The sequence below is a fragment of the Schistocerca nitens genome, chromosome 4, assembly GCF_023898315.1.
Source record: "Schistocerca nitens isolate TAMUIC-IGC-003100 chromosome 4, iqSchNite1.1, whole genome shotgun sequence".
Classification (NCBI taxonomy): Eukaryota; Metazoa; Arthropoda; class Insecta; order Orthoptera; family Acrididae; genus Schistocerca; species Schistocerca nitens.
The window spans coordinates 639,693,559-639,837,737 of record NC_064617.1 but is presented as its reverse complement, the minus strand read 5'-3'; the positions used below and the strand labels follow the sequence as shown (position 1 = coordinate 639,837,737).

General features: G+C 40.7%; 1 protein-coding gene across 1 annotated transcript; it reads left to right on the top strand.

Moving 5' to 3' along the window:
- Positions 1 to 32,857: 32,857 nt before the first annotated feature.
- LOC126251440 (protein MAK16 homolog) lies at positions 32,858 to 101,681 on the top strand. Its single transcript, XM_049951864.1, has 9 exons — positions 32,858 to 33,254; positions 33,357 to 33,403; positions 44,418 to 44,561; positions 44,636 to 44,818; positions 62,770 to 62,899; positions 81,305 to 81,403; positions 86,111 to 86,230; positions 101,305 to 101,373; positions 101,462 to 101,681. The coding sequence occupies exons 1-9, from the start codon at positions 33,240 to 33,242 to the stop codon at positions 101,603 to 101,605; spliced, it is 951 nt and encodes a 316-aa protein (XP_049807821.1). The 5' UTR covers positions 32,858 to 33,239; the 3' UTR covers positions 101,606 to 101,681.
- The last annotated feature ends 42,498 nt before the right edge of the window (positions 101,682 to 144,179 follow it).

Genomic DNA, 144,179 nt, shown 5'->3' with positions numbered 1-144,179 from the left:
AAATGAAGCAAGAAAATAAGCCTGTTTGTGCAGGCTATATATGAAGTTAGTATCTGTTCCCGAAAGAACAGATACCATTGATGACCGTGCAGCTTCTCTAGAATGAGGTGATAATTAAATCGACACCCTAGCTGCAAACAGGCATTGATATACATGTATATCAACACCTGTTTGCAGCTAGGGTGTCGATTTGATTATCATATCGAAGTATTCTTTACAAAACAAAAGAAGGAAATTAAAGGTTTGATTAGGAATTTTATTGCAACAACTGGGAGAGAAACTGGTCTGATGTCCTTAGCTTAGTTAGGTTTAAGTAGTTCTAAGTTCTAGGGGACTGATGACCTCAGAAGTTAAGTCCCGTAGTGCTCAGAGCCATTTGAACCATTTGAAACTGGTCTGAAGATTAAAATTCTAGGGAGTGATAATGGACTAAAGCTTATGAACTCTGGCTTAGGTACATTTTTGAGTGAAAGTAGCATAACCGATCAAAGAAGCATTGTGTAAACACCACAGCAAAATGGAACAGATGAAAGGCAAGTGCACATCTTGGTTGAAGCTGCTCATTCAATGATTTCAGGAATGGACAAACATTTCTGGGCTGAAGCAGTTAACACAGCGGCTTATGTACTAAATCGAACTGGTCCAAATCCTGTAGAAGTTAAACCTCGTTCTGCAGCTTTTTACGGCAGACAATTATCCGTAGCAGATTTGAAAGTATTTGGAACTCATGTGTCTGCCCTTTTACCCAAAGAAACGAGACTGAAACTAGACCCTAAAAACAAGATCGGTTTATTTATGGTTTATGGTAATGATGTGAAGGGGAACAGAATCTTTATACCTTCCATGAAGAAAATTGAGGTGCATTGAGATGTAATTTTTTTGCCACCAGCAGTATCTGAAAGGAAGAAGAAAACTGATGTTCACATTAGAGAATAAAATACCATTTGTTGTGATGAAGAGAACATAGATTAAGTTTCAGATTCAGAGGAACGGAAAGAAGTAACAAGGACTGAGATTGTGGAAAAAAATAAAAGTCAGCCTAGAGAAGAACAAGAAATTGATGAAGACAATGAAAACAGAGACATTTCTTTTGAAGATACAGAGGAAGATGTAGTTTTTGATGACAACAAGACACAGAATATTAGACTCTGGAGGAAAATTCAATACCAAAATTACTTGGATGATTATGAGTTAACAACAGTGAATGATGAAGACCCCAGCACCTACACTGAAGCAACGTTTTGTGTTAAGCTAAAAATTAGAAAGATGCATAGCGAGGAGCTGCAAGCCCTGGAAGAACACAACACACGGGATTATGCACGCAACTCAAATGATAATAATGTTATTGACACAAAGTCCAGTTCTAGGTGAAAAAGAGATGAAAAAAGTAATGCTGGTTCTTATAAAGCTCATCTTGTTACAAAAGATTTCCAACAAAGCTTGTCTTATTCAGAGATATAGACTCCAGTAGCAAAACTAATTTCTGTGAGACTTTTTTTTGTAATGATAATAACTTTCCCATTCACCGACTGGTTGTTAGTAGTGCATTTCTCTATGGAGAGAAAGTTGGAGATTTTTATGTTAAATTACTTACTGGACGTTGCAGTAAAATGAATGGTTAAGTTTGTAAACTTAGAAAGGCTCTATATGGTTTAAAGGGCTCACCCAAAAATTGGATTGTTAAATTTCACACATTAATAACTGGCTTAGGATTTGTAAGAAGTGATTTTGAATATTGCTCGTATGTAAAGAGAGAAAATAGCTGTAAAGCATACATACTTGTTTACATAGATGATCTGCTGATAGCTTCAATTTCCCTGAGTGAAATTGATAATTTGAATCTGTTATTAAGTGGTAACTTTAAAATAAAAGATTTGGGTGTGGTTAGGAACTATTTGGGAATGAATACTGTTGAAAATTTAAGGGAGGGTACTATTACTGTTTGCCAAAGTATCCATCTTGAAAAAATGTTGAAAGTTTTTGGAATTTTTGAATGTGTGGCATCTCTGGCGCAGAGCGCTATACATTTGGGAACCTTTTTCTTTGGAATAGCTAGTCTGGCATGAACTTTCTGCTCATGTAATGTGTAACAGCCATAATTGTCGTATTTACAAGTGTTCAATAAATGTATATTTCATATCGAAGTGAGTTATCTCTCGACTAATCTCCCATCATAACCACAGTGGTGACCCCAACACCGTTGACATCTCATGGACTATTATTTGTGCATGTTTTCGTCATTCACTCACATTGTATGCTAGACTGCATTGTTTAGGCCACAATGCATCTACTTGTGACTTTTGGTGCAAGTGAAATGGGCCCCATTAACTCTGCCGATTGTGACCATAAGTGGACAAGTGTACCTCCTTCGAGCTTGGTCAAAAATGAAGAGCTATTTCTGCCCAGCCATGCCGGTGGCCACCTAACATTCACAACTTGGGGAATGTTCCAGTTAAAGACACTGCAGTCTTTCCTTCATGTACATCATTACTTTCGGGATGGCTTGTAGCGCCAGCAAATTTTCAGGACTGTGAGTCGAACATTACAGTGCATGGTGTAGCACATTATCGTTATCATAGTGTCACAGCAACCTCCCGTCCCACCCCCCTGCTCACTTTTGTAATGGCTCCGGCCATTCCACCCGTGCCGGTTCCTGGGTCTGGTGCCCCGTGACTCCACCACAACCCGTCCTCCCCCCCCCCCCCCCCCCCAAGCCACTGTTGCATTGGCACCGGCCATTACACCACCTGCACCGAATTCTTTGTCAGGTTTGCCAGCTGGACAAACCTTGCTGGCTTATATGCCTACTGCTGCCTCCATTTCCTCCGTATCGTGTGCTGCATGCGGCCACCAACCCACCCATACCTTGGGCGATGCACCGTTCACTGCTACCGCACTTTCGGCGTTGGAGACGTCCTGCTCTGCCCACACTGAAATCCAGCTGCTGGTGCAGACTCAACATGTGTTACCAGGCAGGATCCCTAAGCTACCTACATTGCGAAAAGACAACCCAAAATCTTGGTTTGCCTAGTGGACCACCTCCTGGACATCCACGCCATTTCCGACGATGGCGCCCGTTTTGTCTGCCTGGTGAGCCATCTCCACACACATACGGATCTCATCAGCGACTTGCTCCTCTCACCACTCGCCTTGCACAAATAATTGACAACCAAATCAATCACTGAGCTGTCCATCACATTATACCTTTAATCGACAATGATGCTTTGCCTGACGCCGCACTTTGGACGCTGTGGATGGTCAAAATGCCTTCGGATCTGCAGCTTCATCTCCTGTCTCAAGCCACTGACCCACTCGAGGTGTGATTACGTATTGCGGATCAGGCTTATGCCACCATTCATCACTGACACCATCTGTCATGAACGACATCTCCACCTCCACCTCCCACGCCCAGCTGGCGGAGGCCGGGGCGCTCGCCCTAGCTGCCTGTCAGTAGCTGCCACCTAGCAGCCTACAGGATGTCTGCCAGTGGGCTCCCGACAGCCACCGACCTCATCCGAGCAGTGGCCCAATCGGCTACTGGCCCCACCGCAGTCATCCACTACTCCCGCCCACACCACGCCGGCCCACCACCCGGCCTACCCACTGTGTTGGTTCCACACTAGTTACGGTGACGCCGCCCACAACTGCCGCATGCCATACGCCTACCCAAATGAGACTGGCGGGTATGTTTTGGTACCACATCCCACCATTTACCTTCACGGCGCCTATCTGCCGACACTGCACCACCTGATTCAGCGACACGATGATTCTATGCCATAGATATCTCGACTGGCATCTGCTTTCTCAATGACACTGACGCCGATGTTAGTATCATCCTGGCCAAGCACGCTGTCGACGTGGTATCCCTCACTACCCTCTCCTTGATCACTGCCAACCAGTCTCCCATCGCAGTCCATGGCTCCGTCAAGACGTCGCTTCACCTCTCACCAGTTCACACCTTCCCTTGAACCTTCCATGCTGCCGATGTGGATGAACCTGTGATTGGGTTGGATTTTCCACACCATAATGATCTTTCACCAGAACTGCAGGCCGCCGTGCTCCACCATGCGTCTGGCTCTACAGTTCCATGCACACCCGAGTTCAGTACCACTCCACTCTCTGCCTCCTTGGCTGCGCTTTTCCACATGTGCTTCCTTGGTCGAGTGCATAACGTCATGGCTCTCTGATCTGTCAAACATGTCCTCTCAGATCAATGAACCTCGCATTCTGAATGATGACTTACACACATGCATTGCCCCAACCTCCGCAGAATTGTCACATGCACAATGTACCATACATCGCCTATCTGCAGCCCACAGCCAGGCAGCCCAGCACTCGTCCCTGCAGAGTTTTCTCACCATCTTACTTCAGTGTCGAGCGTCCCACCGTCTGCTTTTTTTTACATCACTGTGGACAAAAGATGCAGCTGCATGCACCTCTCCAGATTATTCACTCCTCTTCATTTTTGCTTCGCGCCTTCACCAATTACAGCCAGTGCCTTGCCTACATCAGCCCAGTTCATCAAGGTCAGTGAACCGACGTTGCCAGTGGATACCTTCTTGGCCCCTCACGCCAACTCCCCTGCGATATTATTGGCCATCAGTAATGGCATTTGCCACAAGATTCCCATCACCTGTTCATTATAAGGCCAGACACCTTAACGCTTCCAAACTTCTGCGCACCAAGGAGATCGTTCAGGATCTGTTGGCTTCAGGTGTCCTTCACCTCTTTGATAGCAACTGGTCTTTCCCTACTTACTTTGTTCCCAAAAAGGATGGCACGTTATGCATCTGCGATGACTACAGGTTCTTTAACGCCCGCACCATTATCAATAACTACCCCATACCACATATCCCAGATTTCACGCAGTTGCTTCATGGTTCTACCTACTTCTCCATATTAGATTGTTCCAAAGCATATCATCAGATTCCTATGCATCCACTGGATATTCCGAAGACAGCCATCATCACAACCTTCAGCCTATTTGAATACTGTTACATGCCTTATGAATTGAAAAATGCTGCACAGACAAGGCAATGGTTCATTGATTCCATTTTGCTTTCCCTGCCTTTTGCTTATGCTTATTTAGACAATATCCTTATCTTTCCTTCCTCCATTGAGTTGCATCAAGTTCACCTCACTACAGTCTGTTTGGCCCTAACTTCCTCTCCCCCAGAATTACGCTCAGCTCCGTCATTTTCTGGGTATGGCAAACTTTTACCGTCACCGTTTTCCTTAAGCTGCCTCCGTCCAAATGGCCCTCACTGACGCTATCTCCAGCAAGAACACCACTGAAAAACGGACGTTGGAGTGGACCTAACCAATACTCAGTGCTTTTGGTGACCTCAAAACTGCCCTAGCAAATGCCGTCACACTCACCCATCCTGACCCTGAGGTCGTGTCTCGATCACGACTGATGCCAGTTATTCAGCTGTGGGCGCCGTTTTACAGCAGCACACTGCCGACTCCATCCAGCCCCTCTGCTTCTTTTCCAAGAAACTGACTAAGAGCCAGTGCATTTGACCATGAGCTGCTCACAGTGTATGGGGCGATTAAACATTTTCGTAGTAATCTCGAGGAGCAACCCTTCACGATCTATGCCAATCACAAGCCACTCGTGGACGCTATTCATAATCTGGCTAAAGACCTTTCGCCCATGTGTTTCCGCCATATGGCCTACATCTGTCTGCACTCTTCCGATGCATGCTCTATCCACAGTGTCAAGAACGTTGTGGCAGACTACATTTCCCGCTTCTGCGTGCTAACCGCACCACTGAATCTGAAGGAGCTCGCCCGACTACAAGCCGACGATGATGATATACAGCAACTAAATTCAGACACTGGTTCATCGCTGTCTGTCCAGCCCCTGAAACCACCTGGTTCCGCAGTCCCTGTCCTTTGTGACACCTCTATGGGTGCACTTTGCCCCTGGTCCCTGCTGCTCTTCGCCATAGGGTGTTTACCACCTTGCATGGCTAAGCTCACCCTGGGACATGAGCTACAAAGTGGCTGGTTATGGAGTGCTTTGTCTGGCTTGGTGTCAACCAAGACTGTCGCACTTGGAGCCGTGTGTGCATTCCGTGCCAGGGCAGCAGTGTCGACAGGCGTTCCAACCTCCTCTGGGCAAGTTTGACGTCTCTAAGGGGCGTTTCCGGCACATCCATATCGACATTGTTGGTCACCTTCCTCCATCCGAGGGCTACAGATATACCTTGTTGATCATCGACTGAGTGATCGACTGGGTCGAGGCGCTCCCCCTTACTGACATCACGGCCTAGACCATCGTCCATTCCTTTGTCTTGGTGTGGGTTGCTTGCTTTGGCTGTCCCCTATCTCTAACCACCAACCAGGGATGCCAATTTGAGTTTGCAAATTCTGTGGTGTTGCCAACTTAAATACCACAGCTTACCACCTGTAGGTGAATGGACTCATCAAGCGGTGGCACCACATGCTCAAGGCCACTCTAATGTGCCATGGAGGCCTGGTTGGAGGCCCTCCTGTGGGTCCTGCTGGGTATTCGCTCGGCTCATAAGGAAGTTGTTAATGCCTTGTTCACCGAGGTTCTGTATGGCGAGCCACTCCTTCTCCCCTCCACGTTAGTTGAGGATTCACCTCCCACCACATCTCAGGATCTCCCCGCCCTGGTCGGGTGTGTCCGCATGCAGGTTGTGCACCTCCACACCGCCCTGCCCAGTCCCTCCCGACACAGCCACCCTGCCTTTGGCCGACTCGTCTCCACCCTCCGTCACCTCTCACAAGCAGCCATTGGAACACCAGGCTGCAGCACCACCGACACTGCTGCTCCACTTCCCATGTCAGCCGCCACCTACGCCCACTGTGTTGTCACTGAGATTACAACTTCATCCCGTGAGCCTTCCCTCCGCCGTGCTCTGCACTACCTATGGGGGGGGGGGGGGGGGGCGGTGGAGCTATATGGCGTCTCTGACGCAGAGTGCCCTATCTTTGGGAGTCTTTTTCTTTGGACTAGCTAGTCTGTCATCAACTTTCTGCTCGTGATAAGTATAACAGCCATAATTGTCGTATGTACAAGTGTTCAATAAATGTATATTTCACATAGAAGTGAGTTATCTCTCGACTAATCTCCTGTGATAACCACAAATGTAATTCTGTTTCGACTCTCATGGAGGAAAATTTTGATCACAGTATGTAACAAGAGAAAAACCTGAAAATAAAGACATTCACAAAAGGCATAGAAAATTAATAGGGTCAGTGATGTATGCTATGTTACGTTCCAGACCAGATATTTGCACAGCTATAAGTATTCTACACAGGTGCCAATCATGTGCAAGTCTGGATTTATGGAATGCTATACAACGTGTCTTGTGTTACATTTAGCACTCCGTCTTCAGGCCACGAGTGGCCTACCGGGACCATCCGACCGCCGTGCCATCCTTGGTGGAGGATATGGATAGGAGGGGCATGGGGTCAGCACACCGCTCTCCCGGTCGTACGATGGTATCCTTGACTGAAGCCGCTACTATTCGGTCGAGTAGCTCCTCAATTGGCATCACGAGGCTGAGTGCACCCCGAAAAATGGCAACAGCGCATGGCGGCCTAGATGGTCACGCATCCAAGTGCCGACCACGCTCGACAGCGTGTAACTTCGGTCATCTCACAGGAACCGGTGTAGCCACTGCGGCAAGGCCGTTGACTTTGTGTTACATTAAGGGAATCCTAAAACTGAGTCTGTTATCTGCTAGGGATGAAAAGTGTACTGATCCTGCTAATGTTTATGTGGACTCTGATTGGGCTGGTGACAGAGTAGACAGAAAGTCCAGAAGTGGGTATCTTTTCAAAGTTTTGGGTTTTAGTGTTTCATGGGCTTCTAAGAAGCAGCCTACAGTGTCTCTGTCATTAACAAAACCTGAATTTGTAGTCTTAAGCATGGCAATTAGTGAACCCTGTTGGCTCAGTAATTTGTATCACAGTCTTTCTGGCAGTCAAAGAGCTGTTGTACTTAATGAAGACAATATGCCAGTAATAAGCCTTTGCAAGTACCTACAGTTCCATCATAAACTAAAGCATATAGATGTGAAGATCTTATTTGTGAGAGTGAAAGTTTTCACTAAGAATGTTCTGTTAAGCACATTAGCAAAAATGACTGACAAGCTGATGTTCTAGCTAAGCCACTAGGTAAAATAAAATTTGAAAAATTTAGTCTTGTTAGAACTTACTTAGAGCTTGTTTGTTTTTGTGACACTGGCAAATAACATTGAGAGATGGTGTTAATAATACAATATTAATTTTATCTTAAGGGTATACGGAATGAGTTTTTTGATGAAAAAATCGATTTTTGGGTAAATGCATTTTCGAAAAATTTAGACTCTCCCGTTTAATACCATGTATAAAATATTTGGATGACGTGAATAGAACTATTTTAAATAATTTTTTAAAATAATTTCGACACACGATGTTCCGCACCTTGTATATGAGAGCGAAATATACCTGATATAGACAGCCTTGCCAGAGATATAATTGAGCACAAGAGAGTTAGCTTTTCTGTTGGCTACACTGCTAGACAGTTGACAATAGATTCTGCACCATTTGTATTGTTTCCTTTGTGAGTACATCCATGTCATTGTTGTGAAAGTCGTATGTGGAGAAGTCATTAAGTTTTCTTTCCTTTAACATGCCAAAACCTAGTCTGAAGGTATTTAGAAAGCGTGTACATTGGCGCAAGAAAGTAAAGTGTACTAAAAATTCGTCTGATTCATCTTCATCAGTATCTGATGTCCCAGTAGCGACTAACCTCAACACTGGTAGTGATACATTGAGTGATGCTGCTGCCACTACACCGGAAAGTGCTTCAAGAAGAAAACTAGCTGGAATTTAAGAAGAATACAAGAAACTAAATGCTGGAACTACAAAATATGAGGTAATTGACGTCTCTTTATTATCAGACGTTTTGGAGAACAATGTGTGCTGCAAACAATGTGGAAAATGTGGTGTTTCATTGAAAACAAACTTACATGTAGGACTTGCTTGTGAATTAGAGTTGATGTGCAGTTATTGCAAACACAGTGTTACTTTCTTCAATTCCTCACATTTTACTGCAGATACAGGTAAACTATACGATATAAACATTAGACTGGTTTATGGATTACGGTGTATAGGAAAGGGCAGGGCTGCAGGTGCCATGTTGTGTGGTGTGATGAACCTCCCTCCTCAACCCTCAAAATTTAACAAACACATAATTGCAATAGGCTCTGCTGTAGAAGATGTGGCACAGGAAAACATGAAAGATGCTGTTGAGGAAGCAGTTGTTGAAAATAATAATAGCAGCCAGCTATGGGCAAGTGTCCATAGCTTTTGATGGAAGCTGGCAGAAGAGAGGCCACACATCTCTGAATGGTGTAGTAACAGCTACAAGTGTGGACACTGGTAAGGTAGTTGATGTGGCAATACTTTCCAAGCATTGCAGATGCAAGGAGAAAATGAAAACTAAACATGAAGAGGAGTGCATGGCAAATTACTATGGGTCAAGTGGTGGTATGGAAGTTGCTGGTGTAAGAAGTATTTATCAACGATCAGTAAAATGGTACAACGTTAGATACATAAATTATCTTGGAGATGGTGACTCAAAGGCTTTCAAAGAAATTGAGGAACTGAGACCCTATGGTAACGATGTGAAAATTTCCAAACTGGAGTGTGTTGGCCATGTTCAGAAAAGGATGGGATCAAGACTTTGACGGCTCAAGGCTAGCATGAAAGGCAAGAAATTGAGCGATGGAAAAACTTTAGATGGGAAAAATAGACTGACAGATACTACAATAGATCATATTCAGAAGTGATATGGTCTAGCAATAAGACAGAATACAGCAGCTGCAGAATTAATGAGAAGAGCAGTCTGGGCTCTGTTTTTTCATACAGCTTCAAATAATGAGAATCCCCAACATGGGCTATGTCCAAAAGGAGATGATAGTTGGTGCAAGTACAACAGAGGCAAGGTAACTAAGAAACAATACAATCACCCTCATCACCTGCCACCTGCCATAATGGATGAAATAAAACCAATATTCCGAGACGTCGCAGATATTAGTCTACTAAAGAAATGTCTTCATGGCCGGACTCAAAATCCAAATGAGTGTGTGAACCATGTGATATGGAATAGACTACCTAAAACTGTGTTTGTGGGTATAAACACACTTCACTTTGGCGTTTATGATGCTGTTTCATCATTCAATCAGGGGAATATAACAAAGTGCAATGTTCTGCAGAAGTTGGGGCTCTGTGTAGGACTACGAACTGCCGCAGCTATGCTTTGTTTGGACAAGGAACGGCTCAGGTCTTCAGATAATGCCATAACAGTATATACAAAGATGGCTAGACAGCATAGCAGAGCCATCAAGAGGAAGCTGTAGGACGATTCTGATGATACAAGCTATGGAGCAGGCTTGTACTGAAGTAAAAACTTTGAAGCTAATTTCCTGTAACTTTAGTTTTTTTGTGTATAAAGTACATTTTCTCAGGGCCTATTTATAGTAGAAAGATGAAATTTTCTGTAGTTGTTCCTTAAGACCTTCTAATATATCTGAATTAAAAGATATGTGGAATTATTTTGTATTAATGGATGTAAATTTTAAAATATTTGTTAAAATGTATAACTTTTTTTAACATTTACAAAAACTAAAATATCTGAAAAACTATACATTATTTTTTCAAAATTAATAATTCAGCATAAAAGCAGAACATATCTCTGCGTTCTGTGAAAAAATCAAGAGTATCGTCCAAATAACAAATGAGTAAATGTTCCTAACTTTTAGCTCAATTTAACATTGTAAGCATAGGGCGTTCCATATACCCTTAAAGAAGTAACACTGTTTTTCTTTGATTTGTGTTATCCTCCATTCGTTAGATGGCTTGGCTTTTGCTTTTTATTCTGTGTGTCGTTGCCTGCCATTATTTGTAAGCTGTTACACGTTATAATAAACTCCGCACAAACAGGCTTATTTTCGTGTTTCATTTATTGCGCTTGATCACATTAACCTTAAACAATCCAATTTTTCATGTAGTGTGATTGGAGCTCATAACACTGTGTTCGTTTCCGTAATTCTGGTTGCAATTTGACGAACCAAATTTTAAAAAATTGGTGCTTCAATACTGTACAATATTTATAAAATGCAGATTCCTCTTCCTTGTGCTTCTAGCGGTACCGTTCTCGCTTCCCGCGCACAGGGCCCCGGGTTCGGTTCCCGGCGGGGTCAGGGATTTTTCCTGCCTCGAGATGACTGGGTGTTGTTGTGTTGTCTGCATCATCATCATTCATTCCCATTCCAGTCAGAGGAAGGCAATGGCAAACCACCTCCTCTACGACCTTGTCTAGTATGGTGATGCGGGTCTCCCGCATCGTCCCCTACACTCCTCGGAGTATGGTACCTCGTCATCATCATCTTGTAAAATGAGTGAAATTCCCCTTCTATACCATGTAATGACAGCATTTTTCGAACCCACATTTTTTTCTTGTTTTTTTTTTTTGCATTCGCAATTCTTATTTCCTCTTCTAAAATACGAGCTACCTCTACAAACACCAAACCGTATTAGTCCAATAAATGTCATTTACGCACAAATATGCACTCCTGCATCCGCATATATAAGCTACCACACTGTATACGTGTATGCGCATTTTCTGATTAAAAACAGTTGATCATCTCAGCAGACAAGGGCAGCGTAAGTTCGCAGAAAAATAAAAAGCAAAGTTCTTTGTATATGTACAGTGAGTGTTAGTTACATTAATACGGGATATATAGGTGCTACGGACTCAGAAAGACAGCTTAGCGAAGAACATAATTCCCGCGACAAAACAGTTTTTAACAGCTGTGCAAGTTGACGTGTCAGTGTGAATATACCTTGACAGCTTGACGTGACAGTGATGTGATATGATGGTGCTACGATGGCCAGTGTGAATTTGCCTTTAATCGTCTGAAGTCAGTGTTGTCGAATGTTATCATGTTTATTGGTTATTCATTGAGAATCTTACTGTTGTACTGTTGCTGTATACAGCTGCATCCTAATAATTAGAAATATGTCCTCTATACAGGTACACAGTAGTGAGAGGAGAAAAGGGCAGGGCAAATTCTCAGACAAATAAAAAGCATATTGCTTTGCATACGGACGAAATGAAAATGTCCAATGTGTTATAGTTACGTTAATATGGGATATAAGGGTGCTGTGGTCTTTCAAAGACATTGTGGGGACATAGAACATTGGCTCTGCCCTCCAATAATATCGCTCCCTACCACAGCTAGAATAACTGTATCTTTGCCAGATCAGTTCTCTTTAGTAGGCGCTCTATGCTAAACGCATTAAAAAAAATATAAGTATCTGTAGTAAGTGATGGAAGTGCGAGTGATTATTTATCGTTGTAATTGCCACTACCTACATCTTAGCACAAAAAAACATCAAGGGATGATGTGATCAAGTCCCACATCTGGCTTCATGCTAGATTAAGTGTCCAAAAAGATTCTGATGGATTTTTAAAGTTTGGCAGTTTTTCTTTGTGGTTCCTGTTCGCAATACATATCTAATGAACTTGCGTTTCCTCATATAATTATTAAATGAGCAAAAGAAAAGGAGCATTTGTTGGTAAACTCAGCCAAAGAAATTTTACAGACCAGGTGCAGTATCAAGAATATGTTTTGTGAGGAATTTTATAACTTTGTTCTTCAAGATAACAATTCATCTTTTCTCTCAGCGGTACAGTCTATTAACAAAATACACTTTCAAAGGAAACACTACTAGAGAGGGCTGAAAATTACTTCACTGTAGTTGCATCATATTTGTAACAATTAAATACCGTTGCTTAGTACTACAGTAGATTTTCAATGTATTGTCTTCTGCTCATACTGAGATTAAAGCCTGCTTATTACACCATTGTGTAAAACATAAAAAGTTTATTGATACTGAAATAAATTGTCAGACTTCCTCAAAATATCACAATGTAAACAGGGGAGCAAGTAGTGTGTCAGAATCTCGTTGGACCTAGGTGACGGATGAAAAAGAGAGTCTTTGTTGTTGTTTTGCAACCTAGTAATTTTATAATTGTGTGGATTCACTTCTTGGAGATATCGAGATATTGGAAGTGATTGAAACGAAAAAAATATAGTTACAGAAACTTTTAATAGATTACAGAGTGTAGTACCCACAAGTAGTGACTCCAACTACGGCAGAAGATAAATCAATTAAGAGTGAAATCAGTTCGCCTAACGAGGCAGAACACATATCAAGAGCGAGGAAAGAACATCAGACTGTTGCACAACCAAGATTAACGTCCGAACTAGTCATGGGCATTCCGCCAAGTGGCTGCATTGCATCTTCTGCATCATGTAGTAAACTCATTGCTCCGCCGTGTATTCTGCAGCAGTCAGATACTTGGTTCTGAATTTTTGAGCTCTCTTTCGAAACCTACAGAATCGTGGACAATACCATGCAATTCCTCATCACCGTGGGAACATTGGACTCGCAAACATTATTGTTACTAGTGCACATGGTGCACAATACGTCCCCAGAAGCAAAACATACACACATCAAAACCAATGTACCCCAAGGAGTACGCAAACTGATGCACATTCGCATTCAGCAAGTACATCAAATAGTAACATTGGGAGGCAAGGTTCCTTCGGCCTTTTAGCAATGCCTATGATCTCTGGTTTCTGCAACTAAGGTTTTTGACGCTACACTTAGAAAAGTTTGGATTGGTCAGTTACCTTCTGCATTTCTGGCGCCTCCTCTTCGTTCGACTCACAACTGCTAATCACAAACAAACTTTATCATGCGCTGATGCTCCCAGACACAAGAGGAATTCCACAAATTGGACGACATAGTTTAGGGAGTATATACACAGACGTTGAGGACTACGATCAACAATTACCACTAGAGGAACAGGTGGGTGTGCTATGATGGAACTTTGATACTCTCCAGCAGCATGTCTGCACAGTTCCAAACCCTTTGACTGGCTCCCAACCTGAAAGAGAACTTGAGTTGACAGAAAGAGAACTTGAGTTGACAGAAGCCAAAAAGGGAAACTGTGCTGGTAAAATGTATGCTTTGGGCAGCTGGCATGCAAATGTAATCAGCCATGTACTTATCTAAATGAGTAAAGCGACCAGACTTAGACATGACCTGTCACTCCAATGGACAGTGCCTGATATGTGATAATAGCGCTCCATTATGCCAAAACCATGTGGTTCCTAAGATTAGCAGTGTATCTGTGTTGAGGTGGACAAGTAAGCACTTTCGACTTCACAGTATCCTCACATTAAATGGACTTTATGTCAAAGACAGATACTACCGTCTCATGTATTTAGTTGACACAGGCTTGGATGTCAGCTTCCTTCTGGCAATGGCAATTAATTATTTTGCTATACAACCATGGCTAACGACAGCAAATGAATCGAAGATTTCTATATATGACAATGACGAGGCAGCTGCAAGTCTAGGTTTTTCACGAAAATTAAGATGGAAAAAATGGTTGGCTCTGAGCACTATGGGACTTAACATCTATGGTCATCAGTCCCCTAGAACTTAGAACTACTTAAACCTAACCAACCTAAGGACATCACACAACACCCAGCCATCACGAATTAAGATGGACTTTCCTGTTGCTGACATCTTGAAGCTGATTTACTAATACTGCCATCATATCACAGTATGGAAATGGAAGAGGATGTAGATGAAGATGAAATGAGAGATAAGATACTGCGTGAAGAGTTTGACAGAGCACTGAGAGATCTGAGTGGAAACAAGGCCCCGGGAGTAGACAACATTCCATTAGAACTACTGATGGCCTTGGGAGAGCCAGTCATGACAAAACTCTACCATCTGGTGAGCAAGATGTATGAGACAGGCGAAATACCCACAGACTTCAAGAAGAATATAATAATTCCAATACCAAAGAAAGCAGGTGTTGACAGATGTGAAAATTACCGAACTATCAGTTTAATAAGTCACAGCTGCTAAATACTAACACGAATTCTTTACAGACAAATGGAAAAACTGGTATAAGCGGACCTCGGGGAAGATCAGTTTGGATTCCGTAGAAATGTTGGAACACGTGAGGCAATACTAACCTTACGACTTATCTTAGAAGAAAGATTAAGAAAAGGCAAACCTACGTTTCTAGCATTTGTAGACTTAGAGAAAGCTTTTGACAACGTTAACTGGAATACTCTCTTTCAAATTCTGAAGGTGGCAGGGGTAAAATACAGGGAGCGAAAGGCTATTTACAATTTGTACAGAAACCAGATGGCAGTTATAAGAGTCAAGGGGCATGAAAGGGAAGCAGTGGTTGGGAAAGGAGTGAGACAGGGTTGTAGCCTCTCCCCGATGTTATTCAATCTATATATTGAGCAAGCAGTAAAGGAAACAAAAGAAAAATTCGGAGTAGGTATTAAAATTCATGGAGAAGTAGTAAAAACTTTGAGGTTCGCCGATGACATTGTAATTCTGTCAGAGACAGCAAAGGACTTGGAAGAGCAGTTGAACGGAATGGACAGTGTCTTGAAAGGAGGATATAAGATGAACATCAACAAAAGCAAAACGAGGATAATGGAATGTAGTCAAATTAAATCGGGTGATGCTGAGGGGATTAGATTAGGAAATGAGACACTTAAAGTAGTAAAGGAGTTTTGCTATTTAGGGAGTAAAATAACTGATGATGGTCGAAATAGAGAGGATATAAAATGTAGACTGGCAATGGCAAGGAAAGCGTTTCTGAAGAAGAGAAATTTGTTAACGTCGAGTATAGATTTAAGTGTCAGGAAGTCGTTTCGGAAAGTATTTGTATGGAGTGTAGCCATGTATGGAAGTGAAACATGGACGATAACCAGTTTGGACAGAAGAGAATAGAAGCTTTCGAAATGTGGTGCTACAGAAGAATGCTGAAGATAAGGTGAGTAGATCACGTAACTAATGAGGAGGTATTGAATAGGATTGGGGAGAAGAGAAGTTTGTGGCACAACTTGACTAAAAGAAGGGATCGGTTGGTAGGACATGTTTTGAGGCATCAAGGGATCACAAATTTAGCATTGGAGGGCAGAGTGGAGGGTAAAAATCGTAGAGGGAGACCAAGAGATCAATACACTAAGCAGATTCAGAAGGATGTAGGTTGCAGTAGGTACTGGGAGATGAAGAAGCTTGCACAGGATAGAGTAGCATGGAGAGCTGCATCAAACCAGTCTCAGGACTGAAGACCACAACAACAACAACAACATCACAGTATTTATATGAGATGCTACATTGCAGATGAACAGTGAAGTGGTACATTGGCATTTGAGGACGCTGCGAAATTCTACAGCGTCAACAACTACCAAAACACAAGTTCATGTAATTGCAGCAGGGTTATCAGACTTTCTGACAGCCCTTAGGCAACACCCCAACGTCTAGTAAGGAAGCAAAGTGGGTCGTGGTGTCCATGTGGAGATTGCCATGCCCTGAATGCAAGTACCACAACAGACCGTCAGCGAGAGTGCACCGCTAGTTCCTGCTACTAATAAAGCGAGTACACCATTCGCTTATTACACATTTTACGAGCTACAAACAGGAGCGACTTATTTTCAGTTATCTGGGTAGTTACTAATTTATTTTTGCAATTTCTTGTGTATGTGACTGCACACTAGGCACAACCATTTATTTCAATAACAGTGTAGTGTACAGTTCCGCCGTTGCTATCGACCCTCGTATCGTACAGGCTTTTGATTGTTTGGTTAGATCAGCTCAGTGTCGGTTACACCGTCAGTGAGAGAGTACTTCGATTTCCCGCTGCTAATAAGGCATGTACACCATTGGTTTGTTGCATATTTTTATGAGCTTCAAACAGGAGTGACTGCAGTAATGGATAGGAACTGTGATTGTTATGTACAGATGCTAGCTGAACTGGCGACCCTTCGCTCACAGCTCCAGGCTGCTTTGGCTTCCATCACACAGCTTGAGGCTGCTGCCAAGGGGCGTCACTGTGGGGGATCGAGGGCAGGGATGTGAGGGACGTCGAGCATGTCCCACGTGTCCTCCAATCAGTCCACTGCTGTGGCCACCCCGGGTACTGCCTGAACTGAGGTTGACAACTCACCTGTGTTCGAGTGGGAGATCATTCCAGAGTCTGGCAGGCAGCGAAAAACAATCTGAGGGGCTGATCGTAGGGCCTCCTCAGTTCATTTGACAAACAGGTTTCGGGCGTTATCTGTGGCTGACGATGTCTCTGAGCCAGATGCAGTCGTCCACCCTGTTCCAGAGGAAGCTTGTCGGCCCACAAGGTCTGGGCATTCACAGAGGGTGGGTCTGCTGGTAATTGGTAGCTCTAACGTTAGGCGCATAATGGGGCTCCTTAGGAACATGGCTGCCAAGGAGGGGAAGGAAGCCAGTGTGCACTTCGTGTGCATTCCTGGAGGAGTCATTCCGGTTGTGGAAAGGGTGCTTCCGGATGCCATGAAGAGTACAGCGTGCAGCCAACTGTAGGTGGTGGCTCATGTTGGTACCAATGACGTGTGTCGCTTTGGATCAGAACAGATTCTGTCTGGTTTTGGGCGGCTAGCGTAAATGGTAAAGACTGTCAGTCTTGCTTCCGAGATCAAGGCAGAGCTCACCATCTGCAGCATCGTCGATAGAACCGACTGTGGTCCTTTGGTGCAGAGTTGAGTGGAGGGTCTGAATCAGAGGCTCAGACGGTTCTGTGACCATGTAGGCTGCAGATTCTTTGACTTGCGCCATCGGCTGGTGGGTTTCTGGGTTCCGCTTAATAGGTCAGGAGTCCACTACACACAGGAGGTGGTTACACGGGTAGCGGGAGCTGTGTGAAAGAGACTGGGCGGTTTATTAGGTTAGAGGGTCTCAAGGAACCACAGAAGGGACGTCCGTCTACAAGTGGGCAGGTAAAACACAGTTAGGTAGTTGTAGAAAAAAATTGGTATTGTAGTTGTAAATTGATGTAGCTGTGTTGGGAAAGAACCAGAGCTCCAAGACCTAATAGAAAGCACTGAAGCTCAAATAGTTGTAGGTACAGAGAGCTGGCTAAAGCCAGAAATAAGTTCAGCCGAAATTTTTTCAAACGATCTAACAATGTTCGGAAAGGATAGATGAAATACAGTTGGTGGTGGAGTATTTATTGCTGTCAGAGGTAGTTTGCCTTGAAGCGAAATTGAAGTAGATAGTTGGTGTGAAGCGAAATTGAAGTAGATAGTTGGTGTGAAATAGTATAGGTAGAGGCTATACCTGACAATCGGACTAAACTATTAATTGGATCGTTTTACCGATCATCTCTCCCCCCCCCCCCCCGCCCCCCTCGACTCAGAGGATATAGTTGCTGAACAGTTCAAAGACAACTTGAGTCTCATTTCAAATAAGGACCCGCTCATACAATTATAGTTGGTGGTGACTTCAATTTACCCTCGATATGCTGGAAAAATTGTACGTTTAAGGCTGGCGGCAGGCATAAAACGTCATCCGAAATTGTACTGAATGCTTTCTCAGAAAATTATTTTGAACAATTAATTAATGCTTACAAAAGCATACTTGACCTTTTAGCAACAAATAATCCTGGACAAATCGTGGGTATTGTGACGAACACAGACATTAGCGACCACAAGCCAGCTGCTACTAGGCTGAATACCGTACCACCCACAACCATCAAAAAGAAACGCAAAGAATATCTGTCTGAAAAAGCTGATAAAAATGCTCTTAACGCCTTTTTAAGAGACAGTCGTCACTCCATTCGATCTGATCATATAAGTGTAGAAAAGTTGTGGAATGTTTTCAAAGAGATAGTATCGACAGCAGTTGAGAGATACATAACATATAAATTAATAAGTGATGGTACTGATCCCCCATGGTACACAAAACGGGTGACATCGTTGTTGCAGAAGCAACGAAAAAATAATGACAAATTTAAAAGAACGCAAAATCCCCAAGATTGGCAAAATTTTACAGAAGTTCGAAATATGGCGCGAACTTCAATGCGAGATGCTTTTAATAATTCCACAACGAAACTCTGTCTAGGAATCTGGCAGAAAACCCAAAGAGCTTCTTGTCATATATAAAGCACATTAGTGGCAAGACACAATCAATACCTTCACTGCGCGATAACAACGGTGAAGTCACTGATGACAGTACCGCACAGGCGTCTAAAGCTAGCGAAATGAGGGATGCTCAACTACCGGACCTACCGATAGATGGCCCTAAGCCCGGTCCACACGCAACGATCTGTCTGCGCAGACATCGGTGCAGATGTCTGTACATGCAAAAGATCGCTGCAAATGTGGTGTGTTCACACGACACAAACCCCAATCTACTACTCGCCCGCCATCTGTCGGTGTAGAAAAGAAATATCAGTGGCAAGCGAGTACGCTCCCCGTAAACGTCAAACATTTAATTCAGTTATTTTGAAATATAGAAATGGGGGAAGTTCTGTTGTGGTCTGTGTTCGCAACTTGTGTTGCAAAAAACATTCAGACCAACCGCAGGAAACAGAGAAAGCGGGCAAAATGGTGTAGACAGTGGCTGCTAAAGCGAAAGCAGTTCTCTCACGTAAATTTACTGAGAGAGTTGCAGGACGAACCTTACGACTGGCGAAATTATTTGCGGATGGATGTCGAAACTTATAATTATCTCTTAAAGCTTGTAACCCTTCATATTATGAGAAAAAATACTTGTATGAGAAGGGCAATTTCTCCTCATGAACGGCTGGCGGTAACATTGACACTCCAATTTCATCTTCAATTGTACTCCTGCTTGGTCTTGGTGTTTCTTGATCACTAAGAAAGCCAAGCAGATCAAAATACCATAACGTTGGCTGGTACACTTGATCTACTCCTACACCAGATCTAGATTTCTGAACTTTGGATAACTCAATTAGAGCATTGTATGCTGCAGTCTTTTTGTCTCGGTCACTATATTCTTTACTTTTAATCTTCCACAAACATGGGTGGTTTCTACATATTTCAATGAATTCACTTACAAACTCTCCAGAACACTGACGAGTATCAGCCAAGTTAATGCCCTGTGCACACAAACACTAGACTGAGCAAACAGCTGTTTCGCGCCAGATTTGCGGCGATCTCCTGTCCACACGCTCCAACTTGTCTACACAGATGTGGTTTGAACCCACAGATTTGAGAGGTTTCGCTCAAACCTCCAACTCCAACTTCCAGGTTTGCACACACCTCAGGTTGGTGCAAATCTTCTGTCCACACGCAGCGATCTGTCTGCGCAGATGTGATGTGCGCAGACATTTGCGCAGACAGATCGTAACGTGTGGACGGGCCTCTAGCGCGTGCCGGCCAAACATCATATCATTGAGTGTCCGCCAGAGATCACTGGTGTCCGCCATATCTGAATTTGGCAAAAAACGAAGTGTGAAAACATGGATGAAAATGTTTTTCGTTCTGCGCCCTCATAAGTCTTTTATATTCGATGTTCTAGACATCTACACATCAACATAATGAAGTGTTTCTAATCTAGCGAGAAAAAACAGTGACTGTTCTGCTATGAAATTCCTAAATTCGAGTGTGTTTTGGAAGTTTGAGAAGCTGACCTATAAATTGTTTACTATTAATTTTATGAGTGCTTTACTTATTTGCCCGTTTTGAAACACTATTTAAGGTTCAATGGAGGTCAACAAATTACCTTGCTTGCCAAAGCTTTTAATTACAGGTATAATTCGGAAAATCAAGTGTGGAAAAGAGTAAGACGTCCCTTAAAGAAAAGTTGACATCGTTTGCTTAGGGGTATCTTTACTGACAACAGAAATTACAACTGAACTATTAAAGTATTACTTACGTATAAACGGAAAAAATTGTTATTTTTCTTTATCTGAAGTGATGAATTACCGATCTGCATATATGCTGACACTGTAATTGCAACATGCACTTACGAATTTGGCTCACTCTTTGATCAGAAATTTAAATACCATGGTATTATTAACGCCTGTATATGACACGGTGTATTTTAACTGAGTGATAAGCCAGAAGTACTAGTTTTTGACAGTGCTTCAGTCTTTGATACGAGACAAGAAATACATTTAAATGAGACAAACACAAAAGCCAACGTTAAGGCTCCTCTTAAATGCATGACTTGTATCATTTGGAAGTTAAGTCTATTAATAATATTATATTGGACTGATCCATGATGATGTAGGAAGTGAAGGAACTTGTTGAAAATAACATCAATCACAGCTGTTAATTTTAAGGTTGGGGTGTCTTAAAACTGTAATTTTCCAGTCTGACACCCAAACAATGACTGGTACCATGGTTTTATTTTAAAATTGAATTCAAAACATGTCAGTGAGCAAAATTATTACACTATGAATTACAACCATGGAATCTTATTTCTGTGAATCTTGGTTCCAGTCTTTGACATGGTGTCAATCACTGAAATGACTGGTTGTCAGTATAGGGCCCAGGCAAAAAACAAACCTGAAAGCAAAAGCTGCAGAAGCTGGCATCCCAATGGCTGCTACAATCTGTGAAAGACAAGGGTGACATATTGCAAATTTAGTGTAAAAAGTTCCATATTGTCTGAATTTGTCCTTTAATGACAGGACATTCTAGTCCAGCCGATTTTCTTACCTGCAAAAGTACACTAGCCAATACCAGTGGCACAAAGGCAGTGCCAAATTACAAACTATCCAGTAACAACAGAAGTATTGCTGGACAATGTACAGTAAATAATATGTAATAACCTGAGAAATTCAGAATTGGTTTGAAGAAATAGAACAGTATTTGGAAAGAGAGTAACATTTTGAAAATAACAAATGACGCAAGTAGAGTTTTCAGTTATTATGAGAGCTCGCTTAATTTTTTTTTCCTCTCTCTTCTCCATTCTCAAGGGAAAAATGTGATAACATAAAAAGTGCAAGAAAGTTGTGTACAATGTTGGAAATGACGAAAAAGAAAATCTCACCGTGCTTTTAACAGCATATGCTGCTGTAAAGCTTGCTCCTCCTAAGAACATAATGTTCTCCAATCTCTCTCTCTCCCTCCTCCATGTGAAGAGTATTCCTGTAATAACAGCTAATAGCATACCAAGAACACGAGGGTGTCACAGTGGAGATTTGTTTTCTGGTACGGACGTCTGATACAACTATTCCACAGCAAAACTTACTTTCAATAGGTGTGGTAGCAGTGCACTCCCATAGGATAACAGAATATTATGTCCTCCAGGAATCACATTGGATACACCACTTACAGCATAAACTGTACAGCAACTACAATGTTTTGTGAGCAAGTAATACCAGTCAGTTTCTTTAATTTTAACATAACTCTTGACTCCCATAATTACCTGCTTATACGTGTGCTTGTACTACAGGTTATTGGTAAAGCAAATACTTATTGCAGAGGTCTTCACACTTTTAATACTTAGCAGAAATTCTTTTATTACTGTATCACCTCTATGGTGAATTAAGAGGTACTGACTGGTTTCTTTGAACATTTAATAGAAGCCTTCTTTTTACCTGCTATTGATAGACAGCCATTCCAAGTTCTGTACAGAACAATCTCTCACATTTTTCATGAGGTTTGTTATTCTGTACACTAAGATTTCTTCTTCTAAATTGTAAATATTGCATTCAGACATTGTTGGTATTAAAGGTAATTCATGAAATAAATTATATTTAAACCAGAAAATTAAAGGTTCCACATGGCACATGAAAAGTACCTTGCTTCACACATGTATGTACAGATTCCAAAATGTCTGTGAATTTGAGTTACGAACTTTTTTTAAATTGAAATATGAAGATCACAATACTTTGGGTCTGCAATAACTCAAACGTAAAATACTTTTGTTCCCTATGGGAAACTTTGTTCTTCACGTGACTCGTGCAACTGCTTTCACTCTTAATGGAAAACTAAATGGTTTATGTTAAAGCTAACTAGCAAAAAGTGTAACCATTGTTACATAATTTCTGTGAAGTAAGATTCCTTATTCCTTCCTTTGTCGTCATAACTTGATAATTTTAGTTCCATATGGGACATATGAACTAAAAAAATGAAATGCTTTTATTACCAATCAGCAAAAAGTGTAACCGTATAATGAAGGTAAATGTTGATTATTTGCATTCTCTTCCCCCCCCCCCCCCCCCCCTCCAACACAGGAAAATATAACAGAAAGACCTCCTAGCAAAATAAAGACAAAATTCAGAAAATTAGGGTTTGCCTGAATCAGGCCCCCTTATTCTAGAATGGTTCTAAAGTAATAAGAATGCTTACGATCAATTGGAACATTGTGTTCATTCTAGGAAGTATTAAAACAAGAATTAAGATAGTAACAATTTTATTGCTCTTATGTTGCAGAGTATCCACAAACATTGCTGTTTGAAACATAGGGCCACTGCATACTCCATTTGATCACACCCATTCTGTGATTAAACTGTTTTCTTAAAGTGAAAAATTCAAGTTAACATAGTTATTGAGGGAAATATTTTCTCACACTGAAAGCCATCTGTCAAATAAGTCTCAGAACTTTTTTTTTTTTTTTTTCATTAATTTCACACAAATCACCCGTTTTTAAAGCAAGTGCATATTTTGTAACACCAAACATCTTAAAATAAGCTTATATAATAAACAATTATAATTTTGTTACAATATCTACACAGGATGTAAAGAGTTAATTTTACTTCAGTGTGATTCATCCTTTGAAGTTCATCGTTACACAACAGCAAATCTCTGGACAAAATAGTTTTAAAAAATCTGTCAAAATGTCACACCCATCTGCATGGAATGTCCCATTACATAACTTTTCCAATTTGAGCACTATACATGATTAAACAATATGAGTTTATTTAACTTCTGCCTTATACTTGATTTGTTGTTTAAAATTTTCTTAGCAGGCTTTTTTTTTCATATGTTTTAAGTGTGTGCAGGAGTACAGGGATGCAATCTTACAAACAAGTTGAGTCTGATGTAAGTCCTCAATCCCAATTTCATAATGGTAATCATAACCAAGAGCAGGAGCAGGAAATGGGTAATCTACAAATTTATTTTTAACACAATGCAAAATCTTGGCCTGTATATATTTCTGTCGCATATCCCCAGCAATTACAAACATCTGAAACAGTTTCTGAGTATTCTACAACAAAGTACACACAGTCACTTTTTTTAACCAGTTTTCCCCAGTTAACAAAATTTGCAAATGCATTTTTATTGGCCGTATTGGGAAAAACATAGCGATAAACACATTCTAATGCAGATTTAACTACTGATGGCTTCAGTATGTGAAGACAGTCTTTGCATGTGATCTGCCTTGAAAGGCGCAATGACACATACCCTGCAATATAATAGAGTATGTTTTGCTTGTAAAATGAGAACTTAATCTTATCATCAAGAAGTGCACACCACTTCTCTACTTAATTTTTGCAGCAGTTTCATCACTTCCTACTACATGCTTTCTTGCATGAAAATCAAACAGGTGGCAAACAACACACATTAAAATTTGAGCATTTCCCATTCATTGCAGTGACACTGTTACCCAAGAGCAACTTTCTCATGGCACATTTGAACTGGTATGCATTTGGATTGTTGTTCCAACCACCTTTGGACTGAATGCAGCAGAAAAAAAAGCCCTATGTGGTCTTGTGACAGTTTGTGTGTTAGCAAATACTTCAGAGGAGATTCAATACGAAGCACACTTGCCAGAGCTATGTGCCTGACTGATTGCATATTGAAAATTATCCCAAAAGCAGAAGTATTTCTTGCATGGAGCAGTAATGAAACACCAATGACTTTTAAGCTTTTGATATAATTTTCAGTGTCTCTGAAAATACCAAGCCAATAAGATTTGTTGTCAAGTCTCAGGGGGCTCTTATACCTTTTACCTAATGGATTTCTGGAGTTCAGAATGTCAAAAATCCTATCAATAGAATACAAAAATTCTACTTTTGCTTCACTTCCTTTAAAATTTGGATCACCAACCCTCCTCAAAAACTCTATACTATCTGCCACGCTACAACTCAAAGTCTGTGCAGCTAATGAAACATTGATTTTTCTATTTACATAACTTATATGTTGTCCTGATAGTTTGTTGGCAAATGTCATACCTTCTTCTTCTTGTACCTTGTTCAATTGCTCAATGAAATGCCATCTAATAATGCCAGTTGGAGACTCAATAGCAGATACTTCTGCTAGAGCATTTCTGACAAACTTAATCATATGACACATGTCCAAGATACAATAAATATTGTATTTTTCCACAGGATGAGAAAGGAGCTTTTAAAATCACCCTCGGAAAAATTTAAAGTACAGCCAAGTGAACGTGAAGTGCTTATATTTACCTTGCAGCCATCACATGTAACACACCAAACCCTAATGCCAGAACTATGCAGTCTCTCTAAAGCAGATTTTATCAGTGTGGCCCGATTATTTGCCTGTACACTGTCAATAAAGAAATATGCAATCGGGCATTTAAATTTGCCTTTAATAGAGACAAGCATGAAAACCAGAGCCTCAGATGCCTCTATTACTTCTTTTGACTGACGCACTTCCCCACCAAAGTCTAAAAAACCTGTGTATTGCTTAGTTCCTTGGTCCCAAACTACTTGCTTCCTAATTGCCATACTGTCTGCAATTAGACATGAATCGCTGAACTGGTCCCTTACAATTGGGTTCAAATCAATTTACTTAAAAACATCTTTTAAGAAGCCAGGTTCACAGTCTACACTTGCCACCCATTTGGAAACCAATGATTTATGGGGCAGAGGCATTAATTTTTGCAGGTATTCATATGCTGTTGGTGAATAAAAGTACACAATCATCACAAACATTTTCACATTTGTTGTGTATCTACTACCCTTTGACGAGATAGAGGTGTTCACTAAATTGCACACTAATTCCACTTGTGTCCCTTTCTGATGATTGAGGAAGTTATGTAACTTCTCAGGATGATGCCCCTTCTCCTTCAATGAACTTATGATGTCATCCATGGAAAACACTTTCTTCTCTTTTCTTCGAAGTTTTTCACGGACGCACTTCAGTTTACGTTTTAATTCATGCACAATGTCTGAGAAAAAAATTGCAAGTTTCGGTCGACTTGTCTTCCATTTCTACTTTCGACTGTATACCACAATCAATTACTGAAGAACCAGCTGCACTCTGAAATAAAGAAATAATTTCGTTATATATGATTGAAACAACTCAAGGCTTGATGAAAAAATATTATAAGAAAACTTTGGGGGAGCGAAAACATCCTTATACTAACGGTTTCGACACAATTCGCAGCTTCTGCATAGGATAAATGGGACATGCTTTCCATTCTCATTGACAACATTCTCCACGCAATCAGTAGCGTCTGCAGTGGGCAAATCGAGCACGGATTCCATGACAGAACGCTAAAAACAAAAATATGGACCTGTATTACATCATCATTGCTTAGACCTATGTAACCCATTTTTGTCCGTACGAAATAAATTCACAAAAGTAAAAAGCACACACATAGCAAGGAAATTAATTAGCTACCTCAAATGGAGAATCATCATTGTCACTCAAAATCCAAACAACATGTCGTCGAGGCTGTTTATTTGGTGGCATCAAATGTGTCGGAAAGTCAAAAACTGATGGCACTGCTTCGGGTTTGAGACGTTTCTTCCACGTTCCAGGTCTCACTACGTAATAATTAGGATTAAAATCTTTCCGCTTCACGGAAGTAATCCACTTCTTTAGTAGCTCTGGGTGCTTTAGAGGAAACCTGTTCAAAAACATCGAATTAGTAAACGCACTAAGTCTGTGTAAGTCACTTTCCTTACTCCATCGCTTCGTAAAATTTAAAGTGGAACAAGAAATCACAATTTCGATAATCCTTAATCCCTTGTACACCGCACAGACCGAGAGAAACTTCTAGCTAAATTCGAATATGGCGGGCAATACAGACGACAGTAATCAGCTGGTAGAGCCATCTATCGGTAGGTCCGGTAGTTGAGCATCCCTCATTTCGCTAGCTTTAGACGCCTGTCAGTACCGCTAAAGCAGAGTTATTAAACACGGTTTTCCGAAACTCCTTCACCAAAGAAGACGAAGTAAATATTCCTGAATTCCAATCAAGAACAACTGCCAAGATGAGAAACATAGAAGTAGAAATCTTCGATGTAACGAAGCAGCTTAAATCACTTAACAAAGGCAAGGCCTCCAGTCGAGATTGTATACCAGCCAGGTTTCTCTCAGAGTATGCTGATAAAATAGCTCCATATTTAGCAATTGTATTCAGCCACTTGCTCACAGAACGATCTGTACCTAAAGACTGGAAAATTGCTCAAGTCACACCAATACCCAAAAAGGGAAGTAGGAGTAATCCGTTGAATTACAGCCTATAACACTAACGTCGATTTGCAGTAGGGTTTTGGAACATATACTGTATTCGAACATTATGATGTACCTCGAAGAAAACGATTTACTGACACATAATCAGCACGGTTTCAGAAAATATTGTTCTTGTGAAACACAACTGGCTCTTTATACTCATGAAGTAATAAGTGATATCTACAGGTGATGTCTAATTGATTACATATTTTTAGATTTCCAGAAGGCTTTCGACACTGTTCCTCACAAGCGTCTTCTAACCAAACTGCATGCGTACGGAGTATCGCCTCAGTTGTGCGACTGGATTCGTGATTTCCTGTCAGAAAGGTCACAGTTCGCAGTAATAGACGAAAAGTCATCGAGTAAAACAGAAGTAATATCTGGCGTTCCCCAAGGAAGTGTTATAGGCCCTCTATTGTTCCTGACCTATATTAACGACATAGGAGACAGTCTGAGTAGCCATCTTAGATTGTTTACAGATGATGCTGTCATTTACCACCTTGTAAAGTCATCAGATGATCAAAAAGATTTGCAAAATGGTTTTGATAAGATATCTGTGTGGTGCGAAAAGTGGCAATTGACCCTGAATAAGGAAAAGTGTGAAGCTATTCACATGAGTACTAAAAGAAATCAGCTAAATTTTGATTATGCGATAAGTCACACAAAACTGAAGGTTGTAAATTCAACTAAATACTCAGGGATTACAATTAAAAATAACCTAAATTGGAACGATCACATAGATAATACTGTGGATAGAGCAAACAGAAGACTGCGATTCATTGGCGGTACACTTAGAAGGTGCAACAGGTCTACTAAAGAGACTGCTTACACCACTCTTGTCCGCCCTATTCTGGAGTATTGCTGTGCGGTGTGGGATCCGCATCAGATGGGACTGACAGATGACATCGAAAAAATACAAAGAAGGGCAGCTCGTTTTGTATTATCGTGAAATAGGGGAGATAGTGTCATAGACATGATACATGAATTGGAGTGGCAATCATAAAAACAAAGGAGTTTTTCGTCGCAACGGGATCTTCTCATGAAATTTCAATCACCAGTTTCCTCCTCCAATTGCGAAAACGTTCTGTTGGCACCCACCTACATAGGGAGAAATGTTCATCACGATAAAATAAGAGAAATGAGGGCTTGCAAAGAAAAATTTAAAAACTCGTTTTTCCCGAGTGCCTTTCGAGAGTGGAAGAGTAGAGAGACAGCTTGGTCACTGAACCCTCTGCCAGACACTTTATTGCGAATATCAGAGTAATCACGTAGATGTAGATGTAGATCGTTATACAATTCCGCACTTGCATGATTTTACCACCACAGTGGCAGGTTCCAAGTTGTTCAGTGTTATTGATTTTTAGAAATCATATCATCAGATTCTGGTAGCACCATAAGATTTGAAAAAGACTGCAGTTATCACACATTTCAGCCTATTTGGATATGTGTAAATGCCATTTGGCCTTAAGAATGCCACACAGACCTGGCAAAGGTTTGTTGATAAGGTCCTACTTGGCCCAAAATTCTGTTTTGCATATCTGGTCGATGTGTTGATATTTTATACTTTTGCTTCCGGGCACTAAAACACTTACAGACGATTTTTGGAAGACTTACTGAATATGGATTGCAGATGAACAAAGGAAATATGTCCTTCACAAAGAAGCAGTGAATATTTTAGGACATTGTATAACCCTGGAAGAAATTAAATTATTTCAGTCTAAAGTAGACTCATTACAGGCAGTACTGCTTCTGAAAACAAAAAATTATGCTAGTTCCTGGGTATGGTCAGTTTTTACAGATGTCATTTATCACAGGCATCTGAGGTACAGGTACTGCTTGCAGCAGTGCTTTTGGGCATCAATTCGCTGGGACAGCGAGCTATTGTATGGAATCTGGAAATGTTAGCTGCATTTGAAAAAGTGAAATAATCATTGTGAGAAGCAGTACTTCTAGCTCATCCCATAGCTTTGGCACCGCTAGTAATTGTCGTCGACGCCAATCAGACTGCTATAGGGATGGTGCTACAGCAGAAGTTAAACAGATTATGGCAGCTGTTAGATTTTTTTCTCTCGGAAGTTGTCTGAGGCCCAGACTGGGAATTTATTGTAGTCTATGTAGCAATCATGCATTTCTGAACACAAGTTGAAGTGCGACACTTTACTGCTATCATAGATCATAAGCCTTTTTCCTTTCAGTTCAATAGCCCAAGCAACTCCTTCTCTCCTCGACAGTTTCGCCACCTAGAGTTTGTGGCACAATTGACGACAACCGATATCCATCACCTGAGAGGAACAGACAACGTTGTCATGGACTATTTCTCTAGAATCAATACATTCTCAGCAAATGTGGATCCAAACCAACTGTCTGTGGCACAGGAAATAGATGGAGGAATGCAGAGTTTCCATTCAATACAAATTATGGGGATGCCCCTAGAACAACTACTGTTGGGCTATTTCCTCATTTGGTGTGATGTGTCTCAGAGCCGATCCTGCATCTTCATGCCTCCAAGTTGTAGAGCATAAGTGTTTGATGCAATTCATTGACTAGCACATGCAGGGGGCAATGCAATCATTTTCATAGTGATGGACAGATATGTGTGGCTGGGTATACAACGAAATAGCCATCTAAACAGCATGTCCTGCTTATAAGACACTTGGTTCAGTTTTGGAGCAAACAGGTCGTTTTCATATGAGCACATAGAACTCATAGGACCACTACCACTGGTGCAAGGACTTAGCAATGTTTCATGGCTATCGACAGGTCTACCCGATGGGTCAAGGTTGCTCCTATTCTGGACGTCATGGTAAGAACATTCTTCACTGCATGGCTGTTCAAGGTTTGGGTACCCGGCGGATGTGATGACAGACCAGGGCCATCATTTTGAATCAGCCCTTTCCAACGAGCTGGCCGCACTACGCAGATTTGTTTATCATCATTCCAGTTACTGTGCAGCCATCAGTGGCATGGTGGAACGCTGGCATAGGACATGTAAGTCAGCATTAATCTGCCATAAGTCTTCCTGGTTGACCCTTTACCACTGGGGTTACACACAGCATTCAAATCTGACCATGGTGCATCAAAAACATTCAAATCTGACCATGGTGCATCAAGTGTGGAAATGGTGTGTGGTGAAACCGCAAGACTGTCTTTGGATTTTTTTCTCCATGCAACATGGATACCATACATAGGACCCTGGCTCCTTGGCGTTCCATATGAGAAACTGCATTCTGAGCTTATTGGCCTTTGATGCCGTCCCCCCCCATGGGCAACCGCCAATATTTGTGCATAAAGACCTGGTTCACTGCGTCCATTTCATACTCTTCTTGGTTTGCGTAAGAGGGCCCTATTCAGTTTTAGAAAGAGATGCGCACACAAGGATACTCTAGATAAATGCCAAACCAAACAATATGTTTACTGAAAGGGATAAATGGTGTCTCTGTCGCTGTCAGGAGAGACAGTACACCTAAAACCACTTTGACAGCCAACAACTACCACCAGACCGTGTCTGAATATATCAACCTCTACTACATCAGTAAGATGTTAGCATGTAGGTCTGATCTTTTATATTTAACTTCTCTAACCCTCTCGTTATATGGTGCTCAGATAGGCACAGGATGTCTGTCTTTTCAGAGCTATCTAAATTTTCCAAATAGACAAGAAGTTAACCTACATTGTTACTAAATCATTTAATATTCTGTTGAAATAAGTTAACATTACCTTGAGTGCATTCTGAATCAATTTGTGAACTCTTGTATTGTTTTACTTCCTTGACAGCAAGGTGCCTGATTGCTGACTCCTTAAAGAAATGGTTCAAATGGCTCTGAGCACTATGGGACTCAACATCTTAGGTCATAAATCCCCTAGAACTTAGAACTACTTAAACCTAACTAACCTAAGGACATCACACACACCCATGCCCGAGGCAGGATTCGAACCTGCGACCGTAGCAGTCCCGCGGTTCCGGACTGCAGCGCCAGAACCGCTAGACCACCGCGGCTGGCGACTCCTTAAAGAAAGTTACGCCTAAAGTAGGATGGAATATTTGCAAATTGCTACGAAAAAAAAGATGAAACGTGGAATTCATTACTATACCTTTAGTGAGTGCAGTGAAGATATGTTAACTTCCAGTGTTAACAGACGATGACATTGTCAACCTTTCTTTTTGAGAAACCTCGACAGTGACATAATGTGAGGTGAGGTGACATGTCGTTATGTAATATGACACGAAGGTCCATTGATGGCCACTTTGAATGCTCCCATTTGTAACTCATAGTGGAATGTTTTGACGTGACATGATGGCAAGTGTGAAATGTCCCTTACTTACCCACTACCCGATGGAATCGGTCAACTTTAGAAAATTAGACTTAAAACACACTGAATTAGTATCCTATGCCCTCAATTCGCTTTGCTCCTTGTTTGCTTCTATTATGTCATTCACTTTTTCCCTGATAACGGATCAACGCCAATCACACTGGTCGTGTCCGCAGCTCGTGGTCGTGCGGTAGCGTTCTCGCATCCCGTGACCGGGTTCGATTCCCGGTGCGGTCATGGATTTTCTCAGCCTCGTGATGACTGGGTGTTGTGTGATGTCCTTCGGTTAGTTACGTTTAAGTAGTTCTAAGTTCTAGGGGACTGATGACCATAGATGTTAAGTCCCATAGTGCTCAGAGCCAGCGCCACACTGGCCGTCACGTCACTTCAGAACTTTTCACAATGTATTTCAAATGGCGACATACACGCAGGTAGAGACTCGACGAAGTTGAATAAGATCGTGACACAGTCTGTCTACTCACCGTCACGTCAAAGTTTCTCGGGAATAACGTTTTGATGGTGTCGTCGTTTGTTAAGATCAATCTTTTGATCCATTTCCGCCGCGCTCGTTCGCGGAATAGTAATGGATCTCATGCTTTTGTTTCTTTTTAATATTCATTTTATTATGGTGCTTATTTTCGCAGCAAATTGCAAATGTTCCATGGCACCTTGGATAGTTTTTCGAATGAATTTTTGTTCCAAAAGCGTGATTACATATCTGAATGCGAGAAATAATTATGGTTTATAATAGGAGAATATAGCTGACATCTACACAATGTGTAAATAAGAACATAAGTTGACGACGCAATTTTCACTAAATAACGTTTTAAGTGAAAAGTCGCTGTAATGAAGTAGGAAAATACAGTTTTTACTGATTATTAATTGAGTAAGAATAAAAAGCATAATGGATAACGTAAGCAGGCTTCATTTATTTCCTTATAAACATCATTTGATGTGTTTATGTGTATTTAAATACATACAAACATTCGCTAGCATATAAATGTTGATAATTTGAAATGTTTCACTTCTCAGCACTTTACCATACGAAATTGATCAAGAACACATGTTGTGGTGTCTGCTTTAATAATAAACTTTATCGTTGTTAGTTTTTCAATTTCGATGCTACACTCCGACTTTTTGTATCATGGATGTTAACTCATAATCTAATCTCACTTTCAACCTTTGGTACTGGCTAAGCGAATGGACGTGCCATGAAGGTGACTGACGTGGCGGTGACATGATGTAACATCAGTGTGAAACGGCCTTCATAGTCAAAACATGTATATTGCGCACAAATTTTATCCTGCATGTCGATTAACCGGATGAACGCATTTCAGTTTCTCGGTTTATACGAGAATGGTTTTCTGATGTTCCTCATCGTTAGTTCTGTCGGTAATTTTTTAGGGGTTGGATGAGATTTTCACGTGCAAGTTTTCAATGCACGTGGGAACGTGTATTTCTCTCATGAAATGTGGTTTCGTTCAACTTGATGATCTTTGACGTAGTGTTGACATGTTGTTAGTAAGTTAAGCATGTGGGTTTTGTGTGCGTGTATGTAGTAGGTTATTGTTGAGCTTTGGATTGTGTAACTTCAGATTTCATTGACAAACTGCGCTTACAGGTGGAGTCGTATTTTACGTGATGCAACACGACGACGTAAGTGTTTAAGAATGTGTACTGTCATCTGTTTAATAATAAATATCTATAACTTCAGTTGGCTTCAATTAATTTTTGGTTGTCGGTTTTTCACTGTTCCAGGTTGTGTGGAGTGTTATAAATAAATCTTTCTGCTCATTCAAAGTTAAGTAAGTACATTACCGTACGCACTCAGGCCTTACTGTTATGTTCATATAATTTTTCAGTCCAAACGAATAGACTATTTTAAAGTGAAAGGTGTAAACATGAAGTTCGTAGAGCCAGTTTCATATCATATGATACAGGTCATTTATGAGTCTGTTACATGTTTTCACTATTTCAAAGTTGCTAATAAAATTGTAGATGGAGTTACATTTGTAGCTTAAATATTTACTTTTTCTGTTAATTTTTGTAAATGAGGATATATGTGGAAATTTCGTAACGGAAGGGTAAATAAAAATTTGTAAAGAAGAGAGCTAGTAATATGAAATTATTTTTAGTCGTAACATTGTTCACAATACTGGCCTGTAAGAAATGATTAACAGACATACACTATTGAGTTTTATTTTCATATAATTTGGGGAACTGAAGGATGTAAGTAACTTTTCCAAACTTAAGAATTTGTTTGAAAATACCCATAGTTATAGGATGTTAACCATCTTGAGAAATAATGACGTGGAAACTCGACAAACTGCCAGCAATGATGCTAAAGTCGTAGGTTCTTAAAATGTCGACATATTTCTTAATAAGAATTAAAGTATCAGAATTTTTTGATTCTTTGTAAATATTTCTCCAAACCATTCTATATATTTCAAAAATTGCGTGGTAAATTATTTGGTCATTGTACTTGCAGAAGGTACAGTTAGCATGGCCAATATTTACCATTATGGAAGCGTTCTATTCCCTCGCCTGCTTTGACCCAAGATGTCATCAATATTACGGAAACTGCTACTTACAGCATGTACGAAATGACTATGATTTAACTACATACACACGTCAAAAAACACGAACAAATATAAAAATGACAACATCTCACTCCAAAAATAAAATGAAACTAACAGGACAACAGCGGAAAATTGGGGGTTTACAGAGGGGACAAGCTATATTGACAGCAATGAAAAACACTGCATTATAACCCAACAAATAATTAAAAAAAATGTAAATACAGCATTCTGCTACACCAACACAACCACAAGAATTGAACATTTCCATTGACGTGTATAGATGTACCGCAGCTACCGATGCCAAAATATCAATCACACAACTCCGAAAAGTGTAACGAAAACCCAAACAACTCAAAAACCGAAATACCCCATGTTCACTACATCAGTTAAAATACAACTGACCTACCATAACCATTCAACACACAAAACATCACAATTACTATAGAATAAAACAAAACAGAAATTACTTACCAATAAAAGCTTTCAGCAATGCCACCCACGTCAACCACCACTTGCACTTGCTACGCCCCCCCCCCCCCCCCCCCCCCACACACACACAAACACCACCAAATGTACATGTTTATGGTTCGAGCTGCTGGTATTCTCGTCAACCACATGTTGTTGTCACAGATGTGATACCTAACATTCAGCAATAAGACCAAACGTGCAGAAACTGTATGACAGACATCATATTGTCAGCCATCTCAGAGTGTAATGATACACTTCTGAACTTCACTGTCATATCCATACCCGACAGAAAAAAAAAAATAAAAGAATTAAATGGCTACCCGCACAACAAACTAATCAGATCTGGTTTTAAATGAAATTAATAACCCACTGAAAACACTTCCACAAACCACATTACCGCACCAACTACCTAAATGCAAAACCACATTAGCATGATAACCAAAACTCAATTGAACCCAGTATCACACGTTAAACTCGGCATGTCCACATCAATCAATCACCAGAAGGCACCATCAAATACAAGGGTCATTCCATATCAAATCACCCAATAAAAAATAAATTTTACACCGACCTCCTTCGATTTTCATGAAATTTGGCTCAAATGGTTCCAATACCATCCTGACAACACCTGCAAATTTTTTTTGCTGTATCTCTTACAGTTTATTTATAAATTTTTAAAGTTTTTATGTTTTGCGTTTTCTGAACCTTCGGAAATGGTAAATTTAATTTGTATTCAAAACTTTAAAATTGCTAATCTTAAAAACTCTTTTAGATAACATCATGAATTTTTGCAACAAGTTTATTTATTATACATATTTGAAGATAAAAATGATACTGTTAAAATATATTAATATTTTCTATGAAAAAAATATACATGTTTTTTTATGGATGTTTTGTTTTATAAGAATTGCAATATCTAGAGTCTCAGACCTGATAGAATGCTCAAATTTGTTTTAATTTACTCTTAAACATATAGGCTACTTGATAAAACAAAAATAATGATGGCTTTTTAACATGTTTATTAATTATAGTAGATTACATTAGAATTATGTACAAAGATAGTGTACTTACGACACTTATGTGTAACCCAACTGATTGCTTGAAACATTGAATTTTTAGAGTAATTTTGTCTTTTTAATAAATATTAATGCTGATTCAAACTGTTTTTACACTTCATCCAAGAGCTTTCAGTTCTTTTGATACAGTCTTTTTTGAAGTTATACATTCTTCCAGTGCCGCTTGATTGAGGTGCGTCTACCACACAGACAGACTATGTGCTCCAAAGGCACTATGCAAGAATCTCCTCTTTCAGGCCAATAAAATGATGCAGCTGGTCCTGAAGGATCTAGAAATAGAATTTCTGCATCTTCTTCATCATTGAATATTGTTTTTACCAGTCCAAAGTACCAGTTACCATCATAATTTCCAGCCACATAGCTATTTATGGATGGTTCAGCGCGAACCCAATCAGAAGAAGAATGGAAAGAAAAGACTAAGGAGGGTTTTACACTATCTGTAGTCCTTCTGATTTCAAGGTTGTTTGTTGGAAGTGGTTTGAAGTTATGAAAACTTCTTGTTCCAGGAATGGTTCAGGTTGCTGAAAAACGTTTTTCTAGTTTTAACCGTAGCAAATCAGCTTCTTTTTTGTCAATAAAGTGAAAATGAATGTTTTCAGTATTTTTTTCACAAAACTTGTACACATCGATTGCTGTCATTATTTGTTCTTCGTCTGAAAGCTGTAGACTGGCTTTCCTTAAAATTCTTTTAATAGTTCCTCCTAGGCCATCACAAATCTACTTTCCATGACTTGTTGCAAAAAAAGTGTTGGGCCTTCAAATTAAAGTCTCTCAAGTGTTCAGTCAAATTTTTAAAACTGTTTCTATTTTTGTACTGCCCAGCACAACCATCTGTAAAGTAGTGAGTCAATGTCAGTATGATGTAATGACAACAACTTTGTAATTTCTTTTTGTACAAAGCTAACAAAACCAGTGTCATGTTCTTGGTCATCACTAATAAAACAGTGGTTGGAAACAAAAACATTGTTTTCCTCATTTCTTAGAAAAACTCCAACTGGGTGAAGAGTACAACCACCTCTATTCCAGTGGTAACTTTGGATCTCATTTTGTATAACAAAGGAATAATTTTCACTGAAATCCATCACAATAATTGCTGTTTTGGGTGGTGGGTCTTCTTTCAATCTTTTAAAGGCTGCTGATTAGGATTTTGCTATAAACGAGTGCGGGGTGAGCTTTTCCAATGGCCTAACCAATAAAGAAATGTAGTCTTCAACACTGATAGACTGTTTGATCATTTCTGCCCTGTCTGTGTTAACCCACTGACTGATTACAATTTCTTCTTCTAAATCATAATCTTCATTTAGTTTTTCAGTTAAGTACTCGGTTAGTGCAGTATTTGCAGGACAGCTGTCGCAATGATGTAGCATGCAGTTTTGGTTTTCCGTGTTGCACACAAGCATCTTAATTGGGTCTTTATAAGATTCTTCAATTTTCACAGCAGCCAGTAATAGTTTAACATTCTGGTGGATACAGCATACACATACAGTGTGTGTGTGCGCCTGCAGCACCAGCAAGTATACGCCATTTAGGTCTCAAGAAACAAAATTTTGAAAATCCTACTTCTGCCTCGGGATTCTCCCATTTGAAAGAATAATAGAGTTCTCTCAAGTTACACAAAATGAGTCTTTTTTGCATGTACACATTTTTTTGAACACTTACTTTGTCTTTTGTTCCAGGTAGCACTCTGGAACTTTCATCCTATTCATAAAAATCTGTTACAAGTCTTACTGTATTTTCAGAAAGAGTTTTACCTTTTTTTGGACCAGGAGTTTCCAAAATACCCTTTTCAGATTTTAGTTTTCTAGCTTCTTGCACCATGTACTCACTTACATTAAATTCTTTCATCACTTTATTTCGGCTCCAAGAATCTGGAACCAAGGTCAGAATCTGGATTTTTGTAGACCTCCCAACAGATGAAATCTTGTTCCACCATGTTTCGGACGTGCACTCGGGACAGCGACAATTCTTCTTGCAATATTTCAGGTAGAAACGTCCCAGCCATCTTCAAGGCGAGTCTGAGACTGAGTTCATAGAGTTTGCGCGTGACTATTTATACAGAGAGGCATGCGCAAATGCTATGAACTCAGTCTCCGACTCGCCTTGAAGATGGCTGGGAGGTTTCTAGCTGAAATATCCCAAGAAGAATTGTCGCTGTCCCAAGTGCACGCCCGAAAGATGATGGAATGTTATGTCTGCCAGGAAAACTTAAAGAATCAGATGAAATCTTCTCTTTCATAAGAGAAATCATTACATCAAAATCCTTTGCTTTCTCAACCACACTTGTATCTTCTTCGTCATCATGAGAACTTGGTGCATCATATTTTAATGCATTTGAAACTGCCTTTTTTGCAGTCTTTTCAATACTGCTAACCTTCCTTTTAAAATAAGACCCTTTACTTTGTTCTGACAAACCATGAAGCTTTATCAGTGTTAAACCTAAATTATCAAGAGCAAGTTTGTTTGTACGAGGGATTCATTTCTGGATTCCAATGATTCTAATTCAACCATGACTTCATCATCTGTTTCACTTTCATCGACTTCAACTCTTAATTTTTCTTCACAAAAGTTACGGCATGTTGAGCAAAGCTTTTGTCCAGGTTTTATGCTAATATTTTTTGTCAGTAATTGTTTAGAAAGATCCAAGCCTACACTTGTCAACGATTTTTTGATGGGCTTTTTGTGTTTTTTTTGTGGGTCTACACATGTTGTTTGATACTTTTCAAAGACATTTAAAAAGTAGTAGCTGTGGTGTGAACATATATTCTTAAATTCACACAGATTAATTCCAGGTTGTAAGTGGATCAAATCTTTTTCTTCCTCACTCAATTCAGATACCAGTTGTAACTTTTTTGAAGGTGTGTAGGTTGTTTGGAAACAGTCAGATTTTTAAATAACCCTACGCTACAGGTTTGAATATCTGACCTACTGATTTCACTTTTGGTCTGATTACTGTTCTGGTTACTTTTATAGAATATTGGAAAAGAATCTCTGTAAACTAAGTAACAGTACTTACTGAAAATTCGAATAAACTTAATAAAATACTATCCAAGCACTATTTAACACTGTAATAATTTTTTACTTCAAAACACAGGAGTAACAAAACAAAATCCAAGTGTACATTGTTACTCCAAGAAGACAAAAACTTATTTTCGGAGTCTAAGTCACTTGGTACTTTTTATTTTTAAAATATAATTAATATTATTTTAAAAATTAGATAACTATTAAACAGGTTAAAAAGCCAACATAATTTTTCTTTTATCTAATAGCCTATGCAATTAAGAGTATTTTAAAACAAATTTGAGCTTTCTATCAGGTCTGAGACTCCAGATATTGCAGTTTTTGTAAAACTAAAACATCCGTTAGCTAAAAAAAATAAAAAAACTTGTAAATTTTTTTTCATTTGGAAGATTTTAATATATCTTTATGGTAATTTCTTTTAACATTTCGATATAATACACAAACTTATTCCAAAATTTCATACTGATACCCTTAGTATTCTTTAATATACAAATTTTTTTAGTTGTGAGGACACGTTTAAGTTAAGATTTCAGACTGCTGAAACAACGCCAAATGTAAAAACTTTAAAAATTTATATAAAAAAAACTATAAGAGAGAGAGCAAAAAAATTTTACAAGTGCTTTCAGGATGATAAAAGAAGTAATTTTACCAAGTTTCATCAAAATCTGACATGGTTGGTGTCAAGGCCTGGGTGAATTGACATGGAATGACCCACAACACATCTGCAAACACAACCAACTCGAAAGCTCTGCGCCACAGTGACGTTGCACGCACCACCACCGATATGTCATAGGTCAAAGCAGACCAGTGGAATCGGATGCTTTTGTTCACTCCAATCTTTTTCTGTACAAAATGTGAGAAAGGCTTGAGTTAGGCTTAACTGCACTCAAGGTCAAAAACTGCTAAAAAGAGTTCATGTGTCTTTTATCATCTGCTTCTCGTTGAACTTGGGTAGCCAGGTGGAATTTACATGTGAATAAGAATTATCCAACAAGAGCAGCACATGAGAAATGGAAACTACACTGGTTAGCAGATGATGACTATTTGGAAGCATTTATCGGACTATAAGGTGCATAAGTGGACTGCTATACGTTGCAGCTTGGTTTTTCCCACCCGTCGCTGATTATCACACACACACACACACACACACACACACACACACACACACACACACACAGACACGTGAAAAGAAGTTGCTCAGAATGAAGCCTTTCAAGGGTTACTGCTTTTCATGCTCAGTAACAGGCTGCACTGCATGGAGAATAGTTGCAATATATGTGCCACACCAAGATGCAACCCATTAGTGACTTGACTGAATTTCTACTACTTTGTTTCAAAGAGGAACACTATTGTCTCTTCTCTAAACAGAATTCCCCTAATGTACGTTTATTGCGAAGTAAGCATTTTATGGTTTGTAGTAAGTTTGTTGTGGTTTGTGCAAATCCAATAGCATCTCTTATAGCATCAACAGCTTTGTTCTGGAAGTTAAATTTTGTTGCAAGATGTTTACAGAGACTTCCTACCCCATCACAGCATTTTTACCATGTCCAGTTGCTGAAAATATCTGTTTTCTTGGCTTATTTTCTGAACGGTATTTTCCTAGATCATGAAACCAGTTTTTAAAATGTGATGCCGCACCATCTACGCTACTTCTTCAGTCTTGTTGACAGTGTTGCTTGCATGTATTCTGTCATGGGGTCAAGAGGAATATTCGGTATGAGTCGTCGGCTTTAACCGCTGCCACAATGTTAATGTCTGCTGTGACGTCATCTTTTGGTGTTTATATTCACAGATTTGTTGTTTGTTGGTGAATAATGTGGAAGTTAAAAATTCTGGTTGTGCGACACTGTTGTGTAGTCCAAGGTTTATGTTAGGTTGGAAGGTGGCAATTTGATTGTGAGTTATCTGTAGAACATTTGGGTTGGTAGTTGTTTATGGTATTTGTTGCACTTTTCTTACACTGCTGGTCAAAGCTGAGGACTCGTAATGAATATTACACTTTATACATGTTAGTCAGGAAAGAGGTTATCACTAATAGAAACACAGTGTGAGGTTCGAAGGAAAAGAGCAATTCATGTGAACATTTACACTTCTGATGACTGCAAGTGGTAACTTCGAACTTCATTTTGCTAAGCAACAGAATACTTCTCAGCAAACTCAAAAAGAAGCCTGTGGCTGATTTTACTTCTGCTATGGCTTGTCTCAGAATGCTGTGGATATGAAGGGAAACTAATCCTGTCATGACTCAATGGTTAACTTCTGTTTAACTCAAATTCCTGGCTCCATTGACTGCATTACCAACTCTCCTCTTTCTGACAGTGCATAGGTTGTGTCGTTGTCAGTATCCTGAAGGTGTAATGCTCCAGTGGTGATCTCTTCAGCATCAGGACACATTGCACACTCATGCAACCAACATTTTTCTTGTGACTTTACATGTATACACAAAAGCATCAGGTATGGCTCTATATACTTCTTCCCTGTGATAAGACTTTTGATGAAACAAGGTAAGTTTCAAATTAGTGCAGCACATGTGTATGCATATTTCCTTGGCTGAAGTGTAGAACAGGGCCGGGGATAGTCACGGCTGTGCTTAACTACTGCTCATAGGTTGACAGTGTGTCAGTTTTGCGTAGCCACTAAGGTAAGACTGACATAACAAGTGAAAGGTGAAAACAGAGGCAATTTATTTCTAGAGTGGAAACTGAAACCATTGCCTTGTTTGCTGTTTTGTGTATTCAAGAGCTTTTAGAGGAGTACTTTGTGATTATGTCAGTGAGCGCTATGAAGTGTTTTGATTTAAGTGATTTAGTTCTGCACGGTGACATCACCTGTTGGTCCATATCTCATGGATTAGTTTCAGAGACATGAAAATGTATCATATGTGGTGGTGAAATGACTTTTAAAGAATCAAAGGTTTCTGTGGATGGAATCGTGTGGAACTGCAGCATATGCTGCCACTGTGAGTAATAGGATCAATATTTGTTAATGATAGAATCGCAGGTTCGATATGTTAACAAACAATGAGCCACCTATCTTCTCCCATGATTTAATTAAAAAACACTGATCCATTTATGTTTTCCCTCAATTTAATTTAAAAACATTTATTCACGTACTGTGCTCTTGCAGATCAGTTGTGTGGCAACACAGGAGCAGAGAAATATTTGACTGCTTCTTCGAACATATCATGGGTTGCGACACTGTCCTTGGTTTGCAGGTACTAGCACAGTTCAAAAAGCTATGATTCAAACAAGGAACAATAAATTTCTGATCACTATTTACAGCAGTGTTTCATTTTTATGTGTTACTCCAAAACATGTCATCTGCTTGCTTTCTCGTTGGCTGTGTAACACAAACAGCTGACACCTACATTTGTTCCCATCATACATTATGGCAAGTGCTGACAATGTTCCTTCACAAAACACACAAATATGCCACTAGCCTTATTCCAGACATAATGTTTCAGAGCAACATGAAATGTATCATCCTGAAATGGATTTTCATAGCAGGAATGTCTGGGTGTGTCCAAATAATTTTTTCCTTCTGCTATTTCACCTACTTTTGAAGTTAAGTGTTGTGAGGAAATGGGTATTTATTTCTGTAACTGCTGCTTGAATAGCTGTCTAATACCAGTATCAGTAATTGTATGAGGGCAAGTCAATTATTATCCGTAATTTAGTTATATTTTTGTTTATTTTGGTAGTACTGTCATTTTATATTGATGACACATGCTTTGTTTATTTGTTGTTTTATCTTTGCAATTTTCAAGCTGCTAGGCTAGTTTTGTTAGCTCTGCCATGCTGTTAATCATGGTTGCTCTGCTATCTATTTGCACCAAAGAAGAGCAGTGTTCAGTGATAAGTTTTTTGTGGTTGGAAGGTGTATCAGGGGCCGAAATTCATCAAAGACATTCGGTACAGTACGGCAACAGTGTTTTGCCACAACGGAGTGTCTACAAATGGATTGAAAAATTCCGAAATGGTCGCACAAGTGTTACGCACAATGAAGGAGCCGGACGACCGTTTACTGCCACAAATGAAGAAACTATTGAGCGTTCACATTAAATGATTCTCTTGGACAGACGATTAACTATTGATGAAGTGGCACATCGTCTGCAAATTAGTCACTTTTCTACCTATGAAATCATCCACAAAAGATAGGGGTTTCATAAAGTTTGTGTGCAAGATGGGTCCCAAAACAACTCGCACAGTTGCATAAACAAACATGCTTGGACATCTGCAAAAAGCATTTGGATCACTATGGTAATGATGGGAGCAACTTCTTGGACAGGATCATTACTGATGACAAAACATGGATCCATCATTGCGAGCCGGAGAGTAAACGGCAGAGTATGGGATGGAAACATCCAAATTCGCTGTGCAAGAAAAAATTCAAGACCCAACTGTCTGCAGGAAAACGGATGCTTACCGTATTTTGGGACGCACAAGGTCCAGTACTGGAGCATTATGGGGAAAGGCTCACAACAATAAACAGTGTATGTTACAGTGAGATGCTTACTGCCAGGCTAAAGCCTGCAATTCGAAGCAAACACCGAAGATTGCTGTCAAAAGGTGTTGTGTTGTTGCACGACAATACCCTTCCGCATACTGCTGCCCACACTGCTGAAACACTCCAGAAACTCAAATTTGAAGTACTGGATCATCCTCCATATAGTCCCGATCTTGCCCCTTCTGTACTTTGACAACTAGCAGCTGGTGAAATTGGATACATACAGTAAACAACCCCCATTGTCCTGTGGAGTTGGCCAGGCAACCATGCCTACCACTAAGCCAACATATGACAACACCTGCAGTGATTTGAGTGCAGTGACATCATGCCACTCCCCGTCTTCAGGCACATTGAGCTCAATATATACAGGCCAAATACCCTGCTTGCAATGGTTTTCAGGCTCTTGGCATCACTCCCCTTCTGCATCAGTTTCTACTCAATGGGCAAGTTGGCAGTTCTGCCCAGATTCTCAAGTGGTCCATATTAGACAAGATTACCCATATGCAGACACCACGTCTGGAGTATGCCAAAAAACAGGTCATTTGGCATTACACTGTGGCAGACCCAAATAAGGTGAATGTTGAAGGCTGCATGTGGCAAGTTTTGCTCTGAGGGACAGGGCCAGATTTTTCTTTTGTGTGTAGAACATGGAGTGGTTGAAATCTAATCAGGATGAACTGTGGAGAATGTGTCTTATTTCAGGACATAGGTTATAGCAACCACTGTAGTACTTCATTGGTGTTAGCCAGGCAATGGAAAAATTTGTATGAGAAATTATGCACTCTTTCCTTGCATTTGAGAGGAGTAAGGAGTTCCTGAGATCCTATAAGATGGTGCAGGCATTGTAAGTAAAAGTATAAACAGAAAATTCTTCACACATTACACATTGGCATGTAAAAACTATATTCAGTGTTCTAGAAAGTGAAGCTTTACATGAAAATGAATAACAAGAATTTCTATACTGTAGCAAAGAAATAGGAAAATCTTATGACCTCCTAGAGATATGACACAGCTTAAGATATTTAATTTGTCTTTTGAAAGGAAAGGATACTACTAGCAAAATATATCTGCAGTCCACACTTTTTATATCTGCATCAGTTATCTATCCTACTTCATCCGTGATGTTACACGTAGTTTCTATTCTGTTATAAATGATTTACAATTTGTTGCAGTACCAAGACTCAGAGATTCTGCAGAAATGAGTATAATGTCTCAGGTTTGTGCAGTAGATCAGCCTGTCCTCTTGCCAACAGTCAGTACGCAACTGTCAGAGAAGAAAAAGGAATTATCTATTTGTACATGAAAACAGCTGAAAGGTTTGTATTCTTTTTTAAAAATGGACTGTTAATGTGTTTATTCATGTATTGGAGCATGTTTTGTTTTCTTATAGATCAGCATTTCCAAAAAAGACATGGGAGAAAGTGAAACTTTCAAGAAATTATGAGAAAGCAATCCATCAGATAAAAGAGAACTTGTTATATTGGCCAGGGTTCATTAGGACAAAATGTAAGCAGAGATTCACCAAAATAACACAGTATCTCATTCGTATGAGGAAACTGACTTTACGGAGACAGTAAGTATTTTTAGCCATAAAATTTTTCATTGTCATTGTTAATCCTATGAAATACAAGAAGATACACTGATGAGCCAAAACATTTTGACCACCTGCTTAGCAGGGTGTTGGAGCTCGATAAGGTAGCAGATTTGCATGGCATAGATTCGATCAGGTAGGTGTCTGGAGTGATGTAGCATCAGACATTTACGGGCCATGCAATTACATTAAACTCTTGATTATCCTCAGGTGAATTATGTGATTTGCAGATTATTTGTGGCCCGTTTCTCCCACTTTTTCCCGCTGAAAATTTTTCTTTAACCTCTGAATGGTTGTGGTTGAGCAGTAGTAATCTCGTGTTACAATACTAGTGCAGTAAACAATGTGCTGCACGAACATTTAAAGTGCTGGACTGTATTTTGTTTCAAAGTAGTGTAAGATGATATGAAATTGGCTTGTGGTGTACCGAATTTTCGCATATACTGTGCTGATTAAAGTATAAGGGGCGTTCAAAAAGAAACAATCCAGAGGCATAATTACAGATGTATTGACCCTGGCTGTTGAGACACTTGTCCCACAGTGCCACAAGGCGGTGAATAGCTTTCTCATAAAATTCCCGGGGCTACCATGTTAACCAATTGCGCATGTACCGCTGGATGTTGTCATCCAAGGTGAATTGTTTGCCCTCAGAGCAAGAAATGGTGTAATCACAGGGAGAGAGGTCTGGACTGTATGGAGAGTGATCAAGAACCTCCCATTTGAAATTTTTGCAGGAGTGCCGTGACTGTGTTGGCTGTATGAGGTTTTGCATTGTCATGGAGCAGAATGACCCCACGGGTGAGATTGCCTGGTAATTTTGATTTGATTGCTTGGCGAAGGGTGGTCAAGTTTTGCGAGTAAGCATTCACTGTTGTCCCGTCCTGCAGGAAGTGAATCAGTGGGGTCCATCTTGGTCAAAGAAGAACATCAGTGTAACCTTTACTGCACTCGTGTGGATGGCCTTACCATTTTTTTTTGGCGATGTGACCCTGGATGCTTCCACTGGAGACTTTGTTGTTTTGATTCTGGTTCGAAGTGATGACACCATGACTTGGCTCAAGCCACCACTCGTGCCAGGAACGCATTCCCTTCCCGAGCATAGCGTGGGTCATTCGACATGCCTCCTGGTGTGGTTGAAGACTGTGGGGCATCCATTGGGCGCACACTTTGCACATGTGCAGTCTTTCCTTCATGATGGTGTGAACACTTCTGATGCTCAATCTGACCATGGTGGCTATGGCTTTCACTGTCACTTGGCGGTCCTGGGTAATGAGTGCATCCACCAGCTGGATGATGTCATCGGTAATGCAGTGTGGTGCTCCGGACCATGCATCATCAGCTAATGACACCCGTCCTTCCCTGAAGTGCTTGTGCCATGCCTTGACCCTTGCAAGGGACATTCAGTGTACGCTGTACACTTGTGACATTTGTTGATGAATGTCCGTTCCTCCTCCTCCTCCTTCCGCTGTCAGAAAACGAACAACACCTCTTTGCTCTTCTGTTAACACCTCCATGTCACTGTTTGCGTTGCAACTGGTGTTGGATGATTGATGCATGCTGCTGCTAGCTCTGTATGGTCACGTGACATGCACGTGTGCCTTCTAGCGACGGGCTGTGGACTTCCATGCTCTGGTTGGAACCATACCTCGTTACACATGCCATGATACTACCATCTTGTCACCGGTCTGCGTATTCCAGACTCCGGCTCGTTTCTTTTTCAATGCCCCTTATAGATTATTGTGGATAATCAGAGTTTACTGTACCCTAAATTGTGGTCCAGTGTTTGGTGGACTATCGGATTCAAATTAGAGATGGGCAAACTCATTCATCCTTGGGAACTAGTTCACTGCTGATCGTTCTTTTTTGGGATCCATTCATTTTTACTCGTTCACCGTTCATTTGTGCTTGGTATATGGATCTTATGAAAAACTGAAAACTAGTAGTGTAGGTGACTGAAGGATGAAGGGCACCAAGAGGTGGCACTTGCCTACCCCCTGGAGTTTATTCATTACAGAATTCTTATAAACTTTTAGAAGTAATTTCTGTGATTCTGCAGAACCTCTCATTTAGCCAACCGTAGCCTTGTGTGGCTGATTGCAGGGAAATAATATAGGGTGGCGCACGGAAAACTGGCCCCGAGTACAGACTGTTTGCTAATTACGGACGATGTGTTGCCCGTTACGAGCAGATGCAACAAACAGACAAACATGTAATAATTAGACAGTGAAGAAATAACTAGCTAATGCAAGCAACAATTGCGAAACAATCAATGACGATGTGTAGAGAGCTGGAGAAGAGAACATGAAAGTATCACGCGACGCGCATGGGCTATAGCTCATGTAGTCTTGTAAACCTGTTGGTGGCTGTTTCCCAACTTAATAGACCACAAGTGTCTTGTATAAAATTCTTCGTTTCGACTTCCACTACATAGCTATGCTACGCTGTAAACAATAATCGTTTATATCCTATATATACTTCACGTTGTCTCTGAGTTTGTAGGGGAAGTAGAAACTTAATGGAAGCATAAAATAAAATGTGGTTTTCTCATAATTGCGTTACACGCTTCGTAAAAATTAGGTTTCTACGTTGCATTATTAAAGTTAATGCAGCAATAATAATAATAATAATAATAATAATAATAATAATAGGAGGCCCGGGAAAAGAATAGGCCTCCGGTATGTTCTGCCAGTCGTAAAAGGCGACGAAAAGAACAAACCAGTAATAGGGCTAACCCCCCTTTTAGTGTGGTTAGTTGGTTCAGGACAGAACTAAAGAAGCCTCGGACAAGTGCCGTCATGGTCGGGGACGACGCTTGAACCCTATGCCCGCCCACAATGGTAACGACACTGCTAGCCAACTGGAAAATGATTCAAAGCCAAATAGAGGTGTTTTGCAGGATATGCTTCCTGCAACCACCCTAGAAGGGAAACAAAGGCAGAGGATGAGATGGTCAGATGAAGTTAATCGACACCTCATGGTCTGTTATTACCAAGCAACAAATCTAGGAACCAACACAACTGGATACAGATCACAAGTATACACAACATTTATCACCAGATACCCAGAATTAAAATTTTTAACAGAACAACGACTAGCTGATCAGATCCGTGTAATAATCAAAAATAACAGGATACCCCAGTCAGAATTAGAAAACATCAAACAACAAGTTCAACAAATACTGGAACAAAATAATGTGCAATCAGAAGAAGAAGAAAATACAGTAATGGACTCAAACATCCCAGAGCAAACAAACAAAGAACAACACGCATCAATTAAACAGTCAGAGGAAAACGAAATCTTAAGACAGCCGCCAGAACAAGCACAAATAGAACACGAAGTGACACACATGTTAGATATAGAAGAAAAATTTCAGCTGACATATATAGAATACAAAGACACAAATACAGACATTAGACCATTTTTGCATGGACCGCCAAATAACCCACAAGTCGAAACAACAATAAAAACTATCAACACAATCATACACAACAAAATAAATGAAAACACAACTATGGAAGAGTTACAACTACTGGTTTATATAGGAGCACTCACTACACTAAATATACACACTAGGCAGAGATCAGAACCAACCAACACACAGAAGAAACCCACAAAACCAGCATGGCAACACAGGCTACAGATCAGAATAGAAAAACTGAGAAAAGACATCGGACAGCTAACACAATTTATAAGTAATGAAATGTCAGAAAAAAAAAACGAAAAAGGTTAGGTAAAATCTCACAACAAGAAGTGATAGAGCAATTAGATGAAAAGAAGCAGAAATTACAAGCATTGGCCAAACGACTTAGAAGATACAAAAAAAAAGTGAAAATAGAAGGAAAGAAAACCAAACATTCAACACAAACCAAAAGAAATTTTACCAGACAACAGATAACACACACATTAAAATAGACAATCCACCAAACATAACAGAAATGGAACACTTCTGGAGCAACATATGGTCAAACCCGGTACAACGTAACAGGCATGCACGGTGGATACAAGCAGAAACAGATACGTACAAGATGATACCACAAATGCCTGAAGTGATAATTTTGCAACATGAAGTCACCCAAGCAATTAATGCTACTCACAATTGGAAAGCCCCTGGAAAAGATAAAATAGCAAATTTCTGGCTAAAGAAATTCACCTCAACACATTCACATCTAACTAAATTATTTAACAGTTACATTGCAGACCCATACACATTCCCTGATACACTTACACAATGAATAACTTATCTGAAACCTAAAGATCAAGCAGACACAGCAAACCCAGCTAAATATCGCCCCATAACATGCCTACCAACAATATACAAAATATTAACTTCAGTCATTACACAGAAATTAATGACACATACGACACAGAACAAAATTATAAATGAAGAACAAAAAGGCTGTTGCAAAGGAGCACGAGGATGTAAAGAGCAACTGATAATAGATGCAGAGGTGGCATACAAGCTAAAACTAAACAAAGGTCGCTACACTACGCATACATTGATTACCAAAAAGCTTTTGATAGTGTACCCCACTCATGGTTACTACAAATATTGGAAATATACAAAGTAGATCCTAAATTGATACAGTTCCTAAACATAGTAATGAAAAACTGGAAAACCACACTTAATATCCAAACAAATTCAAATAATATCACATCACAGCCAATACAGATTAAGCGTGGAATATACCAAGGAGACTCATTAAGTCCTTCCTGGTTCTGCCTTGCTCTCAACCCACTATCCAACATGCTAAATAATACAAATTATGGATACAATATTACTGGAACATACCCACACAAAATCACACATCTGCTATACATGGATGATCTAAAACTACTGGCAGCAACAAATCAACAACTCAACCAATTACTAAAGATAACAGAAGTATTCAGCAATGATATAAATATGGCTTTTGGAACAGACAAATGTAAGAAAAATAGCATAGTCAAGGGAAAACACACTAAACAAGAAGATTACATATTGGATAACCACAGCGACTGCATAGAAGTGATGGAAAAAACAGATGCCTATAAATATCTAGGATACAGACAAAAAATAGGAATAGATAATACAAATATTAAAGAACTAAAAGAAAAATATAGACAAAGACTAACAAAAATACTGAAAAATTGACAGCAAGAAACAAGACAAAAGCTATAAATAATTATGCTATACCAATATTGACCTACTCATTTGGAGTAGTGAAATGGAGTAACACAGACCTAGAAGCACTCAATACACTTACACGATCACAATGCCACAAATATAGAATACATCACATACATTCAGCAACTGAAAGATTCACATTAAGCAGAAAGGAAGGAGGAAGGGGATTTATCGACATAAAAAACCTACATTATGGACAGGTAGACAATTTAAGAAAATTCTTTATAGAACGAGCAGAAACTAGCAAAATACACAAAGCAATCACTCATATAAATACATCGGCTACACCACTGCAATTTCATAACCACTTCTACAACCCTTTAGATCACATAACATCAACAGATACGAAGAAAGTAAATTGGAAAAAGAAAACACTACATGGCAAGCACCCGTATCATCTAACACAGCCACACATCGATCAAGACGCATCCAACACATGGCTAAGAAAAGGCAATATATACAGTGAGACGGAAGGATTCATGATTGCAATACAGGATCAAACAATAAACACCAGATATTACAGCAAGCATATTATTAAAGATCCCAATACCACAACAGATAAATGCAGACTTAACAGTAGATCACATCACAAGTGGATGTACAATACTAGCAAATACAGAATACCCCAGAAGACATGACAGTGTAGCAAAAATAATACATCAACAGCTTGCCTTACAATATAAGCTTATAAAACAACATGTTCCCACATACAAGTATGCACCACAAAATGTACTGGAGAACGATGAATACAAATTATACTGGGACAGAACCATTATAACAGATAAAACAACACCACATAACAAACCTGACATCATACTCACCAATAAAAAGAAGAAATTAACACAACTAATCGAAATATCCATACCCAATACAACAAATATACAAAAGAAAACAGGAGAAAAAATTGAAAAATACATCCAACTGGCTGAGGAAGTCAAGGACATGTGGCATCAGGATAAAGTTGACATTATACCAATTATACTATCAACTACAGGAGTCATACCACACAATATCCACCAGTACATCAATGCAATACAGCTGCATCCAAACTTATATATACAACTACAGAAATCTGTAATTATTGACACTTGTTCAATTACCCAAAAGTTCCTAAATGCAATGTAACATATACCGTACAGTTAAAAGGAAGTCACGCTTGATCAAGGTCCGCGTCACCTTCCATTTTTAACCAGACATAACGTCTGAGACAAGAAAGAAATAATAATAATAATAAAATAATAATAAGTTCGCAGTAATAAAGTATTTGGTTTGAAAGCTCCTTATGAACAAATGTTTTTGAGATAATAAGTAAATACGATTTTATGGCAATCTATGTCTTTTCAAATGGAGAGGCACTGCTTTTCCTAATGAGCCAAAATGACTTTTTTTTTCCAAATACACCAAACTAGCAGGTAATACAAATTCGAAACAACCAAACTTAAAAATAATTAGAGCCTTCCTAAGTGTAATGTTTTGGTTATGAAAGATACACGAAAATCGTTTTATATGAGTTTTCGTACACTAAAAATTAAGCAAATTAGTGAAAGTTAGCTGCTAAATCAAGTCGATGAAACCAAAAAATATATGAATATCAAAAAAACTTTTCTTGTTATAAGCATGTCTTCTGCTGTTCATAGATATAATAGATATAATGAAGTGAGCTGATATGCCCTTTTGTTACCTGAAAAGACGTACCTATTACATACAACGTAATTTTTATGTAATTTACGTAACTATAAAATACTTTTTGATTACCGGTCGTGGATGCTGAAGAGCCAGAACCAAGTGCAAGAACAGTTTGGAACACATGTAAAATAAGCGAGCGCAGTGAACAAAACGAGTGAATTAAGTAGGAGCAGTATGCAGTGGAAATGAGACAGGTGGTCATGTGAAGAACGACGAGTGCGGCCGAGGGAGACCGAGACTGAGACGAGCACGCGATCGAGGCTGGAACGAGAACTGCCGAAGTGACCGCCGCGACCGAAGTGAACTATGAACCGATAGTTCCTTGGAATTCGTTCCTCGGTTCTTTCGTTCATCTTGGTGAACCGTTCCTTTGCACCTGTTCGTTCGCAAACTACCCATCTCTAATTCAAATCAGTAAATTTGGTGGCCATGTCATCACTGTGAGTTAACTACATTGCTCCTGCAACCACTGTAGCATGAAGGGACTTGTGATATGCAGTGATGTTCACATAGGGTCCTGGATGATGGTGTATTTGGACATTTCCACCAACATTGTGTTCGAGAAGTATGGTTCAACCAACCAAGTGATACATTTCCATTAAGGGTGGCTAAATCTCTATGATCGCATGCCCACTGCAATTTGGTTAACATGTGAAGACATAGGTGACGTGTGCTGTGAAGCTCAATGTTCAACAATACGGTGAATAGTACTCGCAGAAACACTTGCATGTGCGCCACTTTTGTACTCTGTCAGATTTGCCACAAATTGCAACCTATTGTAAATGACAGAGAAAGTAATCCTCCAACAATATCTGTGTTCAGTGATGGGATTTGGATGTTCTACACCTTGTCACCTTATCATTCTTTCACTATCCTTCAACTTTAGTTGTCCCTGACAGTAGCACGTGACAGCCAACCAGATTTGCCATTTCAGAGATGCTCATGCTCTGGAATCAGGCCATAACAGCACGCCCTACGTCATAGCTGCTCAGTGTATTTCCCTGTTGTTGTCGTTTATCATCACTGGAATAATCTACCCATTTGTCTCTGCTCTGCTTATATACTTCCCGTGTCATGTGCCTATGTCACCACCATGTGGCATTCGATCTCCCAGTGGGCAATGGTCATAATGTTCTGGCTCATCAGTGTATGTAACATTGTGGTGTCTGACGTTCATATTGTGCTCTTGCAACTGCACTGGAATCACGTAATGATTTTTCAAAAATTTGTGTTGTGTGGGAACCACAATGTATTTATTTTGATAGCAAATTAATTTCATATCTTTTTGAACTAAAGAATATTACTTTTTATCAGCGCTGGTGGAAAGAAATAATGTTACCTTGATGATTTAAAGGCTTCACATTTTTAACAGTGAAACCTTAAAATATCTTCTGTCATATGAGGTGATACAGTGTTTAAAGCACTGGACTCACTCTTGTTTGAGTGGGATTCATCCAGATTTAGGTGGTCCTTGGTTCATCTAAACTGCTTAAAACAGATGCTAGGATCTTTGAATTCCTTCCCTGTCCTTGTTCACAGACAAATATAAGAAAGGTTGCTGAAATCTAGAGCCCGAAGACTAGTGTGATGGGTCTATCTACATTAACTATCTTGTGCAAGCCTCTTCATATCTCTGCAACTCTTGCAACCTAAACTCATTTGAACCTGCTTACTGTAGTTGAGCCTTAGTCAGCCTCTAAAATTTTTTATCCCCATCCCCAGTTTCATCCATTAACAAATTGATGATATCATGATACTTCGGGTGCGGTCCTATCAACTTATCACTTCTTTTAGTCAAGTTGTACCCTGAATTTCGTTTCTCCCCAGTTCAGTTCCTCTTCATTAGCTATCTGACCTACCCATCTCATCTTCAGCAATCATACTTAGCTTCCACTGTCTTTTTGTGTGAACTGTTTGTATTTTTCATGCCTGTTCAATGCTACAACCAGGGTAGATACCTACAGAAGACATCTCCTAATATGTAAATTTATATTCACTGTTAACAGACTTTTTTTTATAAATGATTTTGTTGCTATTGCTAGTCTGGGTTTTATATCCTCCGTGCTTCAGTTACTGTCTCTTATTTTGCTGCCCAAATAACAAAACTCAATTACTTCTAATACTTCACATTTCCTAATTTATTTTCCTCCACATCGCCTTGTTTAATTTGACTGCACCCCACTACTCTTGTTTACTTTTTTTGTTGTTCATCTTACAATCTTTTTTTCAATACACTATCCATTCTATTCAGCTAGTGTTCCAAGCCCTTTGCTGTCTCTGATGGGATTACAGTGTCATTGGCAAACCTCAAAGTTGTATTCTTTCCCTGTGAATTTTAATTCTATTTCAAGATTTTTCCTTGGTTTCCGTGACATCTTGCTTGTGGAGATTGAATAACATTGGCGTAGCTACAACACATTGTAGATAACCATGCACTCGCTGTGCTTTATACGAGGGTGAGTCAACTGAAAACATTAAGTATATTTTTTTTTAAATGTTAGTTATTGTGCAGAACTGGTACAAGGCTGTATCACTTTTCAACTAATCTCCCCCACGCTCAATGCAAGTCCTCCAGCACTTACAAAGTGCATAAATTCCTTTAGAAAAATTTTTTTTTGGTAGACTGCGCAACCACTCGCGCAGTGCGTGGCGTACCTCTTCATCAGAATGGAACTTCTTTCCTCCCATTGCATCTTTGAGTGATCCAGACATATGGAAATCATTTGGGGCAAGGTCTGGTGAGTATGGTGGATGAGGAAGACACTCAAAATACAGGTCTGTGATTGTTGCAACTGTTGTATGGGCAGTGTGGGGCCTTGCATTGTCATGTTGCAAAAGGACACCTGCTGACAGCAATCCACCTTGCTTTGATTTGTTTGCAGGCTGTAGATGATTTTTTAGGAGATCTGTGTATGATGCACTGGTGACAGTGGTCCCTCTAGGCATGTAATGCTCCAAAATGACGCCTTTTTCATCCGAAAAGAGAGTCAGCGTAACCTTCCCTGCTGATGGTTCTGTTTGATACTTCTTTGGTTTTGGTGATTAGGAATGACACCATTCCTTGCTAACGCTCTTCATTTCCGGTTGGTGAAGTGAACCCAGGTTTCATCCCCAGTAACGATTCTTGCAAGGAAGCCATCACCTTCTCGTTCAAAGTGCTGAAGAAGTTCTTCACAAGCATCAACATGTCGTTCTCTCATTTCAGGAGTTAGCTGTCGTGGCACCCATCTTGCACACACTTTGTGAAACTGGAGCACATCATGCACAATGTGGAGTGCTGACCCGTGACTAATCTGTAGACATGCAGCAATGTAATTCAGTGTCACTCGACGGTTTTCCTTCACTATGGCTTCAACAGCTGCAATGTTCTGTGGAGTCACAACTCATTGTGCCTGACCTGGACGAGGAGCATCTTCCACTGAAGTCATACCATTTGCGAACTTCCTACTCCATTCATAAACTTGCTGCTGTGACAAACATGCATCACTGTACTGAACCTTCATTCGTCAATGAATTTCAATAGATTTCACACCATCACTACGCAAAAACCAAATAACAGAATGCTGTTCTTCCCTGGTGCAAGTGGGGCGGCCATCTTTATACTGATGCTGTGACGGTATGTGTGCATCTGCACTATGCTGCCACCTACAGGCCATTCTGCACACAGCTTGTAGCACGCTTACCAACTTACAGGATAACGGCGCAAAATTTTGATTTGTTATTACAAATTTAAGGTTTTCATTTGACTCACCCTCGTATGAGCTCCCTTCATTATTTCAAAGTGTGTATTCCCGTCAGTATTATTGAAAGCTGAAACTTCCTGGGAGATGAAAACTGTTTACCAGATTGGGCCTTGAGCTGAGCTGGGAACTTCGCCTATCACAGGCAAGTGCACTACTGACTTAGCTATCCAGGCGCAACTCACAACTTGTCCTCACAGCTCTACTTCTGCCAATACCTTTTCTTGTACCTCCCACACTTTGAAAAGTTCTCCTGCACAACAATTGGTAATGGAACTCCTGGCTGAAAGAATATTGCAGAGAATTGGCTTAGCTGCAGTGTAGGGTATTCTTTCTAGATTGTATTTTCATTCAGCACTGCAGTATGCACCGATATGAAACTTCCAGGCAGATTCTATAAAGTTTGGGAGGTAGGAGGAAAGTTTCTGGCAAAAGTGAAGCGTCGAGGGTGGGTCATGAGTTGTGCTTGGATAGGTCAGTCGGTAAAGCATTTTCTCACAAAAAGCAAGGTTTCCAGGTTTGAGTCCTGGTATGGCACACACTTTTAATCTGTCAGGAAGTTTTGTATCAGCAGCACACTGCGCTGCAGAGTGAAAATTCGAACTTGTCAAAAGCTTTCTCTATATCTACAAATACTATTAGTCCGGGTTTACCTTTAATAAATCTACCTTCAAAGATAAGTTGTAGGGGCAGTATTACCTCACATGTTCCTGCATTTCACTGGGACCTTTTTTAAAGGGTGGGGCCTCTCCATGCCCACACCAACGTGGTGACTATTACAAAAGTTCTGCTGTCTCTTCCGTATTTGTTAGTTACTAATCGAGGACTTCATGGGATGTAGGGCTGCAATGTTATCTGTACATCTGGGTAGGGCTACCCACAATACGGTCGCATCGAGGAGACAGATAGTGGACAAAAAGTGAACGAAGAGTAGCAGTTTCAGGGGCAGAGAGGAAAAAAGTGCCAAGGGGAAAAATGTCTGTGATAGTCTGGTGGGGTAGTAAGAGCAGTAGTGTTTTCTTGCTATCTGCGACAGATCATGCAAGGGTGTGATTGTTGTTAGTTTTGGGTATCGTGCAATGCTAGGTACTGTTGTCATAGCTTAGGTCATCATCGAGAGTGCCAGCCCTATCAAGAAAAGGAGAGGTACTGCCAGGCTGGGCACCTGTGAGTCTCCTGAGCCAGATGCAGCATCTATACCTGTAACAAGCCAAGGTCGTTAAGTTTGGTCAATTGGTCATAAATCGATTGCACTGTGTAAGGGTTTCAGTTGGTTTGTTTGCATTTTAGTGTGCAGTACGGTTTCCCTCTATTGCCAGTTGATCAGCTAGTTTACAGCTGGCAATTCCAATTAGCTTTGCTGTGCTGCAGGTGTTCACCAGTATTTTCTCTGTCTGTGTATTGGTGCTACCCATAGGTGATTAATTATCCCTGATTAGTAGTGTTTTTAGACGGTTATATTCCCACCTATGGCTGTGATCGTAGTTTCCCCATGATGAACGGGTTGTTCGAATGTCTCATTTTCCTGTAAAGTTGTGTGGCGAGTTTTCTTAATACCTGTGTTAAGAGTCTCAAGGCGGTATTATCTGTGAAGGTCTGCAGTGTGTGTGTATTGTGAAGTGTTGCTTATGATAAGTAGCACTTTGTTCTGCATGATCTGCAGGCAGTGCAGACGTGTTTGAGCCGCGCATTCCAAGACTGGAGCCGCATACATAATCAGTGGTCTAATTAGTGTTGTGTGCACGGACTAAGACACCCTCCTATATCTGTTAAGCTTGGGGTAAAGCTGTTTGAGCCTCAGTTGGTCACGTATTCAATGTGGTGCCACCATGTAAGTTTCTTGACCAGCCTGACACTGTAGTATCGGACTTCCTTACAGAAACATATTTGACGTGTGTGTAGCGTTATTGGTCTGCAGTTTTGGTGTTTGTGTAGATGTTTTGGTTTGTGTGTGAACAGAACAGCTCACACTTGATCAACGTTTACTTAACACACGATTGTGATGTCTGTATTTGGGAGTTAATGTTTGATTTCCAGTCTTGTGCTAGGATGGCGGTATCATCTGCATAGATGGCTACCTTCGTGTTTTGTGTAGCTAGGAAGTCATAGATGTTAAATAAGTGGAGCCCTAGGATACTGCTTTGGGGTTCTCACGCTTGTGTACTGTGTCGTGTTGATTGTTTGCCCTGAACATCAGTATAGAAGCATGAAACCAGCATTGCTGAGTTTGCGAGTGAGACTGTTGTGCCTTAGACGATCAAAGGCCTCTCTGATGTCCAGGAACACAGCACCTGTAGCTTTGTTGGTGTTTTAGCTGACTATGATGTGTTCCACTACACGGAGTTGTTGTTTTGTTGTGGTGTGGTGATTCCACAGCTCCAGCCTCAGTGTGTTGTTGGTGATACAGTGCCTAGTGACGCAGTTGAGAATTACCTTCTCAGCAACCTTGCTGAGCGAGCACAGCAGGTTGATGGGTCAGTAATTTTGTGGGAGTGAGTGGTGTTCCCTTGGCTTCCTGAACCTCAGGACCTTGGCTGCCTTCCAATAGGCAGGGAAGGGTTGGTACTGCAAGATGGAATTTGTTGTGTGTGTGTGTGTGTGTGTGTGTGTGTGTGTGTGTGTTAGGTAATCTGTAGCTTTATCCGTGAACTCCTGGAGGACACAGTTTTGAGTGCCATCAGGACTAGGCGCCTTTCTAGCTGTGGTATGCTTGATGACCCATGCGATTTCATGTGTGCTAGTTCATTTTATTATGTCGCATTTCGGCTGGATAACAAGTCATGTGACCTCCCGGTCCATTTCAAGTGTGAGGGAGGTCGGAAGGAACCAGATTCCATGTGAATGACGCTGCTAGTATCCTGGTTATCTGTTCGGCCTTCTGCTCCATGGTCATTGTAGAATTGATGTGTAGTGTTTCTCCTTGGTGAAGTGATGAGCTAGTTTCCATACACCCTGCTGCGTGGCATCTAACTCTGCAAGTTTGCTGTCCTGCTTTGTGGTTTTAAATGTTTGTATTTTTCCCTGTATGATATCCCAGGTCCTGTTAATGTGCTGTTTGTACAGTGGGTGCCTGGTGTGCTGCCAGTATCTCCTGAGATGGTTTCTCGTTTAGGCCAGTCCTTGGCTTTCTGGGGGCAGGGCCGCTGAATGCTGTTGTGGTGTGAGTACTGGAATGGAGTCAGATATTGTGCCCTGAACCCATAATGGTGAGTGCTTTGACAGCTTCATCAATTTGTGCGGTTAGCATAATCGTGTGAGGCTCTGGGATACAACTATCAAGTGTTTCGTTGAACATTGCCCAATTTGCACGCTTGTAGTTGAGTTTCCTGCGTGGTTCATTGTACTGCAGTGTCTCTTCTGTGTGTAATATTAGAGGGATGTGGTTTGAGGCCAGAGCATTTACAACTTCAACATTGAGAGTGAATGTGACTCCCTTGAAGAGGGCCATGTCTATCACGTCTGGCCTTTGTTCCCTGTGGTAGCGAATGTGCGCCGCCTCGGCCTGTGCTAGTGTAAAGTAGTTTCAGCCTAGTGTGTGTTCATACAACTTTTTGCTGTTGGTGTTTCGTATGCATGAATTCCAGTCAGGTTGTTTAGCATTAAGATTGCCAGTGACTGTAATGCACGCTCCTGTGTTGAGTATTGTGCTGATATCACATGTTATGATGTTACCAGGAGGATTGTATACCAGTATTTGTGTAGTGTTGGCACTGATGAACTTGACTGTAACAGTTGTGGCCTTGAATTTTTCAAGTGCTGGGAGATCAATGTTTGTGTGTTGTATGTCTTCGTGTGTGGTGATTGCTGTTCCACCTGCAGCTGTGCTGTTTGGTCGATTGGTATGGTAGATGCAGTCACCTGAGAGGCATAGTTGTCTGTTTGGCTGGAGTTTAGTTTCGTTCATGAGAATGATCTGGATTCCCTTCTCCATGAATACGGCTAGTTCAGCCCTTTTGTTACTGATCTCACCTGCATTTCAGAACAGGACCTGTGTCAGTGCATTGTTGTTTGCGTGTTGGAGTGATTGTGGTGTATTATCCATGGAAGAGTGTAGGGAGCATGGTGAGAGCTGTTTTTATGGCAGCCAAATGCTGGCCAGGTGTAGTTGTGAAGAGCTGTGTGATGATGAAGTTTAAGATCCTCAGAAGGGTCTTAAACCACATGTGAGTGGGGAGTAGTGTCTCCACTGCTCCACTGGTCATTGTGAGGATGTTTAAATTGGCTGCTGTGTTGGCTGTAGTATTGGTGGTCGCTCGTTCTTATGTTGGAGTTCTGAATGGGCTGTCTTGAGTGTTCGTGTTTTGTATCTCATTTTTGGTCACCTGTGTTGTTGGTATGGTTGGGGGGGGGGGGGGTGGGGGAGGAGTAATTGGTTTGTGGTTTGGCTGTCTCTCTGACTCTGCACCTGAGTTTCCCAGTTTTGTTGTTGGTTCCTTTTTTGTGCTGTGGAAGTGTTTGTCCTTTTTGTTTTTCAGGTTCCTTTGCTTCCTTCCTTTCCTTGTGGTGGTGCGTCTTCTTTGGTTTTGTGTGTGTCGCTGTCTGGTGTGGTCGGAGTTAACTTGGTGTGATATGGGGGCAAGTAGTGTTACTATCAGTGTTGGAGTGGTGTTAGTTGTTGTGTGTGTTTGTTGTAGTTCTGTTGCTGTGGAAGTGTTTTGTGTGTTTGTGGAGCTCTTGAGCCTCCTCGGCCCATCCTCTGCCACTTACAATGCCAGCAAAGGAGATTGTGCTCCTCACTGGGTGCAGAGGACCTTCGACATGCTCTAGCAGCTGATTGGTTTTCTTTGGCATTTTTATGCCCCAGAGCTTCTTTGTATGCATCACACACACTGTGGTTCACATGGGCACTACCACAGCTGTCCCGGCGTTCTCGCTTCCCATGCCCGGGTTCCCGGGTTTGATTCCCGGCGGGGTCAGGGATTTTCTCTGCCTCGTGATGACTGGGTGTTGTGTGATGTCCTTAGGTTAGTTAGGTTTAAGTAGTTCTAAGTTCTAGGGGACTGATGACCTCAGATGTTAAGTCCCATAGTGCTCAGAGCCATTTGAACCAAATATCTAAACAATTAAATACGTCGCAACCTGACAAGAATAGTGACACAACTCAAAAATGCAATATTTGAGAAAATACTTTTAAAGAATTATACAAAACTTACAGTGAAGTATAACAAGCTTATTTTACATTTCAAGTAAGTATTCAATGGCATTATATTCTGTTATATTATGTACAAAAGTAATACTGTAATTGTATTCATATTTTTCAGTTACATAAACTCAAAACTGCCATTTTCGAGTTGTGTCACATTTCTTGCTGGGGTATGTGTTTCGGTGCTGCTAACGTAGCTTAATTACCTTTACATAATCCTTCAATCCTTCAACCAAAGCACCCTACCTAAAACCTCTTTCCTCATTACCTCAGCCAGCTTCATCCTGACCCACAACTTCTTCACTTTTGAAGGCCAGACATACCAACAATTAAAGGGAACAGCCATGGGTACCAGGATGGCCCCCTCGTACGCCAACCTATTCATGGGTCGCTTAGAGGAAGCCTTCTTGGTTACCCAGGCCTGCCAACCCAAAGTTTGGTACAGATTTATTGATGACATCTTCATGATCTGGACTCACAGTGAAGAAGAACTCCAGAATTTCCTCTCCAACCTCAACTCCTTTGGTTCCATCAGATTCACCTGGTCCTACTCCAAATCCCATGCCACTTTCCTTGACGTTGGCCTCCATCTGTCCAATGGCCAGCTTCACATGTCCGTCCACATCAAACCCTCCAACAAGCAACAGTACCTCCATTATGACAGCTTCCACCCATTCCACATCAAACGGTCCCTTCCCTACAGCCTAGGTCTTCGTGGCAAACAAATCTGCTCCAGTCCGGAATCCCTGAACCATTACACCAACAACCTGAAAACAGCTTTCACATCCCGCAACTACCCTCCCGACCTGGTACAGAAGCAAATAACCAGAGCCACTTCCTCATCCCCTCAAACCCAGAACCTCCCACAGAAGAACCACAAAAGTGCCCCACTTGTAACAGGATACTTTCCGGGACTGGATCAGACTCTGAATGTGGCTCTCCAGCAGGGATACGACTTCCTCAAATCCTGCCCTGAAATGAGATCCATCCTTCATGAAATCCTCCCCACTCCACCAAGAGTGTCTTTCCGCCGTCCACCTAACCTTCGTAACCTGTTAGTTCATCCTTATGAAATCCCCAAACCACCTTCCCTACCCTCTGGCTCCTACCCTTGTAACCGCCCCCGGTGTAAAACCTGTCCCATGCACCCTCCCACCACCACCTACTCCAGTCCCGTAACCCGGAAGGTGTACACGATCAAAGGCAGAGCCACGTGTGAAAGCACCCACGTGATCTACCAACTGACCTGCCTACATTGTGACGCATTCTATGTGGGAATGACCAGCAACAAACTGTCCATTCGCATGAATGGACACAGGCAGACAGTGTTTGTTGGTAATGAGGATCACCCTGTGGCTAAACATGCCTTGGTGCACGGCCAGCACATCTTGGCACAGTGTTACACCGTCCGGGTTATCTGGATACTTCCCACTAACACCAACCTATCCGAACTCCGGAGATGGGAACTTGCTCTTCAATATATCCTTTCTTCCCGTTATCCACCAGGCCTCAATCTCCGCTAATTTCAAGTTGCCGCCACTCACACCTCACCTGTCATTCAACATCATCTTTGCCTCTGCACTTCTGCCTCGACTGACATCTCTGCCCAAACTCTTTGTCTTTAAATATGTCTGCTTGTGTCTGTATATGTGTGGATGGATATGTGTGTGTGTGTGTGTGTGTGTGTGTGTGTGTGTGTGTGTGTGTGCGCGCACCCGTCCTTTTTTCCCCCTAAGGTAAGTCTTTCCGCTCCCGGGATTGGAATGACTCCTTACCCTCTCCCTAAAACCCACATCCTTTCGTCTTTCCCTCTCCTTCCCCTCTTCCCTGATGAGGCAACAGTTTGTTGCGAAAGCTTGAATTTTGTGTGTGTGTTTGTGTTTGTTTGTGTGTCTATCGACCTGCCAGCGCTTTCGTTCGGTAAGTCACATCATCTTTGTTTTTAGATATATAAGTACGTAGTTAGGTATTATTGTTTTTATTACTTAACAAGACTTCTGCGATGGCTGTTTAATGACCATATGCTTGCTGAAAGTGGGCGTGACACACTCAATTTGGTCTGGCAACAGCACTCCCTTGCACTGTAATCGGAATTGTCAAAAGTCTCATGTTATTTTAACTGCACAGTAGCAAAAACAATTCTGAAGTGAAATTAACTAGTCTGCATCTGTAACTTCATACTTTTTTCTTATTATTACAGGAAGAAGTTAATCCCTCTGCAGCGCAAGATTGAACGAAGAGAGCGAAGGAAAGAAGTTAAAGCACTTGTTGCAGCAAGACTTGATACTGCAATAGAGAAAGAACTTATAAATAGACTGAGGCAGGGTGTGGTAAGAATCAGAACTTTTTTATTTATGTTTTTTTTTATTCTGTAGTGACAAATAAATCCAATTATTATAAAAGATAACATTCAATTTCATAGTTTTTACTCATAAAACACACTTGGCAGTACTAAACAGAAATAAATTACCGTTAATTTTACTCTGTTTTGGAAAATACAGGCTAATTATAGTTAAAGTTCCTGTTTTAAAACACTGTACAAAACAGGAACAATGCTAAGAATGATGTCAATTTTGAACAGAATATTATTGAAGAAGGGGGGGAAGTAATGAGGGGGTGGGGAGGAAGGTAATGAAAATTTTAGCACTAAATGGCCCTGTATGTGTCATAACGTAAATGGGTTCAGCTACAACTAATAGATGAATCACAATACAATGGCGGTGGTGTGAGTTGCACATAGAACCAACTGTGCTGTGCAACATGCATGATGGCATCAGTTTGGCATTCATCAGTTGTGGTACTGTTAATTAGGTAAGCCCATCCTGTATGGCAAGGTTGTACCACATCGAATGAGAAGAATCCTTTTTTAGTTGTCCTGAGGCAAATACCACATAAAAAGCGACAATGAAATCAGTTTTTAACTGGCCTGAGTCTAAAAATCACATAAAAAGTGGGAATAATATCAGTTTTAACTGTCATGAAACTGGCACAAGACATGTTCAATATGCTGTACAGTTTTCTGCCACAAGTGGAAATTGAGAAACAGCATGATGCAAAAGAGATCATTATGTCTCGGGGGTCAAGTTAAGAATGCATTGCTCGGTGTATGTCTTCAATTGAAATGTGTTTGTGATCAGATCGCTGAATACAGCATTTTTCAGTTTACACAGCTGCCAGAAGTCAACAGGTTTAAGATCAGGTGATTTTGATGGCCAGGCTGTAAGGAAATGACAGCTGATAATTGTAGCATTTTCAAAAAGCTGTTTGCAGCAGCTGCTTCACTGGCTGTACCAAGTGCAGAGCAGTACCACTTTGGATAAAAATGATCCTACAAAATCAACCACACCGTTGAAGGGTTTGAATGACTTTGGTGCACAAAAGACTCTCATTGCGTTTACCAGAGATGGTGCAGGTAACAGGACCCGTAGGACCGATAGCTCTGCGGTAAACTGTGCTATCAGCCCACACCGTAGAGTTATCTTTGTAGAATGAAACAGTACCAGTTGATGTGCAAGCAGAGTTTCCTAGCCCATATTCTGTAATTTTGTATATTGACTTGTCCTTCGAGATGGATATGGGCTTTGTCTGCCCACAGAAAGTTCCGTGGCTATTCGTTGTGTACTTCCACGTGAGCAAGAAACTCTAGAGCATACTTTTGTCTTACTGGCTGGTCAGCACAAAGCAACTCCTGAACATGGGTAATTTTGTAAGGATAGCAATGCAGGATGTTTCGTAGCATTTTATGTGCTGTGCTCACAGGTGTGTCCAAAGCTCCGGTAATTCCCTATGCACTGCATGTTTTCACACCACCACTAAACCCCTCCTGCAGTGCTGTGGCCATATCTTATACTGACAGTGGATCAGTTGTTTTCCTCCCTCTGCAACATTGTACTTGAAAAGAACCTGTCACTTTGAATTTCATAATCATTCTCCCAAAAACCATGGCAGACATCTGACCAGCACCTTTTTTCATACCATCGAGTGTCCAGAACTTTTACAGGGCTACTGGTGCACAGTCACCTTTCTTGTAAAAGAGCTTTCCAAGCACCACCTGATCTTGTATTGAGACTGTTATGATAAGCATCTCAGATGCAAACTGAGGAACATTCGTGTACCCTGCCTCTTATATTTTGTGTATTCTGTTGCTTACAGCACCATCTAGTGGTAATATTTTCGTAAAATTTGTGTTTCTGTAATGTTTCTTCCCTCATCAATTACACTGTGTTCAAATTTACTGTCATTCTGAGCAGCAGATTTTGTTTTACAGTATTTTGAAATACTGAATTATATATGCCCATTGTAATTGTTTCCACTTCCTTACTACATTAACGTGTTGATATTGTATTTGGGAAAGAGGTGTTATTATAAGCTTGCTCTTTATTTTGTTATACTGCCGTTTCCAATTTTGTTGGCAATAATGTACTAACAGTAAGTGATTCAGATTGCTGAATGATTAGTATATACTCCAGTGTGTAACCAAAATGGGTGGCCTCAGATGAGGTGAAAACATGAAAGCAATATAAAGGGTGGTGCAAAGAACACACAAATTTGACTTGTATATTATTAGTGGTGGGAATGGAATGTTGCAGTGAGGGATGTGTTGTTTTGGAGTGTCCTGTTTCAGTAGCAATGGCACAGTGGACCGTGCATCGTAGCATTTTCACTGTTGAATATTTTTTCAAAGGTAATGACCCTGTCATCACATTTGAATGGCTTTTCCGTATGTGCTTCAGTGCTCCGCGAAATAGTTAGGTACCTGATCGCAACATGATATTGCGTTGGGGTGTCTCTTTTTGCATGACTGGATCAGTTGCCTGATCGTCCTCGCATGGTGCAAATGCAGGGAAATGTCGATAGAGTAAGAGCATCTGTTCTTCAAAGTCCTCACTGCTCCACTAGGCAGCATGCTCCAACTCTGGACTTGTTTTGTCGCTCGCTGCAGTGTATCCTGAAGGATGAGTTACATTTCCATTCTTACAAAATTTTGATCGTGCAGAAGATTCACAATTGTGATTATGATGAATAGAGACAATTTTGTGAGAGAATGCTTGATGATGATGATGATGATGATTAGTGGGGAAGCATTCTTTCACTTAGACGTTTATGTAAAGAAACAAAACTGTCACTATTGGGCAGCAGACAACCCACAAGGTGGTGGTAGTGTAACAGTGAGTCCTGCATGTTGTTTTGCAATGCTGTGCAATTTCATACGGCCACAACTGGACGCTATAGGGATGAACATGGCAGACATTTAGTTCCAACAAGATGCATCCACGGCCCACATGGTTAATGGTTCCCCAACATGTGATCTCACATTTCAGCGATGTCCACTTGCTAGCATGCTTGCCAGATTTGTCGGTTTGTGACTTCTTTCTACAGGATTACCTAAAAAGTAAAGTGTACTGCAATAAACTTCGTACACTCAAAAAGACCAGGGAGCTGCATTATGTCAAGAAATTGCTGCTGTTTCATGTGACGTCTTGACGAAAGTGATGCCGAACTTCAAACAAAGACTTTTAATGTGTATTCATGAAGAAGGCTGCTAACTGCTTGACGTTATCTTTAAAAAATCGAATACATGACAGCTCATAAATTGGATACATTACCAATTGTAGTGATGTGACTACATTTTGCACATGAACAAATCAGAGCCAGTTATACTAGTTTGAAATCCATGCATTATTTTTGAAATCCATGCATTCTTTTTGAGCCTCCATGAGCTTCCTTGACAAGAGGTATTATAATAACTCTGTGTTACTTAAATGGGTTTTTCATGTGAAGACATTTCAGTTCTCAAGCTAACAAACACCAAGTGTGATAGACTGGGTTATGGTGCTTTGATGACATTGTAACAGCAGGCATGTTCTATTGCCCAAGGTACTTCCCTTCATTCAGGTAACTCAAAATGCAGTATTTTACCAATACAATGCCCAGACAATTGAATGTACAAGCATGTTTCAAACTACATTGGGCATATCGCGTCTTGTTTAACTGTATATTTGCTTGACATCATTAGCTGTTATTTGTCACAGTCCTCCAGCAATTGTTGTTAATGCTTCGTTACTTCGGAAAAAAAAGTTATGTTAATGGAAATTCCACACGAACATTTCCAGGCCTTCTTTTTATTCCATACTACAGGGATTAGAGGCTCTCATTGTTGTGTTCTGCCAGGTGGAACATTCACTATTCCAGATTTGTAGCAGCTCTGTTGTAGTAGTAAATCCTATCAACAAAGTCTTCACTTTTGGAAATGATAAACTTGCACGGTGTAAAATTAGGGATGATGAGCAGGTGCTCAAGAACTTTGAAGCCTGTTGAACTTAACTAGGTGTATTTAAAAAAAAAAAAAAATGATAAACTAGTAGGAACTAGAACAGATGGTTTTCAATAGGGGACCTATACTTTGACATAGAATCTGAACCTTGTGTTGCTTCTAGCAACTCCTCATATCATTGAGACATGAAGGCTAGGTTAAAACGAAGATTAGAAAATCTGTTGTTCAACTGAGATTCAATCCTGTAACCTCATTGGTTCCCAGGCATTTGCTTTACTGCTAGCCCACCAGGCCCAACATGTATGGAGATAATTCATCTATAGGTTTTGATGAGAGATATAGCGAGGATGTGACACATCTCGCTGTATCTTTGTTTGCATTGACTTAGAAGCTTAAATTTTGACTTAAAAGCTTAAATTTTTTACATTGCCAAAGAACAGTAGACCTTGCTATTTGACATAAATTTCAACTTGATATCCCTACCTGCTTCCCCCCTGAACCATGGACCTTGCCGTTGGTGGGGAGGCTTGCGTGCCTCAAAGACACAGGTAGCTGTACCGTAGGTGCAACCACAACGGAGGGGTATGTGTTGAGAGGCCAGACAAATGAGTGGTTCCTGAAGAGGGGCAGCAGCCTTTTCAGTAATTGCAGGGGCAACAGTCTGGATAATTGATCTGGCCCTGTAACACTAACCAAAACGGCCTTGCTATTTTGGTACTGCGAATGGCTGAAAGCAAGGGGAAACTACAGCCGTAATTTTTCCCGAGGGCATGCAGCTTTACTGTATGATTAAATGATGATGGCGTCCTCTTGGGTAAAATATTCCGGAGGTAAAATAGTCCCCCATTCGGATCTCCGGGCGGGGACTACACAAGAGGACATCGTTATCAGGAGAAAGAAAACTGGCGTTCTACGGATCGGAGCGTGGAATGTCAGATCCCTTAATCGGGCAGGTAGGTTAGAAAATTTAAAAAGGGAAACGGATAGGTTAAAGTTAGATATAGTGGGAATTAGCGAAGTTCGGTGGCAGGAGGAACAAGACTTTTGGTCAGGCGAATACAGGATTATAAATACAAAATCAAATAGGGGTAATGCAGGAGTAGGTTTAATAATGAATAAAAAAATAGGAGTGCGGGTAAGCTACTACAAACAGCATAGTGAACGCATTATTGTGGCCAAGATAGATACGAAGCCTAAGCCTACTACAGTAGTACAAGTTTATATGCCAACTAGCTCTGCAGATGATGAAGAAATTGAGGAAATGTATGACGAGATAAAAGAAATTATTCAGGTAGTGAAGGGAGACGAGAATTTAATAGTCACGGGTGACTGGAATTCATCAGTAGGAAAAGGAAGAGAAGGAAACGTAGTAGGTGAATGTGTATTGGGGCTAAGAAATGAAAGAGGAAGCCGCCTGGTAGAATTTTTCACAGAGCATAACTTAATCATAGCTAACACTTGGTTCAAGAATCATGAAAGAAGGTTGTATACATGGAAGAACCCTGGAGATTCTAAAAGGTTTCATATAGATTATATAATGGTAAGACAGAGATTTAGGAACCAGATTTTAAATTGTAAGACATTTCCAGGGGCAGATGTGGACTCTGACCACAATCTATTGGTTATGAACTGTAGATTAAAACTGAAGAAACTGCAAAAAGGTGGGAATTTAAGGAAATGGGATCTGGATAAACTGACTAAACCAGAGGTTGTACAGAGTTTCAGAGAGAGCATAAGGGAACAATTGACAGGAATGGGGGAAAGAAATACAGTAGAAGAAGAATGGGTAGCTTTGAGGAATGAAATAGTGAAGGCAGCAGAAGATCAAATAGGTAAAAAGACGAGGGCTAGTGGAAACCCTTGGGTGACAGAAGAAATATTGAATTTAATTGACGAAAGGAGAAAATATAAAAATGCAGTAAACGAAGCAGGCAAAAAGGAATACAAACGTCTCAAAAGTGAGATCGACAGGAAGTGCAAAATGGCTAAGCCGGGATGGCTAGAGGACAAATGTAAGGATGTAGAGGCTTATCTCAAGAGGGGTAAGATAGAAACTTCATACAGGAAAATTAAAGAGACCTTTGGAGAAAAGAGAACCACTTGCATGAATATCAAGAGCTCAGGTGGAAACCCAGTTCTAAGCAAAGAAGGGAAAGCAGAAAGGTGGAAGGAGTATATAGAGGGTGTATACAGGGGCGATGTTCTTGAGGACAATATTATGGAAATGGAAGAGGAGGTAGATGAAGATGAAATGGGAGATAAGATACTGCATGATGAGTTTGACAGAGTACTGCAAGACCTAAGTTGAAACAAGGCCCCCGGAGTAGACAACATTCCATTAGAACTACTGACAGCCTTGGGAGAGCCAGGCCTAACAAAACTCTACCATCCGGTGAGTAAGATGTACGAGACAGGCGAAATACCCTCATACTTCAAGAAGAATGTAGTAATTCCAATCCCAAAGAAAGCAGCTGTTGACAGATGTGAAAATTACCGAACTATCTGTTTAATAAGTCACAGCTGCAAAATACTAATGTGAATTCTTTACAGACGAATGGAAAAACTGGTAGAAGCTGGCCTCGGGGAAGATCAGTTTGGATTCCGTAGAAATGTTGGAACACGTGGGGCAATACTGACCCTACGACTTATCTTAGAAGAAAAATTAAGGAAAGGCAAACCTACGTTTCTAGCATTTGTAGACTTAGAGGAAGCTTTTGACAATGTTGACTGGAATACTCTTTCAAATTCTGAAGGTGGCAGGGGTAAAATACAGGGAGCGAAAGGCTATTTACAATTTGTACAGAAACCAGATGGCAGTTATAAGAGTCAAGGGGCATGAAAAGGAAGCAGTGGTTGGGAAGGGAGTGAGACAGGGTTGTAGCCTCTCCCCGATGTTATTCAATCTGTATATTGAGCAAGCAGTGAAGGAAACAAAAGAAAAATTCGGAGTAGGTATTAAAATCCATGGAGAAGAAATAAAAACTTTGAGGTTCGCCAATGACATTGTAATTCTGTCAGAGACAGCAAAGGACTTGGAAGAGCAGTTGAACGGAATGGATAGTGTCTTGAAAGGAGTGTATAAGATGAACATCAACAAAAGCAAAACGAGGATAATGGAATGTAGTCGAATTAAATCGGGTGATGCTGAGGGAATTTTAGGAAATGAGACACTTAAAGTAGTAAAGGAGTTTTGCTATTTGGGGAGCAAAATAACTGATGATGGTCGAAGTAGAGGAGATATAAAATGTAGACTGGCAATGGCAAGGAAAGCGTTTCTGAAGAAGAGAAATTTGTTAACATTGAGTATAGATTTAAGTGTCAGGAAGTCGTTTCTGAAAGTATTTGTATGGAGTGTAGCCATGTATGGAAGTGAAACATGGACGATAAATAGTTTAGACAAGAAGAGAATAGAAGCTTTCGAAATGTGGTGCTACAGAAGAATGCTGAAGATTAGATGGGCAGATCACATAACTAATGAGGAGGTATTGAATAGAATTGGGGAGAAGAGGAGCTTGTGGCACAACTTGACTAGAAGAAGGGATCGGTTGGTAGGACATGTTCTGAGGCATCAAGGGATCACCAATTTGGTACTGGAGGGCAGCGTGGAGGGTAAAAATCGTAGAGGGAGACCAAGAGATGAATACACTAAGCAGATTCAGAAGGATGTAGGCTGCAGTAGAAACTGGGAGATGAAGAAACTTGCACAGGATAGAGTAGCATGGGGAGCTGCATCAAACCAGTCTCAGGACTGAAGACAACAACAACAACAACAACAACAACAACAACAACATCCCTACCTGTTCCTGAGGAAAAGAGGTCTTAACAGCTGGACAGACACACAACGAAGTGATTCAGTAAGGGTTCCGTTATAACTGATGGAGATATGGAACCAAAAAAATGAAGTTTTTTCTTGACAAAGATTTTTGCTCAACAGCATGTGTAGAATGTCACTTCAAACACACTTGATTGAAAAATCACTGTCATGTGCCTGCAGCAGTAATATTGAGTTACAAGGGAACTGTGTCCCATCACCATCCATTTTGTCCAGGTTTTTGGTATAAGTAGGAGTTGGCACAGCTGCTGGGGAAAAAAAAAAGTCAGGTGAGGTACGAGCAGTTTGTTAGCAATTTCTTGGCAGCAGGTAGCACTGTGAAAAGACTTCACAATGGCAATCCAAGGGTCTTTGGGTCAAGCCACTGTACTGGTACGATCCTCACTACCCTTACCTACACCGCAAATAAACAGAAATAATGCTCAATATGTTGTATATATGAGGATTGGAACTTAAATAGTGGCAACTATTTATTCACAACCGGTACAAAAGAGTTACGCTCTTTTACTGTCCTTCAGAGTAGTCACCAGCATTGTGTAGAACCCGTTGCCAGCAATGTGGAAGGCTTAGTATACCTTTAGCAGAGCCTGTTGTGTTGATGGTGCGATTGGAGCAGTCTACTGCCTGGTGACTCTCTGGAACAGTTCTGAAGCGAATGCCACGAAGTGGTTCCTTCATCTTTGGAATCAAGCCAAAGTCACAAGGACTTAGGTCTGGGGAGTATGGTGGATGGTACAGTACTTCCCAGTCCCATCGGCCGAACAGAGCAGCCACAGCTTGCGCTGTATGCATCCGTGCATTGTCGTGCAAAATGATGGGTGGGTTGCGCAGAAAGTGTTGCCGCTTCTTTCGCAAAGCAGGTTGCAGGTGATGCTCAAAAAATGAATGGTAATAAGACTTAAGTCCTTGTGACTTTGATTTGATTCTGAAGATGAAGGAAAAACTTCATGGCATTCACTTCAGAACTGTTCCAGAGATTCAAGAGGCAGTAGACCTCTCCATTCGCACCGTCAACAGAACAGACTCTGCTAACGGTATACTAAGCCTTCCACATTGCTGGCAATGGGTTCTACACAATGCTGGTGACTACTTTGAAGGACAGTAACAGGTGCAAACATGTAACTCTTTTGTATCAGTTATGAATAAATAGTTGCCACTATTTAAGTTCCAACCCTCGTATTAATATCTTCATAAAAGGCACAGAAAGGAAAGGCAAAAGAAAATTTGACTTGCAAGTAATTTCCAACAAAGGATAATATTTACAATGTCCATGAGGACTCTGCAAATAAATTTCCAGGTATGGGTAGTAATTAAAGCATATGTGATTTTGTATTCTGTTAGTTTCAATCTGACTTTCGAGCAACCCTCGGCTGCTGCACGTGAACAATAGATTCCCTTGTTTTTATGATGAATATCACTTCAATACATGTAAATCATCATCTGTAATACAATGAAAAGATCTAATTTTACGTATGAAGGTCTCATGTATGCTTTACACTCCCTGCCTGGAAATTTATTTGCAATTCCAAATTTTCCTTTTCCTTCGCTTTTCATACTGTTAATGAAAGTATCAATGATTACAATATAAGTAACATAATAATTTAAAATTAAAAAATAAGAGGTTCTGCTAAGGGACTTCACTCCACAACCCTCGGATTACCAATCTGAAGTCTTTTCGCTGTGCCAACCACTGACTGGAATCTGTCAAAAATACTATTTTATCTAAATGCTTGGATATCAGGAGCTCCCACTTCTGTTACCTTCACTTCTGGCCAAGCCATGTATATACCGTAAGTTTGGATGAAATCAGTGACGATGACTAGGTGCGGTCCCATTGTTAACCAAATACATTACTAACAAAAATTTTTGGCGTGTCATTACTTCATAAGACACATCGTGCTACTTGCTTGTCAGAAAGTAGGGCTCAAACAAAAACAAATAATCTTTTCCTTAGTGTCGTTTTGCAGAATGATGTCAATTACAAATGCAGGCTGGTCCGTAGATTGATTCTTCTATGCAATGGTATTTATCATAGCAGTCTTCGTGCACTAGTTTCCGTACTGCAGGAACTTTTCAGTGATTCATGGCATGAGCAGAGAGATTAAAGGTATTGATTTGATTGATTTGATCAACAGGAGAGCTAAAACAGCGTAGGTCTAACCTGCCACTGCCCGCACCGAAACTAGGTCTATTGTGCGGTATCGCTCCCTGTGTATCTAGTAAAGCGAACCAGTGCCCTTGAATAGTGCAGGGAGTCCCTCTACCAGTTTTTTGTTAGACACAATTTCTTCAGGTCTAGTTGTCCCGAAGATTCTGTATTTTTTACTCTCCAATGCCATGCATTCAAAGATTAGGTGTGATGCAGTTTCTTCACCCTCATCACAGATCCTACATTTAGGGTCCTCTTCCATTATACCCATTTTTTGTAGGTGTTTTTTGAAGTTCCCATGGCCGGTCATCAGTCCAGTCATGAGTTTGCTGTCTTTCCTGTTCAATCCCAGGATTACAGAGCTTCTTTTAAAACATGACTTGGGCATCATTACCTTACCATGTTTTTGTTTATGGACCTTGGTCCAATATCCTATGTACTGTTTCCTAAGCCAGTTCAGTAGTTCTAATTCGATCATAGCCTTGGTGATTGTCAAGACAGGTTCCGGTCCAATAAATGGAGTTGTTGCCCCCATCCTAGCCAATCTATCGGCTTGTTCATTGCCACAGATCCCTGAGTGGCCAGGGACCCACACTAGGTACACCCTATTGCTTCTCCCTAGCTCCACCAGAACCCTGTGGCAATCTGCAACAATCTTAGATCTTGTTGCAGGAGCTGCCAATGATTTCAGGGCTGCCGGGCTGTCTGAATAGATGTAGATGCTACGATCATTGTAGCACCTACTCGTATTCTCCTCCACACATGCCCTGATTGCAGTAATTTCAGCTTGGAATACAGAGGCCAGTTTCCCTAGAGAGATGCTGCTCTCCAGTCTTGGCTGAACCCTGTGCAACCCTGCCCCAACGCCTTGATCTGTTTTCAGTGAACCAGACGATGTCCCCCGTACGGTGTCGAACTGTTTTCTCCCACTGCTCCCTACTTTCAATTATTATGTCGTACGGCTTGTTGAAGCTCCAAAAGTTTGATGTATGGGCCAAAATTTTTGTGTCATTGTAATTCATGGAATGGTCTGTGGAATTATCAATGAATCTGTGGAAGTAAGATTGTCTGACAACGAGACTCTCATCAATCGAGATAGCGGTTATCAGCTAAACTCTGCTTGGAATCCTGTTATAGAGAAACTTCGTAGCCGACGTAGTTATCTGCATAAAGATGGAAATCGACCTGGTACTGACACGCCAGGCTTTCACAGTGGAGGGCGTGAGGCGCAGCGCACGGAGCCGTTATGAACGCGCACGCTGAGTAGCACATGCGCAATGTCACCTCAGAAGGCTTTAAATAGCGGATCTCAGCGTGTACTCGCCAGTACTACTGCAGTGGCACTCACCTGAAGATGGCCAGAAGACTCTGCACCGAAATATCGTGGCAGGATGTTACTGATATCCGGCAGTTCTCCCGTGTTTTTATGGAACAATCAGTATGCCGGGAAAGCTTTAAACATCACCTCTAGTTGTCTTAATTACCATCTTTTCATTCATCATGGTAGCCTCTACCTTCCTTCCACTAAGCATGGCTCTGGTCTACCTACATATAGTGGTCCCCAGATCATTCACCTCTGCTGCCCTTACCATGGAATCGAAGGTCGTGTTACTAAAGGCCCCTCTCGATATCCAGGAAGTTGCAGAGGGCTATTTCTTGGAAGTGAAGTGCTTTCTCCACCTTCCCGACAAGTTCGTGGAGAGCTGTTTCACATGATTTACCTGGTTGGTATGCGTGTTGGTTCAGGTGTAGAGGGACCCTGCATAGCCTCCTCTCCCCAACTTATACATTAACCAGTTTTTCCAGTGTTTTGAGAACGAAGGAGGACAGACTGATTGGTCTCATAATCTTGGCCTTGGTATGATCAATTCTCCCTGGCTTTGGAATGAAGGCAACCTTCACTGCTATCGAAGCATTGGGAATGATTCCTACTGCTAGGCTAACCCTGAATAGCCTGTGTTGGACTCTTATAAGCTTTCCTCGTGCCTATTACAGGAGAACTGGCAAAATTACATCTGGGCCAGGGACTTGAACGGCTGGAATGTTCCCACCGCCCACTGGATTTTGTTGAAGTTCACACACTCCTTGACCGATTCCCAGTCCTCTTCGAGTGTCTGAGAACCATTGTCTCTCTGGGGTCACATACTGGTCTGTGTTATCCGGCAGAGCATATTGAGGAAAGTGAGTTTTGAGGAGCAATTCCAGCATCTCATGTGCTGTCTTTGTATATTCCCCATCCCCCTTCCTCAACGTACCTCCTGGATTAGTTGGTACTCTAGTGAGAATCTTGTGAAGTCTGGCTTGTGCAGCCATGCCTTCCACTTCCTCACAGAATGCCTTCCTGGATGCCTCCTTTGCTTGTCTTATTGCAAGGTTGTAACTGACAAGGGCCTCACGATATTTAGCCCATTGTCCTATGCGTCTCGCAATATAAAACAGTCTCCGTACCTGTTTTCTTTGCATTTCCAATTTGTTATTCCACCAAGGAACACTCCTATTTGTGCACTTCCTGGTGATTGTGCAGTTGTCTTGATATGAGGTCACTATGGCATGCGTAACAGCCTCTGCTACTTCCTCAAATTCTACTGGCTTCCTTATCGTGGTTTTAATTTCCGATAAGCCTACGTCAAGGTCCCTCCTATATGTCTCCCAGTCTGTTTTCCTGGGATTTCTGTAAGTCATGGTCTGTCTGATTTCCATTTCAACCTTGAATTTAATGTACATGTGGTCCGATGAGGATGGCTCAAACACCACATGCCATTGTTTGACATAGCTACCCATCGTCATGGAACCAAATGTTACGTCAATTACTTCTTCCCTTCTGCTATTCCTGAATGTAGGTTCATTGCCTCTATTCAGGACCTCTAAGTTGTTAGCTAAGAGGAATTCAAGAAGGTACTCACCTCTAGAGTTGGTGTCCTTGCTGCCTCACACTAGGTTGTGGGCATTGGCATCGCACCCCACCAGCAGTTGGTCACCTTGCCGATGGCAAGTCTCCTCACCTCCATGGGAGGGGAAGAACTGTCTTTGTAAGGAAGGTATGCTGAGGCCAAGACAATTTCCTTCATGATACCTTCCTCACATTGCTGCATTTTGATGGTCACTAAGTCCCTAGAGCAGAAATCCATCATTGGCAGGAAAGAAATGCCGTTTCTAACATAGATGCATGTTATGGAGTTTCTTAGATTTCTAGCATAGATCAGTTTAGCTCCAGTGCCTCCGAGGCCCGATACACCCCCTTTGTATAAATAGGGTTCTTGTATCCGGTCCACATCCACTTCCTGTCACCCCAGGCAGCGGTTCAGGGCAGCAGAGGCCTCTTTACTGTGCTGCAGATTAATCTGCAGCACCTCCAGGCTCCGTCTTACTGCCTTCTTTGAGGTCTTTGAGAACCGTGACGGTGACCTGCGAGAACCCTAAAAACAGATTCAGGTCCTGCTCCCACATCACCTTCAGGGACTTCTCACCTAACTCCACCACCAGGGTTTGTCCTTCCGGAGCAACCTTCTGGTTAATCACTCTCCAGTCTTCTGTCGGGACTTTTGGGTTCTGGGCCCCTATTTTCCCGAACAGAGTCTTTGGAGAGACTTCCTTAAGGATCTTGGATACCCATAATGATATCTTTGCGGTCTTAAGAAGCTCCTCTGCCGTCTTGACCAGCAGCTTCACATCTTCTCACGGGGATATCATGGGCACCTTGTCCTTGAGCCATTCTACTGTGTGCACCCCCTCACAGACAAAAATGAGTGCACCATGGTCTAGATAGACCCTCCTGAAGTTGGGACCTGGGCCGGCGTCCCCCCCAATATTTTCAAAGAGGGCCATCTGTACTAGTTCCTCCTGCTGCGAGGTAATGGCCACCAGTGGATAACCTTCCTGGATAACTGCCATCCTAAAAACTGAGACTGCAGTACTATAGGTCTGTTTCCCTATTTCTTGCCTCAGTTTTTTCTGGACTCGCTTATCTAGGGAGGAGGGAGTCTTTGATTCCTCCCTTATCCGCTTACTACCTGTCTCTGACGTTGTGGGGGGTCTGCGTGTCCCCTTCAACCTGAGACAGTTTTTTCCTGGGGGTCTTGGGTTCTAGTCCCTTTACTTCTCTCCATGTGTGTTTAGGAAGCCATTCTTTTCCTTCCTTTTCCCTCTGTTCCCTGAGTAGCTTCCTCCTTTGGTCCCCAGACAAGCCTTTGATCTTAATCTGGTGTAGCTTCTCGGTTACAGTTCCCACTTCTGGCTCAGGTCTAGACCCTGATTCAGTAGTGGAAGTGCCTTCCATTGGTTCAGTCCCCTAAGTTTGGGTTTCTGAGGTCTCAATTTGCCCCTCAGTTTCTTTTTCTGTAATCGTGTCCATGTTGGTCCCACGAGATTAGGGGATCTAGAAGGTCCACACCACAAATATCCCGTGCGGTGTAAGGCTAATTACTCAGGGAGGTCGCCCGGTATCCCTGAGGCTCTGTTTGCGACACATCTTCCCATGTGGCACGCACCCCTCAGCACGGATCGCATCACACCTTGGGTTGGGTCAGGGAATAGGGTAGGACTAGGAGTGGATAGGGAAGAGGGGACGTTGTGGGACACTCTTAGTCTGATCCATCGGCTGAGGCCTTTCCTGTAGTAGGTCCTCTACCTTCGGCATAGCTCTCAGCTTCCCGCGGATACGCAAGCCTCTCCACCCGCACGGACAGTGCTTCGTCAAGGTGGTGTCCCCCAGAGAGGGATTAAAGGTATTACTCTAAATTTCTCTGAAGCAGTTGAATATTGTAGATTGATGTGGGTGACTAATTTTTTCAAAGCAAAATTGTATCGAATAACTGTTCACACTCATCTTTCTTATATTGTGACATTTCGTGATGCTAACTGATCTAAAAGTGTGGCAAAACTAAACATATTTTGAGTATAAGTGGTAAAGTAGTATTTTATTTACTTTTTTTTTTAGTTTGTAACGGAGTTCCTATTTTCTTTAACTATCAGGGAATTGTATATAAAAGCTATATGTAATTGTTTTGGAGTTCCTTATTGAAGATACTAGAAATGAAAAAAGTCTACAAGGTAATTGCTACTCTTATATTCATACATCGATGTCGTACAGCATTTTGAGGAAAGAGGTATTCATTGCACAGAAGCAGGTAATAAAGACACATGATGACCATGCTTGAACCTCTACTAAACAGTTCTTCTAACAGTAGGACTTGTTGACAACAGCTTTATAGTACATTTGATCCTGTATGGAGTTTGTCAGTGTGACACAGAAAGGTGTAATATAATATAACTAAATAGACAAAAAAAAATCCATTCACCAAGCGGCACCAGGAGAACATGCACAAAAGTTAGCAAAATGTGCAAGCTTTTGGAGCCAGTTGTTCCTTTTTCTGTTGGCAGGGTTGACGGGCGGAGAAGAGGGATGAAGCGAAAGGACCGGCATGAGGTTTAGGAACTGAGGAGAATTATGGAAAAGTCGTCCAGAACCCCACCCATAGGAGACTTACTGGGCGCTGGGGGGGGGGGGGGGGGTTGCAGGTATAAGAGGAGGAGAAACCAATTGTTGGGGAATGTACTGGATGAGTCTTGAAAATCTGAGAGCTTAAAGGTTGAAGAGGGGGTAATAAGCAAGACAGAGGTTACTGACAAAATATTGTGCAAGAGAAGAGCAGAAAGGTAAGTATGTAATACATAGTAGAGGTGGGGACGGGGAAAAATAGACAAATTAGAAAATAAAAGATATGGAAAACTAAAAGGGAGTGAAGAAAAGAATAGTTACTGAGAAGAAATGTTGACATAGAAGAAATTAACATAAATGAAGGCCACTTTGGTGGCGAGAACCAAGGGCATGTAACACCAATTCTCATGTGCATAGTTTGAGAAACTGGTGTCGGAGGGGAAGAGGGGGGGGGGGGGGGACAGGCACCCATGTCATGACTGTCACGTTGTAGAGCAGGCCCTGCAACAAGATATTGTGTGTTGCCAGTATACATCCTCTGTCTATGCTCATTCATCCAAACTGATAACAACTTGGTGGTAGTCATACCAATGTGCACTGAAGAGCCAAAGAAACTGGTGCACCTGCTTAATATTGTGTAGGTTCCAAGCAGGCTTGCAGAAGTGCCGGAATACGAAGTGGCATGGACTCAACTAATGTCTAAAGTAGTGCTGGAGGGAACCGACACCATTAATCCTGCTGGGCTGTCCATAAATCCGTAAGAGTACGAGGGGTGGAGATCTCTTCCGAACAGCACTTTATAAGGCATACTAGATATGTTCAATAATGTTCATGTCTGGGGAGTTTGGTGGCCAGTGGAAGTGTTTAAACTCAGAAGAGTGTTGCTGGAGCCACTCTGTAGCAATTCTGGACTTGTGGGGTGTTGTATTGTCTTGCTAGAATTGCCCAAGTCCGTCAAAATGCACAACGGACATGAACAGATGAAGGTGATCAGACAGGATGCTTACGTGTGTGTCATCTGTTAGTCGTATTTAGACATATCAGGGGTCCCACATCAGTCGAACTGCACACACCCCATACTATTACAGAGCCTCCACCAGCTCGAACAGTCCCCTTTTGTCTCCATACCTGTACATATCCATCCGCTCGTTACAACTTGAATTGAGGCTAGTCCGACCAGGCAACATGTTTCCAGTCATCAACAGTCCAATGTTTGTGTTGACAGGCCCAGTCGAAGCATAAAGCTTTGTGTTGAGGCATAAAGCTTTGTGTCATACACTCATCAATGGTACGAGTCGGCCTTCAGCTCCGAAAGCCTATATCGATGATATTTTGTTAAGTGGTTCGCACACTGTCACTTGTTGATGACCCAGCATAGAAATCTGTAGCAATTTGCGGAAAAGTTGCACTTCTGTCATGTTGAACGTTTCTCTTCAGTTGTCATTGGTCTCATTCTTGCAGGATCTTTTTCCGACTGCAGCGATGTCAGATATTCAATGTTTTACCAGATTCCTGATACTCACAGTACACTCATGAAATGGTTATACGGGAAAATCCACACTTGATCGCTACCTCAGAGATGCTGTGTCCCACTGCTCGTGCACTGACTGTAACACCACGTTCAAACTCACTCAGATCTTCATAACTTGCCATTGTAGCAGCAGTCACCAATCTATCAACTGCGCCAGACACTTGTCGTCTTACATAGCCGTTGCTGACAGTAGCGCTGTATTCTGCCTTTTTACATATCTCTGTATTTGAATACTTCGCATGCCGTACTAGTTTCTTTGGCGCTTCAGTGTAGAAGGCCAAACAGTGTTTACATAATAGCTGGTATAGGAAATGCGTCTTTTTACAAATGGCTCTCAGTTCGACAGTATATGTTTTGCCAGTTACAGGGCCGGTATATGTGTTGGTAGGAGGCTTAAAGAGGGCAAGTCTTACCTTAGGGACAGTAACATGTGTAGGAGCCGTATGGGAGGGAAATGGATGCAGAAGGAGCATAAGGTTTGATAAGGATATTGTGGAAATCGGGGGATGTGATGAAAAGCTGTTCTAGAATATCAGGCAGAACGGACTTCATTTAAATATATGATTTTAGGAAGTCATAGCCTTGTCAAAGTAGGTGATTAATACATTGAAGACCAGGATAGTACTGAGTGACAAGAGGTACACTCCTAAGTTATTTTTTGGAGGTATCAGCGGTACCAGGATTGAATGTGATTGCCTTGGAAATCTGCTTTTGTACTGGGCTGACGGGATAATTACATCCAAGGAAGACTATGGGGAGAATTATGTTTTGTCAGTAGTCTCTGTTGTGCTTATTACCCTATCTTCTACTCTTTAAGCTCTGAGGTTTTCATATCTTGCCTAGTGCAGCCTCTAACAACCAGTCTTTCCTTCTCATCCCATCCGGTAAGTCTCCCTTTACCCGGTTTTCTGGGCAACTTTCCCATAGTTTTCCCCATTTCCTAAACCTCACCAGTCCTTTTCCTTCATCCCTCTTCCCTACACTTCAACCTTTCCACAAAAAGGGAGCCACTGGCTCTGAAATCTTGCCCATTTAATTAACTCTGATGCATTTGCTCCTGCTGCTACATGAGTAATTTTTGTTTGTCTATAGAGTTGCGTTATATTTTCAGAAATTGATTATTTTCATTGACAGATAGGAATAAGGTATTCACCCACAAAAATGTTGATCATGTACCCACTGATATAAAGAACTTAATAAATAGTAAAATTAACTTCAAACACAAACTGAAGTCATATCTACTTGAAAATTCCTTTTACTTCATGTAATAATTTCTGAATGTTCAGATATGTAGTAGAATGAATGTGTGCTCTGAGAAAGTGTGCTATATTGGAAAACTGACTTGTTCCATGTCATAGTGATAGTGAACAATTATGATCCATAAAACATGAAAATAACTAAGTAGTACCTGTGTCTCACTTCTCATATGTGGAGGATCTGTCTGATTTCTTTTTCAGATGTAGTATGTATCTGCTTTGCATATAAGATACTAAGACCTTTTTATCCTTGCAGCATGGTGATATATACAATTTCCCCCAGACTGCATTTGATAAGGCATTAGAGAGAGAAGAAGTTGAGGAAGAGCGAGATGAAGAGGAAGAAGAAATAGAGGTAAGTCAAGAGCTTTTTAAAGTATTTCTGTTAACAGGTCTGTTAAAAAATGGAAACAATATTTAATCAGCTTGTTTATGTTTGATCTTTATCCAATTCAGAGGACTTCTGCCCTCTATTTATGTACCTGTGGGTGCGGTGTTTCCACTCATCTGTGCAGCTCTGGAAAGGTTCTCTTGGAATGTCCTTCAGGACATGTGTTGAATTCGTATTACTGTTATGGATAGTGTCCAGATTAAAATCACTTAGAACTGTTTTTAACTCTGGAATCAAGAAAGTCACACGGAGCAGTGAGTGAGCAGAGTGTTGGTTGTGAGAGAATAATCGTACAATTCTTGCTTATTGACAAAGCTAAATCGGCAGCTATGGTGAAGAAACGATGAGTTGTCTTTTCACAGCTGTGGTCTCTTCATATGAGTTTTATCACATAAGTTTTGCAAAACACTTGCATCATAATTATTGGCCATTTGACCTTGAGGGGAAAAATTCTAAATGCGTAATGGATTGAAGCAAAAACTCAAAAACAAACAAAAAAAGTCACTAGGAACTGTTTGGTTCTTTAGAGTACAGAGATCCTTTGTCAGTCCATGATATAATGACTGGACATTTGTTGTGGCCAGATGCAACAGTCTTCTGTTCTCTGATGATAATGCTGTGCATTTCTGTTTTGTCATCTTCATTTGATTGAACTAGTTCGTCGCAAACATTCCTGTTGCTCCTTGGTCATTGTGCAAGGAGCAAGCTTTGCTGCCACTCAGTACATTTTCAAACATCTTATAATGTGGATCAGTTGTCATTTCAGTCAATTTTTCTAATGGACAAGAATTGCTATACCTCAGATCCTTGGCTTTGTCAGGGTGAGCTCTACTAACTGAGGTCAAAATATTCCTTGTCAAGGATCATTTTCAAATGATGGATAGACAGTTTTGAACTGGGAGAACTGTTCGTATCCCTGCATTTGATCTGCTTGCCTGACAGCTCCTTTCAAAAGTTTAGTTGTTTCTGTATTTGTTTTCCCCATTTGTGCATAAAATATAATAGTGCAATATTCCTTCCATAAATCTTTCCTCCCTTTGAAATTTGGTCTTTTGATCACATAAATAATAAAAAATAATTTCAGTTTTGCATCTCCCCTAATTTACTAATGAAGAAATTTTATAAGGCTGATTTCTTTAGTCACATCTGGTGTCATAAGGAAACAGTCTCACTTTGCTGTGTATTTTGTGATATTTCTCATTTACGTTTAGAATAATTATTAAAACTAAACAGAGATGATTATAGCTCATTTAAAAAGGTTGCGAATTTTGACAGTTTGGTATGGATTGAATAGAGGGAAGTGTAGTTGTGAGCATGTGCTGAGAGCACCAGAGGGCGGCAATAATGCCAAATGTACCTTAACTCACAGCCATTAGCTAGCCACCAGGCAAAAATTCTTTTGTGGTAAAGGAATGACAGTTCTGAACAGAGCAGTTACATCATTGAATCTTTTATACATACAGTTACAGCATAAATGGAGCAAACCTCTTCCTTGGACATAGAACTGGAGCCAATTGAAATGACCCTCTCTTAAATGTGTTCTTCCAGCAGCCCTCACGAATCCATGCCTCATAAACTGTCTTTGTGGTATGGCTGACAATTTGAGACCAGTCCTGTGGAGTAACCATTGCAATGGCTTCTTATGTTAGCATTTCAACCTCACCGAGCATGAACTTCTTTTTATTTTTTGCCACATTACCTTTCATGTGGGACCATAGATTTTCAGTTGGATTTAAATGCGTGTGATGTAAAGCAAGCCAGATTACACTATTCCCTGTAGCATTTTGCCAGTTCACCAACCTGGTAACATGGTGTTTTTGGCTTGTACAGTGCTGCGAACTCCATTAACTCTGCATTTTTCAAGCCAGGTTCATCTTATCCAGTGGAACAATCCTTTGTGCCCGGAGCAAAATATCTGCTTTCCTCCACTGCATTGTTGGAGCTTTATCCATCATAACAGAGTAGTATGACACATTGTCCTTTTCTGTTGTCAGATTCAGAGGAATATTTTGTAGCAGAACATTAGCAAACCTCTCCATGGAAACTTCGCCATTCATTTCCTGATGATAGTTGTCTTCATTCCTGGAACAGAAGAGCAATAAACAGTTTGGAATGAAGCTGCAAGCAGAGCCAGTGTGAATGATGATGACCCTGCAAAGCCTAAACACAGCTTTCATTGTTCCTTGTGCTGTGTGGTCCATTCCCCCTTTGTCAATGTGTACCACACATTAACTCACTCCTTGTCCAGCCACATAATGTCTTTGAACGAAATGCTCCTGATGGTGCATAGATATTGGCATCTCCAGACCACTATGTAACTTCTCTTGCATTGAATGTCACAGACAAACTTTTTGAGCTGAATCCAAGCTCGTGAAGACAATTTCAAAGTGATGAGCTATTGCCATTGAACAGCTCTGCTTCTTTGAGGCTGTAAAGAAGTTTATGTAGAGTAGAGTACTCCTTGTGTTGATAATAGACACACACATATTTGCACATTGCATCCTGTTTGAATGCATCCATCTTGGGTACACATGTCGTAACTACTTTTGTTGCTCATAGTTTCTTATAAAGAATGAACTGGTGTTGCTTCATCATACACGCCTTCCCTTCTTTCTCCTTCCTAGTTCTCAAATCCATAGATTGGTGATTGTTAAATGCTACTGCTGGTCTTTCCACCACTCATGTAACATCTAAAATTAGTCAGTCACTATTGCATTCAAGTCCAGAATAACTTTGCACAGACCACGCAAATTCATGGCCGTGACCATGGATTGTAATTCCCCTTCTAACACTTGATATCTTCACAACCGGTGAAAATGCCCTTGGACACCTTCTTTTATTGTGAATCTCATGTTCAGATATGCTGCACTGCTGTTTTTAATTCAACGCCAATAAAAAAACTCTTGTTCACAACACCTTAAGACTGCAGAACACTTCAGCACCAAAAAATACCGCTTTACAACTAGAGGTGAAGAACATAGATGCATGTAACATGTGACACCACACGATATTGTTTATCCATGGTGTGCAAACGGACATGCTATACTGACAGAACTCCTGGTGGCATGGTAGGAAAAGCTGGCTTGCCATTCTCTCATGTGGACCAAAAGTCAAAAGTTGCAACTAATTTTAAATGCACTGTAGACATACATGTTTCATTCCTGTCAGTGCCGAAATCATAGAATTTTCCTGATAACACAGGTTACATGGACTCTGCTTCATGAAAGTTCAAGAGACTTTCAGTGGAATTGTGATAGTTTGTAACCATAAATAAATTGTAATAATGTTTCATCCTTAACACTAAAAGATTAATTCAGAGTATAAACATCTGATGCTGATAAATCTTCGCTTCCTTAGAAGTTTTGAATACAAGAGAATTGCTGAAATCGAAACAGGGGGAATCTGTTGGTTTAATCTGGTGCAACTCTGAAGAAAAATATATATAACATAATTTAGACGTGTGGAAATCTATTTATATGTAGCAAGTGGTATATAGTCATGGTGTTTGATGAGGTGTTTCAGGCTTTCTTTGTGAAATTGATGATTTACAAGTTTTTTGGTTTTTAGTAGAGTATCTTTGTAGAATATTTCAAGAAAATTCCCTAATTGTCTCTGTCAGTGGTTTAATGCAGATTTTGTTGCTTTCTGTTTGGACTCCAGCCGAACTGAACTATTCAGTTTCGGTAGAGTAAAAACAATGAGCAATGAAATCTGCATATGATAACTGCAAAAACAAGGGAAGATATTGAAATATTGTGCAAAAATAAAGTTAAGACTTGGCTGCAAACCCAAAAACTAGTAAACTAACACCATACATGTTTCTTTTCTAGATCGCTAAACAGTTACTATTGTCATAGTTGAATTTGGTTTAATCCACACTCAGATTTATGGTCAAAATTAAATTGTATACACATATATTAAATTATATCTACAAACAAAGATGATGTGACTTACCAAACGAAAGCGCTGGCACGTCGATAGACACACAAACAAACACAAACATACACACCAAAATTCAAGCTTTCGCAACAAACTGTTGCCTCATCAGGAAAGAGGGAAGGAAAGGGAAAGACGAAAGGATGTGGGTTTTAAGGGAGAGGGTAAGGAGTCATTCCAATCCCGGGCGCGGAAAGACTTACCTTAGGGGGAAAAAAGGACGGGTATACACTCGCGCACACACACACACACATATCCATCCACACATATACAGACACAAGCAGACATGTCTGCTTGTGTCTGTATATGTGTGGATGGATATGTGTGTGTGTGTGCGAGTACATGTCTGCTTGTGTCTGTATATGTGTGGATGGATATGTGTGTGTGTGTGTGTGTGTGCGAGTGTATACCCGTCCTTTTTTCCCCCTAAGGTAAGTCTTTCCGCTCCCGGGATTGGAATGACTCCTTACCCTCTCCCTTAAAACCCACATCCTTTCGTCTTTCCCTCTCCTTCCCTCTTTCCTGATGAGGCAACAGTTTGTTGCGAAAGCTTGAATTTTGGTGTGTATGTTTGTGTTTGTTTGTGTGTCTATCGACGTGCCAGCGCTTTCGTTTGGTAAGTCACATCATCTTTGTTTGTAGATATATTTTTCCCACGTGGAATGTTTCCCTCTATTAACATATATTAAATTAGATGCATACTTGCCAGTGAGATCAATTGTTTCCTGTTCTTAGGCTGAAGTCGAGTACGAAAATGAATTGGATAAAGAATTGGAAAATGATCAAGAATATGTCATGGCTGGGAGCAGTGATGAGTATGAAAGTGAAGGCAATGATGACATGAATGATGAAGTGGTAAGTACAGTAAGCATTCTGTTTCATAAGTAGCTACTTTCTCAAAAATTGAGCATTAGAAGACTACATATATTACATTTTATATGTATGCTGTACATTCATGTTTGTTTTTGGCATGTATACAGTGTAATCTATGGCATATTCACCATTGTTAACAATGCATTTGTACGCTTTTATGATAAATTTAATGATAGTCACAATCTTCTTTGTTCCTTCACCTGCTGAAAGGCATTGCATTTTTCCCTTCAAGAAATTACTTCCTGAGTTAAATATGGGAATGGAAAGTTATTTGTGGAATATTAAGACGGTAATAGAAAAACTAGTGGTAATAACTTACATAATGAAACTTCCTGGCAGATTAAAACTGTGTGCCCGACCGAGACTCGAACTCGGGACCTTTGCCTTTCGCAGGAGAGCTTCTGTAAAGTTTGGAAGGTAGGAGACGAGGTACTGGCAGAAGTAAAGCTGTGAGTACCGGGCGTGAGTCGTGCTTCGGTAGCTCAGTTGGTAGAGCACTTGCCCGCGAAAGGCAAAGGTCCCGAGTTCGAGTCTCGGTCGGGCACACAGTTTTAATCTGCCAGGAAGTTTCATATCAGCGCACACTCCGCTGCAGAGTGAAAATCTCATTCTGGTAACTTACATAATAGTTCACCGCATATCAACACGCACATTAACAAAACTGAGAACTTCATTAGCTTTTGGTCAGACACTTCTTCAGATCTGTAGTGTGTGGACATGCCACCCTCCCCCTCCTGCCTTCCTGCTGCCAGAATGAACTCACCACTGCTACGTTTCTATTCCCTGCACCTCCTGCCTCTTCAAATAAGCCGTTTACCATCATTCCCCAGCATCTCCTCCTCCTTTCTCTCCTCACCCTGGTTGCGCTGCAATGCAGGCACAATTCAGCTGTGCAGGTGCGTATGTGTGTTTCTTATGTGTGTGTGTGTGTGTGTATCCTATAGCTCTGAAGAAGGATTTATCTGAAAGTTAGCTGTGTCCTCAGTCTTGATTATGTTTCCATAATTGACTTAGTACATCTCACTATTCAGTGAATTGTTTCTTTACTCTTTCCATTACTTACTTTCCAACTTTATAGGGACAGTATTAACAAACTAGTCAAAACCTTACATGGAAAATAAAACAAGTGAATGACCACTCTCTGTACAGAGGTGGAAATGGGCAGTGGACAACACATAAAACATGGAGATTATTGTTAATCAGCTATCAAAATTACATTCATCACAGCAAATACAGATAAAGAATGTATAAAAATGCAAGTTTGATAGCCACTTACGCATGTCTGTGCAACCCTACAGTTCGTCTGTATTGTCAGTCACCGTCTGATTCTTCTTCTTTTTAAAGTGTGGTCTGTTCCGAAATACTTGCATATGTTTCTGAATATTTTATTTTATCTGCTTGTTCTCTTAAAGTATGTGGACATCGTATCTTGTCCAGAGACTCTCCTAATAATTTTAGACAAATGATGGTCATGATGGTTGTTTTTATAATTAATTATTGAAGGATGTATAAAATTGTTTGGTAAACAATGGATTGAATAAAAATATGAATTAGGATTGTGAATGAAACAAGAAGTTTACTGTAGACAGTCACTGTTTGTTTATTTCCGCAACACAATTTCAGAACAATGCTTTGTGGAGCAGTTTGACTAAAGATGAACATAAATGTAAATGTGAAAGTAAAGTAACAAATATAGAATACAATCAATGGTCACAGGCTCCTTCCTCTGTCATGATAAATCACATATAAACCATCGCTGCAAACATTGGTTGATCACAAAGTGCGTTTAGAACTAAGAAGTGCAAAGAATGCATAGCAAAATGAAAACACAATTTTGGAGCAAGATTGTGGAGATTTTTGTCTGTAGATGAATAGGTCTGTCAGTGTAAATGTCCCCAGTGTTACATAAATTCTTTTCTGTCAATATACTGTATGCACATCTGCAAGGGCTGTTGAAAAAGTATCTGACATTTTCACACAGATGAGAGTGTGTTACAACTACTTTAAAGATGGTCACTTATCAGTGAGGAGTGGAGCACATTCAGTAGGCCCTCAGCATCCACAGATGAGGTTGTTACTAATCACATAAGGATCCTTGTGATGAAGGATAGATGACTCACGATCAGAGAACTTGCACACAAGGTTAAAATTAGTATTGGGTCCATTCATTCCATTTCATAGGAATATTTTTACCTCAGGAGGATCCCAGCAAAATCTGTGCCACAGTTGCTAACAACTGAGCTGAAGCAGCATCATTTGGAGATTGCATGGGACAGGCTGGATACTGTGAGCCATAATGTCAACGTTCTTAACACAGTGATCACTGTGGTGAGTCTTGGGTCTATAGGTATGACCCAGAAGCAAAGTTCCAGTCTTTGCAATGGAAGCATCCATTGTATCTGAGATGAGAAAGGTGAGGCAGGTCTGCAGCGGTGTGAAAGTCATGCTGACCATCTTTTTTCACTCCAGTGGCATAGTCCATCATGAGTATGCCTACACGGTACTCTTGGCAATAAGAAGTAATACCAAGATGGGCTGCACTACTTTTGTGCAACAGTGAGATGCAAATGGCTGGACTTCGGGGTAGCAGGCATTTGGCATCTTCACGAAGATGTCCATAAACAGAGTGTGTAGCGATTGCACTTACCTTTCACTGCACACCAACTGGAGCTCTAAAATGTTCCATTCAGTGAGTTGGAATTCAATGCCCTATCCCTTTGCCCTGTTACAGCCCCGGGGTCAGACCATACTGACAACCAAATCAGTGGATTGTCAGCGTCATCTGCTTACCGTCTCCAATCGTATGTGGAGCGAGGGTTAATTCACATCCCAGTGGTGAGAAAGCATCATTGTCCTGGTACTGAAACGGGGTATGTGTCCCCTAGAGATAGACAGGTATCGTCCAATTACTCTCACCAATATTCTCTTCAAGTTACTCGAATGCATGGCGAGCCACTGGCTGTGTTGGCTCCTCGAGTCTCTGGGCCTTCTGGATCATTCCCAAACTGATTTTTGCCAAGGTTTTCTGCTGCTGTTAATTTTGTTTGGATTAAGTCTACCATCTGAACAGCTCCTGACTGACGTCAACACCTTATTGCTCTCGTCTTCAACCTACAAAAGGCTTATGAGGCAACATGGTAACACCACATTCTCACTACCTTGCATTAGTGGTGTCACCGGGGCCCACTTCCACTTTTTGTCTAGAACTTCTTGTCACACTTTACTTTCTTGGGTTCAAGTTGATGCTTCCCACAGTAGCCCGCTTCCCCATACTGAAGAGAATGGGGTCTTGCAGGCCACTGTGTCAAGTGTCCCTCACTTTCGAGAGACCATCAATGGTCTGTGACAGCAGCAGTGGGGTCTTCAGTATCACAGTAGTACAGCCGTGTTCTTCTTGCTTCATGTTCCTCTCCTTTATTTTTGTTCACTGTGAGATATTGAGGACAGTTTGGGGAAAAATTGATGGCACAGATTCAGCTCGAACGTTATGCCATTGTTTTTCATCCAGATTTTGCATCTAAGCATTTGGTACATTTCAAAATATCTTCGTTTGGAAAATGTAGTTCGCAGACCTGAAAAACATTTAAAAAATAATGGTTGGTTAAATGCTCATTCCAATGCATTACCTCTGCAGCTCATCGTCTTATGGTAGCGTTCTCGCTTAACGCGCAGGGGTCCCTGGTTCGATTCCAGGCAGGGTCAGGGATTTTCACTGCCTTGAGATGACTGGGTGTTGTGCCGTCTTCATCATCATCATCATTCATCCCCATTACGGTCGGAGGAAGGCAATGGCAAACCACCTCCACTAGGACGTTGCCTAGTCAGCGGTGCGGGTCTCCTGCATCGTCCCCTACGCTCCTTGGAGTATGGGACCCTGTCGTCGTCGTCGTCACGAAGATGGTGTACTTGCTCATCGTTCTCCGTTAATTCAGAGATTTTTAGTCAAACACAACATGGCTGTGGTTTGTCAGTCTTCCTGTTTCCCTGGCCGAGCACCAAGTGACTTCTGGCTTTTCCCTAAACTGAAAAATACTCTGAAAGGAACAACATTTCAGAACGGTGAAGACATGCAGATTTCGATGGAGCAGCTGCACGCTATACCAAAAGAGGCTTTCAAAAGATGCTTCCAGCAGTGGCAGCAGTATTGGGAGAGGTGTGTAGGAGCTGAATAGGACTACTTCGAAGGTGACTAGTGTCAGACAGTTGTATCTAAATAAAGATTGATTTTATAAATAAGTTAGATACTTTTTGAGCAGCACTCACATGTGACCAAGTGATGTGTTGAAAACATTATGTTGCTAATGGCAGAAAAATTACGCAGAAATAAAAATTTACATATTATTATATCCAAAAACAAAGATGATGTGACTTACCAAACGAAAGCACTGGCAGGTCGATAGACACACAAACAAACACAAACATACACACAAAATTCAAGCTTTCGCAACAAACTGTTGCCTCATCAGGAAAGAGGGAAGGAGAGGGAAAGATGAAAGGATTTGGGTTTTAAGGGAGAGGGTAAGGAGTCATTCCAATCCCGGGAGCGGAAAGACTTACCTTAGGGGAAAAAAGGACGAGTATACACTCGCGCTCGCACACACTCACACACACACACACACACACACACACACACACACACACACACACACACACACACACATATCCATCCACACATATACAGACACAAGCAGACATATTTAAAGACAAAGAGTTTGGGCAGAGATGTCAGTCGAGGCGGAAGTGCAGAGGCAAAGTTGTTGTTGAATGACAGGTGAAGTATGAGTGGTGACAACTTGAAATTAGCGGAGATTGAGGCCTGGTGGGTAACGGGAAGAGAGGATATATTGAAGAGCAAGTTCCCATCTCCAGAGTTCGGATAGGTTGGTGTTGGTGGGAAGTATCCAGATAACCCGGATGGTGTAACACTGTGCCAAGATGTGCTGGCCGTGCACCAAGGCATGTTTAGCCACAGGGTGATTCTCATTACCAACAAACACTGTCTGCCTGTGTCCATTCATGCGAATGGACAGTTTGTTGCTGGTCATTCCCACATAGAATGCATCACAGTGTAGGCAGGTCAGTTGGTAGATCACGTGGGTGCTTTCACACGTGGCTCTGCCTTTGATCGTGTACACCTTCCGGGTTACAGGACTGGAGTAGGTGGTGGTGGGAGGGTGCATGGGACAGGTTTTACACCGGGGGCGGTTACAAGGGTAGGAGCCAGAGGGTAGGGAAGGTGGTTTGGGGATTTCATAGGGATGAACTAAGAGGTTACGAAGGTTAGGTGGACGGCGGAAAGACACTCTTGGTGGAGTGGGGAGGATTTCATGAAGGATGGATCTCATTTCAGGGCAGGATTTGAGGAAGTCGTATCCCTGCTGGAGAGCCACATTCAGAATCTGATCCAGTCCCGGAAAGTATCCTGTCACAAGTGGGGCACTTTTGTGGTTCTTCTGTGGGAGGTTCTGGGTTTGAGGGGATAAGGAAGTGGCTCTGGTTATTAGCTTCTGTACCAGGTCGGGAGGGTAGTTGCGGGATGCGAAAGCTGTTTTCAGGTTGTTGGTGTAATGCTTCAGGGATTCCAGACTGGAGCAGATTCGTTTAAACGATCAAAGGCAGAGCCACGTGTGAAAGCACCCACGTGATCTACCAACTGACCTGCCTACACTGTGATGCATTCTATGTGGGAATGACCAGCAACAAACTGTCCATTCGCATGAATGGACACAGGCAGACAGTGTTTGTTGGTAATGAGGATCACCCTGTGGCTAAACATGCCTTGGTGCATGGCCAGCACATCTTGGCGCAGTGTTACACCGTCCGGGTTATCTGGATACTTCCCACTAACACCAACCTATCCAAACTCCGGAGATGGGAACTTGCTCTTCAATATATCCTCTCTTCCCGTTATCCACCAGGCCTCAATCTCCGCTAATTTCAAGTTGACGCCACTCACACCTCACCTGTCATTCAACAACATCTTTGCCTCTGCACTTCTGCCTCGACTGACATCTCTGCCCAAACTCTTTGTCTTTAAATATGTCTGCTTGTGTCTGTATATGTGTGGATGGATATGTGTGTGTGTGCGAGTGTATACCCGTCCTTTTTTCCCCCTAAGGTAAGTCTTTCCACTCCCGGGATTGGAATGACTCCTTACCCTCTCCCTTAAAACCCACATCCTTTCATCTTTCCCTCTCCTTCCCTCTTTCCTGATGAGGCAACAGTTTGTTGCGAAAACTTGAATTTTGTGTGTATGTTTGTGTTTGTTTGTGTGTCTGTCGACGTGCCAGCACTTTCGTTTGGTAAGTCACATCATCTTTGTTTTTAGATATATTTTTCCCACGTGGAATGTTTCCCTCTATTAATTTATATCATTAATTTGAACCCAACAATTACGTTTGTTATTGTCACTGTTGTATTTCTAAATCTTTTCTGTCATCTTATTTTCTCTTTTTGTTTGTCCCAGTAGTTTCACTTTGTATTCACCTTCTCCTTTTCACCGTAATCTACTATACAATTTTATCCCGCCTATATAGACTCAATAATACGTCACCCACTTCCAAACCATAACCAAAAATTTTTTTCTGCTTTCAACACTACCGCTGCTATAAAATCCACCGTTTCTAGTCCACAAACAGTTCATTTCACCTATTAAACAACGTTTTCATCTAGTTCTGATAACTTTCGCTTTATTTCCATTTCCGTTCTTCCCACATCACTGATAATTTTTAGCCGCTTCCCACAGGTTTTAATGTCATTATTTCTTCGCCAGACAATTGTTAGCCTCATTTTCATAATCTGCCACCACAAAACCACTCTTTTTAATACATTTACACGCCCTTTTTTTCGAAATTTTCCCGAATCTCTCCATCCTTTAACGTGTTGTGGCGGCAACACAACCACCTAACCTATGTGCACATCGTTCTCTACCAACCCAAGTTCACCACATGATCAACATAGCCCAGCTTTAACCAACACTTTTTCGCCTTTTTTCACAACAATCTCTAGTTACTTTCTCCAGTTATTTTCATTTTCATCTCAACCTCATGTTACACTTTCCACCTTCTAATACCATGTCACCCTCACAACAGCCCCGCAACGACCCCATTAAGTTTTATTTACATTCCCTCCGCAAACATGCCTTCACCCTAGCCAGATTACGCTCGCATATTTTATTTTCTCAGGCTTGTCTGACATTTGGCATTACCCCCAAAGGCCTCACACTTAAAGTTCCCATCTCTGGCTGCAACCCTTCTTTCCATCAGTCCCTATACCAGTTCCAAACTGAACAATCCATTGCTCTCACCCACCTAATCCTTCACCTACACATCAACTCAGCCAATGAACACACCTGTCAACTCCTATCCTTAATAAAAGTCCTCAATTTTCCTCTCCCACATCCACACCGGCTGTTCAGAGCATCCTCCTACAGGCCAACCGCAAATTAGAACAGCATGCCACCCTTCACCTCAAAAAACTATCCAATCTCCTGGTTTCCCACCTCCGGAAAGGCAACTCTCTCACCCTTCACAACCTTTCCAGCAAACCTCAACCTCCTCTCATTGCACACAAACCCAGTCTCTCCCATCTACTCAACCTCCCACTTCCAGCTCCACTCCCTCCAAAACCTCAAAATTCCAATCAACACAATCTGGAACCACAACACCCTAATTCAGTAGTTAACCTTTCCTCCAAACCTCTCTCCCAATCCGAAACCTCTGTCCTATCCAAAGGCCTCACCTTCAGCCCCACTCCCAGATTCAACCAAACAGCCCTCGTCAAAGATTTACTGTCCTACACTCGTACTCTCTGCTGGAAGTATCACTTTGCCACGAAGAAAAATGATCCTAATCCTACTCCTAATGATCCAACTCCCCAAGACGCTATCCAAATTGAACCCTGCCTGGAACAGTTCCGTCCTCCGTCACAGCGGGACCCACCTCCTCTTCCTCAAAATCACCCTCTCCAAACCTTCCAGGAATTTCTGACTTCCAGCCTTGCCTTTCAATCCTTCTTAAAAAACCTTAATCCTACTCCCAACATCACCACTGCTGAAGCCCAGGCTATCCGTGATCTGAAGGCTGACCGGTCCATCGTCATCCTTCCGGCGGACAAGGGTTACACGACCGTGGCACTTGATCGTCGGGAGTATGTGGCTGAGGGACTGCGTCAGCTTTCAGACAACACCACATACGAGGGCAGTTCAATAAGTAATGCAACACATTTTTTTTCTGAAACAGGGGTTGTTTTATTCAGCATTGAAATACACCAGGTTATTCCCCAATCTTTTAGCTACACAACACTATTTTTCAACGTAATCTCCATTCAATGCTACGGCCTTACGCCACCTTGAAATGAGGGCCTGTATGCCTGCACGGTACCATTCCACTGGTCGATGTCGGAGCCAACGTCGTACTGCATCAATAACTTCTTCATCATCCGCATAGTGCCTCCCACGGATTGCGTCCTTCATTGGGCCAAACATATGGAAATCCGACGGAGCGAGATCGGGGCTGTAGGGTGCATGAGGAAGAACAGTCCACTGAAGTTTTGTGAGCTCCTCTCGGGTGCGAAGACTTGTGTGAGGTCTTGCGTTGTCATGAAGAAGGAGAAGTTCGTTCAGATTTTTGTGCCTACGAACACGCTGAAGTCGTTTCTTCAATTTCTGAAGAGGTGCACAATACACTTCAGAGTTGATCGTTTGACCATGGGGAAGGACATCGAACAGAATAACCCCTTCAGCGTCCCAGAAGACTGTAACCATGACTTTACCGGCTGAGGGTATGGCTTTAAACTTTTTCTTGGTAGGGGAGTGGGTGTGGCGCCACTCCATTGATTGCCGTTTTGTTTCAGGTTCGAAGTGATGAACCCATGTTTCATCGCCTGTAACAATCTTTGACAAGAAATTGTCACCCTCAGCCACATGACGAGCAAGCAATTCCGCACAGATGGTTCTCCTTTGCTCTTTATGGTGTTCGGTTAGACAACGAGGGACCCAGCGGGAACAAACCTTTGAATATCCCAACTGGTGAACAATTGTGACAGCACTACCAACAGAGATGTCAAGTTGAGCACTGAGTTGTTTGATGGTGATCCGTCGATCATCTCGAACGAGTGTGTTCGCACGCTCCGCCATTGCAGGAGTCACAGCTGTGCACGGCCGGCCCGCACGCGGGAGATCAGTCAGTCTTACTTGCCCTTGCGGCGATGATGACACACGCTTTGCCCAACGACTCACGGTGCTTTTGTCCACTGCCAGATCACCGTAGACATTCCGCAAGCGCCTATGAATATCTGAGATGCCCTGGTTTTCCGCCAAAAGAAACTCGATCACTGCCCGTTGTTTGCAACGCACATTCGTTACAGACGCCATTTTAACAGCTCCGTACAGCGCTGCCACCTGTCGGAAGTCAATGAAACTATACGAGACGAAGCAGGAATGTTTCAAAATATTCCACAAGAAATTTCCGGTTTTTTCAACCAAAATTGGCCGAGAAAAAAAATGTGTTGCATTACTTATTGAACTGCCCTCGTACAAAGTTTGCCAAGGTAATCCCATTCCTGATGTCCAGGCAGAGCTTCAAGGAATCCTCAGAACCTTAGGCCCCCTGCAAAACCTTTCACCTGACTCCATCAACCTCCTGACCCCACCGAAACCCCGCACCCCTACCTTCTACCTAAGATTCACAAACCCTATCATCCCGGCCGCCCCATTGTAGCTGGTTACCAAGCCCCCACAGAACGTATCTCCGCCTACGTAGATCAACACCTTCAACCCATTACATGCAGTCTCCCATCCTTCATCAAAGACACCAACCACTTCCTCGAACGCCTGGAATCCTTACCCAATCCGTTACCCCCGGAAACCATCCTTGTAACCATTGATGCCACTTCCTTATACACAAATATCCCGCACGTCCAGGGCCTCACTGCGATGGAGCACTTCCTTTCACGCCGATCACCTGCCACCCTTACCTAAAACCTCTTTCCTCATTACCTTAGCCAGCTTCATCCTGACCCACAACTTCTTCACTTTTGAAGGCCAGACATACCAACAATTAAAGGGAACAGCCATGGGTACCAGGATGGCCCCCTCATACGCCAACCTATTCATGGGTCGCTTAGAGGAAGCCTTCTTGGTTACCCAAGCCTGCCAACCCAAAGTTTGGCACGGATTTATTGATGACATCTTCATGATCTGGACTCACAGTGAAGAAGAACTCCAGAATTTCCTCTCCGACCTCAACTCCTTTGGTTCCATCAGATTCACCTGGTCCTACTCCAAATCCCATGCCACTTTCCTTGATGTTGACCTCCACCTGATCAATGGCCAGTTTCATACGTCCGTCCACATCAAACCCACCAACAAGCAGCAGTACCTTCATTACGACAGCTGCCACCCATTCCACATCAAACGGTCCCTTCCCTACAGCCTAGGTCTTCGTGGCAAATGAATCTGCTCCAGTCCGGAATCCCTGAAGCATTACACCAACAACCTGACAACAGCTTTCGCATCCCGCAACTACCCTCCCGACATGGTACAGAAGCAAATAACCAGAGCCACTTCCTCATCCTCTCAAACCCAGAACCTCCCACAGAAGAACCACAAAAGTGCCCCACTTGTGACAGGATACTTTCCGGGACTGGATCAGATTCTGAATGTGGCTCTCCAGCAGGGATACGACTTCCTCAAATCCTGCCCTGAAATGAGATCCATCCTTCATGAAATCCTCCCCACTCCACCAAGAGTGTCTTTCCGCCGTCCACCTAACCTTCGTAACCTCTTAGTTCATCCCTATGAAATCCCCAAACCACCTTCCCTACCCTCTGGCTCCTACCCTTGTAACCGCCCCCGGTGTAAAACCTGTCCCATGCACCCTCCCACCACCACCTACTCCAGTCCCGTAACCCGGAAGGTGTACACGATCAAAGGCAGAGCCACGTGTGAAAGCACCCACGTGATCTACCAACTGACCTGCCTACACTGTGATGCATTCTATGTGGGAATGACCAGCAACAAACTGTCCATTCGCATGAATGGACACAGGCAGACAGTGTTTGTTGGTAATGAGGATCACCCTGTGGCTAAACATGCCTTGGTGCATGGCCAGCACATCTTGGCGCAGTGTTACACCGTCCGGGTTATCTGGATACTTCCCACTAACACCAACCTATCCGAACTCCGGAGATGGGAACTTGCTCTTCAATATATCCTATCTTCCTGTTATCCACCAGGCCTCAATCTCCGCTAATTTCAAGTTGCCACCACTCATACCTCACCTGTCATTCAACAACAACTTTGCCTCTGCACTTCTGCCTCGACTGACATCTCTGCCCAAACTATTTGTCTTTAAATATGTCTGCTTGTGTCTGTATATGTGTGGATGGATATGTGTGTGTGTGTGTGTGTGTGTGTGTGTGCGTGCGTGCGCACGAGTGTATACTCGTCCTTTTTTCCCCCTAAGGTAAGTCTTTCCGCTCCCGGGATTGGAATGACTCCTTACCCTCTCCCTTAAAACCCACATCCTTTCATCTTTCCCTCTCCTTCCCTCTTTCCTGATGAGGCAACAATTTGTTGCGAAAGCTTGAATTTTGTGTGTATGTTTGTGTTTGTTTGTGTGTCTATCGACGTGCCAGCACTTTTGTTTGGTAAGTCACATCATCTTTGTTTTTAGATATATTTTTCCCACGTGGAATGATAAAAAGAAAGAAAGTGATGAGACTTACCAAACAAAAGCGCTGGCAGGTCGATAGACACACAAACAAACACAAACATACACACAAAATTCTAGCTTTCGCAACAAACGGTTGCTTCGTCAGGAAAGAGGGAAGGAGAGGGAAAGATGAAAGGAAGTGGGTTTTAAGGGAGAGAGTAAGGAGTCATTCCAATCCCTATATATATATATATATATATATATATATATATATATATATATATATATGATGTTGATACTTAATGTTATTAGCATGGTGTTTAGTTTCAAGTAACTGGTTGGCTCCTGCTGATGCATAATTTTTTTGTTTGAGGACATTGGCGATCTGACGTGAAGTACTACACAGAAATGGAATTGTACTGAAGATATTACTTTCCATTTGGTTTTTGTGTTGTGATTGTTTTACCATTACTGTGGAACTGTTATAGCGATTTTCAATGGCCGTTTGTTTTATTATTTCCTTCTACAAAGAAATTATACATAAATAAAAAATATCCTATCCTAAGACGATAATATCTAATGATTCCCAATCGTCTTGTGGTGTTGCAGTTCTGGGTAAAACAAAACTGTAAAGGTGTCTTGCATAAGATGGAATTCCTCGTCCTATAATGAGTCACAGTTTAAATCTGCCAACTCGTACAATATCTGGGTGTAACACTTTGTAGACATACGAAAAGGAATGATCACTTAGGCTCTGTCATGGGTAAAGCAGGTAGTAGATGTAATTTTGTTGGTAGAATACTGGGAAAATGAAATCAGTCTACAAAGGATGGTGCTTACAGATCACTCGTGTAACACATTCTGGAATGTTGCTCAAGAGTGTGGAACCTGTACTGAATAGCACTAACAGGGATATTGAACATATACAGAGAAGGGCAGGCTGAATGGTCACAGGCTTGTGTGACCTGTAGGAGAGTGTCACAGTGATATTGAAGGAACTGAACTGGCAGACTCTTGAAGATATACTTAAACTATCCCGAGAAACCCTACACTTACATAGTTTTAAGAAACGGCTTTAAATGATGATTTTAGGAATGTACAATAACCCCCACTTATTGCGCCCATGGAGATTGTGAGGATGAGATTAGACTAATCACAGCACCCACAGAAGTATTTAAATAACCATTCTACCTGTGCTCCATATGTGACTTGAATGGGAAAATACTCCAATAACTGATACAATGGGACATATCCTGTGCTATGGACTTCAGTGGTTTGTAGAGAATAGATGTAGATTTATTTAACTTCAGACGTGGTAGTTGAACTACTCTGTTGACCATATAGCGGAATTCTGCCATTTTGGGGGTTGTGGGGTGATGAGAGGTGTTGTGGATGGTAGTGTGGTCCTCAGCTCGTGGTCGTGCTGTTGCGTTCTCGCTTCCCGCACCCGGGTTCCCGGGTCGATTCCCGGCAGGGTCAGGGATTTTCTCTGCCTCGTGATGACTGGGTGTTGTGTGATGTCCTTAGGTTAGTTAGGTTTAAGTAGTTCTAAGTTCTAGGGGACTGATGATCATAGATGTTAAGTCCCATAGTGCTCAGAGCCATTTAAACCATTTTTGATGGTAGTGTGAGTTGAGTTGTGGTAGGTAGTGTTTGTTGTGGTAGGCTTTTCGATAAATTTCAAATTGCTGTCTATTATTCATTACTCTAACATTCAGGTCTATAAAGTTTATACTGTCATTTACTTGGTGCTCAGCTGCAAACTTTATATTTTCATGGAAGTTGTTGAACAAATGGTTTAACTCATTGATGTCATCTTTTGTGCCATTAATTGAAATGATGATTACTACTACTTATCTGTAGCTGTTAGTAACGTTTTTGAGGATGATAGTGGTCGGAATTCAGAATGTTGTCTTCTAAGTTGTTTGTAAATATTTCAGCTACTAATTTAGACAGGTCTGATCCCATTGCCAGGGCATTGATTTGTTTGTAGAGTGTATTGTTGAATTTGAAATAATTTGTGTGTGTGTGTGTGTGTGTGTGTGTGTGTGTGTGTGTGTGTGTGTGTGTGTGTGTGGGATTAAAAGAGAATTCATATTTAGTGAATCAATTTAGTGCCACATTTAATTTAATAATGTTGCAAAAAGTACTAGTCACAGTCTAATCCTAAAGCTTTTCTCCTGTTCAATAAAAGATTTTAGAATGTTTTGCGATAGTGAATACAAAAGATCCTCCATGTGAAGTTTTGAGTATTAGAAACACATCTCAGTTGTGTTAATGTGTGGTAGGCACTAAGGTGGCTTCAAGCAAGAAATTTCATCTGAACACAAGCAATTTGGATGTGGAAAACAATTTGAATAGGTACAAGTTTTTTAGTTTTGCAGAAGTTGAATTCAGTTTTGAAATATTAAGTGTTGACTATGACTCTTGCTTGCACGATTAAATTACAGAGTGTCCACTGGGAAGTAAAGAAGACAAACCACAAAATAAGACTTTTATTTGTGAAAATATAATTAATGAAGGGTTTTGTAAAAAGGGATTGTATGACAGATGCATTTGCAAACATTTCCATCAGACTGTAAAGAAAGTTTTAATTCTGTATGTCTGTTATTCACAAGCTTTAATGACAAAAAGCATTTGTATTTGATAAGCTTATTATTGTTATTGATCATAGTGTGTTGTTTCCAAATATGAAAAGATTATATATGTACACATTCACTGTCTCAGTATGAACTGAAGCTGAAGTTTAAATGCTTTCTTCTAAGAACCCGCATGAATGTTTTTTCACTGACAATATGACTTTCAGTAACATATATTTCACTTATTTTGTAGATTGAGGTAATGGTTACTATTCTGTAGGTTGACGTAATATCTGCACGTGGAAGAGACAGGTTCCTGCAGTTATTAATAATTCAGATTCTATACCATTCCCTATGGCATCCTGCAGTTTAATTTGTTTGTGTGGTACCTTTCTCCAGGCAGCTTTAGACTTTCTCCAGACAGCTTTAGAAATTTTTAGCAATAAATTATTTAAATGATTTGCTTTCAGTATAAACCATTAGATCAGGCATTGCAATGATTTGACAGTTGATGCACATTTGAGAGGCACAGAATAGAAATACAGTATACTTCTGATCACTTGTGCAGAATATGCACGGTATGTTTGGTAAGGCAGTTGTCTGGATTGACCTTATGTGATCTCGTACACTAATGCATTTGTGTAAATATTGAGTGTGTGTAAGGGAAAGCACAGGGATAAACAGACAGTAGTGCCAGAGTCACAGCAGTGCAGATAAAAGCATGTAATTTTAGTTTGTACAATAATTTTTAATGTGTAATTGCCAGTAGTGCTACAAAAATTGGATTTGTTTATTTATCCTGTTTATTTCTTCTTCTTCTTAGGATTCAGACTCTGGACATGTTGAAGTGGTAGAAAGCGACATTGATATATCTGATACATCAGATATTGAGGCAAGTATTAACCAGAAACTTAGTTTCTGTAGTGCAGTTTTCAAAATTTGTTTAGCCAGTTTTTTATTAATGATGATCTTCTTTGCAGGATTTGGCAGCTAAACACAAAAAAAGTGGTGAGCCATCGACTGCCAGTAAAAAATCGTCCAAACGCCGTGTTAAAAAGTCTAGAAAGCCTCATGTTGAAATTGAATATGAGCATGAAATGGCTACACCCCTTAGGACAAGCTGATGTGTAATGTCCACACACTTAGTATTTAAATGATCTGTAATTTTTGGATTGTAAATAAACATTTAATTTTTCATAATTTTCGTCATTATTAAATTTTGTTTAAATGACACAAGTAACCAAGTGAATGCCTCCAATGCTGTGAGCTGAGTAAAGCTTGGATAGTATCACTATGCTGAATTGAATGAAGCTTGATGGGGTGGCACATCATTTGGCAGGACTTTGGAGCAATTTTTCTCTCTAAATTAAAAAGCATGAAGGACATAAAATGATGTTGCCTTGTGTTTGAATGCGATGGCTGGCACTTCCAAATAGTGCGAGTTAAGGAGTCCCTATTAAAAACACTAAGAAAATGGTACAGGAAGAAGAAAGCATCTCAAGAGTAAAAGAAAAGGTGTATGTATATAAGGTGCCAAGATGATTGTGAAGTCCGAATGCATTAGTACAATGAGGGTCAGCATAGTTAAGTCGAAGACAGCGCTAAGGGGATTCAAGGCTATGAATGTTAAACGAGTGAAGGATGTGATTCAGTTAAAACGAACACATAGATCGACTGACCTTGACTTTTAACTTTTTTAAAAATAATTATTATGGCTCCACTTGTATGGAACTTGCATTCATTTTCAAGTAACAGATTTGTAGAAAATATAACATTCAGTTATGTGAAGCCAACACTATTCATGCCATTTAAACTGTGTGTATACAATGTGGTGTGCTGAAATACATCCAGGTTGTAAACATCAATGACTTGTTTGTAGGTCATGCATAACATTAAAGCATCAGTTGCCTCACTCCTTGATGCCATAGTGTATATGTGCAATTTAAATACAGTGAAACCTCTTTATAACATTCCTCCATATAATGTTTTCCTCTATATTACGTCTGTTTTTTTCGGTCCCGACTAAAAGCCCATATAAACAGTGTTAAACTTTCCTCTTTACTGAGTTTCCTCTATATTACAATTTCCTCCATGTAACACTCATATTTTTGGAACCCTGGTCAATTATTTACCTCTTTATAACGTTTAAGTGACTGGATGTAGACACATAGTTTTTCGCTTTGTGGATTCACAATTTGCACTGGCTCAGAAAGCTCGCACTCAGCGTGTTTCATATGTCAGTGGCAGAACCTGGTCACATGACATGTGACGCACATTCTGCTTGCTATCTTTTTGGTGCTATTTCAGTTGATGCTTTGTATTCGTAGCGTGTTGTGTGAGCTGAGCAGCAAACAGTTTGTGTGTCTAGTGAGAGTGTGTCTTCGATATAACTTATTTTTTAAGCTTTCATCAGTGGACATGAGTGAAAAGTGGAAGAATATTTCTCTGGAAGAGAAGTTTTCTGTTGTTAAAAAAGTGGAGGTATCTCCTGGTGTGAGTCACATGGAACTAGTGAAGCAATTTGAACTGGCCCCCTCAACACTCAACACTACTATGAAAAACAGATCGTCGGTCATGGAAGGGTTTGAGAACTGTGGAAATTCTAAACGTATGCGTGTGAAACCATCGTCTTAAGACGAAATGGGGGAAGTTTTATTAACGTGGTTTCAGCAAGCACACACTGCAAACATTCCTATAAACTGAACTATTCTCAAGGAGAAGGTGCTTCAAATATCACTTCAGGTAGGAATGGAAAATTTTAAGGCGTCCAATGGATGGATTGATAAATTTTGACATCATCATGGCGTTGTATACAAAGTGGAATGTGGAGAAAGTAAAAGTGTGGACGAACCAACTGTAACTCAGTGGATGCAGACTCTCGCAATCTGATACATGGCAACAAACTGCGTGACATTTATCACACTGATGAGACAGCATGTTTTTCAGTTTAATGCTGGATAAGACATTTACTTTTCATGGGCAAAATTGCCGTGGTGGTAAGAAGAGCAAGGAATGTCTTAACGTTTTGTTGTGTACAAACGCCGATGGCAGTGAAAAATATACAAACAATGCGAAGGCATGGATGACAAGTGACATATTTTTACGTGTTCTCAGAGAATTTGACGTCAAAATGGGGAGTGCTGCAAGGAAAGTGCTGCTGTTTGTGGATAGATGTGCGGCACATCCACCAGACGTATCCTTTCTGAGAAATGTGAAAGTAATTTTCCTGCCACCCAACTGCATCAGCCAACTGCAACCTTTGGACTTGGGAATAATACACGCCCTTAAGGTTAAATATAGGACAGCCCTTGTAAAAAAGGCCTTGAATTTGATGGACCAAAGAAAACCAGGAAGCCAGCAGAGCTCACAACTGACGCTGAATATTTTACAGGCAATGAATTTAACTATGTACTCGTGGAGGGAAGTCAGTGCTGAATCTATCAAAAACTGTTTCACAAAAACGGATTCTGTGAGAATGAGATGGCAGCTCCTGTGGAAGATGTTGCAAGTGATTTGCAAGAGTTTCAGGAATTAATAGGCAGTGATTCTGTCACTTTTGAGGACTTTGTGGCTGTGGATGACAACATTGCAACCACAGGAGTACAAAGTATTGAGGAGCTGACTGCAGAGAGAAGCTTGGAGAATAATAGTGGTAGTGAAAGTGACAGTGACAAGGAAGGTGACCCTGTGCCCTCATATACTAAGGCGGCTGAAGCCTTTGAAACATTCAGGAGATACATGATGGGCCATAGACTTGAGGACAAAACAAGCAAGAAATGATTGCCATAGAGTCAAGGAGAAATAGAAAACAAACATGCTTGCTTGAATTTTTAAAAAATTATAGGTATGTGATTTTCAGATTACATAGGTTCCTAGAGTTTTGTGCAAATTTAAGTTCCATTTTATAATTTAATTATTAAAGTAATTTTTTTGTAACTAATTCTTTTTTAATCTGTGCCACTTACTGTGTTTTTATGTAATATGTGCAGTATATCATAAAATTTGGCTCGTATTCTATAATTGGGGCAACTGAAGAATGGGATACCATCTGTCAGCTTTGGACAGTGATGTCATATCTTAAGAATCTGTTATAACATTTTACAGTACAAACTGATCGATTTACTTTCACCCATCCACCTACCGGGCCCCATGTTTTAATTACAAAAACTTATCATTTGATACATTGATCATTTGCAATGAATATCATATTACGGTATTGTTAAAATTTAAAATGTCATCTATGGCACCATTTGTCAAAGCTGATCAGTGGTATCCTGATCTTCAGTAATGCCCTATAAATATTATTTGGTAGCCTTCCTCTTTATAGTCTTTTCCTCTATACAGTGTTCAGAATTTGTGGTCCCTTGAAAAACGTTGTATAGAGGTTTCACTGTAGTATGACTAATTGTCAATATACACTCCTGGAAATGGAAAAAAGAACACATTGACACCGGTGTGTCAGACCCGCCATACTTGCTCCGGACACTGCGAGAGGGCTGTACAAGCAATGATCAACGCACGGCACAGCGGACACACCAGGAACCGCGGTGTTGGCCGTCGAATGGCGCTAGCTGCGCAGCATTTGTGCACCGCCGCCGTCAGTGTCAGCCAGTTTGCCGTGGCATACGGAGCTCCATCGCAGTCTTTAACACTGGTAGCATGCCGCGACAGCGTGGACGTGAACCGTATGTGCAGTTGACGGACTTTGAGCGAGGGCGTATAGTGGGCATGCGGGAGGCCGGGTGGACGTACCGCCGAATTGCTCAACACGTGGGGCGTGAGGTCTCCACAGTACATCGATGTTGTCGCCAGTGGTCAGCGGAAGGTGCACGTGCCCGTCGACCTGGGACCGGACCGCAGCGACGCACGGATGCACGCCAAGACCGTAGGATCCTACGCAGTGCCGTAGGGGACCGCACCGCCACTTCCCAGCAAATTAGGGACACTGTTGCTCCTGGGGTATCGGCGAGGACCATTCGCAACCGTCTCCATGAAGCTGGGCTACGGTCCCGCACACCGTTAGGCCGTCTTCCGCTCACGCCCCAACATCGTGCAGCCCGCCTCCAGTGGTGTCGCGACAGGCGTGAATGGAGGGACGAATGGAGACGTGTCGTCTTCAGCGATGAGAGTCGCTTCTGCCTTGGTGCCAATGATGGTCGTATGCGTGTTTGGCGCCGTGCAGGTGAGCGCCACAATCAGGACTGCATACGACCGAGGCACACAGGGCCAACACCCGGCATCATGGTGTGGGGAGCGATCTCCTACAATGGCCGTACACCACTGGTGATCGTCGAGGGGACACTGAATAGTGCACGGTACATCCAAACCGTCATCGAACCCATCGTTCTACCATTCCTAGACCGGCAAGGGAACTTGCTGTTCCAACAGGACAATGCACGTCCGCTTGTATCCCGTGCCACCCAACGTGCTCTAGTAGGTGTAAGTCAACTATAAGTCAACTACCCTGGCCAGCAAGATCTCCGGATCTGTCCCCCATTGAGCATGTTTGGGACTGGATGAAGCGTCGTCTCACGCGGTCTGCACGTCCAGCACGAACGCTGGTCCAACTGAGGCGCCAGGTGGAAATGGCATGGCAAGCCGTTCCACAGGACTACATCCAGCATCTCTACGATCGTCTCCATGGGAGAATAGCAGCCTGCATTGCTGCGAAAGGTGGATATACACTGTACTAGTGCCGACATTGTGCATGCTCTGTTGCCTGTGTCTATGTGCCTGTGGTTCTGTCAGTGTGATCATGTGATGTATCTGACCCCAGGAATGTGTCAATAAAGTTTCCCCTTCCTGGGACAATGAATTCACGGTGTTCTTATTTCAATTTCCAGGAGTGTATTTTCGACATGTAAAAGGTTGGAATATCAGCAGTTATGAAAAAATGTATCCTTTTTGTAATTTTTTTTATTTGTTATATGTTTACCGTATTAAAGTAAACATCACTGATAGTTTTTAAAAAAGGTAAAAAAATCATTGAACTGCTAAGATGTGCCTACCTTGTTGGATTACACTGAGTTACCTTATAACAGGAGCACTCATCATGAGAAAATGCTGTCAATAAAAGATATGGTGGAGGACAGCAGCATTCTAGAGATGAATAAAAGTGTTACAATGGGTAAGGTGTTCTTCATTCCGGGGGAAGGCTAGACACTGGTGAAACCCTAATGGAGCAAACATTTCTGTCATTTCAATTTGCATGGTATTGTTTGATGGGGGGGGGGGGGGGGGACTCCTTTGTATTAACTGCATACCATATGCTTACTCTTCTAATGTGAAGACTTTTGTAGGAGTAAGTTCTTGTTGTTACATAACAGTTCGACGTACTTGCACTGCTGAGCTGTTGGATAACAGCTGACGTGCATGTTAGTTAATTTTGCATAGTTTCACCCCATGTCATATTATGGAATTATCTTCTAGGGTAATGCAGGTAAAGTCAAAAAATATTCATTGTACAAAGATAAACAAGAATACTGTTGTCTAAAGAAGGTAATGAACTTCATACATTTCTTTGACCGCCTCTTACTTCATACTTTTACCTAATGTTATATTTATTCTTCTTTGATATTTTGCGTTTACGGTAGTCAATATAAGAGAAATAGTGATGTTTTCATTTACTTAAAGTTTCCCTCATGTAGTAGTGTTTATAAAGTCATTCTGTGTTGTGGTGTAAAAGGTCAGCTATCCATAGACACAAGGCTGACATCAACATTAATTATACAGTTGGGGATGGCATCAGACAGTTCACTGATATTGCTCAGATCTCTTGCATAAATATCACCACACTGTTAATAAGTCCAGGATGAAGCATACTGTGAAACATGATGTGCTGATAGGAAGAGAGGTGTACACACAAGAATACAACCAGTGTCACCCCGTCACAGTGTTGTATGATGGACAGCATGGTTTGTATCTGAACACAGCTTGTATGAGTCTGCTTGAGTGGTTAACTGTCAGAAGCTTCCCAGTAAGACCAAAGCAATATACATTGAATCTCATTTGTTTACCAGTGTTCTCGTTAATCCTTTCAAGGGTAAGTTCTTCCAAAACAGAGCTGAAATGTAAATATAATAACAGATGAAATGGGTACTAGGAAAGCAAAGCACTGTAACTTAGACAAAATGTATAATGTAATTAGATAGTTGAAAAAAACTACTCACAAGACAGCAGGAGGACACATATAAACATGTATTGTAATTTTTCCAGAAGATTGAAGGGGAAGGAAGAGGGATGAAGGAAAAGGACAAATGAGGTTTAAGAAATGGTGAGAATTTGGAAAAGTTGACCAGAACCCTGCTTCAGGAGAGACTTTGCAAACTGGATGAGAAGGAAAGATTGATTGTTGGAGATTGCACCTGAGGAGACTTGAAAGCCTTAGAGCTTAAACATGGAAGATAGGATAATAAAGAAGATTAATGACTAAATATCATACACCGGCTAATAACAGCAGAAAGTTAATTGCATTGTATACGGTGGTGGTGGTGGGGGGGGGGGGGTGGCACGGAAAAACAGATAGCTCAGAAAATAAAAGATATAGAAAACTAAGTCAGAAAATAAAAGATATAGAAAACTAAACGGGAGTGAAGTAATGAGTAATTACTGAGAAGAAATACTGAAATGGAAGAAATTAATGTAAATTAAGGTTAGGTGGGGGGCAAGAACCACATGTTGTAATGCCAGTTTCCACCTGTGAAGTTCAAATAAACTGTTGTCCGAGGGAAGAATCCAGACAACACATATGGCGAAAGAGGTACCATGGTCACAACTGTCATGTTGTAGGGTGTGCTCTGCAACAGGATATTGTGTGTTGGAACTATGCACCTTCTGCTTATACCCATTCATCCTACCTGATAATTTGGTGGTAGTCATGTCAATGTAAAAGGCCAGTGTTTAATAGCTGGTACACGAAATGTCGTTTCATAGGTGCCTCTCCGTTTGGAAGTGTATGTTTTGCCAGTTATAGGGTTGGTACATGTGTTGACAGAAGGGTGCACAGGCCAGGTCTGACATGGGTATGGTAACAGTGGTAGGAGCTACAGGGTAAGGAAATGGCTGCAGAAGGAGCATAAGGTTTGACACAAGGATATTGCGGGGATTGGGAAGGTGACAGAAAGCTATTCTAGGTGTGGTGGACGAAATGACAGGCAGAATGAACCTCATTTCAGGGCATTATTTTAGGAAGTCATAGCCTAATTGAAGTACCTGATTAATGCATTAATGACTGGGATAATAGTGAGTGATGAGGTGTACTACGAAGTTGTTTTATTAGATGGATCAACAGTACCAGGATTGGATGTGATTGACCAGGTAATCTGCTTTTGTACTAGGATAGTGAGGTAATTACATCCAGTGAATGGTGGTGTACTGCTGCAAAACATCTGCATCTGAAAAAAATACATTTGCCTTGAATGCCAAGGCTGTGGGGGGGGGAGACGTTTGACGTAGAAAGAATGGCAGCTGTCAAAATGTAAGTACTGTTGTTTGTCAATAGGTTTAATGTGAACAGAAGTGTATAGCTGACTCTCAGCGAGGTCAGGTCAGCTCAAGGAAAGCTGTATGGCATTCAGAATAGGATGCTGTTAATGCCAGTTTCCTTGTTGACCTCGTCCTCATTTGTCGGATGGCGTTCCATGCCTGTTGCAGTTTGTCACTCAATACAGGGATGTTTAATGCTGTTTGTGGAAGAAGCTGGAGTTGTTGCCTGATGATGACCCATATGTGAATTGGAGACAGATCTTGTGATCGAGCAGGCCAAAGCAACATGTCAACCATCTGTAGAGGACGTTACGTTATAACAGTGGTATGTGGTCAAGCAGTATCCTGTTGGAAAACACCGCCTGGAATGCTGTTCACGAATGGCAGCTTATCAGGTTGAATCACCAGATTTATGTACAGATTTGCAGTCAATATGCATGGGATAACCACAAGAGTGCTTTTGCTGTCATGCAAAATCACAGCCTAGACGATAACTCCAGGTTTAGGTCTAGTGTGTCTAGCATGCAGACAGGTTGGCTGCAGGCCCTCTACTGGTCACCTCCTAATGAACACATGGCAGTCACTGGCACCAAGTCAGAACCAGCTTTCTTCAGAAAACGCAACAGACATCCACCCTGCCCTCCAATGAGCTCTTGCTTGACACCACTGAAGTCCCAAATGGTGCTGGTTTGGGATCAGTGGAGTGCACACTGCAGGGCGTTTGGCTTAGAGCTGTGCTTGAAGTAACCAATTTGTAACACTTCACTGTGTCACTGTGGTGCCAATTGCTGCTCAACTTGCTGCTGCAGATGCAATATGATGCACTAGAGCCATGCGCCAAACACAATGGTCTTCTTCTCATGGTAGTGCCCTGTGGCTGTCCAGAACCTGGTCTTCTTGAGACCATACATTCACGTGACCACTGATGCCAGCAAACCTGTACAATGGTTACATTCCTGTCGAGTCTTTCTGCAATATCGCTGAAGGAACATCAGTTTTCTTGTAGCCCTATTACAATACCTTGCCCACATTCATTGAGGTACTGATAATGGCAGAGCGGTCTAAAGTGCTGCAGTCATGGACTGTGCGGCTGATCCCGGTGGAGGTTCGAGTCTCCCTCAGGTGTGTGTGTGTGTGTGTGTGTGTGTGTGTGTGTGTGTGTGTTTGTTTGTTTGTTTGTTTGTTTGTCCTTAGGATAATTTAGGTTAAGTTGTGTGTAAGCTTAGGGACTGATGACCTTAGCAGTTAAGTCCCATAGGATTTCACACACATTTGAACATTTTTGTACTGATAATGGCGTCTGTATTGCTTCAAAGGCATTCTTGACTAACATCAATTCACCAGGCCCAATCTCAAAGGTACTAATGCTCATGATTGCTGCACTGTGTCTTTAAAGCAAACGTGATTTGCAACCTCGTAGTGGCGCTACTAGTGCCACTCTTATGCAGTTGGTGTGAAATTTTAATAGGTATTGTCTTTCAGATGTAGAAACATGCCTACCATCTTTTATTTATGTCGCACTACTGTCTTGGTACTGCAGTTTTTCTCCATCAGTGTATTTTATGTTAGTTTGCATACAGTACAGGGCTGAAATATTTCACTGAATCAAGGCATTATATATTGTTAATGATATGTCTAAAGAGTTTTGTTTTACAGTAAATTTGGAAATAAGTTGATATATACAATTGTTTACATACTTCAGATGTTGCTGTTAGTTATTTATGCTGGTAGCTTTAAATCTACTGCACGACCTACAGCTTGTCATCTGAAAACAACAAAATGTATTTTTTATTTCTGTTTATTGTTCGTTTCCAACTACATATATTTCATTAAATTTTGGGCATATAACTCACTCTGAGGGTGGCCGGATGATTCGTGGCCAAAATATCAGTGTAAGAAATTTTATTTATGTGGCTGCATGCCTGAAGTTTAATGGACTATTCATTACGCCGTGAATAGCTGAAAATGCATAACTACATATATGTTTAATCGGCAGAGGACAAGTGGTCGGCTGTGGGCTTGAAGGAACAATCCCAGCATTTGTTGAAGTGATTTAGGAATGAGCATGATGGGGCCTCCATCCACCAAAATCTGTGGTTACTTTTTTAACATGTTAAAAGAACTGGGAGAGGGGCGTTGCTGGGGAACAAGACCTGCCTCCCTCATATGGGGCTGGCAGCCTATACCTGTGTTCTCTGCTTATGAGAAAGCAGCATAGGGATTGCTGACCCCTCCTGGTGGTGTGAGCATACTTGACTCCCATGATCGACCAGATTTGGTCTCTTCACTCATTTCAAAATAATAAATGAAAACAACAAGCAGTGCACAACCCAAAGCAAAGTAGGGTACACTAAGCGTTTGGTAACATCTACTGCAGAATTACTTGCCAAGATTGGCAGCGTCGTAAACGATAAAGTAGAGACAGAGCTGTACCGGTATATTACACAACTGTAGTTCAAATACCCCCATTTGAAATGGCCATGTTAAATTGTCCGCATAATACCTCAATCGGTTTATAGCTGGTGTACAGTACCCTAGCAACATTATATTGCATACACGATACACATACGTGCAGATGACTTCAGGACCATGCTGCCACATTGTTGCATCTCCATGTTTCCCTTTCAGCCTGTCTGAAAAACTGAGCCAGCATCCTGTCATGACTCAGATATTAAGCTCAGGAAGATGGTGAGACATTAGTGTTGGTCACTTGATCTTCAGTGTATGATTTTGCTGCAAAAATAATTATGTTGTGAGCTATTGTAATGAGAGATAAAGGTTTTATTTGCCGCTTTCTTTTCTTAACCCCCTAGTCTGAGCTATGGAAGTATCTTTAATTGTGGAATATATATTATTTAAGAGGTACTTTTTTTCACTGCCTGTGTAAATAAAAGTGTTTTATTTTCTTTCATCTTGAGCAGCAGTTAGTTATCAGGGGCTCAAATGAAAAACCAGTTTTAAGCAATAAAGTTGTAATGGGCTTTGTGACCAAGCAAGCTGGGATATTTTTACTTTACCTCTTGTTTTGCCATCCACCTACTTAAATTAGTTTTTTCATTTTTGAAATAATTACGATTAACATATGCGAGTATAATCTGTGTTTTCATAATAGAGAAAGGTTGGTCCTCATAAAACAAGATCTAATTTTGTGCTTAGTTTTGTGTATCTAATTGATTTTCTAATTTATTTTGACTATTCCTAGTTAGTATCTTTCATTATAAGGTGAAATCAGTAATTTTTTCGTAACTTAAATTCTATTGTTGACGTATAAACAAATATAAATTCTGTACTAATTATTAACATATGGAGGAACAACTAATAGTATTCTTAAAGTATCTATTTGTCTCTCTTCGAAAACGTGTTAGCAAAACCAGCCCTTAATTAATTCCAAAGTAATTAACAGTTTTGTCAAAAGTATTGTTTACGTAACTATATATGTTAGTTTCATCATTTAAACAAATAATTCGACTTAACCCTTGTAGTAGGTGAAACTATTAAAAAGAACCAATTTTTCAATGCATTCACTTAATTTGACGAGTTAAGTTTTACTTGTAATTTCTGTAAATTTAACTTCGAACAATGTGTAGTTTCGGCACCAATTATTGTGACGATATATAAGCGCCAAGTTTTTGGTCAAGAGACAGTCAGTCCACAACCGAGTTTAAGACGAGGAACTTGTGTTGCTTAGAACGACAACAATGCATCAACTTAACAGTGAAGTAAGTGTTTCACCAATAGGCCATGTGTTAAAAGACTGACAGTGTCTGCTTCATATGTATCTTTCTATTCTTCAAGAACTGTGAACTTTGTGGTTATGTTTTTTACTGCTCCTAGACGTTCAACAGTAGACTATTGTAGCAGTAAGTGGATATTCGCTTGCAACCCATTAATGAAGCTTATCGAAAGTTAAACAATAGTGCACTGGCCATAAATAACTGTATATTATTTGTGGGGGTTGTGAAAAGTGAAAGTAAAAGACTGTGAAACGCAACTGTACGTCTGTCAGCTACATCATCTACAGTGGACAGTACTGCATGTCCACCCCCTATTTTTTCAACCAGTGCGTCGATACCGAGGAAAACAAAGGAAGAAAGAAAGTAGGTGAACCGCTACAGCTTACTTGGTTTATATTACTGTATAGTACCTTTACTACTACTTATCGTTGTCTGTAAAACATTAATGAGATCGGTGTGTATTTTTTTCTTTTCTGTGTCAGTGTTGCTTATCTTGGATTATAATGATTTTGTATTTACAGATGCAATGTAATGTGTTACATAGAATCAGTATTATTATTTATGGTCTAATGTTGTTCTCATGTAATTTTGTTGTAATTTGAGGAGCTTCTCGTGATTAATAAAAATTAATATTTATGGAGAGTGCTAGAAAGGGACAGTTGAGGAACAATAGTGATTTATGAGTAGTACAATTAAAGACTAAGAGTGAGACACTGTCATTTCAGACTGCGAACTGTGTGGTCAGATTCCGTATGCTCAAAACTGTATCTGGAATTTATGTGACAGCCGAGTTCCTAAACAGTTTAATTCTTGCTTTGTGATAAATAAACTGGTGGACTGCAGGTAAGGGTGAATATTTGGCCAGCCATCCACTGTTGTTTTCTGGAAATAATCTTGTATCCTGAATATAAAATTTACTCAATCTGCCTGCCCCACACTTCTGAAACAGGGAAAGGTGATCGTGGAGTATTTTGACAGGTCAGCGTGCAATGAGACAACAGAGTATCAACGCCAGAGAACCTACTGCTGTGGTCTCAGGTAGGAAGCTGCAGCACGCACATCTCTGTAATCAGATTGCTGATTGTCAACTGACGTTATATTGCTGTGAGTTGTCAATATGAATTCCCATCAGTAAACATTATTAAAATGGATTAGTAAATTCAAGTCAGTTTTCAATTTACCGTTTAACAATTCTTTTCCAGTGGCATCTCAGATTAAATTAATGTTCTGTGCCGTAGATGGCTATTTCAAATGCCAGAACTTTATGTAGCTATCTCGTAATGAAGTATGTTGATATAACTGTTTATGCCGAGGCCTTTATAATTAGTTAATGGTGACCTGAAATCAAAACACCATACAGACACATTACCTAAAGCCAGGTTAACACTCATTCTTTAATGCTGACATTAACTTTAATCCAATCAGGAGTAGTTTGTTTACTCGGTTGAATGCATTGATTAATTATTAAAGTTTCCCACCAAGGACATTTTGAATTCCATCAGATCTAAATTGCTGATATTAATAAGCCAATACACACAAATTAACTAGCTTGGTGAAAGGTCTTTTCTGTATAACGAATTTGCACTGCCGACTCACATTTCCAGATTATTTGTTTTACAGCAGCTCTTGCTAAATAGAATTTTATCTGTTTATGTGTCTCACTTCTATGTATTTATTTTGCGCCCAATTATCGATAAATGTAGTAAGTGTGTTCAGAAAGAAGTTTGGCAGCAGCTCTTGTCTAGGCAACAGCTCTTCAGAGCACGGTGTTGGCATGTGACGTGATGGTGCAGGGTACATCCCTCGTGTTGCCCGATCAGTCCACTTATGTGACTGCCCCGGTTACTGCCCACATTGAGGATGACCCCTCACATCAAGTGGGAGGTTGTCTCAAAGTGTGGCAGGCAGCAAAAGACTTTTTGCAGGGCCAATCGAAGGACCTACCCGGTTCGCCTGATGAACAGATTTCAGGCCATATCTGTAGCTGACAAAGACTTCGAGCCAGATGCAGTTACTCGTCCTTTTCCAGAAGCACCCTCTCGGCCTGCAAGATCTGTGCAATCACAGAGAGTAAGATTACTGGTAGTTGGGAGCACCAGTGTCAGATGTGAAATAGGACTCTTAGAAATATGGCTGCCAATGAGGGGAAGAAATCCAGTGTGCACTCTGTATGCATACAGAGAGGAGTCATTCCTGATGTGGAATGATTGCTTCCACATGCCATGAAGAGCTCAGAGTGGAGCCAACTGCAGGTGTCACTTTGAACCAAGAGGGATTATCTCTGGTTTCGGGCAGCTAGCTGAGGTGGTAAACGACTGTCAGTCTTGCTTGCAAAATGAAGGCAGTGCTCACCGTCTGTAGCATCATTGACAAGGCCAATTGCAGACCTTTGATGCAGAGCTAAGTGGAGGGCCTGAATCATAGGCTCAGATGCTCTACGACTGTGTGGGTTGCAGATTTTTCGACTTGCGCTATAGGGTGGTGGGATTTCAGTTTTCGCTTAATAGGTCAGGTGTCCACACCACCCAAAAGGCAGCTACGTGGGTAATGGGGCTGTGTGGAATTGACTGGGCAGTTTTTTTTAGATCAGAGGGTCTCGGGAAAGCAGAGAGGATCAGTCTCACAGAGTGAAGGATGATCACAGGGAGAGGGTAGACATACCAGCAATCAATATTGTAGCTGTAATTTGTTTTAGCTGTGTGGGGAAAGAACCAGAGCACCAAGCGCCAATAAAAAGCAGTAAAGCTCCAGCCATTATGAGTACCAAGAGCTGATTAGAACCAGAGATAAGTTCAGCTCCAATTTTTACAAAGAACCGAACGATGTTCAGATATGATTGATTAAATACAGTTGGTGATGGCTTTTTTGTTGCAAGTAGTTTATCTTGCAGCAAAATTGAGTAGACAGTTCCTGTGATTTAGGACGGCTAGAGTCAATGTGTGTCAACCGGAATAAATAAATAATTGGTTCCTTTTACCGACCCCTGGATCCCTGGACTCGGATGATACAGTTGCTAAACAGTTCAAAGGATACTTGTGCCCCATTTCAAATAGGCACTCCACTCATACAATTATAGCCTACCCTCGATATATAGGTGAAAATATATATTCAGAGCTGGTCGTAGGTATAAAAGATTGTCAGAAATTGTACTAAATGCTTTCTTCAAAAATTATTTTGAGCAATTATTTCAGGAACCCACTTGAAGTGTAAATGGTTGTGAAAACATACTTCACCTCATAACGACAATAATCCTGAGCAAATAGGGAGCATCATGACAGATACAGGGATTAGTGAATGTAAGGTTTTTGTAGCGAGACTGACCACCGCAACATCCGAATCCACCAAAGGTAAATGCAAAATATATCTGTTTAAGAAAGCAGATAAAAATTCGTGTGATGCTTTACTAAGACAGTCCCCACTCTTTCCTAACTATGTATTTAATTGCAGATGAGATGTGGCTTAAACTCAGAGAAATAGTATCTCAGGAAATTGAGAGATTTGTGCCAAATAATAAAACAGGTCACACCACTGTTGCAGAAGCAACAAAAAAAGGATGCCATATTTAAAAGAAGACAAAATCTCCAAAATTCGTAATGTTTTACTGAAACTTGAAACTTAGCTTGGACTTCAGTGTGAGATGCTTTTAATCACTTGCACAATGAAACTTTGTCTTGAAATCTGACAGAAAATACAAAGAAATACTGTCATATGTAAAGTACACCACTGACAAGACACTATCCAATACCTTCACTGTGTTACCGATGACAGTGATACGAAAGCGGAGTTGTTAAATGCAGTTTTCCAAAATTCCTTCACCAAAAAATAAGCAAACATTTCAGAATTCAAAATGAGAACAACTTAGAAGTAGATATATTCGGTATAAAAAAGCACCGTAGAGAATTTAATGAAGGCAAGTCTTCCGGCCCAGATAGCATAAACTTACGTTCCTTTCAGAGACTGCTGATACTGTACCCTCATACTTAGCAATAATATATATCTCCTCACTTTGTGGAAGATCTGTATTGAAAGACTGGAAAGTTGTACAGGTCACACTAATACACTAGAAAGATAGGAGTAATCTGCTGAATTACAGACCCATAGCACTGACGTCAGTTGCAGTAGGATTTTAGAACATATACTATTTTCAAACATCATGAATTACCTCAAAGGCAGTGGTTTATTGTCACATAGTTAGCACAGATTCAGAAAATATTGTTCCTCTGAAACACAACAAGCCCGTTATTCACGTGGAGTAATGAGTTCTGTTGACAGGAGACCTCAAATTGATTCTAGATTTCCAGAAGGCTCTTGATACCATTCGTCAAAAGAGACTTCAAATCAAATTGCTTGCATGTGGAGTATTAGTTTCAGTTATGTGACTGGATTCGTTATTAGAAAAGCCACAGCGTGTAGCAATTGACAGAAAATGACCAAGTAAAACGGAAATGATATCCTACATTCCCCAAGGAAGTGTTATAGGCACCCTGCTGTTTGTAATCTGTCAGTTGTGGTCAGAAACAGTCTGAAAAGTTGGTTACAGCCTTGCAGGGTAGGTTGTGTGGAGAAATGAATGTTAAGAAAAAAAATTGGTATGTTCTGCTGTTTCTGAGTTAATTAGCATTGAAGTTAGCCAATCTGTCTGCAATTAGTGTCAATTCTTGTAATGTTGATGATAATGCATGACGAGATTGCTGAGCCTTTGGCTGAGGTTTGATCTTACTACTGTCTCAAGTCCAACTTTTGTATCTCTCTCTCTTGTCCGGTTTTTTGAATCCAAATGGAGAACACATTTGGTGAAGCTGTCTCCAGTGGGCCCCCTGAATTTGCACACCCAGTGGCCTGGTTGGCTAATTGTAATTCTAATTATCTTTGAAATGATGCAACATGTCACATTTTTTCTTAACAATTATTTCTTAGCCCAGACTGTGCTCCAACACTTTTACAAACTTTTCATTGTGTCTAACCACACTGTATAAACAATTTAGGTGACAAGCCGAGCAGCCCTGTAGATTTTTTGCATATGATACTGTCATTTACCATCTAGTAAAGTGATCAGAAGATCAAAACGAATTGCAAAATGATGAACACAATATCCGTATAGCGTAATAAGTGGCAATTATCTCTGAATAATGAAATGTATGAAGTCATCCACTTGAGTATGAATAGAAATGCGTTAAATTTCAGTTACACGATGAATCATACAAATTTAAAGGCTGGTAGTTCAAATACATAATTAGGAATTACAATCACGAACAACTTAAATTGGAATGACCATATAGATAATGTTGCGGGGAAGCCAGACCAAAGACTCTATTTTAGTGACGGAACACTTAGAATATGAACAAGCCTACTAAGAGACTGCCTACACTATGCTTGTTCGTCCTCTGCTAGAGTGTTGCTTTGTGTCGTGGGATCCTTACTAAATAGGATTGGCAGATGACATCAAAGAAGTCCAAAGGAGGTCAGCTTGTTTTGTATTACCGTAAAATATGGGAGAGAGTACACGGATATGATAAGTGAGTTCGGGTTGGCAATCATTAAAACAAAGACCTCTTTTTTGTTGTGGTGAGATCTTTTCATGAAATTGTAGTCACCAACTTTCTCCTCTGAATGTGAAAATATTTTGTCGCCAGCCTACATAGGAAGAAATAATCATCATAATAAAATAAGAGAAATCATAGCTTGTATAGAAAGATTTAAGTGTTCATTTTTCTCATGTTCTATTAGAGTGTGGAACGGTATAGTAGTAGTCCAAAGGTGGTTCAGAGAACCCCCTGAGAGGCATGTAAGTGTAAACCACAGAGTAGTCTTGTTGATGTGATGGAGATGTAGGTTATAGTAGTTATTTGGAGATGGAGAGCCTTACACAGGGGAGAGTAACATAGAGAGCTGCATTAAACTGGTCTTCGGACTGAAGAAGAAGAAGAAGAAGAAGAAGACGATGACGACGACAACAACATCCTTGGTTTAAAAGTGCTAACTGGCTTTTGTCTCGTGAACGTGTACAGAACTATTCATGCATATACTTACTAATGTTTTTTCCTGATGCAAACTTCAAGTTGCCATGCTTTTTTTTTACCAGAATGGTTATTCTGATAAAGATTTGATGATACTTTTTATATGTGTGTCGTATGTGTTCTTGCAATTTCTCTTTCCTTAATGTTACTTGTGAGTGTGCCCTCCAATTTGGTAAATTGTTCTTTATTATACATACTTGTTGCAGAAAGTGGTCGAAGTACTCTTTGGGCAGGACACCCTGTTTGTGATCGATCCTTGAAAAAATTTAAAAAAGATGTTCCTGTAACCATCGTAACAGGGATTTGACCATTTGTGGTTCCACCCCTAAAGGCTACAATCTTATTATTTAGCCCATCAACACTCCTTTCCCAAACCTATTTAGGTCAGGACATGGCTAGCAAATCTACACCTCTGCCTGATCAGCAGTCGTCATCACCATTTCCATGTCTGTATTGACTCCCCATACAGTAGTGCCAAGGTGAGGCCAATCAAGGAAGCAGCTCAGCAAGTCACAAGTGTGTGCCATCAGTTGATGAGGCTGTGGTGTTACATCATCACTTGCAGTGTGCATTATGTCTCCTTCCAGGCTATTCCCTGCCCCACCCACTATTACTACCTGAACATCTTTAGTGAATTCCTTACATAAAGTTCCTAACATTACTACCACTGAGCTGCAAGACATTCTTCTACATGACATCAGTGAGGTTTTTTGTATTGTTGGTATTTCCCTTCGGCGTCCAGCCAGATGGATATTCCGGTAACATATCTTGCTATTGTCTTCAGGTGACATTTGTACAATGAGCCAATTCAGCCCCACAATGATTAACCTCTTCAAATTTTTCCTCACATCTACATTCTTTCTCTTCAATAGTGACTATTATGAACAAACAGATTGCATCATCATGGATTCCCTGTCATGATTGTGACAAACTTATTTGTGGGGGATTTTTAAGAGAAAGCTCTGGAGGAAACTGCACGAAGCCCATAATGTGTGTGAAAGACTTCAGAAGTTCAGCCCCCCCTCCGCATCAAATTCACTGTGGAAGTGGAAGAGAATGGTGAACTCCCTATTCTGGACCTCCCAATTGAGTGCAAAGAGGGTGGTAATGTGGGTTACAAGGAAAGCCGCTTACTCTGATTTATTCCTGTACACCTCCAGTTATCATCGTCCTTGAGAGCATAACAGTATGCTACATACACTGGTGGCACACAAGGCCCTTTGCAGTAGCAGATGAAGCAAATCCACCAAAAGAACTTGGCCACCTTAAGGATGTACTCCAGAAGAGCGGCTGTGGTGAGAGTTCCAGATGGCTTTCAGATAGAAAATACAGGCTTAGCAAATAGGACATAGCACATATCTACCATACACAACAAATTAATAAACAATATTGCCAGAATCCTGGCTAGGCACATCATTAAATGCATTTTCTGTCCACCTCCAAAAATGGATGCAGTAGTAGCTACAGCGAAGGATGACTTTGGGTGCTCTAAGCCAGGTGCCTACTGTATTCCATGCAAATGCAGGAAGGCATAAGTTGTGCAGATTGTGTGGACAGTCAGAAATGTGTCAGGAGCACAGGACACACTCCGAATGCAACCCTCAAAATCTGTGATTGCCGAACACCGCATAGCTGCATGAGACTCATTGGAACATGAACAAATGGATCTGCTAAGACAGTCCTTGTCATTTTAGGACTGTATTTTTACAGTGGGTTGTTGAGATTAATGTTTCCAATGGCCTGAGCAACAGACATAGTAGTTTCAATCTCAGTAAACTGGAGAACCCAGCTCTCAACCAACTAAAGAAAGTCACAATGTTGGTCAGGAGCGACTTAGGGACTCTACAATGGAAGCAGAAGCTCTGAGAGACTGAAGTTCACACCCAGCATTTGGCAATTGCAAAAGAGGTTTGCGGCCAGGTAGTGGGGAACGATAGGATTACACATTAGTGATGTTCCCAGTTTTTCAGGTCATGTATGCTGTACATATTTACTACTAGTACTCCCATTTGATGTTTGTCTGCATTCAATTCTGACATAGCTGGAACGTCTTACGGGTACTTACAACAGAACTGTCAGACCGTGTCGTCATAATCCTCAGCTTTTGTACGAATTCCCAAATACCTCCAATCCCTTTCCTGGTCCTCTCTCAGGCTGTTGTTACTATGTGTATTGCAGCTCCAAGAGAAGGTCTCTGACTTACCCAGTGTCCACCCCTATCTCCCTCCCCCCGCCCCTCCTCTCCACTCGTTACAATTTGCCCCAGTGGGAACATATCGTAAAATTCTCACAATGAATCCCACTATTCACCTTCCTAATAGAGCTCCCACAATTTCCACACATGGTCAAAAATTAACTAACTATAGCAAAGAAACAAAAAAGGTTGTTAAAATAGATAAATATTTGGAGATGTGTTAAATTTATTGCATTATAAAAATAAGTAAACATGTGACATTGTGCTAAGTTCATTATGAGCTCAAGTTCAGCAGGGTCAGCCATATGTATGTAAATAAAATAGTAGGTGCAAGTTACATACAGTGGAATTTCAAATAAATGAGGTATCCTAAAGCACAATATAGGCTGTAAAATATTCACTTATGCAACAAGAAAAGGACACTGATGTAGATATTCATTACAAGGAGTACACGTGAAAAGATAGGCAAGTGTGTAAAGTTAGTTATGAGAAATACTTCAAAGTCCTGGTGACACATAAAGAGAAGTCAGACATAGGTTGCCTATTGAAACTTCAGCATACAGATAACCTTTCAATATTGCTACTACTGCGTATGCTAAAGAAAGTATCTTCAATGTAAAGTACATAGAACGTTGAATAAAATATACTTAAAAACTTAAATTTTCAAGTCCACAAAACCCACAATAGTTCCTCAGTTGTCTTTTTTGGCCACTAGATGTTGGACTGAAGTACATACAACCCAACAGAACACTGTAGAAACACAAAAAGGAAAGACAAGAGTGGCTACGTGCACAAAGTCCTAGACCTTGAAAGTTAGTGAATGTAATGTTAATAGTTTTTTTTGGAATGCTGTGCTAAACCAAGCATGTGCTGAAGCATGTATCCCATAGATGAAATGTCTTTGATATGCCTCAGAAGACTGGTGATATCTTTTCATGTAAATTTTTGTTTGTGTACTCAGTTTAACCATAAATAACTACCTGGCCAGAGCAAACCTTTTGATGTAAAAACTGTGGTTGATTAAATATTTTATTTCTACACCTGCAGGTGAAAACACTGGAGTACATTATTGCCTCAAAATTTTTTGAAGATGATGTAAGAATAGAATATGAGATAAAATGCCAATTTGGAAAGTGATCATATGATGTGCATAATTTTTATTTTAATTGCCTTGATCATAAAGTTTCTGTGAATAGTTAAAATAAAAAAAATAATTTTCTGATGACAGTCACATAAAAAGTTAATGGTGTAGAAATAAGACTGGCTGATGGTTATTAACTTAACAGCACCATTTTTCTTACTGGGACACCTAATGATGGCATAATTTAATTGTTGTTGTTATTGTTGTGGTGTTCAGTCCTGAGACTGGTTTGATGCAGCTCTCCATTCTAATCTATCCTGTGCAAGCTCCTTCCTCTCCCAGTACCTACTGCAACCTACATCCTTCTGAATCTGCTTAGTGTATTCATCTCTTGGTCTCCCTCTACGATTTTTACCCTCCACACTGCCCTCCAATGCTAAATTTGTGATCCCTTGATGCCTCAGGACATGTCCTAGCAACCGATCTCTTCTTCTAGTCAAGTTGTGCCACAAACTCCTCTTCTCCCCAATCCTATTCAATACCTCCTCATTAGTTATGTGATCTACCCACCTAATCTTCAACATTCTTCTGTAGCACCACATTTCGAAAGCTTCTATTCTCTTCTTGTCCAAACTATTTATTGTCCTTGTTTCACTTCCATACATGGCTACACTCCATACAAATACTTTCAGAAATGACTTCCTGACACTTAAATCTTTACTCTGGTCAAGCAAGTACCATAAATTCATCAACAATTTGAAAATAAAAAATTTTAAACATACATGTCTTCATAATTTTTTTTCACACCATTTCCATTCTGATATTTATTTAATTAATTAGGTTCAATAAATTCAGATTAATAATTATGTAGCTTAAAACAAGCTGTAAATACCAGGCTGTATTCCACGTGTGTAGATACAGCTGGAGCCAAACTTGATAAGTCAAGCTTGAAATATAGCTTTAACTCTGCCAACTTTGATGTTTGTTTCAAGCTTGAATCCAACTAACAGGCCTGAATATTCCAGCTTTGATCAAGCTTATATACTTGAACTTTACAACTGGAAACAAATTTGAAACCAGCTTACTGTGCTATCTTGGATACTACGGAACAGTGTCACAAAAGATAGCAAATATTTTTAAGCCATACGATGTTAAAATAGCTTTTCAGACTAATAACCTAGTGAGGTATAGCCTTAAGCACAATATTGGCGAGAAGAGAAATAAGTTTGAAGGATCGGGAGTTTATAAGATTCAGTGCAGAACTTGTGATGCAAAATATATAGGGCAGACAGGAAGATCATTCACGATCCGGTATAAAGAACATAAAGATGCGTTCAGGTTAGGAAATTATGACAAATCAGCTGTTGCGAACCATATATATGAAACAGGCCATCCCCTTAATAGCATAGAAGACAACGTAGAAATATTGCATGTAGAAAAGAAAGGTAGGAAACTTGATTTACTAGAGGAATTCGAGATAGCTATCCATGAAAAGAAACAAAGCAATATTCTAAATGCACAAGATAATTTTAAAGAAATGAGATTTTTTTAGCGGGTTTTTAGAATTATTTTAGGGTAGGTATGCGACTTTAAACTTGTAGCATGTCACTGACGGAGTTGCGAAAGGCTAACGATGGCAGACCAATGCAATAAGGAAATAAGGCGCCCAATAGCATAGCGTTACCGTCAAGCACACGGCTATAACCACGCCACAACACCTAGGCACGTCAGTCCACAACAGCTCCCGAGCCGGCACAGTGCGACAACATATTTGGTAGCTATGGGACGGCCATCGACTTGTGTCAACAACTTCAATGTAAGACGAGGGCCCACAGTCCAATATACTTTTAATTCTGTTTTACTCTATGTATTTCCCAACTATTTGTGATGGTATTTTGTCTTTTTAGTCCGTTTAATTTCATGACATAGCCTTTACAACCTGATGATGAGAGCATTGTCTCTTGAAACGTGTTGTTGAAATATATGTATAAGAATCGCGGTTGAATGCTAACAGTGATAACCAGTATAACGACAACTGCTACCTCGACTCCATAATGGATTATATTTAAAAAAAAAAATAGAGATTATCTATTCTATAATTTCAGACTAAACTGAAGCTGATTTTATGGAAGATTCAGTGCCTCAAAATAAAAATTCGAGTTCCTCACAGATTGCTAGTTCTGTTTGCAAGCAAATTATGTTTACAATATGTTGACTGGACCAAGTGTACATGAACATAGAAGGGCTAAAAACAACGAAAAACAAAAATCACTGCAAATTTGCCCAAATAGTCATTGAACAAAATGCTACTGCTACAGATTTCAAATGATGGTACTTGGACAGGGGTGTAGAATTCTGAATTCTGATTCTGTAGAGGCTAAGTACTCTGAAAGTTTATCAATGATTAATGAATGAACCTTCTTGTAGGTGAAACAAGTCTTCTAATAGTGGTAATTTTTACCTCCTGCATTTACTGAGATAACTCGGTTGCTTCAAACACATTGAAAAATGTGTTTTAAAAAAAGTAGAGCTTTTGTACTGTGATATGTGCGATTACTTCATGGGAGTTGTCCCTATAATACCTATTATTGGTTCTGACTTTCAATAAATGTTAACAGTGGTGGTCATTATTTATAAAAATGAAACCAAAATGGAAAACTTGAATCATACAATGGGACATGATAAAGTAATATAAGTAAAATGACTGGTGTGAATGAAACCGATTATTTCAAACACTTTTGAGCTGTACCTGGAAGTCTCTGTTATGGTATGGGAACCAACTTCTGTCATTTGAAAATTAAAATTTTGAGAAATAGAGACTTCAGTCTGAAGCTGTTCATTAGGTTTAGACTGAGTGCTTACAACTGATTTTAAATTGACAAAAAGAGTTGATAATCCAACAAAATTATGTCACACCTGCTGCGAGCAATGTGACACAATGGTTAATGCTCTGGAAAGTACAGTGGCCAGTTTCCTTCCCTATACTTTACACATCCAAGCTTATATTATGTCTCTGAGATGAGTATGTTAAATCCTAATCTTCTGTTTCCTAAACAAATTTGCAATGAAAGGAGCATTTCTCTTATGAATCTTCTCCCACAACACTATTAATTCCCGATAATGCTCCCAGTCCAATGAGCATTCAATTGAATGGAGATTTTGTAAGCTATCTCCTCCTTGTATCAATTACATGCCCTTAGGATTCTTCCATTTAATTTGTCTGGCATCTGCCTTTCCTTCATCTATATTTATTTAGTTATCCAACCTTAAGTCACTCTGGACACTTACTGTCCAAATAACTCATAGTTGTCACAGATTGCAATGACTGCTGATGTTTTAGTCAAACAATAATGGAGTTTTAAACTTGCTTACAAGTGACGTGATATAAATTTTTGTTGAATGTCAACTGCCTGTCCTTATGCCAAGCACCTGTCCACTACAGCTTTTCCTGCATTTTGCTCTAGTTTTGCTGTATTGTAATTTACTTATATTGTCTCTGAAGTGCACTGGTTAAATACCAGGCTTGAGAGTTAATATATAAATCAGGGAAGTATGTGGGCAGATGAGGCAAGGTAGGAATGGCAAATAAAGCACATTATGTCTACTAGTTATTACTGTCAATCTAGGGTGTCATACAATCCAGAAGTCTGCTTGCACAACACCTGTATTAACACAATGACTGTCAGGAGACCAATCTGGCCATAGCAGAGCCTCATGCCTGACACATTGACCTGCCCTACCACAAAACATCCATAACTTGTGTGTGGCAGTCAGTGTGTTCAATGCCACGAACAGGGTGACACAGTCACAGAGTTATTGACATTATTTGCAAAGCTATTTATGTATATCTGGAATGATGAAAGGTCTATAGCACTTCTTTGGCACCCACTCAAAGCTAGTTTTACATTTGATAATTCCTCATTTTGAGAATAATTTACTGAGTTCTGTCTGTTAAGAGATCATCTATTTAGTCTGGTCCAATCCTCTGTAAACTTGTATTCTGTTCATTAGGAGATAATATGATCCACATTAAATGCCACCCAGATGTAAAAGTACATAGTATCATATAGGATGCCAGTATCAACTGCTTTATAGAGTGGAACCTATGATGAATTTCTGTAATTTTGTGTTATTTGTAAATAATATCCTTACCATTGCATATTTTCTGTTTTTTTTTTCATATTTCTAAAATTAGCTTTTTAGCTTTGTTGTCTTTCAGGATCAAATCTCACATTTGTATTTTTTTATGTAACTTTCCTTAAGATTTCCCCTTGCAAACACTCTTACCAAATTATTCTGCCTACTTCTACCAAATTTTAAAGATAAACAATTTTCTTACATTTGAAGTGTTACCTAATTTGAATTCATAAGTGAAAGAGATCAACACAATTATAAACTGTGGCAGTTTTGCAAATTTTCCAAATTCCTGACCTGTATTTCCCTTACTGGTCTCATTGGTACAAGAACAGATACAGCAATTTGATCAGTATCCTAGCACTTAAGTAAGCCAAGGGCAATTTTTAAATAAACCATTCACTTTACTTAATATAAAAAATTATACAAGTAACTGATGCTGAAATAGTGACACATGGTTTATAAGAGCATGGTGTACATGACTCTACCACTTTTTGATTCCAATGTCAGATAAGATGTGGATGTGACTGTGGAAACTGGTGTGAAAATCTATAAAACATTCTTGTGGAAAATATCTTGCTTAGTATATGCATAGATATGACAACGCTGCTACACTACACTGTCGGTGTGGGTACTTTATGGACCAAGGGTGGCTTGATAATAACCGGGGAACAGAAGCCTATGAGAGGAAATGCAAACTCACCATGCAAGTCAATATATGGGAAGCAGAAAGTCTGAAACCAGCTGGTGGGGGTGGCTAATGACTGAGCATGCGATATAAAGTGCAATGTTATGTCTGCAGTGGTTGAAAAAGGTGTAAGCACTGGCTCACCCATCTTATTGTCGCCCACAGATAAACACTTCCTTTCAGTGTGTCAGGCCGTACTATGCATTGCATGCACACTCCAGGGCAGGTTTCCATACTCTTACACTGTGCTACACATGCTTGTTCAACTGCCTCCATTGTGATATCTGCTGGAAGGGGTATTAAATCTGAAAAGGCCATGTAGGGCTGAAAATGGTCAGACTTGGTCTGTGACCTCCATCACACAACCAGAGAGGTCACTTTAGAACCCAGAAGTGATCTGTCCAATGAAGGAGGCAATGCTGATGCCACTAACTTTACTGAAAGGGCAGAAGGGCGTGGAGGTTGAGGCAAGGAGGAGGAAGGGTTATCAGAATCCATGGGCTCAACATCAGCAGAGGCGGGCATGAGCCTCGTAAGGCTACAGGTGACAGGAATGCAGAGGGGGCAGAAATGGGGAGGCACACCACTGGAAGTGGGGGTCCATTCCTGGAACATCATCATGATCAACACTGCCACCTGACTGACCAAATGACAGCAGTGGTGATGTCCCATCAGGATGTGGTTGCAACTGATTTGCTTGGTGGGTCAGCTGCTCCCTACTGACATCTGTCACAAACAACTGCCGATGTTTGTGGCCCATTACAATACCTGGCAGCCACCTCTGCTGCCAGCCAAAGAACCGGGTCTAAATGGCAGCACTGGGAGGAAAATGCTGCAGGCCATGGTGGTCCGCGGCAAAGAAGTCAAGTTGCAACAAACTGAGGAGACCCTGTGGCTGGCACCCAGGCAAACATTCTGCCAAACTGTGCCTGTTGACCAGTGTCAACCAATTGTAGCTGGAAAACTCAACAATGCGTTGTCATGGGAAGAGACTGATATAGACTTTATCATTTGCATCTGAATGTACAAAGGTAGTGATCCATCTCCAAGTTAGAAGCTGGTTGAAATGGGGTGGTAATCATGCAAATGACGAAGTTTTCAAACTCCTGTAACACAAATTACCTATCGTTATTGGAGATGATGGTCCTTGGGGATCCCTCAGCGACAGAAATAGCTGACAATGGACAGACAGTGGCAGTCAGTTATGTGGACGACAACTTGGCTATGTATGGGAAATAGGACAATGCATCGTTCACCCATCCCACACTGTCCCAAAATGGACCTGTGAAATAGAATAGACTTACACCCTATCCCAAGGGTGGTCCTGGACCAGCCAAGGAGAAAATTTGCATAGCAGTGACACCTGTTTCTGTGCGCAGGCCCCAAAAGCCCACACTAGAGGTTCGACATCACAATAGATTGCGGCCAGTAGACATGATGCATTTCAATGCCTTCATACAAGTCATTTCCCAGTGCAATAAATGCATCAACTGGAGTATGCAAGGGTGTAATGCCGTAGGGACAACCACACGCCAGCTTTGCTCCTCTGTGGCAAGCACGAGAACTCTGTGGACAACACTGAGGTGATTACATAGGAGAAAAAACATAGGCCACACTGGCTCCACAGCTGGAGAGATGCACTCCGACCAACCCGTCTGGACCATAGAAACACTTTTCAGAAGAAACAGGTCACCGGCCATTCTTGTAATGATCTCTCATCTGTTAATGGAAAATCCAACAGGGTTTACTGCAAGACATTGTGCAACACAAACACAAGGGCCTCTTGGCGCGATCAAACTCTGGGTCAGATGCCACTGGTAGCTGTGTTAATGCATCAGCATTGGCATGCTGTGTGGTGGAGCAGTAATGTATGTCATAGAACAGGTACTGAAAAGAGGGCCAACCTCTGTGATCAGTGGGCAGTTGTATCAGGAAGCCTAGAATGGGGTCCAAATAAGGAAACTAGCAGCTTGTGGTCAGTGATGAGGAAGAACCTTGCCCCATACAGGAAAATATGAAACTTTTTAACTCCAAAAATAGTAGCTAGCATCTCCTATTCCATCTTCCATGTATAAGCAATAGGCTCCTTGGCACTGTCTGCTTTCCAACGGGAGAGAACTGCACCAGTGCCATAGTGGGATGTGTCACAGACTAGGATTATACGTTTATGTGGTTTAAAAGACAGGGAACAGAGCAGAGACTGAAAAGCGTATTGATAATTCACAGACCAGAAAAATTTAAGGCCTTTCTGGCAAAGCCGATTTAGAGGATTGCAGGTGTACGCAGCTGGGGAATGAAATGAGCGTAATACTGAATCCTACCCACATAAGATGGAGGTTCTTCAGGTTCTTGGACCCAGCAGGCTGATGATGGCTTTGATGTGGTCGTCTGTAATGTAAGGAGTCAGTATCCCCTTACATAAAGACACATGTAGTTTTGCCGCTCATAGGTTGCAGTAGGCTAGGTATTGATAGTCGAGTGCCAGAGAGATATAGCAATTGTTAGGCAGTGGACTACAGGCAGTGTGCAGGGGCAGAAGTCACTAAGAGAGCTCTAAGGGAGCAGGATCTGATGTAATGGTGGAAGGCTGCCTGTAATACATAGTGTGATTGTGTCCCTGATGCCGTGGGTTGAGCTTTAGCAATTTACCAATCATGACAAAAGAGTTTATTTTGAAGTGTTGTTTCAAGTATCTACATCATATTGTGATTACGCATTTCATGTCAACTGCAACCACCACCAACAACTAGATTGCTGTGAGGATTGTGGTGTGTTTAGGCTAATTAATGCAATAGCATGTGAAGATATCCAAGAGCGACCTGTGATGAGTGTAACCATCATTACCTTGTAAGGTGAAGAGAGTAACTACCTCACATTTGTGTAAAACCAAGAATATGACACTTAATTACAGTGAAATACTGTAATGATTATTATTACAATAGAACCGTATTCATTGTGTTAATTCATTATTCAGCAGCCGAAACACTTATATGAAACAAATCCACTGCAGTATTAGTCGATCAGCCACTTATCCTTAGGAAATTGCCACTATAACTCATTTATTAGGATGCTAATTGATTATTAGTAATATCCAAACCAACTGGGAGTGTTTCATCATGGCTTTCCATGAAAGGACATTTGCAATTTTCAGATGAAGAGGACTACAATACATAACATTTAACTTTGTGCAGTGATTTCATCTTGATTTATGAGTGCACAAACAACTGCAAAATTTTGAGCCCAGAACAATATTTTGGCACACAATTCTTGATCACTGTTCCCATGGCTAGAATCTGTGAACAGAACTGAATAACAACTTGCATCAAACTTTGGACAATGTAATACAACGTAGCGTACAAAATCAAAAATCATGGGAAGAAACAATACGTTTGAACAGGACAATGCAGTAGAGTCTTGTAATAGTGAACAGACTAGTTTTGGTATTTCAGACAATAGAAGTGGTACCAAGAAACTGTCTCACAAAAGGCAAATGGTAAAACCCGTGTAAAAAGCAGTGAAAATTGAATAATAATGAGACATGTGAACATTATTGTGATGAAATAGGCCAAATATTCATCATGAGAATGGCAGAGAAGTGTGTTCCAGTGATGTTATGCTTGGAACTGCTGTTTAAATGATTAAAATTGATCAATTCTATATGGATCCATAAACTGTGATACAGTCAGAACTGTGATTGGCTGCTCTCGCGTGATGTCAACATACAGACAATTGCTGGCCGTGACAGGCAGCTCACTGTCTGAAAGCAAGGTTGGGGAAGGTTTAGATAGCATGTGTCACCCATAAATGATTTAAATGTTTTTAAATTGTGTTAAAGAAACAGAAATAAATACATAGGCCCTAACAAATATGTAAGTAAAACTAATTCCACACTGTTGTTGTTGTTGTGGTGGTCTTCAGTCCTGAGACTGGTTTGATGCAGCTCTCCATGCTACTCTATCCTGTGCAAGCTTCTTCATCTCCCAGTACCTACTGCAACCTACATCCTTCTGAATCTGCTTAGTGTATTCATCTCTTGGTTTCCCTCTACGATTTTTACTCTCCACGCTGCCCTCCAATACTAAATTGGTGATCCCTCGATGCCTCAGAACATGTCCTACCAACCGATCTCTTCTTCTGGTCAAGTTGTGCCACAAACTTCTCTTCTCCCCAATCCTATTCAATACTTCCTCATTAGTTATGTGATCTACCCATCTAATCTTCAGCATTCTTCTGTAGCACCACATTTCAAAAGCTTCTATTCTCTTCTTGTCCAAACTATTTATTGTCCATGTTTCACTTCCATACATGGCTACACTCCATACAAATACTTTCAGAAACGACTTCCTAACACTTAAATCTATACTCGATGTTAACAAATTTCTCTTCTTCAACAACGCTTTCCTTGCCATTGACAGTCTACATTTTATATCCTCTCTACTTCGACCATCGTCAGTTATTTTGCTCCCCAAATAGCAAAACTCCTTTACTACTTTAAGTGTCTCATTTCCTAATCTAATTCCCTCAGCATCACCCGACGACATTCCATTATCCTCGTTTTGCTTTTGTTGATGTTCATTTTACATCCTCCTTTCAAGACACTGTCCATTCCGTTCAACTGCTCTTCCAAGTCCTTTCCTGTCTCTGACAGAATTACAATGCCATCGGCGAACCTCAAAGTTTTTATTTCTTCTCCATGGATTTTAATACCTACTCCGAATTTTTCTTTTGTTTCCTTTACTGCTTGCTCAATATACAGACTGAATAACATCGGGGACAGGCTACAACCCTGTCTCACTCCCTTCACAACCGCTGCTTCCCTTTGATGCCCCTCGACTCTTGTAACTGGCATCTGGTTTCTGTACAGATTGTAAATAGCCTTTCGTTCTCTGTATTTTACCCCTGCCACCTTCAGAATTTGAAAGAGAGTATTCCAGTCAACATTGTCAAAAGCTTTCTCTAAGTCTACAAATGCTAGAAACGTAGGTTTGCCTTTCCTGAATCTTTCTTCTAAGATAAGTCGTAGGGTCAGTATTGCGTCACGTGTTACAATATTTCTTCGGAATCCAAACTGATCTTCCCCGAGGTCGGCTTCTACCGGTTTTTCCATTCGTCTGTAATGAATTCACATTAGTATTTCGCATCCGTGACTTATTAAACTGATAGTCCGGTGATTTTCACATCTGTCACCACCTGCTTCCTCTGGGATTGGAATTATTATTATTCTTCTTGAAGTCTGAGGGTATTTCACCTGTTTCATACATCTTGCTCACCAGATGGTAGAGTTTTGTCAGGACTGGCTCTCCCAAGGCTGTCAGTAGTTCCAATGGAATGTTGTCTACTCCGGGGGCCTTGTTTCGACTCAGGTCTTTCAGTGCTCTGTCAAACTCTTCACGCAGTATTGTATCTCCCATTTCATCTTCATCTACATCCTCTTCCATTTCCATAATATTGTCCTCAAGTACATCGCCCTTGTATAGACCCTCTATATACTCCTTCCACCTTTCTGCTTTCCCTTCTTTGCTTAGAACTGGGTTTCCATCTGAGCCCTTGATATTCATACAAGTGGTTCGCTTTTCTCCAAAGGTCTCTTTAATTTTCCTATAGGCAGTATCTATCTTACCCCTAGTGAGATAAGCCTCTCCATCCTTGCATTTGTCCTCTAGCCATCCCTGCTTAGCCATTTTGCACTTCCTGCTGATCTCATTTTTGAGACATTTGTATCCTTTTTGCCTGCTTCATTTACTGCATTTTTATATTTTCTCCTTTCATCAATTAAATTCAATATTTCTTCTGTTACCCACTAGATGCAGTAATTCAATTCAGTAAATGAATGTACCTGCATCCTGTAATTTTTTATATATGAATTGCTTGCTATGAGTGAAGGGAAGTGATTCTTCAATTTTTACATGGTCAAGGGGCTGTTCACATCAAATTCTTCTTTGCTGCATTCTTCTTCCATGCTTACAACTGCTTCTCTTTATTCAAATACCTAATGAGGATAAATGATCCCATTCTTGCAAACAAACTAATTACATCTTTGTGCAACAGAGGAAACTTCACTTTAATGATTGATGTCAAAGTTTTAACTATTTTGTCACATTTATAAATGGTATGTCCAGGAAACGTAGAAAATATAATTCCAAACTGTTTTTCTGTGCTCACCCAGCATGTTGTCAGATTTAAAAGACCCCCTCAAGAAGCAGTAGATATCCAGAAATCAGAATGTGTTCCAGGAAATGAGTGCATTTCAGTTTTTGATCCCAAGTATTTTTCAGCAGCTTGACACTTAAATGCTAGGTAGCCTGCCACATAATGAACAGACATGTGAAATGTCCTCTGCATCAGATTTTTTTCCCTCTATTTCTTGGATTGTTCTCAGCAATTCTTCTTTCTCTTCCATAATGTGTACAATCTCACAAATACTTGCACACTTAGCCTTCACTTGGTTTTCCTCTGTCACATCAATACAAATTTCATGAATTCATCATTGTGTGTTTTGGAGTCTGCAGCAGCTTCACTGATTCTCTCATCAGCAACCGATGCACTGCTTGATAATAAGTTGTCCGCTTTTCCTGTTAAAACAAGAAGCCAAAATCTGTGCTTGTCATCGACTGCTGAAGGATTGTTACAGAAATCACTAAGACCTTGAATTCTCAAAAAATAATTTTCCAGACAGTCTTGATTTAGTTTGGATGTTAAGTTATACCTACCTTTATCTTTTCTTACTTCTTCAAACAGTCCTAAAAATGATGTGGTGGAGATGATAAGCCCATTTTGAAATGGCCAGAAACCCTTTCTGTTTCCAAAGCGCATATCATGACAAACGTCTCAAAACCTTCTTAAAGTGCTCTCTTGGCTTGGAAGATTCAGACCGAATCCGCTACTAGAAGTGTGCCATGCTCAAAGGGAACTCTAGAGTTCAAAATATTGAACACATCTTTGACTAATTCAAAGAAAATACTTTCACACTCCTTTCCTAGAACATACAATAGAGCTTTAGCGATGTGGTGTGAAAGTTAATGAGTAGCCATCCTAACATTTTATCGCAGTCTACTTGTGACACTGAGGTGAGCTTCTGGTAAGTGGTGTGTTATATTCAGGTCACCTTTTTGCTGTCTAAAATGCTGTCAATTAACATTAGGTAGAACTACTCATTCATCCAAAAATTGGTTTCTAAGAAGCTTCAGTGAGTGAGGCACATCATAGAAAACTCAGTTCTTCTTTTTGTTCTCCACTGGATTTGTGAAAAATGTTTGAGATATGTTGACACAAAACTCATTACACGCTCCATTAATTTTTCCTCACATATGACACGTTATGGCCACAACATGTAGCCCTTAACATTCAACATCCAGTAGTATATCTTGAAGTAGGTTACTACACATCGTCACATCAAAATCATAACAAACTGGTTGCATTCAAGATTTACATAAACCACAAATCATCACAACTAGTACATTGCTGTGAGGTTGTAAAATCTTCTCTTCTGTCGCATCATAGCAGATGCAGCAGTCAGCGTTCATTATGTCGAAACACAGCACAGTTTTCTTTTCTTAAACAATAAATGTACCAGTTTTTGCTCTCAAGATTTTCAAGACTTCTTCCAAAACACTTGGTCCGCACTTAAAATTTCTAGCCTAATTTTGAAGCATTGCATGACAGGCCAAAGGAATGTTGTGCTTGCTCAGATACATATAAACTTTTTGAGAAAGGGTTAGTGCATTGGCAGTGTCATAGGAACTCCATTTAACCTGTTGGTTGCCTTGTAACACAGCAAATTTATCCTGGAGTGGAACATTTAGATAATACATTCTTCTACTTTCTTCCTTAACACCCTTTCTTTCACATATCTACTTAATTTTCTCTTTTTTAAAAAGATGTGAATCATAGTTTTGACCCTTTTCAGGGCTCCATGATGTTATTTTAGGTTCATTATTAATGCTGTATTTTTCTTTTTTAAAATTTCTATTTCTTTATTCATTCTTTTGATGTCTTCAACCTTAAGTCTGAAATCAGTGAGTTCACAGATGGGCACTGTATTTCTTACTTGGTCCTGTTTCTTCTTCTTTGAGGATACAGATTCCAAGACTCCAATTGCTCTCTTCCACATATCTCTTAATTTCATAGTGTAGAGCTCACTTATCGAGCCTTGCATTGTGTCTAGATTATACATGCGTCATTCACACGCTCTCTACTGTCTGCCGGATGATGCCTCACCATGAGAGGAATTGGAGGAAGCTCGGCTATGGGTCTGCTCAGAATCAAAGTTTTTGGTGTAATTGTTGAATGACAGACATCATGTAGACTCATGTAGCAGCCACACCAAAGAACATCAAGCAGCTAGGTGATTCTACACGACATTGTAGCAGGCTGCACAAAGAACATGGACAACACAGACAAACTACACTGCAAGGTTACTGCAGCGACTCCAAGTGGGTGTGTTGGTAACATGCCCACATGACAGCGCATGGTAAATCTCCGAACTGTCTACTGCATCTCCACCTGACCACTGACCATTGGACTACTATTATGACAGCTTCACTCATCAGCAGATGTGGAACTGTGAGGATGAGATAACGAATGCACATGGCTCCACAGCAAGCTGTGGGCAACAGTGAATATGTAAGTAACTTCATATCATATTTTGAATCCATACAAATAACTGCAATAGTAATTTTGACATTTTTTTCGAAATTTTTGCTCCGAAATACAGTGTGCATGGATATGTAGGTTTACATCAGTTGGGCAGATACTAACAGCTTCATTGCAGATGCTATCACTCTATTTCTTAATTACAGGTTTGTATGTGTAGTAATTTGTGATGTGTATCCTATTTTGAGTGTTTTGTATAGCTTGGTGAATGTTTACATTGATATTTGATTTTGATAGGCTTGTGAGGTTTACTGTATTCAGTGATGATAGGTATTGTGTTAATGTGGTTTAGCTGAGGTACTACAATCAGCGTTTGTTTAATTTGTTGATGATTAGGATAGTCTGGGTTACCCAAGAATTATTGTATGTTACTTGCCAGTGTATAGTACATAACCAGAAATTTCTGCTGAGGCTAAGCAAGAGGTTTAGGAGGTAGAACTTGGGAAGAAGAAGGTAGTGCAGGAGAGTAGGGATGATTCAGAAATCAGTGTTTGTGGATTGTCAGTTGACAGCCCATTAGCTCATTCAGTTGCTTACACTGAGACACCAATAAAACCAATGAAAAACAAACTAGATCCAGATGAAGAGAGGTGGGGGAAGATGTAATCAATGAAGGCAGTGATCTTGTAAAGCAATAAAGAGTTTGAACAGAAGAATGAAGAAAGATTCCAGAAAATGGAGAAGAAAAATGAAGAAATGTTATGAGAAGTTGACCAGAAGAATGAAGAAAGATTTCAGAAGGTATTACACGAACAATACTGTTTTATCCCAAAACCTCCCCATTCCTTTTCCTTCACTCCTATTCCTTCCCCATCAACCCTTCTGCTGGAAGATCTAGGTCTTCCACCTTTAAGCTCTCAGGTTTTCAAATCTCATCCAGTGCAGTTCCCAACAATAAGTCTTTCCTTCTCATCCCATCTGGTAAGTGTCCCCTGACCCGGAACTCTGGATGACTTTTCAGAACTCTATCTCTCTTCCTAAACCTCTGCAGTCCTTTTCCTTCACCCTTTTTCCTTCCCCCCCCTCTTCCTTCTCCTTCAACCCTTCTGCCAGAAGATAGAGCCACTGGCTCCTAAAGCTTGCATAAGTAAAACCTCATTTTTGTACGTGTGTCCTGCACCACTTGGTAAGTAGATTTTTTTATCTGTCAAATTAAATTATATTTTCAAAAATTGTTTTAATTGGTATAACAGATATGTAGTGTTCTATGACACCCACAAACTATTGAAGAGAGAAATTTACTGCACATAATCTACAGAATTTGTGTGAACTATTTCCTATTTTTCCAAAAAGGTATGATGAATTTTTTGTGTAACATTTTGTGTAGAGGCAGTTTATGACTGGAGTCAGAAGGAATTTACTTGATAGTTTATAATTTCAGTGTTTACTTGGATGTAATGTCTTAATTCTTTTTAAATATGTATAAACTTTTCCTACATTCTTTTTCACCTCCAGCAATAAAGAAGCCTTTTTGGGCATACATGTAAGGGTTCCACAGCCCCTTATGTAAAGATAAATGTAGTTTTGCCTCACACAGGTCGATGTAGGCTAGATATCAATAGTTGAGTGCCAGAGAGATACAGCAATTGTCAGTGGAGTGCAAACAGTGCACAGGAGGAGAAGTCGCTAAGAGAGCTCTAAGCAAGCAGGACATGGGTAATGGCAGATAGCCACCTGTAATGTATATTGTCAACTGAGTGTATCCCCGATGCCATGGGTTGACCCTCAGCAATGTACCTATCATGACAGAGAGTTTATTTTGAAGTGTTTTTTATTAAGTATCCAGATCATACTGTGATTACATGTTTTGTGTCAACTGTGCTGGCCGCCTACAATTGAATTGCAGTGAGGATTCTGGTGTGTTCGTGCTAATTAATGCAACAGCACCTGAAGATATCAAAGAATGATGTGAAGAGTGTAACCACCATTAAACTGTAAGGTGAAAGGAGTAACTGTCTCACATTTGCGTAAAACCAAGAAGATAGCACTTAATTACAGTGGAACACTGTAGTGATTCTTATTGAAATAGAACCTTTGTTGATTGTGAAGAGAAAAAACTGAACATTCTGCAGAAGGTGTTGCAAACTGACTGAAGATTTTATAAATGCTCCTCTCTTGTATGGCCCATTACTAAACTGTCATTAAGGTAATTGACACAACAGGAAATGTCCTTAATCAACTGCTCCAAATACTGTTGATACATACCCCACACAGACAAGATTCCAGAAGGCAAACAATTAAACAGGTAAAATGAAAAGAGTGTGTTGAGGACCAAAAGGTCCAAGAAATTGCATCCAATGGCAACTGCAGGTAGACATTGTGCAAGTTGATACATGAAAAATACTGGTTCCCTGACAACTTCACCAAGAAGTCCGTCGGCTGCAGAATTGGATACAACTTTGCGGCACATTGTGCATTGACCATGTTCAAAATTGCCACAAAAGGGCACAGCACCATCAGGCTTCTGAATCACCACCAAAGGGTGGCCCACAGACTTCACAAAATAGGAGAAAAGATGCTTTGATCCTACCAACACTTGTCCTTTACCTTGGTGCCCATAGAGATGGGAATGGGGTGGGGACTGGGGTGGCAAAATTTAGATACTGCAAATGGCTTAAGGGAAACATATGCCTTGAAAATTTCTGCTCAATCTAAGGTACTCTCTAACAGTAGGCTTATGACTGCAGTGAAACATCAAATTGTGAAAAGGAACGTGTTGAGACAATAAATGCCCTTCATCAACTATCTGGAAACCAAGAAGAGAAAAAGCGTCGAGCCCAAAAATATTCTGCACCAATTGTGAATTGACCGTAACAATGTAAATTGCCATTCCACATTATTATAATTTTCAGAGACAGAGAATTGACCCACAAAGGAATGCACTGTTTACTATAAAGCAACATCTTTTGTAGGGGCCACTGAAACTGCAGTCACCCCAAGAGCCTGTATTTATCCAAATTAATGAGGCTGCACATCGCTTCCATGTCTACTTGAAATTTGTCTGGTTGCCCATCCACTAATGACGTCAGCAATGTACACTGGGGTGACACACATGGGGCATCAAGGATGGCCCCCAGAGTCCAGTAAAAACACTGGAGTGTCCAATGACTGACTCACAGCTCGCTGACTGTCACAAACAGTTGCCAAATGGACTATTTGATGGTATACCTGACACATGGCTTCCACTTATGGGTACTCTCTTAAAACATGCAACAAATGACAATTTGGACAGGACCACTGGCCCACCCAATGAGCGGAAGCTGGAATCATCAACAGCATCAACAAATGGTGACTTGGCAGAAGGCAAGGCCACCTGGGGTACCCCAGGGGGAGCTGGGGTCTGTTTTCTAGACAGGAAGGATTCCTCTGGAAAGACCATAAGTAAGCTAGCTACACATAAAATGGTGCCATGCAAGTACCCATGGCAGTACCATGGATTTGTTTATAGATTTGGCCTGTTGGAGACTTGATACACAGGAAGTTGGATAAGGCCTGGATTGTTTTCAGGTCCCATAGCTGTGATTTTAACTCATTAGGGAGGGATTTAGGAAAGGAAGCTGAGGCCAGGTTAACAGGAAGAACATTTTTGGAAGATGACTATCAACAGCAATCAAGTAATGTATAAAATGCATGTTTGACCATTAGCTGTTTTTTATTTTATTTTAAACCCAAATATCAACTGGTTGTCATGAAAAATGTAATGTGGTGGCTTTAACCATTTTAACCATTACCTGTTGAAGATGGTCCAAGACTGATTGGGTTTAAAATTAAAACAGTTGATGGTCAAACACGCATTTTATACATTAAGAGGAAAAATTCTTGAAAGATTACTGTATGAGACAGGGTGGAAGAAATTGTTGGAGGGAGTTTGGAACAGTATTAAACAAGGTGCTTCATGGGGTTTTGGTTGGCTGTTGTCAGTGAGGTGCATGATGAAGAAGTGTTGCAACTGCAGAGAATGAATAAAGGAAAGAAAGTCACTCATAAATCCAGCCTTGTTTAATTTTGGTTTTGGACTAAAGGTGAAGCCTTTAGAAAATACTGAGACTTCTACAGGGGTCAGAGTTTTGGTGGAAAGGTTAATAGCAGTGTTACAGGATGAATGTTCAGGAGCAGGGTGTTTTATGGAGGGTGGCAGAAGTTTTTGGGGTATGGAACATGAAGTAAGTTAGCAAAATGTGATCAGGGATCAGGAAGCTATGAGGGGTTGACAGGGGGTTGAATCAGAGTGATCTCTGGGTTGAGATAGCAACAGGAAAATCAAAGAGTTTGCTGCAGCTGATTAAAAATCACACTGGTTTTGAAGACAGAAATTTTTACATGGTATCCCATAGAACTACTGCCCACATTCAGACTGCGAGAGCATATAAAATTATTGAATGATCTTTAGATGCATGTGATATGCAATCTTCATGGGTGCAGCTTGGAATCTGTCTTAAATACCTAGTTCTGGCTGAATAATGAGATTATCCCACATTAAGGACTTTGTACCACGGCAAAGAATACAATTGCTCACCTTTTCAACAAGGTTAATTGCATGCAACAGTGTTATAGTGTTCCAGCCATCTGTCACAAACATTGGATGTTGCTGAATTTGCTCCAATGATGACACTATTATCAGGGATGAAGTGGAAAGAGTCCCAAGTCCAGCTCTAAGCTTCCTGCAGTGCGTAAAGGTAACCATTGCTCTTATGCTAAATGAGGATAAGACTGTGTCCCAAAACCTTATTTCCAGATTTGAAAAGTTTGGAATTGTCACACTAAACATGCAAAAGCTTCTTGAATGCTTGCCAATGAACAAAACTGAAGTTAACATGGTAGGTAGGAGAGGCATTCTTAGAGCAGCTAGAGAAAAAAAGAGTGACTGTTTAATAGCCTCAACTGATGTTAAGTAGAGGAGGAAGAAATTAGATGTACCTGGTGGAAAGAGCATCTCAGTTAAAGACCTGGAGGTGCTTGCAACTGAGGCACATGTCTCTCCTCCATTGCCCAAACCTAATAAGAAAAGACAAAAGAGAATCAGATGGCCCACCTTCTCAGGAGATGATAAACCTAATTATGAACTGCTGAAAGAATGAGATGAACAAAGTGAAACATTTTAGAGCCTAGGAGTGTTCAGTGAGCTCTCATGAGGAAGTAGAGCCAGAAATTTTTCTTTTTAAGACTTTGTGATTGTCATTTATAATGGCAAAAAGAATCTAGGAAAACTGCAAATATTGATAATACTAGCTGTGTTGATGAGTGCATGTAGAGTTGGCTCAATGATGTTTTACTGGGAGAACATGCTGTGTTGACCAGGTTTACAATTTGGGCAGCTAAGTTGTTGTTGATAGCCAAAGGAAAGTGGGTATGAAATGTAGACTGCTAATAGTAGGACAAATATTTCTGAAAAAGAGGAGTTTGCTGACACTGAACATAAATTTAAGTGTTAGGAAATCTTTTCTGAAGGTATTTATCTGGAGTGTAGCCTGGTAAGGAAGTGAAATGTAGGCAATAAATAGTTCAGACAAGAGGAGAATAGAAACTTTTTAAATGTGGCGCAACAGAAAATGCTGAAGAGTAGATGGTAAATTGAATAATTAATGAAGCGGCACGTAATCCAAGTGGGGAAAAAATAAATTTATGATACAACTTGACTAAAAGATGGATTGCCTAATAGGACACATCCTGAGGCATAAAACAAAATACACTCTTGTCCCTCTACAATCTATATTTACAAAAGAACTCCGGTTGAAATCATCCATGTTGCACGATCTCTGAAGAAAATATCATCAGGAATTTATGCTATTCCAGACTACATCATAAAGCAATATATTACACACTGCCTCTTAAATAGCCAATTCATCCTTTTTGACAGGCACAGTTCTGGACTGTCTAAAAATTACTTAAGTGATCTCTGTTCATAAGAAAGGAGACAAATCAAATAAAGAAAACTATAGACCAATTGTCTTATTATCTGTCTTTAGTAAAATCACAGAAGAAATAATTATAATAGGTTAATGGAAGTTTAAGACTAAAACAAACTCTCACTGATGTGCAGCTCCAATTCAGGAAAAATAAATGGACAATTACTGCCATATATGATTTTATGCAAAATGCCCCAGAAACAGCGGAGAAAAAACAAAATGTCACTAGCAATTTTTTTTACTTAAGTAAAGCCTTTTACATTCTGGACCACAACATATAGTTGGTGAAGTTCCAAATACATGGCATCAGAGGCACTGCACTAAAATGGTTCACATCATACAACCTACTGACGAACGCCAAAAAAACCAACATTCCAAAACGTCTGGTTAAAAGTTGGTGCTTGCAGCACCAATGTGAAAGTAAATTCCACGAAAGTGACACCTTCTTTGCAAACAAAGTTTTTAGGCGTACGGCTTCAAAATTACTTCAAATGCAAACAAAATAAATGGAATGCTAAATAAAATATGTTGTTGTTTGTGTTTACTATCTGTTAAAACAAGTTTTCACACTGTCCAAATTGCCTGCTTTGTCCAATTCCACAGCATCCTGCTATGTGGAATTATATTCTGGGATAATACACCGCCTAGTTAAGTTATTTTCTTATCTCTGAAAAGAACTGTAAGAACAATTCATCATGCTCAACAAATAGCTTCTTGCAAACCCATCTTTCAAAAGTTGTTAATCCTTCTACTGTGCTATATGTATATTCTATAAAATTTGTAAAACTGTCAGAAAGAATTAAAAAGACATAAAAAACTTTAATATCCATGAGTATGATAATGAAAAAGCAACAGCTTCATATCTAGTCAGTAAGGACATGAGGTAATAAAACCTTCACTACTAATAGTGTTATACAAATTTACACTGGTCGCGTGCGTGCGCACACGCTTTTGCGGGTGCAGGTGCAGGCGCATGCATATGCACGTGCGTACTGTCTCCTAGAATGTGGAAAGAGTTTTAGGATGAATAAATAAATGCATGTTCTGTCTAGTTTTAAAATGGAAATAATTTTCTACAGAATGTAAATTATGTCTGATGTCATAATACATACACACTAAAAATAAATAAGAAATGAAAATGAACTAATGTTCAAGAATTTATTTGCTGTTTACTTAATCTGTCTTTCCTGTACAAATTGCATGAAATTCTTGAAATTTTTAGTATACAATATCTCAAGGTTTCTGCAGTAAAATTGCAGACATCTCCTAACAAGATACAGATTATGTATAAATGTGCAGTCTAACCTAGCCTATTTACACATGTACAATACAATAAATATGGCTGTTATTAGTCATTATCAAATAAATTATTCTTTATGTACAAATATACATTCTTATGCATAATACACAATGGTATTAATACGGCACCGTTAATAAAGTCTGGAGTAACAGGAAGCAGTATACATTGTCTTACTATAGGCTCTTATGTTTTATATGTGCATCTTAAATGTATCTGTAATATTAAGACATGCCTCTGATATGAGTTGTAAGCAACTGCTTTCTCTGTGTCTTATCCATAATGTTGATCAGGTTATTTTAACAATTATATAAAAATGTTACGTAACCTGTATTTTTACTTGAATGCATTTTTCATTAGTCTATTAACACTATAGGTTTAATCACATACCTGATAGAAAGACCTATAAATGAGAATTTACAAACCATTTAAAACAATTGAAATGTAATACCAAAATAAGATTGAAAACAAGAAAGATATTATTATAGACAGTTAATAGAACATTGTGAGAGTGGTATCAGTTTAATTTTGTCACTTGGGTGGGTCGGGGGAATGGCGGTGGGGGGTGGGGGTGAGGAGGGGGAGGAGGAGGAGGAGGATGAGGAATTTTGGTGGAGACTGACCTGAAACCAAGAGAGAAATGGAAGATATGTAGCAGAATGGAAATGAAGCAATATTATGAATCTTTTTTACATGTTCTTTGATTTTCATTTGTTACTACCAAATGAGCCTCTCTTGATAAATGCTGTTGTGTGGTTTATTGCTGTTTATTATATTTTTCAATGTTTCTCAGATTTCAAATATTTCTCATTGTATACAGCAACAGATACTGGAATGTTTGATATTATTTGAACTTTTACATGGTGGTGTCTCCATTTGTTAAAGAAAACTATAAATCTTGTAACATGAACATAGTTTTATATTAACTTCGTAGAGATAAACCTCTGTATAAATTAATTTTCATCTGCAATGCCTTGAGAAAACATGAACACGTATCACAAGAGTTATGTAGCATTTCATAGGAAACAGTTATGAAATGTTTTGCTACTTTTTTTTAAAAAAAGTGATGATCTTTTACACTTGGAACACTAGAGTATGTCCCTCATCTCAATATTCGAGGCCTCTTTTATTGAATTTGCAAGTCAAAGCATAATGTCAGTATGGGCCATCAGAATACAGCTTTCAGTAAGAACTTTTGAAAAATGGGTATCTATCTGGTCTGTGTCACCCTTGCATAAGATTGTGGTTCCTCCTGCAGACGAATTTATCTATATCGGCGACACAGTCTCGCAACCAAAAAATGACATTACGTACTATGTCAAGGTTTGACTCAATAATAGGTCTCTTTTTATGAGATGTAATTAATTTGTTGGCCAGAGGGGTAACTTCAATTGATTTCTGCAGCGTTGAAGATTTGTATCTACCATTTTTATTATTTCCTTGATGTAAGGGAGGCTCAAAATCTGAGTGAATGTTCCACTCTGATTCTTTTGTATGTTGAATCATTCGAT

Excerpts from the sequence above, each read along its gene's own strand:
- LOC126251440 (XM_049951864.1), top strand. Across the intron at positions 81,404-86,110 it reads AAGAGGAAGAAGAAATAGAG|GCTGAAGTCGAGTACGAAAA; the intron begins GTAAGTCAAGAG and ends TCCTGTTCTTAG. Across the intron at positions 86,231-101,304 it reads ATGACATGAATGATGAAGTG|GATTCAGACTCTGGACATGT; the intron begins GTAAGTACAGTA and ends TCTTCTTCTTAG.